General features: G+C 39.3%; 3 protein-coding genes and 1 long non-coding RNA gene across 6 annotated transcripts; 1 reads left to right on the top strand and 3 right to left on the bottom strand.

The window, feature by feature from the left end:
• Positions 1-33,220: 33,220 nt before the first annotated feature.
• On the bottom strand, positions 33,221-38,698 carry LOC136290580 (uncharacterized). The gene is made up of 3 exons (XR_010721226.1): positions 38,444-38,698; positions 36,687-36,767; positions 33,221-36,088 (listed from the first exon to the last, which is right to left on the bottom strand). It is a non-coding gene; the product is annotated as an uncharacterized lncRNA (long non-coding RNA).
• Positions 38,699-50,027: 11,329 nt separating this feature from the next.
• On the top strand, positions 50,028-77,937 carry BEND4 (BEN domain containing 4). Its single transcript, XM_066184952.1, has 5 exons — positions 50,028-50,379; positions 58,510-59,076; positions 70,397-70,488; positions 73,766-74,006; positions 77,240-77,937. Exons 1-5 carry the CDS (start codon positions 50,028-50,030, stop codon positions 77,455-77,457), a joined length of 1,470 nt encoding a protein of 489 aa, XP_066041049.1. The 3' UTR covers positions 77,458-77,937.
• Positions 77,938-88,900: 10,963 nt separating this feature from the next.
• On the bottom strand, positions 88,901-119,964 carry SLC30A9 (solute carrier family 30 member 9). 2 transcript variants are annotated; one of them, XM_066185672.1, is made up of 18 exons: positions 119,763-119,964; positions 117,801-117,977; positions 115,160-115,222; positions 112,466-112,565; positions 111,579-111,671; positions 111,265-111,347; positions 110,116-110,174; positions 109,341-109,408; positions 106,786-106,888; positions 104,914-104,969; positions 103,491-103,626; positions 103,018-103,057; positions 102,510-102,581; positions 101,943-102,050; positions 100,850-101,015; positions 96,294-96,423; positions 93,495-93,608; positions 88,901-91,988 (listed from the first exon to the last, which is right to left on the bottom strand). In XM_066185672.1, exons 1-18 carry the CDS (start codon positions 119,857-119,859, stop codon positions 91,944-91,946), a joined length of 1,710 nt encoding a protein of 569 aa, XP_066041769.1. In that variant the 5' UTR covers positions 119,860-119,964; the 3' UTR covers positions 88,901-91,943. The 2 variants fall into 2 exon arrangements, with proteins under 2 accessions (XP_066041769.1, XP_066041768.1); XM_066185671.1 differs by having other exon boundaries at positions 117,810-117,977; positions 119,763-119,950.
• A 9,627-nt stretch (positions 119,965-129,591) lies between these two features.
• TMEM33 (transmembrane protein 33) lies at positions 129,592-139,043 on the bottom strand. 2 transcript variants are annotated; one of them, XM_066185669.1, is made up of 8 exons: positions 138,970-139,043; positions 138,811-138,878; positions 137,401-137,495; positions 136,782-136,969; positions 135,733-135,800; positions 134,829-134,962; positions 132,819-132,902; positions 129,592-131,420 (listed from the first exon to the last, which is right to left on the bottom strand). In XM_066185669.1, exons 2-8 carry the CDS (start codon positions 138,868-138,870, stop codon positions 131,291-131,293), a joined length of 759 nt encoding a protein of 252 aa, XP_066041766.1. In that variant the 5' UTR covers positions 138,871-138,878; positions 138,970-139,043; the 3' UTR covers positions 129,592-131,290. The 2 variants fall into 2 exon arrangements, with proteins under 2 accessions (XP_066041766.1, XP_066041767.1); XM_066185670.1 differs by lacking the exons at positions 138,811-138,878; positions 138,970-139,043 and adding an exon at positions 137,632-137,882.
• Between the last annotated feature and the right edge of the window lie 5,136 nt (positions 139,044-144,179).

Here is a 144,179-nt window from a genome sequence, read left to right as displayed (position 1 = left end):
TGAATTTATGATACTCTAAAGTTTACAGCAAACACTTAACAAATACTCCTATTTCAGATATTAAATTTACAGTGTTTAAATATAGTCTTCGATGTTATCATTTTCGGTGTTTACTGAGTGAAGTAGTTTTCCAGCAAATGTCAAGAAAGCAGCCGATATGTAAACATACCACAGAAAGTAACTGCACACTGCCATCTACAGAGCAGTCCGGGGACATGGCAGGAGCGGTTCATCGCCAGGAGACGAGAGAGGGTATTCATAACCAAAAAATGTCTTGGCTTTTCCTCTTCTGGCAGCAGTTTCTGTTAGTGCAGAGCACGTATTGCCAAAGAGGCATTGTGATACAGACCGTGCACGACTATTGTGTGAGGAATGAGAAAGGACACAGAATGTGGAGAGCAATTATTTCTCTGAATGATGTTGTTTATAATATCATGGCTGCATTCGGAACGGTCAGGTGGAACCATGCAAGAGGGCAGGAGGAGGGCATGTCCCATTCCCGGTGGGAGAGCTCCAGTGGGGATCCCAGGTTGCAGACACCACTGCAGCCCAGTTTGTGCAGTGGATTGCAAGAGCACCATGTCAGACCTCGGCTCTGGCGGAACTGGATATTTCATCCAGCGGTCTCTCCCCCCCACTCCTGACCTGTATCCGTCTCTCTCCAGTTGCCTCTCACCTCTCCTCCCTGCCAGCTGCTGTTACTGCCCAGTGCTTGCCTTTCCCACGAGCTGGAAGGATCGGTAATGAGTGCAGGAGTCTTGTTCCCACCCTGCAGTTCTGTTCATCCACCGAGCAAGGCTGCCAGCACCGGCTCAGGCTCTGCCAGGGGTTCTCTCCGCAGTCCTGGAGGAGAGAAGCGGGAGGGTGTACCGGTGTACCACACGCATAGCTTATATTAGTAACACATCGGCAACATTCTACTCTCTCTCACCGGTTACTTTTGGCAGGTGAAAAAAAAAAATCAAGGGAAAATACTTTAGTGAAGAGTCCTCCTTCAGCTCCCCTCCTATATCTTCTATCCTACGCACAACAAAAGAAGACTTTGAGGGCCACTAGGTGGATGAAAGAAACTGGGAACCCTTGTGTAAGGCAAAAGCAGCCATAGAGGAAAAACCAGGAGTATGGCTTTTGCTTTTATCGCCCATTTCTGTGAGCCTTGCAGACCTCCAGCAGCCACAGGTTGTCCCTTGAAAATCCCCAGTGCTCAACAGAGCATGCTTTGCTCATAGGCTGGTTTTGAACTCTTTGCTGCTGGGTGTCTATGAACTAGAGCAACCTACTTGTGTTTATCACTTTATAAGTGAGGTTGTTTGGACATCTCCTGAAGAAATATACCCCTGGGGTTTAGACTGAGGTCAGTGGAGCAAGTGTTGGCACCAATATGTGCAAGTACACTGCCTATCACAACTGGTCCAACAGCTGGGTTTGATAGCTGGCGTGTCTATATAAGTCTTTGACAACAATAATAGTCAGTAGCCTCAGCCCTAAATTGCTGTTAATCCTATTATAAAAAAACAGCCCTAAATTAACTGAACCACCAACCTCCCTCTCAGAAGAAAAGTTAACATTTATTGTACAGACTGCCTGTAGTCCCCTGTATTACCCATGTTTGGCTTCCTTCAAGGAGCTTATCTCATCCTGAATTGATGATGAATTATTACAAACTTGCTTTGGACATCTTACTTCAGACTTTTGGCTCAGGGGCCTAGAAATTTCTTTAATGCCAGATTGTTGACTTCAGCCTCAATTAATGATCACTTTTTTATCAGCTTAGTTCACATGTTTGGTTTCTAACTTTTGGTTGCATAGTCTAAACATTTCCAAAGTCCAGATAGACAGTTTTAAATGAAAATATTGTGATTTTGATACTGACTTGATGCCTTCCTGGCTAAGTGGGAATATTTTGTTCTTCCATTACTTTGATTAATAGACCTGTTATAAATCCTATGCTTCAGAGCACCAAGGAGTGAAACAAGCGCCATGCAGCTTAACCTAGTTAAGACCTAGCCTTACACTCCTGTGAAAAGTTTTTTTTAATTGTTCAGAAGCTAATGCATTCATGCACTCTCTCTTGGGTTTGGTTCTTCACCCAAGATTTAGGTGGGTAAGAGGTTTTTGCCTCTGGAAACCCTGAGCCAGGTCACAAGAAAGAAGCGGAGTCCTCAAGGTCTTGTTTTCTTGATTTCTCATGTTGTTTATTATTTCATATCTCACAATGTTCTCCGTGCCCAGCCGAGATCTGAACAGCAGCTAGGACACGTGGTGACTCCTGTCGCAGTGAGACGTCGCAGCCCCTTTATATAGAAAATTACTTGTCACCTGTTTACAGTTATCTTCCAATGCCTATCACCTATACTAAAGGGGTCAACTCTACTCTGACCCAATCTCCTTAAACTACTTCGTGCCAACGTCACCAGAAGATGGAGGCCAGGGGAGAAGAAGGAAGAACTAAGGGCAACACCCTAAATCCTCCATCTTGTCCCCCATGTACCTATATTCTAAAAACTCAAAACTACATAATTTTTCATCCTGTGCTAAGCTAAACTACTGTTTTCACACCTTTGTGGTTTGTAATTCTTCTCACAATGTTGGAAGCTGTTCCCATGGGCTGAAGTCAAAGGCAGTGTCCTCCTGGGCTCTGTGCCAGGGCCTACAACAACCCCCCTGCACAGCCCCAAGACTCCCCTGCACAGATCCGAAACCCTCTTGCTCGGGTTCCAAACCTCTCTGCTGAGGTCTGTGGTCTCCCAGGGAACCCAGAGGAATGCCCTGGACTCCAGCACTCTCTAATAAAATTTTTATAATTTTGCAATTATGAATAATTGCAGTTCTCTGCAGTCACCTGTCTTTTTCTTAGCCTAAACTTTTGTTCTGCAGATCACATGCTCTATGGTCAAACATCACTCTATTACTCAAGCACTTCAGAGTTGAACTTAAGTACCAGAAAATTATTCTGCAAGAGTCTCTGCTAGCAAATTGCAGATCTTTACCACCAATAGGTAATACAGGATAAAAATTGATGGCTTCACATGAAACACTGGAAGTTCTGCCATCAATACCCTGTCCTCAGGAATTCACAGCTGTGGATGCTAGACCAGACACAGATTTCAGAATGGCTTGTTCCCACACCTCCAAATACCCCTAAGGAATTAAAAACACACTACAGGAAATCATAGTCTTTAGCACAGTAAGAATAAAAATGCTCAGGTTCGCTGTTACTAATAACACAATTCATTTTGTCATATTGGCTTGTAACTAAATATGGATGTATCTATATTTTGTAGACTTACTTTAGTACCCTCTTATTAACTAACCAAGCAGATTTTAACAATTTTTTCCTAAAAGATAATTTAGTTAACTTCTGGTAGACAGGAGATAAGTTTGAAACTGAATACACTTTTTATATTCTGAAGTTTATTGTACCAGCTAGGGCTTTTTATTTAGATAGAGAAGTTGAACTGAGACAGGGACACTAAAACAATTTTCAGTCTTGAAAAGCATAAAAAAGCACTTTATATTTTGTTGTTGTTGTTGTTGTTTGAGTCATTTGATATTCTTAAAATGCTAATTAAGTTATTTAATGTATATTCTGGTATGAATATATATGTATTCCGGTCTTGCATTTGCCAGCAATCAAAAAAATGGAATTGACATATTGTCATAGTGCTTACTTCAGATTTATGCAAAGAATGCTGCCAGGTATTCCCATTGCTTAGGGGTGAAAGGTTAGATACATGGTTGAAAGCACGAGGAGTGAATGTCTGCTTAGTTCCTTGCATAGTCATGTGGACACTCAGCACAAAAAAGGATTTGTAAATATGCTGAGAATTATTTGAACCCTAAATGAGTTAAATAAAAATGAAGCATCCATAAGATCAAAGCTTTGCATCCCACTGGTGAATTAATGGCACATGAGCAGCAGGAACTGGTAACACAAGAAACTCTATGGAAAACATGTAAGTGCCCAGAGTAGCAGCTTCCTTACTGCGATAGAGCCAAGACTTCCTTAAATCAATGGCCTCTTGTGACCACTCTCCTTTACAAGACAACATAATCACACAGATAATATATTTGTTTTATTCCATTCTCATGTCTAATAAGTTTATAAAAACCTTTGACTTCTGTCCCACTGTACAGGTCAGGGACATCAGATATTATCTTTTTATGTGTGCAAAAATCATGACTTATTTGCCTATAAAATGCCTGCCTTACCATCACTTGTCCTGATTAATTCCATGATGAGAAGTGAGATGACTGTTAAATCCTGCCTTTATTGGAGTGCTTAGACCTCTGTGCATAGGCAAGTCATAAATGGAGGATTATTTTGTACCCAGGCTGTAACATGATTGCTCTGGCAATCACAATTTTTGTCTATGCACAGTTTTGAAAAGCAGATGTGTAAATGAAGCTCTGAGCAAGAAGCTAAAAATTTTGTCACTCAGCAAAAAGAGCAAAGTTACAGAAAGGTAAATTTAGAGATCATTTTCCTTCTGTATTTTTTATTGGATAGCTGAAGGGGTAAGAGACATAGATAATAGACTTATAATGAAATATAAGTTATGATACCTGCATTCTTTTTCACTCATTCATATGTTGGTTTGAATATTACAGAACTCAGGAGGTCTCCTCTGAGATAACTTCAGAGTCATACTGTTCTTGGTCATAATCTGTCCTGAAAAAGCTGATAAATTTTCATGGCTATCAGATTATTTTTCTCCTGGCTAGCTGCACCTGATACTGTAATAATACCACCAGGGGTAGTTAGCAAATAGGCTTTGGTATTGATAGGTGAATATTTCTAAATCTCATTGACTAGCTCAGCAGTATAATGGAATATCTGATGCCTATGAAGTTGTATTTTTTCCTACAGACAGCTTTTTCTGTACTACTAGGATGTCTTTAGAATAGAACAAGTTCTCTGAGATTTTCAAAATTTCCTTTCTTTTCTGTAATTCTCCCTTTGGGGGATTCCATGTCCATTTTTTAAATTTCAGTACTCTTTGTCTGATATTTACCACTGTGAATTCAGTTTAATACCAATGACATAATGAAAATAATCATCATTTGCAGAAGATGGGTAGCTCTGACCACATGTACGCCTCTGGTGCTGCGCTGCTGACAGTCCTGCCCCTCCCTCTGTGTCACGGGGAGCTTGGTCAACTGCCCACAGTGTGCTCAGGACATCAAACAACTGATGTTTGCTAATGTGCAACAGAACATTGACCATTCCCAGGGGATGTGAGTCTCCTGTCCCCAGTCATACACCTTAGGTAAAGTCCATTCACGCTCTAGGAATGAGAGAGTCAAGGCTCTCAAAATATCTCTTTGTATTCAACCACCCGCTCTCTTTCTCACTCCAACAAGACCCGTCCTTAGAACAGACCTTTCTTTGCAAAGCAGCCAGAGTCCTTCTTACATGGAAGACCACGAGGCATTTCAGTGGGGACAGGCTGGTTAATCAAGACTGGCTGCTCTTGGGGTGAGCTTCTTGGTGCTGCATGTTCTTCTAAGGTGATTCTGGGTTTTGGGGGGAATCATACAGTACACACTCCATCATTAACAATGTTCTTTGGACCAACTCTGTCATATCTATCTGGAACACTCAGAGAAGTTGAGGGAGACTTCTGAGTAATTTGCCTCAGTTTCAGTGTGACAGAACCAATGTGATTATAGGGAAGCATTCCTCCACCCTCCAGAGTGTATGTTCCCTGAAAACTTTAGTTAAATTTGTAGCTTCTCTTAGACAAATAGCTGTGAACAAGATAACTGCTTTCTGACTAGATACAGACAGAAAAAAAAATTTGTTCTCAAAAAAAAAAAATTGCTGTGATCCATCATCCAAATCTTGTCTTGAGAGTGGTCTGCTGCAATTGTTCTCCTTGGGGTAGCTGTGGGAAATACTATTTGAATCTTCCACAACCTGATAACACAAAAAAGTATCATGACACAACTTGGTGCTGGATACCATCATTTTTGGCCAAGGGGTCGACTTGAATTTCTGGGCAGAAGAAGGAAGGATTTTTTTTCTTACTTACATTTGTCTCTCTTCTCATTCAGCACCAGCTCCTGAGACAGTCTCGTCCCACTCAGGCTGGATCTTTCCAAGAGGAACGCCCTGATTTCTGGGGGAGAAGAAGAAAGATCCTGGCCAAGGCATGGGGAAGAAGGGTGCACTAGTCATCATGCCTCCACTGCTGGAGCATCATCCCTGCACAAGCAGGGCAGAAATACAGCTCAGCCAGGCACAGGGGTGCAAGGCCTAGGACAAGGAATGCTGCCACTTCATGGGATTTTGGTATTAGTAAGTTTCATGTTTGCTTGAAATCACAATGCTCCCAGAGCATCTGTGCACCCAGAGCAATTTAAACTGCTTTGTAAAGGTGCTCAGGGGGCAGTTACTTTTGGCACATGGTCTGGCCAGGGGTGTGACAGCACCACAGCTGTAATGCAGCCTGGCTCCCTCCCCCAGACCCTCTCCCAAGGTCCCTGACAGCACCATGGCTGAGTGAAGTCAGTGGGAAGCTTCCCACAGGCTTGAGTAGGCTTCACATCAATTACCCAGAGTAGATGTGGCTTGGGAAGAGAATATCCCCTGACTGACTACAGAGTGACTCTCCTCTGGTGGCAACTAGAAAAATGTGAGGAGTGTGAAAGAATAACATCTTTTGCTATATTTTTGGCATATGTTTGGGCACCATAGTAACTGATACCTGTTTCTATTTTCTAGTATGTTTTTACTAATTTGGATTTTTTAATGCAATGGTAAGTACACTAATCTTTGGTTTAAAATGTTGCTTCCTTTTGAAATGAAAATCTTATATAAATTACCAGATTAAATCCAAAATATTCTTCAGGCAGTTCAGTATTTACTTATTTTATTTTCTAAATTACTCTAGCTAGAGGCATGCTTTTGGATTTGTAGGTGTTTGGATAACTTAATTTAAAAGGGCAAAACAGACTAGACTAGATAAGAGAAACTTAGGACAAATTATTCTGGTTGTGACACATGTGATACATAATGCTGCATAATTAGATATTAAAATGGTTTCTGTACAGCAGGATGTTTTATGAAAATGGGACAAATGTTTTTTAAATGTACCACTGGAAACCGGACAGATGGTAACCTATATCCCCAAGGAGGATAGCTGAATTCCACCAAGTTTTTTATATGAATTTGAACTGTAGTGAACAGGAAAGGAGGGAATTTGTGATTATAGCCTAGCTCACCATTAGTCAATGTTTGGCTGAATGTGCAAAGGATGCTTATATGGTGCTTAGTCTGGACAGTAATACTTTCTGGGGATTTGTTCTTTCTTGAGCAATAGCAGAGCAGATGGTGACAAAGCAGATGTACCAATAAATCATGGAGACAGGATACTTGAAGGAAGCATCTAAAGGAGCAAAATAGAAACTGAGGGATAATTGTAACACAAATGCAGAGTGTATTTCCAGTAATTTTATTAATGCTGGGGACAGCACTTAAAGGCTGTGTATTTTCATGTAGCTTGGCTGTTAAAACCCCTATTAAATTTCTTAATCAACATCCTTTGGGAGCAAAACTTTTCAGGGCACATGCAAAAAAAAATCTCAGCTATGTACTGAAACTCCTGGTGACCACAAAATTTAGAAATGCCAGACAATCATAAACTGGAGGATGCCTTTTGAGACTCACTGGGTTTGTGGCTACATGGATTTAGCTCTGAAACCCTGACAGCCTTCAGGACAACCTGATGCACATATTAATAATGGGAAAGATGCCTACAAATACAAAAGAAGAAACAACAATTCCAGGCAGCAAAATCTCAGTGGAAAAATTTAGCCCACTAGCAGCTGGAGGGTAGTTCTCTCTCTGCTCCCTACCTGGGAGGCAGCACAAAGCCACATCTCTGCCAGAAACTTACACTTCTTTGTCAGCCAGACTGCAGTGCGGCCCTGGGAATGGTGCTTCCTCATAATTCCCCGCTGTTTGCTCTCTTGCTGTCACACCAGCACCTGCATCAGTGGTGACAGTGCCTGTCTCTGTCAGATCTGCACTCACACTTAATATTTCCCTGGAGTGTTTATAGTTCCATTCCCCAGGTTGGAGGTTGCTGATACTGAGGAAGGCAATGGTGAGCGGTTCAAGGCCCTGGACACCAAAGGGTCCCTTAGCCCCCCTTTCTTGCACTAAGGCAAGGCAGAACCTTGGCTTCCAAGACATGAAATATGATGAGGAGCTGTCAACTCCCAGCTTGTCAGGCTCAGGCAAAGAATTACTGTTGCATTTGGTACTTGGATAATCCAAAAGACAAGCTACTCATTGATTCAGCCCACAGATCTCCATAACAGATCGTTCTTGGTGCCTTTCAGGGCGCATCAGGCACAGGAAGCATCATAGAGCCCTGACATGCAGTCAAGCCCACCTTCTCCTGCAGTGATTATCAAGTGGTTGGTGCTCATGCATCCCCTTGAATCATTTGTCGTTCAGTATAAGTTAACATTTCTTCTAATCTGCCTCATCCCAGTGACCCTCTGAGACAGTCCTACTACAAATAATGACTGAACAAGGTGTTTTTGTGTGCTGCACAAAGGAGCATCACACAAAGGAGGCTCCTTTTAGAAGATGAAGGACTAGGCAGACTAAAGGCAGAACTATTGAGCAGGAAGATTGGCATTTTTGATGCAAAATGTATCACGAAAGCACATTTCAACAGCTTGCAGAGAAAGTAATTTTCAATCAATAATTATAAAAATAGAACTATTAAACTCAGATGAGCAGCTTTTTGGTATTGCAATGCCTCCCCTTTCTTTTTCTGGTCACATACTAGAATGACTTGTTGAAATGTGAAAACAGGTAGAGAAGAGAAACAAGCCATTAATGGGAACAGCTAAAATCATAATATTTTGTTTTGGTTTTTCGGTGGCTTGTACCCAAGTTTGAACAAAGGGAGTAACAAAACTTATGTCTCCTGTCTGCACATATTCTTGTGTAATGCCTGGAATTCAGTGTTACATTGCAGACTTTCAAGAAGAAACAGCCTCATTTCCCATGTACCCACATATATCAAATTCTATATAATCAAGGCCTGCATGCTGAGATCCATTTGGGATGTGGTTGCTGATTTGTTAGTTTCTGACTATCAGCACGACATTTATGTATTAGCTAGATACTGCAGAAGTATCATTCTTTGAATACTAGATTATGTGTAAGGAGGCAGAACTTCTGCCAAGTGATACAAACAAAATTACTTTGATTGTAAACTATGTGATAGCTAGAAAATTAACTGATTTCAGCAAGGTTGCTGTGTTGGCTTTCCTTGTCCATTATCAGTGATACATTCTTCTGCCCCAGCTTTGTTTACCACCCCCTTGGTGCGAGGTAACACCTGGACAAGAGTACCACCTTTATTTTACCTCAAGTTCCCACTGTGGTGTCTTAACTCACAGTCCAAGCTCCAGGTACCCACGGAGGCTTATTCAGGGAAGGAGCTTTGGTAGTTGCAGATTCCATCTGTCCCATAATAACTTGGGGTGATATTTGTTTCACCAGTGTTATGCCTATGAGCAGTTGCTTCTTTACACAGTTTACCAAAGCAGGAATTTTAGTTGGTATGCATGATCCAGGATGATCTCCCTTCTTTTCTCCTCCTTTCTATCCAAGAAGAGATGAGAAGATAATGTGAAACAGAATTTACTTATGTTTCTCCCATTGTAAAAAAACATTTATTAGAAATGGTGTTGGAACAAAAAGTTTTATGAGTTACATTTCAGATGCCTTTCATAATGTTTCCTTCTTGACAATATTAAAAGATTATCAGAGCAAGGAGGCTGAAGTTCTTGCAACTGAAACCTTGTACATTGCTTATCATTTAATGCTGTAAAAACCTTTGATCCTCTAGAATAATTAATTCTGTCAAAATCAATGCATCCAGACCTATTAAATCTTGACAATAGCAAAAAAATTACCAAACCAGGAGGTAAATGCATTGCAACATGCTGGTGCAACTTTTTCTGTGGTGGAGAGAACTTAACTTCAAGGGTGGAGATGTCTTTACTCTTCCTAAATTTTAATTCTTCATCAAAGTCAATATAAGGACAGAAACACCGTATCTGGATCTATATTCAGTATTACCAATTAGAGACAGCACTTAGTGACAGGACTTCTTCCATCCTAAAGCAAAGGAGGAAACTCCCAGGGACTCCAGAGCTAGGAGCCCACCTGCACGGTTCACCAGAGGGGTTTGGGCCATGCCTGCTCCAGCAGCAGAGAGAACATCCTCATGTTATTCATGAACATGACTACTGTCTTGCTCCTGATAATAATTTCACACTGCTGTGAAGTGGAGCATAAAAATTTTAAGAAGAGAGGCCATATAACTCATGAGTTTAAAAATACTCTTCTAGTTTAAGAAAATTGTTCTGTTAGTCTGAAACATAATGGTGACAGAGAAGCCACTTGTGCACAAACAATTTTACTAAATAATTAAACTTATTTCATCTTAACAGATGAAAGTGTGATAGCTTCTTTTTCTTGGAGTTAGTATTGAGGTTTGATTTGAAAGGTGTTGCTTCAGTGAATGAGTAGTACAATTACAAAATGCACTCAAATATCCAATGAGAACAGTTCTGAAGGTATGATTCAGTAAGATAATAGTTACTGGTATAAAATTTTCAGTTCTATTTTGTGCACTACTGCTATTTTTAAGGAGAAAAACCCTTCTGCTGCTAAAGGTGTGGAAATTAGGCCGTTTTCATGTCAAGAATGATGTATGAACTGATAGCTCCTAAAAGGTGAAAGACTTACTTATCAGACATCTTCCTTTAGAGTTATGGCTGGCTGAAGTAATTTGACCAATTAGTTTTACTGATGTCCTGAGCAGTCTGTGAGTTTGTTTTTGTTACCAGTGAGAGTATGGTCCAATTTGATGCCCTCAGACCAACATAACTAAACAGATTAGCTTTTCATTCCAAAGAAAATATGACCTAAAGCAAGCTGTGACTTATGTGAAACAAAAGCTGGCTACAGCCCTTGGGGTCTGTAGTCTTACCTCCGGCCAAATTACCTTTAAAACCACACAGGAAGACTCTGAAAATCAATTAATGAATAGGACTCACTACCAAAAAATAAATTGCTAGGGCCTGCATGGATACTGGAAAATATATCAAATTTCCAGAAGTGCAGCTTTTTTTTATTAAATGTTCCAATGGCTTGAGAGGTTGGGGCACTGAGGGAGCAGCTCTGCGCTGTAAGAGGAGTGGAGGGAGCAGCAGCACAGAACATGCTGCTCTGGGTTGACTGTCCTGTGACCTGTGCAATTAAAACCACAAAATCTGTGTATCTAACTGAAAATGTGTCTGTTTTGTTTGCATCTTATACAGAAGGAGAAATTACTTTGCACTCTACACAGTCCAGATCTCTTTCCTTGTCCTGTTTTCCCATTTATGGGAGCTGGGGTTCTTCTGGCCCTCAGAAAGTGGAAGGTTGGAGGGTGTTGTAGGATAAAGGTTAAGAAGTGATAAACCATTACAGTTAAAATTGAGTTTATTTCCTTTATTCCACATTACCAACTCTCTGTGGTTCTGAGGTCCGGTCTCAGTAACAACAGAAAAAACAAGGACATCAATCCCTGTTGTCATTTTTCACATTTGACAAAATGTGAAACAAAATAAAGAGAACAAAAATAAGTGGTTTGAATGTCTATATAACATAGGAAATGTGAGAAATAAAAGGCATTTCCTGACAGTATGAAACACTGGAGTTTTTTTCCCACCTGCTAGGAGAAGGACAAGGAGAAAGAGTACGGACAATGACTTTTTGAGAGCAACAGCCCCTGTAATCATAGCATTTTGAAAATAATATATTTTATTCTGTTTTATTTTATTTTCAAGATAGTTGTCTATCCTTGTGGAACTAGGAAACTCTTACAATAGTTTGCTTAGGAGAGAAAACAACAGTCTGAGTAATCATTTTATAAGAGCTGACACAGTTAAGATACTCCAGTGCCTATTTTCCCCACCTTTCTTTGACTCCTGAGCACCTCCCTAAAATTTATACATTTCTTCAGTACTAGCAACAAGAACTGTTTTAAGTTACATGTCCAAGATAAGAGGGATGTGCAGTCATCTCTCTTAAGGTTGTTTAGCTTTACACAAAAGTAAATAATGCTTACTTTTGTTACTATAGTTGCTAGAAAAAAACTCATAATGCTAATTGTTTATCTTGTTTATTCTCATTATCCTGGGCTTGACAGCATGACATCAGGATTATATGAGTATATTTGAGATTCAGAGGACTCTTACCAATACCTGTATAGAATTAGATGTCAGGCTGCACTTTCTTATCATGAAAATATCCAGTTGTATTTTCTGGGACTCTTGTGACTGTCATCCTTACTTCAGGCCAACTGTTTAGCAACTGCAGGCACATGGATCTACTCAAACATGGGACGCAGACTGGAGTGTGCAGCAGGGGTAATTCAGAAACTACTCTGATGAAAAGTGTTTGAACTGTGACTTTCGGTGTCTTCCAGAAATTTTTCTTTTACAGGGACACTGTCAACTTAGCTGCAACAGTCTTACAGAATAAAGAATAGATTTCTCATATATGCTCATGTTCTCCAGAAATATGGTGTGGCATTTGACAAACACACACCTCTAAGCACAAATTGTAAGTTTATAGTTCCCATTTCTAGGTGTAAACATGCCTGAGATTTCACTTTTCATAAGTACCATTGATGGATTTGCACTTGTGGAAATTGGAACTGGATTTAGGGTTTATGACTTTATTGCATATAGGAATATAAATGTATTTCCAAAAATGACATGAGCAAAGCTCTAACTCTTGAAGAATTGCAGACTATATTTTCACCCTTTAAGCTGAAGTTATACTTCTGAAAAATCCCTTGTTTTATTTCATCGCTCTTCTAAATACAGAGACCCAGGTTCAGACTCAAAATGGAATCCGGGATCCCAGCTGATTTCTTTCTTTTCACATATTCATCCTAGCTATAAAGGTCTGTTGGTTAAATCAGGCCTTTAAAATTACGCCTCTATAATTCTGTGTCTTACAATTCGGACTTTCCCAATCATCTTTGTAACTCCACTGCCCTCTAAGGATTCACAGAGGAGTGACTGACTCGCATTGAGACTAGATAAATTATTCTGTTGATGGTGCCTAGGAGGTAATAATATTCACTTGAGTCCCTCAGATCTGCAAAGCCAATGAAGTCAGAAGAAGGAAACAGCAGTAAAAGCTGTGTTTTGTCAAAAAGTCAGTGAGTATGTGACTGTGAATACCTACAAGGGGAAGTCTCTAGAAAAAGAGGTTACCGTTTCTGCAGACACCTTTGACACAGACAAAACCTAGGAATAATGGATGATATCTCCATTACCTAGGACTATACCTCATTCATTTTCTTTGTGACCAGAAGAATATTTATATAGCAGTTTCCAGCCAGGGAAGAAGCTTTAAGAAGCTTTAAAAACTACAATTAGTCTCACCTCTGAGTTTGGGCAGTGCTATCTCTATTGCACAGATGGAGCAACATTAACACGGAGAAGTTGTTTATCAAATGAGCAAAACCAGCCTGTAGAGAAGGTAAAGCATAAGCCTCCAAATGCCTGCCCCCTGTTCCTGCACTTTGTCCATTTTTCTGTCAAAGAGCCGTAATGAGCTTTATATATGTATAGAAATATCAATGCATAATAATCTGCCTTAACATTCCGAGGGATGGCTAAAAAATGTAAGAATAAGACATAAATCATTGATTAAAATGTCAGAAGTGATGAGAATAAAAGATTGCTTCTGCCTTTGCTGAATTACATATGCAAATTTGCATACACTACAAAATGAACATCTCTAAATGAATGAATTAGAATCTCATGTTGAAATGACTGAACCACATTTGCATACAACATTTATTAGGAGGAGATGTGCTTATTTTTGGAATAAACAGTGAGAACAAATCCCTGGAATCTGCTGAAGTGGCGTGTGCCTGCAGCTTGTCAGAGCACACTGTCTGCCCTGCCAGTGTCTGCAAACAAATATGAATTGTGCCCTAAAAAATCTTAACTAGAAGAATCAAGAAAATATTAATATATCCCAAACATTTACAGGAGTTTACCACATTGTTTGTAGTCTGAAAAAATTAAAACCACTGTTTTTCTTGATATTGTTTTTTTTTCAGACATCTAGATTAGTACTTTGGCAGGTTTGACTTCACCATTAATACAGGAGCATCCATATTTATTTGAAGCTAACTCTATATTCTATTAGCTAAATGACAGGCAACATTTCAGTAAGACCCATCCCAAAGGAATTGATGCAATTAAAAAGTGTTGGAATTGGAAAGTGCCCTACCTATATATCCAAGATCCCAAATTATCTGACGTAGACAATCATGAAATAAAAATCCTACCTGAAGTCTATGCTCATATCCAATGTATTAATTCAAAACATTGTACTTTTCACAAGATTTCATGAAGTGCTGAATCGTCTTTGAGGCTTTATTTCACCCACAACTTCTTTTATTTGAAGTAAAGGTGAGCATACTCAGCACTGCATTTTCAGCCACTGTAAAAAACTATTCCAAGTATAGGAAAGTCTTTTCAACTAGTTATAGCTAAAGCGCCAGGGGAGAGAGGAGAGCAGGAGGAGGCATGTCCAATCCATCCCGCGTCCCACCCACAGGCATCCCACAAGAGACACCACTCAGACCATCTCTTCTTCCTTTGTTGCTAGTTGCTTCTTTAAATGACGAGCTTATGGAAAAACACATAAGTCACTTTTCCGTATTCGCAGTAGCGACCCTATCACTATTTGAAAGGTTTGTGTATTCACATGGCGGTTTATCCCCGGCCAGCGGCTCAGCCCCACGCAGCCTCTCACTCATTCTCTTTGGTTGCATAAGGGGGAAGAATCGGAAGGGTAAAATCCCCGTACTAACCACTGTGAAGAAAACTAACACTACCCCAGCCAAAACCAGCACAATTTATCAAAACAATGGAATGTAATGAAGGAAAATGGGAAAAAAAAAAAAAAAAAAAAAAAAAAAAAAAAAAAAAGGCAAACCACCTTTTCTGTACACTCTGCTGCTCTTTTCTGGCAGGTCTGTTGCCTGTGTTAGTGTCTCCCACGGGCAGCCCCGCCGGGAGTTCGGATCCCCGGCGCTCGGAGGCTCGCCCGGGATCCGGCAGCCGGCGCCGGGCGGGAGCCGCGGCGCTGCCGGAGCGCTGCCAAAAGGGGGCCGGGAGCGCCCTCTGGAGGCGCTGTCGGAGAGTGCAGGTCCCGCCGCCTCGGGCCTGGGGTCACCGCGGCCAGCCCCGTCCTAAACCTAATCCTAAACCTAATTCTGCTCGTCGTCACACTTGGGTTTGTCCCGCCGTGTCCCCCGGGGGGAGCATGCCCGGGCAGATGCTCCCCTGTTCGCTCACTGCCTGCGCAGTCGGGCGCGCTGTCTCGGGGCACCCTCAGCAATTCACAGGGTACGCCTGAGGTTGACGTGCCTGAGACACGGGATGCCGTCCAGGGGGACCTGGACAAGCTCAACAAGTGGGCACACGGGAACCTCAGGAGATTCAACGAAGCCAAATGCAAAGCCCCTCACCTGGGCCGGGACCACTCCCAGTAACAACACAGGCTGGGGGATGAATGGCTGGAGAGCAGCCCTGCTCAGAGCGACTGGGGAATGCCGGTGGATGAGAGGCTGGACGTGACCTGGCAATGTGCCGTTAAGCATGGAGAAAAGAAGGCCTCGAGGAGACCTTATTGCAGCCTTTCAGTATCCAAAGAGGGCTTACAAGAAAGACGGCGACAAACTTTTTAGCAGGGTCTATTGCAATAGGACAAGGGGTAATGGTTATAGAAGTTATAGAAGTAGGATTTAGAAGAAACCTGGATTCTGCTTGCCAAAGACGTTTACCTGTGACATTCCCAGTTCTCAGAGACATGAAACAATACAGCACCTTGGTACAAATTAATTTTGGACAGTTGGCTACATTATCAGTAACACTATGTACCAGATACTTCTTGAGGAAAATTGCGTGAAAAGGGAGGTGGTGGTATTGTGTCTATTTGTAACATTTCCATTCCTCTGTCACTCTGAAGTGTAGGACACCGGACACCATTCTGTGTAAAACAGAGTCTCAAAACATGCTCAAAAATCGGAAGAACTGTCTGGCTACACATCCCATCTTCAGATGCCTCAGAGTTTCCTTCCAAAGGTGTGAAGACATATCCACTCACATGTAGCAACCTTTCCCTTCTTGGCAATTCTATCTCACATTTGACAAGCTTCAGTATGTCAGTCCCTCTAAGCCTATAGTTGTAATTTGGAAGGACTATTTTTTTTTTTTTAAATGTGGCCAAAATACAAGTTTGAGCAAGGAACATGGCATTTCTTTTCATTGCTGTAGCACTTCAGTGCTTTCAGTGGCTTGGTCATAACGTGGACCCCTCTGAAAAAGCCACAGAGCAAGCACAGAACAATAGGATGGTCCCTACGCTGGCTCATTGACCTTCCAGGGAGACAATTTAAAAAGAATTAAAGTTCACAAACCTTTGGGGGCTCATTGTAAACAAGCAGATTTGATTTGATTTGATTAGAGTAAGAGTTATCTTCCAGGTTTGATCTTAGTAGTGTCACAAACACATCTACTGGCATTTCTAAATTGTTTCTCTAGGCAAGGTGAAGCCTGAGGAGATTGTCCTGATTCTTTGTAGTGGCCAGATTTTACATTTTACTTTATGCTAATTGAACACCTAAAGACTCTATCCTTCTCATTATAAACAAGAAAGGCTCCCTAGAACAGACTGAAACAAAATAAATATTCCTCCACTGAGGGGAATGTCCCCCAACTTACAAATCCAAAAACAAGAATAAAAAAGAAATCCAAGCAACTTGTCTTTTAAAGATAATCATAATCTTGAAAACACAACATGCATTGCTCTGCATATATTTTGGGGGAAAACCAATATGCGCTAAATGTATTTTCTCCATCTTTAGATACAATCTTTTATTGTTGGAGACATGCCAATCATCTGGCATTCCCTGCTCACCATAATAGACTGAACATGTCCCCAGAGTCATTCCTCTCAAGTTATACCCTGAATGGATTTATCTCTTTGTGTCCTTTCATCAGGTTTCACCAGACAGCTGCTAACAGGAGACCAGAAGGAAATATTGGCAAATGTGTCAAAAAGTGGTCATAGCTATTTGACCATTCTGAGTCCGAATATAATAAGTATTGATTACTTTTCCCCTTTCTTTTGTATTTGGTACCATTAGTTTAGCATTTTGTTACCATATAATTAGTAGCAAAAACCAGAATCAGTATAAATACAGCCTTTCAGTTCTTAATTTTCTGAGTTATCTACACTCAAATGCACTTGGATTTGGATGCATTTTTGTTTTAAAAGCTCTATTATAATTTTAAAAAAGGGGGGGGGGGGGGAGAAGTCCAGTTCTATGATTCCAGAAATTTCTGTTAAGTTCAGTAGGGGAGGTATTAAGCATTTACAGTGAAAATCAGACTTATGCTCAGGAGCTTCCTTCCCAGTCTGAAAAAAACAAACTGCTGCCTATTCTATGCATTTGTAAAAGATATATCCAAACTGATGGGATTCTGACCCAGCAGTCATCCACGAGGTACTTTAAAAGCAATTATTTCACAACAGAAGGATCTTTCTTAAGAAGTCTATGTAGAAATAAGTGAAAATTTTATGCAGTTTCTGTTGTCATGGTTGTCTCTGTCCAAATCACAAAACTTTTAAATAAGTCCCAGCAGCAGGTACTGTGTTATCACTTTCAGGTAGAAGCACAGAAAAGTCCTCAGGACACAAAAAAGATGGACCACTCTCTCTCAGAAAGAGATTATGGAAGATACTATGAACTCGAGTCACAAACTTCTTCACATTACTTTATTCAATAGTGTACTTGCCTTGAAACACTGATGAACAAAAAGAGGCTTTGAGGTCTTGGTTTTCCCAAACCGGTCCAAATTTGTCATTTTTACAATATATGGTCTCAAATACCATAAGTCTCCTAAAATCCAAAGACACCCACACAGTATCCAGCTAGCCCAGCACATCGTAATTCTAGGGGAAGCTCTGATGAACCTCCAGTTCAGAACACATTGGCCCTCTCTGTAAGAAAAATGAACCACCAAAACCTGCTCACTTTTCTTCCTACAACCCAAAGATGTCCTGCCCACTAGTCTCTGAACCTGTCTAAACCATACCATCAGAATCAGCACTTGGGTTCAGCCAACAGTATGTGTTCTGTACCATGGTCAGAAACAGTCCTTCATACCCGGTGGCCTCGCAGGACAGTCTTGCTGCACGGGAGCTGCGAGCTTAAGCTGAAGGGGGCTCTTGCCCCAGACTTCCCACTGCTCATGTTGCCCTCTCCAACCACAGAGTATTGCTCAATAGCAAGCCCTCTGACTGCATTTCATGCTCTGGGGGACAAGAAACTCACAATGGGAAACAGTGGTCTCTGCTCTACCTTTTCAAGGAACTGGCGCAAATTCTTAGCAGAAGGAAAGACTCTGATAGGAAAGTAATACAGCCCGGAATGGATGAGCTGGTGGTCAGGCAGGAGGGGGCATCATTTTTTGAGTGACCATTAAATGGCATTTGGAATCATCCTGTTGGTCAATACATCCCCCCTGAATATTCAGGGTTTTTAAAAAAATATTCATTTTATTTAGTTACTGAACAGTTAGTGTCTGAATTTCCAACATCTGCAACATATCTACCAAGCCTAACAAGTAATTATAAGAGTTTCCCAAAGCCCTGAAAACCTTGCCCCTCTGTCAGCAACAGCTGTTCCATTAGTTTAATAGTCTGCATAATGCCCTCAAGATCCTCAAATTGCTGCTTTAAATTTCTGCATTGGCAACATTGATGTATTCTGAGAGCTTTTTTGCCACCAACCCACTCTACTCCTTCTAAAGAGAAATATATGAAAACAGGAAACTCTCTTCTATGGATGCAAGCAAATGGTACCGATGGTCCATGAGATGTGAAACATTCCCAGGAAATTTCCCCCTCTTGTGTACTTCTGGAGGGCTGTTTTACAATGTTGTCAGCATAAAATAACGAAAACACTGTAACATCTGAGCATTATATAAAAGAAGGGTGGTAGCTTTCAAAAGCAATTACTTTTCAAAGTGAAAAGTAGGAGCATACGGGCCATTTTAAAAATACTTTCTGGTTTTGTTTTGCCCACTATTGCTAAGAGTCCCAATCCCAGAAAGAGTTTGGTTTATCTTTATTATTCTTTTTTCATTATCTTTGAAATCATAAAAGTGCAATAAAACCACTTAAAGAGTCCAATCAAAGCAAATACAGAGTGTGCTAAAAGCATTCTGTCAGAATATGTTTCAACTAGAAAAATTCCCCAACTCAATACTGAAATGTCTTGCAGGAAGATTTTCTATAACATTTTGCTTCAGTTAGTAAAACATTTTCAAAAAGTCATAACACCTGTTGCAACATATTTGATCTAGATTACCTTTATTTCATCCCCATGTTATTTAGTTCAGAAATTTTAAATCAAAAATAAAATTGTGAATCTAATTCTTGCCAATCAGAAAATTTAACTATCCTTCTCCATAGGATTATTTTTTTCTGTGTCTTCCACAGAATGGAAATTCCACTAAAATTTCCCACAGAAGCAGGACTCTGTGCAGAGCTCTCACTAAAAACAGCAGTCCTACTGTCAGCTCTGTGGGAACTTGCTGTCCCTAGCTCCATAGCATCACCACTCTGCTCCCTTCAGTAGCAGTATTAATGAAGATGTGGTGTCTTGAAGATTGATAGGTTTGAATTTAGGGCAGAAGTTTACCAAAAGGTTCCAGGTTTCAGAGCTTCAGGACAGGTTTGGCTCCAAGGTTGCCTCCAGCCCTCCACACAGAGATACCTGAAAGAAGATATCTTTGGATGACAGCTCAGCTGAGTCCATCAGCTCAGCCAGGCAGAGCCCATGGGCAAATGCAGGAGGGCTCCAGAGTCCATTCCAGCTCAGTCAGTATGGATGGAGATGAGGAAGCATTTAGACCAACCCTCAGGAAGCCTGTCAGAAGGGTGCCCTGCCTCTCCTTTGGATTGAGATCCACAAGCTCTTTCCCAAAAGATAATATTGAAAATAAGGCTTTCCAATGTAATTAGATTTGCTGTGGGTCCATTCACCTCTCTCCAGTTCCTCTCCGCATGAGCGCTGTGAAGTAGAATCTGCCTTTCTAAAGTGCTCAAAGTACACGTGCTAGGAGAGGTGGGAACCATGGCATGGTCAGAGGCAGAGCGAGGGCAGCCAGTCCCTGGGTCCTCCCCAGCCTCTGTCACCAAGTGGAGACCCTCCCTCTGTGAGACTGATGTCACCCCTGTGAGACATTAAGCCAGGAGAAAGGGAGTCAAGGAAATGAACAGTCTTTAGACACTAACAGGTTGTTTTAACAAAACAATGTTGAGAATCAAGCAAGCTGACAAGAGAAGTGCCAAGCCTAAGCAGGACCCCCCCTGGCACTTGCCCAAGGGAGGTTAGCAGCACTGCTGCTCTCCTGCTAAGATGTGTCAACATGTTTTGCTCACCAGGTTACAATAAAGATCACCGGGTCTGTCCACTGGTGATCCCCTTCAGGGATGAGCTGCCTTGATGTACCTACAGATCTGCAGCTCACCTATGCATAAAAACCACTCTGGTTTAAGTCATTGTGGTTAAATCTGTGTATTTCTCTATTAATTAAAAACAGGCCTAGGTTTAGATTCTCACTCTTCAAAAATAAGGCTCTGTAGTTGTCTTAAGAATGTAGTATATAGAAAAAAACTATGACAAAGGGCTGAGAATAAACAGAAACATATTCTACCACAGTACAGTGGTACAAACCCATGATATACACAAATTCTGAAAACTGTTCAGATCAAGTCTTAGTAAGGAGATGAATGGAAAGGTAATATGATAAAACCATCTTCATTTACAGGAAATCATCATACACAGTTACCAGCATGATGACCCAAAACTTCATTGATAATGTACATCATGCAATAAATCATTGTTCTGACGTTCTCATATTGTCACATAATTAATCCCTCTATTTCTTGTAAGTACAAATCCTGCAAGAACTAGGGAAGTGCTGCCACTCCATTTGGCAGTCATAACCTTCAGTCACTCAGGCTTTTGGCATTGCACAACATTTCAGTGTCCACCCTCACACATCCGATCTGTGTGAGCAGCTTCATGACTTCCCTTCTCCATTTTAAAAGCCTTCTTAATTGCCACCTATGCTCATTTACAATCAAGAGGCCCAGTTCTACAAAAGAAAGTCTAGTTAAACTGTGGTATTCAATGCCAGAGGATGTTACTAAAGTCAAGTAAAAATTAGCTCGGAAGAGATTAGACACATTCATGGACAGTGGTGCTACTGGCACCTACTAAACATGAGTTCAGAGGCAACCACTAGCTTAGAATGTCCTTCAATATCTAAAAGGAAGGCTCATGTTACATGTGCGCTGTTATTTGTGTCCCTTGGGCATCCACTTCTGGTACTTTCAGAGCGCAAATACTGGACCAAATGCAGGTGCTCTCTTCCCAGGCTGGTGTCTCTGATATCATTAACTTCCAGAGCGGGATGGACACACTTGTTCATGAGCCACCAGACAAGAAAGATGCAGCTCCTCCTCCTTGAGCTGAAGGGAGACAGGGTTCAAATTTGGAATAGAGTTGCCTTAAACAGCACTTAGGGTGTCTGCAGTGCCCACTCTCAAAGCCCACAAGGCTGCACAGAGCTAGGACTCAACGGGTTTCTCTGCTTTGTTTCTCTACTCAGGGAAGGTAGAACGCGTGGCAGGAGCAAGAATTGCAAAACACAGATCAATGGAAGGAAATCCAACCAAGCTACACATACAGACATCCACAGTCTTCAGTTTAATGCTGCTAATCACTGTATGACCTATGCAGACTAGATCCCTAATTTACAGACTCCTGTGTAGATAACTGAAGATAACTGGTATCAGGAAAGGATCACAGACCCAGAAACATGTAGGATCGGGTCCGAGAGGGTATTCTGCCTTCGGAACAACATCCTCATCCTAGAGACACCTTGCCCCACTTCACCTGCTTGGAAAAAGGCCTACAGCATAACTGTGACCCCCAGCACAGAGGAGAGCCAGCCCAGCCTTTTTTTTTTCTAGCCACCTATTTACATTTTGACATAATTAATCATTGCTCTACTAAAATATCCTATCTTCTCAGGAATATGTCACTGTGTGACAATTTCACCTTCAACTTTTTCTACATTGGAAAAAGCTAGGCATTTTTGGCTTAAAATCTTGGTATGTCATAAGCTCAGCCTTCCTATGCAGAAAGTATGTCACCCTATTTTGATCTCAAGTATCTCTTATCTGCAACCCTAAACCCTGCTTACAGTAATGGGTAATAATAATCGATATATACTGTATGCTTTCTTTCATATTTTCATGTATAAATTGGCCATATCCCTTAAGAATTGGTGTGGGAAAATACATTCTGTAGCATTCTTCGTAACAAAATAGTTACAGCCTGTGCTACATACTAGAAATTCAGCAAGACACAGCAAGAAATCAATAAAAACACAAATTGCTCCATCAATACGTACATTCATTTATACTCTTCAAGGTTATCTTTGCTATGCCAGCACAGAGACACATTTTCTCCATATATAGCCTTGCATATTAAACCAGGCAAGAGAGAAGGGAACGGAAACAAAAGCTATCAGTACAAATCTAATCTAGCTAGCATGCACATTCACAGACTTTAGAGCTGGTTTTCCTCTCTGTTCAGGAAGCAGTCTGTAATCTGGGCACACCAGCTGACACTGACTCTCCATTCCCTGTAAAATTATCTTCTCCCAAGGCAGATATATTTAGTCATAGAAAATAACCCCAAATTCATCTTGTGTACATATCACTCTATCCACTCCCATAACATCTATGAACAGGATTTTTTTTGCATCAGTGAAAGATGCATGTGTTATGACCAATGAATTGATGGGTTAAATTCTGGTTAGTGGCCATCCATGTCAAAGGAGCACAAAGAGAACCCACAAAACTGTCTTTTGTGCACTTCATGTACACGGACTTGAACTGCAGACCACTGCTCCAGAAGACCACACAATGCTTACATTTTTACTCACGTTCCCATCCATGGATTATGATGGTGGTATTTTCAAGGCAGAACTAGGTCTGTTGTGCAGAAAAACACATTTTGCAACATTGGAGCTTAGGGACAGAAGAGGCTGTGTTCCCAGTAAGAAAATGGGAAAACACTAGGTAAGATGTAAGGTAGGGTCTGTCTGAGGTCTCTGTTTAACAGAGTCTAAACAAGCATAGCAGTGACAGGGAAAGGTTTCTTCACAGGAGATGCCTGATGCAGACTAGCTGCACTGGGAGATGCCTTTCTTCCTGTAGCAGTCAGTCATTGCAGAAAACAGCATTTCAAGAGACCACCCTGGTGAATACATGCACTGTTATTTTAGCATGTTATTAATATTGCACACTGTAATGTGCATTGCTTAGTTGCAGGATTCTAATTGCACCATTTATTATTTGTACTAATCAATCAAAGCCTGACTTGCCATGCCTGTGTCATTGGTATTTTACCATTCTGTCCAGTTCTGATGCAGTCTCTTGCCTCTTATTTCTGTTGTATTTACTATTAAACACAAAAATTCTGCAAGGTTAAGTTGAACATGCACTTCCTATTAGGAACTTCCCATTACATTACTTGTGGTGGATATCCATTATTTTTGCAGGCAGATCATCATGGTATTCCCAAGAAGAGAAAGTGAGCCTTGAAGAACAGAAAGAGCTGCTTCCTTCATGCCAACTTCCTGATGCTGAGTGTATGGACAACAGTTACTCTTTTTACTCTTATCCACCACTACTGAGAACATCAAGGTATAGATGTGAATTAATTTGATATGTTCTGGGCATCTCAAATCTTAATGTAGGATGAGCCATGTGTTACTGCAGAGTGTGTCATGAATTAATTCTTTTGTTTCTGATCAGATTTCCATGCCTAGAACTTATATGTCTGAGCCAACTAGTTTTCTGAAAATCTGTTTGATTTTTTACTAATTTGGATTTTTCTTTTTTCATCAGATAGTCTTCTCAGATGAAACCTTAAAAGGCCATTACAACACCATGTAATAAATTAAGATGAAAGTCTGTATTCTTAGAGAGCATCTTGCTGCTCTGGAGGCAACTGAATGCATCTCTTTGCCAATGTCACACTTAACATGACCACATTCCTCTGCATGTCAGGTGCATTTTTATTATCCCTTGCTTCAAACACAGGTACAGGAAAACCTTTCTCTGAGCTTTCCCTGATAAAACTCAGTGAATCTTACAGGCAGTAGTATAAGTCTGTACCAAAGAACCCAAACATCCATCCAAACATGGGAGGTGCATAGCAGCACAAGTTTAAAACTGCAGAAACATTGTGTATTGGAAAAGTTAAACAGAACAGTTAGTAAACTTGTTTGTTTCCTTCTCTGGAGGCAGCTGCAAGCAGGCTTCCCAAGTGTTTTCCCCTTTGTGTGGTGTCTCAGCAATACATGTGTTACGATTTTTGCCCAGTCCATGTTCAATATGGAAATGACAGTCTTGCAATTTTTGTAATCATCTCACAATCTATCTCTGGATCTCAGCATTTAGGCAGACAGGGGTACTGCAATGCCCTATGATTAGCTGTGATTGTGAAACTCCTTCCATAACCAAAATGATAAAAGTGATCAATCACCTTAACAATAGTTAATAGCTCTTATCCAACGCCATAATAATCCTGTGCTGCAGTCTGACTATAGCAAGCTATTACCCTATGAGCCCAGCCTTGTGTCTGAAACAGCAGTGTTCTCTCTCATCTAACAGTCTGAAAGGACACCATATATCATGGTTCTACAGGCTTCTTTCCACCTTCCTCCATCCCTGCACAGTAACTCCTGCTTGTCTCTGACTCGGTCAACATCATAAAATCTCAGTTAGCTCCCTGGGAGGCTTTCACAGGAAGTCTCTGGTCCCTGAAGCCACTTCTTGCTGTCTGGCTGTCTTTTACCTCACCGTAAGTCATGCCAGTACAAGACCATTTCTCTTCACTCCCATCCCTCTTCCTAGAAAAATGTTGTGAATTTTTAGGCACATTAGCGCTTAGCATTTTAATGCTAACAAAGATCAGGAAAATGAGCTTGTATCATAACAAATGTGATCCTTCTGGCCTCCATGCCAGACCTGAAGGCCTGCAGTGGGGCTTACACAATCTGTAGCATCTCTCTGAAGGGTGGTGCAGGGATGCAGTGACTCTACCTTTTCCAGTTCAGCTACTGCCTCTCTCCAGAAGTAATCAATTACCAAACACGTCATAACTTTAAGGTCATTCCACTGAACTGTCTCTGCCTCTCTAGTTTGCCTCAAACCCATTTTTTTCTAATTTCTAATTAAACTAAGTATATTGAATGTGAAAGGACTTTTCACTTTTATAGGTTATGAGATAAAATCTGAGAAAGTCAAGACGAAATTTGTGAGACTGGTGGAATATGAGCACAACAGGTTTTCATGCCAAAGCAAAGTCAGCTGGGCATCAAACAGGAGGGATCATAGAAAAGTTTGGGTTGGAAACAATCTTTGAAGGTCATCCAGTCCTATGCCCTCTCCAAAGGGTGGTCATCACCATTTGTGTTTCAGGAAAAAATCGCCTCCCTTATGTTGGACTCAGAAAGCAGCAAGATCTTCAGCATCCTGTAACTGAGAGTTCATTATTGCCATCTGCATTTGTACTGCCTGATACTCACTGCTGTTTTTCACACCAGTCTGTCATTTCATTCATAAAGCCAGGCAGGGCACTTGTGATGATGATTTAGGGGCAGGGTGAGTTTTCAGTTAATATTACTCAATCATTTTCTGCAGATTTATCACTAAGAACCAATGCAGCCCATCACCAATCTTGCAGGGGTGAACCTACATATGGAGAAAGGAATTCTGGCTGAGATAAGATTTCTCTATAATCTTTGGAGAGCCACACAGATCTCTGTCCTGAGACAAGCAAAGAGCACCATGAAGTTGAGAGAGGTCTGTAACCCAGACCATAGGATGAACTAGGAGCGCCCACAGCCATTCAAAGCTTTAAGAGTAGCACAGCTTCGAAGTATTCTTTCATGGATTATCTTTTCATTAGGTAATTATTAAATAGTGGACAGAAAGAGAAAAACAATCAACTCATCAGTACTGTAAGATATGTAGTGTCATAAACAAGGTAGAGATAGGATGAAATGCTTAAGTGGAAACAAATTTCTCAACTAAGACAAGGGAAAACCTGGGTGCAGAATGGTGAGGGTTTTGCTGAACTCTCCCCAGGAACACAACTTGAACCTGTGGGCACTTGTAATGATCTAGTACAGTAAGCAGCTCCTCAGGAAGGCACAGTGTGGGGAGAGCAAACACTTTTCCACAAAGGCCGGACAGCACTGGCACGTCACGGTATTTTTGGCAAGGTTTGCGTTTCCAGAGACCTCTCTCTCTGAGTAGCAGACTTCAGCTCCCACAACCTTATTTAATACATCAATAAATAACCACAGGTTCTCTTCTCCCCTGCGATGACCAGAAATTGCATTCACTCTAGAGGGACACTTCACTTACTCCGTGATTCAGTAGCAGCAATTTCACGAGTTGAGCTTTTGCCTTCCAGTTTAGGATGAGAGAAAAACTTGATTTGGAAGTGTTAGATGGAGGATAAAAGGTTTATTCAAATTTAGTCTGGAGTTTTTTTTCCTCCTTGCCCATCCTCTGAAAGATCCCCTCATGTTCTTATCAAATATATTTAGTACTTTTTTCACTGTAATAACCATAGTTTCTTTATTACGTTGGAGTTTCAAGTCAAAAATAGATCTCCTTGTCTTTGCCACATCTGCAGGCTCTTTTTTATTAATTTATTATTTGCTTATACAGTTAGTTCACACACTCTCTTAGTAGAGATATGTTTCTCACTGTAAGCCCCAACATTTCCAATTCCCCACTGTCTGTGGCTGTTATGTCCTTGAGAATATCTGTATTTCTGGCTTCACACCAGCTTGTCTACCTGCGTCCAACTTAAAATTCATTAAAGTTCCATTTGATTTCAAAATAATATTCCATTTATCTTCTGCAGCAGTGTCCATTGGTCAGTGGGAATTTTTCTGAGCTGGAGATGTTGTTGTCATCTTCTTTGTCCATGCTTTGTCTGTGCACACTCTGCTGGCATATGCACTCTTGGAAAGTAACATAACCCATTTCAACTTTGCATTTCTTCCCAAATATCAGGCATATCATTGCTGACACAGGTTTTCACTCTATATCTATACATTATTTTTTGTTGACCAGGACTTTCTGTCACTCTCTTTTCCTCCAACATTCTGTACTTCCCTCAGCAGCCATACTGTCACCTCAGGTAGTCTCCATAAGAAAGAAATGCAGCGTCAGTTGCCACTTCCAGAAACATGGTTTTTTGTCACAGATTAATTCTAACTTCTCAAACACTTCTGTGAGTATTTTGCCCCAGATTCTCGTCATTAACTTGTCCATTATTAGAGACTTTGGACCTCAGGATTGTTGGCCTTAAATCAGTCACTGACTATGTTTTTCTTTTTGAGTCTTGGATTTATAGATATAGATATAGATGATATAGATATAGATATAGATATAGATATAGATATAGATAAGTATACATAAACATACTCTTGCATTTATATACACATGTGAATATACATATACCACATATGTTCATATATAATATATCATGCAATGTTAGCAACATGTTTTTCTTCTGTGATATTTTTCATCTCTTCCCAGTAATGTCTCCAAAAGCAAGTTTCATGAAAACCATTAATGAAATGAAAACGTGACCTGGCTCTGATCAAAGTGTTGCCAAAACTGAAATTGCATTCTGATTATCTTCTCATTTGCCCGCACCCGTATCCTGTCAATGGTGAAGTGAGTTTTAAACAGTCTTCAATCATCTACAAATTTTCACACTTGTAATGTTTAATTCCCAGCCTTTTCTCAGGATACTTTCTTAGCTGGTGTGTGTCATTACTACTACTGCCTTGCACAGTAGTGCAAGTAGCCCTGCCCAGCCAAAAATTCTAAGACAGCTGCTTTGTTCTGTACCCAAGATTACCTGATGAGCAGCAGACACCACTGCCACCTAACAGCCGGTCTGACACTGTAAGGCTCACACGCAGTTCCCTGGAGCTCGAACCCCATGGAGCTTCTTGCTTAAGCTAAACAACTGTGTTGCTGACATGGGGCCTCATGAGGCAGAATTGATTTTCTAAACCCCAGAGCCCAGAAGAACTGGACACAGCTGCCCTTATCCAAGATCAGAGCATGGTTCCAGGGGTAACAAATGCCTAGTGACTAGTGAGTTCAGACCACCTCCTTCAGCGCTCAGGATTTTGGAAGATCACTGTATCATGCACTGTGAGACATAGATTTGAGAAATCCCAGCTGATCATTTATAGTAGATTAAAGAACATATACTGTATGTTAGAATGTATTCCAAGTAGTATTTTAGAATGGCATTTAGTGAACACCAAACACTGTGTCTGTTAACCCTTTTGCATATATTTAAGCACCACAAGTATGGGAAACCTTCGGCATACTCAGAAGAAGAACTAGCCTAAACAGCAGAATAACAGGGCTAAGGGCACAGATAAAGAAAAGAACACACACCCTAAGATGATATGTTCCCTTGAAAATGTGCCAAGAGGGCCAAAGCACACATGGGAGAGATAAAGGTGAAGAGGTGAATGCCAGAAGATCACCACCACGACCAGCGACCACTACCACCAAGGACTGAGCATGCCCAGAAGGGCGTGGAGTAATTACCAAACCAAGCAGGGATGGGCGGGGTCAGGAAATTAATATGTATGAAGAGGGACCATGGAATGTCATGCATATGTAAGACCTCAGAGAACAATAAGGGGAGCAAGTTCCCTGGTGGGTATATGTGTCTTTGGTGAAATTATTCCCCATGCATCTCAATGTTGTTAAACACATACCGCTCTAACAACTATTACCAGTTGTGGAGTTCTTTCCACGGCTTTTCACACTGTATAACTTTTTTGTTTCCTGTGATCATGTGAACTTATAGTCATATCTGCCACGGATGTGAAATGGCAGAGCAAATTTGGGCTGGACTAGAAAAAGCAGGAACTTGTAGCTATAGCCAATCCTGACCAAACCCAGTCCAGGTGCCAGGGGCTGTGTGGGGAACACAACACCATTGCAAAGTGCTGATTGATGAAGGGATTTCCACAAGGTTTCAGGGGCAGGGGACCTGGTAGGTGCCAAGAGCAGAGCGGCTGCAGGCAGCAGGGCACAGCCAAGCCCCGCACCCTCACTGAGGGCAGCAAGTCGCAGTGCACCAGCTTTGGTTCACAGCATATCCCTTCCTCACTTCAGTGTCAGCTTGTTTTTCTCTGGGCTAACTTCCTCTCTTGCCTGGCTAGCAAGGCTAAACGATTGTGAAGGCCAGTGAAGCCCTGCTTATGTTTGTCCTGCTTTTATCACAAATGCTGATTTAATGAATAGATCATAAAAGAGATTGCTCAGGCTTAGCCAAATGCTTTCAGAACCAAAAGATTCATAGAAATACTAGTCTTTCAATGCACAGCCAAAACCATCACTGTTTCCGTGCTCATTAGGGAAGACAATGGAAACATCTGGCCCCTGCATGAAGACTGCAGCCAAAGGAATTCCTCCAGTGAAAGTTTAAGAGATGTAACAACACTGCATAAAGCATAAAGACAGTGGACAAGTTAATGCTGGTACAGGGAGTTATACACTGAGCAGTTTGTGAAAGACTCAGAAATACTCAAATACCAGTCCTCAGACTAAAAATCACAGAGATCTTGTCTTAAACAACCCTGACTATAAACCTGCTCTGGGCAAGAGCTGCTCTGATGTCTGCCTAGAACTTCCTAAAGATGTGCCACAAGAGCTACATTAAGATTTCACTGTCTCCAGAGGACTTACTCTAATTGCAGTGAGCATAAAATCTTTGAATTGGAATGGGATTGGAACGGACCTTAAAGATCATCTAGTCCCAGCTGTCCCCCTTCCCTCCCTGCAATGGGCAGGGACACCTCCCATTAGACCAGGTTGCTCGAGGCCTTATCCAACCTGGCCTTGAGCACTGCCAGGGTTGGGGTATCCACAATCCCCCTGAGCAGTGTGCTTCAGTGTTTCACCACCCCCCACAGTAAAAAATTCCTTCCTAATAGCCAACCTGAATTTCCCCTCTTTCAATTTTGACTCATTACTCCTCATCCTATCACTACAGTTCCTGATGAAAAGTTCCTCTCCAGTTTCCCTGCAGGTCCCCTTCAGATACTGGAAGGTCGTTATGAGGTCCCCACACAACCTTGGGATGTACAGCCCCAACTTTCTCACCCTGTCTTCATAGGGGAGGTGCTCCAGTCCTCTTATCAACTCTGTGACCCCCAAATCCTTCCCCACAGGGCTGCTCTCATCCTTCCACTTCTTTAAAAAAACACTATTTTATCCCTCAATTAGAAAGGTCACATGAGACAATGGGCCTTGAATGATTGTGCTTGGACTAATTCTTTTTTTTTTTTTCTCCATGATTATTTAAAACATATCTGAGGTAATATGGGTTTTAGCCTGAGCAGATCTTATTTAATCAGACTTTTCAACAATGTCATTCATAATGATGACAGTCCAGTGGGAACTTGCAGCATCCTGAATTAAATCAAGTAGAATATAAATATAACCAAGGTATTCTCAAAGTAAATACAACTAACCAGTTTAAAAATGGCAACTGGCTTTTGTTTTTTAATTGGGGTGACATTTTGCAAGGCCATTTCTGAGTGAGTTTCAAATCCTTTCATTCTCTTCCACTTTTCTTATTTGTATAATGTTACCAAGGCATATATGAAATACATTTCAAAGTACAGATTTCAGCTCATTTACAGCTAATTATAATAGGCAAGTGGTGCAGTAAATGGAACACCCAATTTTCTCCCCTCTTTTTTTTCCTTTTGGTTGAAGCTTTTGTGATGTTCTCCAGGTGACTCCCATGCATAATGTAACACTAGCAATGCTGTTTGCATAATAAGCTATTTTCTACCACAGAAGCAGAAACATTTTATCACTATAGAGAAGGCTCGGATTATGAATACATTTTCATATAAGTTGATTTATGTGAAAATTACCAATAAATGCATTCTAGCCATAAGTAAAATGTTTGTTCCTACTTTAAGGAGTAGTATTATTTGAAACTTATGGGGAGGGGGAACGCACATCCCACCAAGGGAACCTACTTTATTAGTGTGATTCAAATGTCAGAGCTTGCAGTCACCTTCTGAGGTATGGAGCTCCCTGAGTTTCCTCCAGCGAAGTCAAATGAGAGTGGAAAATGCTCAGCACTAGATAGAAGTATTCTGCATCTCACTACACTGAATTCCCAGCTCTATGGCAATAATGCAGTATAAACACTAAACCAGACCTGGCTCTAACCCATTGGCATCTTCTGCAGTCTTCACAACAGTTGTTTGCTGCCCTCTTGTTTCAAAGGCAGCTACATTTTAACATTTTGAGGTTTCTTTATTAGTCTTTATTTAAACATTTTTATTTAAATTAGAGCAACACTGCAAGTAAGACCGACTCTGGAGCTTCACACCCCTGCCAGAGCTCTAGGAACAGAACTGTGAAGGCTCAGTCCAGCCCAGCAAAGGCAGACAGGCACCAGCACCTCCATGTGCTCATGTAGACCCTCACCACTCTCATACCCGCACTGCAGCAAGTGGAGCAGTGGAATTACAAAAGCTCCCACATGACCCTACACCCATTTCAAGATCAGCACAGGATCACTGTTCACGTGTTTGGTCACAGATGAAGTCTGACCTAGATGCATATAAAGCACCAGTCTCAAAACTGACACCCTTGAGACTAAGCTGGTGCCCTTTAAAGGCAGCAAAATAGAGGGCTTTGGATGTGGCCATTTGCATTGGAGGGTATCCCAGAACCAATTAATTGCCATTGCAAGTGCGTTTTTGATGGGCTAGGGTAGAGGCATTCCTCAGGAAGTGCTGGACTTGCTCCTACTCAGTGAGGAGCTGTTCCTGCAAAGTACAGTCTGGGAGCAAACCCTGGTCCTCCTGAGCCTGTGGAGACCTCAGCACAGCTGTCTGGCACAGGAAGGTTATGTCTCAGCAGAGCAGATCAAGCCTCTACCTTTGAAATAATGAATAAATGTACACCTCAAATTTTCAAAGCTATACACTGCTCAGATCTCCTGCTACTGTAAATCAAGGTGGTTTTATTGACACCAGAGGAGTTTTGCTGGGTTACATAAACTGAATGCCTGACCCAATGCTGGTGACCAAGATTGTTTCTGCTTAGTAGAAACTCACAGAAGAAAACTTTTCATACAATGTCAATTGTTTTCAACTCTACAAAATTAAAAGGCTAACTCTAGTTGTAGGGGGGTTCACTACTGCAAATGAACAACACATAACATTTTTTGCCTGAAACATTACTCTGTAGTTGTAAACATTGCTTAATGTCATAATTTCCCTGTAGATTTTGTAAACTTCTGCAAAGCCACTCTTTGTAGAAATCCATAGGTTTCACCTGCATTATATCAAATAGGTTGGTGTGAATTTTCTTCCAAATACATATTTATTTTTCTAAATGCCTTCCAGTTTTACTAATTAACTTCTCTCTCTTTCCCCTGCAGATTTGCCTGTGAGGAAAAGCACTGTTCAGCAAACAGCCTTGAGCACTACACGCCACTTTTCAGTTCAGCAGCTGAGAAAATGCTGTGACTCTTTAGCAGGTATCACTGAACCTCGGTGGGAAACTGGGCCCTCCACAGCAGGCTCACTGCTTGTGGTCCAGCCCTTGTTGATGGCAGGATACACAGTGCACTGTCTTTGTTCCAGATCTGACAAGGCTTCTGCCCTGAGTTGCCTCCAGGCAAAATCCTGCATCATTCATTGCCACACTTTGCTGCCGAGAAGTGTCTGTATCTACCTCTACTTCTCATTTACATTTGCTATTAGGGTCACCTTATAGAGCTCAGCTCACTGTATTTCTCACCAGAGAGAAGAATGTTTTGTATAAAAAGGTAAATTAAACCCTTCTCCTAAAAGGGATATTTCTTGGACACACCCAGATTTCCTACATGACCCAGGAGGCAGCACTCCTGTGCCCTGAAGTCTGCTGCTTAGGTGTCCAGCTCCACACCATTAGCCCAGAGGCACGAGTCAGCCAGCTCCTGAAACTTGTGACCTGTGTTATGTTTTCAACCCCTCTCAGGTGAGCATTGCAAGCTACGTGTTTTGGCTCAGGATCCCTTTTTATGGGTACCACAAATCTTTGCAACCCTCTCCTGCATGATGTCCTCTTTGTGCTGTCCCTGCCTTGTAGCCTTTTTTGTACGTAACCCTCCCCTCACACCAAGGAGACTGGCTGATAGCTGTAAAGATGCCTTCACAAAGTTTCTTTCTCTATGAGATTCCTGCCTGTTCTCTGTGCTCTGACACTTGCTGCTGGCACTGGTGCTGTGGCAGCTCCACTGGCCCCAGCTGTGGGTCACTGAGCCAAAATCTCTGACATGATGAAGGAGAGGCGCAGGTTACCCTACTGTGGACATGCCAGGCTCTGCTAAGCAGAAGGTACCGCAAAGTGAATATATTCCCTCACTTATCACTGAATCTTGAGATCCCAGCATGAGGAGTCTGGTCCAGGTCCCCTTGTCCTGCTCCTGTGCATAACAAAACTGATGCTAATTCACAAAGTAACACTGACCCTTACATTTTCATATTTTCAATTTAAAAACATTTTAAACTGTATCTATTTTACTACCATTAAATACATTGGTTTCTCTTAAGATAGTAACTAGTGTAACTGCTAGAGCATGGATTCAAGAAATTAAACTAATTCATGTTCAGATGAGATGGTGTGGAGACTAAAGGTGGAAAGCAAGCTACAGAATAGGGGTATTAGATCATGCATTCTTAGTTACACATTTACTATATCTATAACAGCTCACTTTTCCATTTTAAACCCTACTAAGTGGAGACTATTTAAATGTACTGCCGTAGTAATAAAGAAAAGGTCAACTCAATGTCTGTCTTGGCCATTAATCAATCTTCCCCATACTTTCTAATTATCTTGATTGCCTGATTGAATGAAGCATGGGACACTGATCTTCTATATGTTCCTTGGTTATATCTGCTCTTGCCTTTTTTTTTTTCTTTTTTGAGACAGGAGAGGATTTTTTTCATGTAGTGACTATTTTTCAAAAAATATCGCCAACTTCTTGCTCTGATAACCATCTCCTTTGCTGCCTTATCTCCCGCCATTTTCTGTAGCAGTTTTGCAGGCTGCTCCCTATAAAATGTTGAAGTGTCTTTAATCATCTCAGGCAGCAATTTTGTGTTGTTTTTTTCTCTCTTTTTCAGGATTCCCATCATTACTCTTTCTCTCCATCTCTCTTTCTCTCTGTCTCTCCCCCCTCCCTGATTATGAATTACTTTTTTTTTTTTTTAGAGGGAGCTTAATGCAATGCAAGAACACACAAATACAGGAACAAATTATAGACATGAAAAGATCAGATTTTTTTTATAGTGATAATTCTCTTTTACTCCTGGGTGTCATATATCCATGAGGGATCCCAGAACTTCACCAAGAGCAGCCAGATAGCTTGTTACCAAGACACTCGGGACTGCACAGCACATCTCCATCCCCAGGTGACAGCGAGGGCCTTGTGGAAACAGTGTGGCAGGGGACAGGCAGCAGGTCACATGCAGCCTGCAGAGATCTAGCCCAGGGACTGAAAATACATGTGACTAATGGCATACAGAAAGGGACAATTGTGCTGCTCCCATATGAGCTCTGGGAAATAGTTTGGTCTCAGTTCAGCTGCACAGGGTGACAGGAGACCTGCGAGGATATAAGCCTCATCTTAATATTTCTGTACCGAATTCACTGGGAGTTTGAGAGAATGTTTGAAGAATGCAAACGGGGATCCTTTGGAAGCATTTCTCACCCCTTTGATTATCTCTGCAGCTTGACTGAATGAGCCATACAACCCAGATCCTTCAGATATCCATTAATGCCAGGCAAACAAAGCATATTCAGCACATCACTGTCTTACTGTGAGATTGGGTTTTTTCCTGTTCATAAATAGTTTGAGAACAAACGTGTTCATTGTCTGAAATCTTTGGTCAGTAATTTGTGCAACTGACAGAGCCTACGATTTTCTCAAGTAGCTTATGGTGAGCCCTGTCTTTCTTCAAAGCTGCATCAGCAGGCAGGCAGCCTCCACAAGCTTTCAGTGACAGGCAGCAGCAACCTCTCCAAACCTCTGCACAACTTGGCCCTTGCTAGAACCAGTTTGCACTGGTGGTGTGATGCTTTGGTGCTCCAGCCACATCCCAAAAGCCTGGATCAGTCTGAACTTCTCCGTCACGATATAAAAATGGAACTGGAACACTAAAGAGTTTTCCTATTTTTCCTGGTGTGAATGCTGTTACCGAGAGACAACTGGAACTCTTAACATCCCCACTCTTTACACCCTGACACCCCCCAAATCAGGGTAATTACCCCAGCAACTCTGGGGCAGTGGGCTGAAGCTGGGGAAACCTAAGCCACTGCATTCCCCAGTGCAACACCAGGATCCCCAAAGCTGAGTTGAGCCAGCTGGCACTTTTCCAGAGCAGATACCCCCCTGGTTCCTGAAAGAGGTCAGCTGAGATTGTTGGAGTGTCACACTCATTTCTCCTCCACTTGCCCCTACTTTAATGGCAGAAACAACTCACAACAATGCCTGAGCAGTTCCTGCTGCCTAGCATATCCTAAGTCTTGGTGCTTCCCTGCTCTGCACATTAATCACTGAGCAGACGTACATATCTCAGCCCTGAAGATCTAGAGAGCCTGGAAATACGATTTTCTTTCTTTTCTTCCTTTTTTTGGGAGCATTTTGTCGGAGCCAGCTGCTGATTTTATACATTGCAGAGGCACGCTGGGAGCACTTGCAGTACCTTGGTAGATGCCACCCCTGGGAAATGGTGCACTCTACAAGAAATAAACAGTAAAGCCAGGTTAGCATGGGTTAAGGGAGATTACTGTTGTATGATTGTCTTATTTCCTAGTCTTCCAAAGACAACCCAGCAGTGATAAATGAAACAGTACCCCTAACGGAGAACTACTAGCTGCAAAATTACAAACTTTAGATTCAGTGATAGTACATTCAGGCAATATTTACATGACAAATAAGTAAAACCTCTGACAGAAGAATCTTTCATGTACTTGTCTGGTTTTATCACTCAGCTCACAGTTTTATCTTGCATTTAATCATATTGCCCTTCATGTGCCATCCAGTAGCCAAAGTACTAAAATATTCTTAATCTCTCTGTATCTCATTACAATGTGAGACAATGGTTTTGGAAAAATTTCTGTTAAGCATGATATATCTCAGCTGCATAAAGTATATGCTCAGAATTCATACAGTACATGGAATAGTATTAAAAATTCTAGGACCAGCTTAAAAGCAGAAGAACTGGATAAAATTATGCAGAAAATACAGAGTGATGGGTAGGTAAAGTGTTATTAATAGATCATAAAGACAGATGAAAAATATCAAATGTAATTTAATTTAATATAGAGCACAGACCTACATATCAGTAGGTCTGATGGCATAAGACTTGCTTTGAAGGTTGTAACCTTCCATCCTCAGAGGACAGCTCCATGACATCTGTTTAGGGCAAGTACAATTGAAGAGAAATCACTTTGTTTTGTTTTTAATATCTAAATTTGTAGTCAGTACAACATAACATATTTTCAAGACAGAAGAACATGATTCAATAAGTCAACAATATTTATAAAGATTGTTATTTACTCAATTAAATCCTTATCAGCTATAGATCACAGATATTCAGCCCTACATAGCACTGGGTCCTTAATTGCACATGATTGTTGTCACACTTTGATGTTAAAATTACTCATCATCTACCTGCATTTACAAATGGAAATCCCTTTAGAGAAAAGTAAGTGTGAATAACGTTGTTGTTGTTGTTATTACTACCGTGATGATTATTATTATTATTGCTCTTATTTTAGCCTCATCTTGATAGAGTTTTACATTCTGAAGAGTATCAAGTGGCATTGTGGAAGTCGAAGTCTCTAGAATGACTGAATTTGGGATGCTGTATTATATTGCAAATAGCTGGCAATTTATTAGTTATACATTCCATTTAATACACTAGTTTCTGTGTATTTTAAGATCTCTGCTTTTAAGTCTCTCTAAGACCCCTGTTGTTTCAATTACTTATCACTGTGGCCTGAGGTATCATTACTGTGCTGAGCATAATAAACAACTCCTATTTCTGCTTCTGGAGCTGTGACTAACTTAGCATGATCAAGAAGCAGCATAGGATGGAGAACTAAGTGCCATATGGCAGGTGGTTGATCCTAAATCATATTCTGCTCTGCCAGCTTTATTATGCAGTCTAGGGCAAACCCCTAAACCTCACTTTTTGGAAGAGTTGAGCACCATATGAACCCACAATATTTATTGACTACACAAGATCACACAGTGGGTTTGAAATAATATATCCTCTGCTGTTTCTTTGCTGTAATAGGGTTGAGGTCTTTTGTTGGAATAGCAGGGTTCTATTTAACACAGAGAATTTAGAAATGCAACATTGAAAGACTAAGTATCAGAGCCATTCAATGCATTACAGCGTGGAGCTGGATGTCAGTGCACGTTCTGATGGGGACTGAGATGGTCTGAGATGTTTGTCTTCTCACATGAAGTCACAATGCTTTACTGAGTATCAGTTTTGACAACTACCCCCACGACCCTAATGTTCCCTTTAAAGTTTGGATACAGTTTCACCTGGTTCTTCCTGTGAATGTCTTATTAACATTCTCTCCATAGCACATTTTTATATTCTCTTACCAGGTGCCAACATTTGACCAATTGAAATCAGAATTTAGGTCATGTAACCTCTGCTAACTTGTTATAACCAGGTTCATTCTGTTGATTTAGAAAGTCTTTGTTTATGAGAATTTTATCAGCCCTGAATAACGTTGTAGTTCAGTGTTATCTCATTTGTGTCTCTGCATCATCTAACTTAAGTCAATTTTAAGGGCAAAGAATTATGTCATCTTTTATTTCCTTACAATGCCTCAGAAGTTAATATATAAGAGCTTTATTCTTTATGGAAGAATAGAAAAAACACTCTCTAAACTCAAAGTTCATGCAGAATCCTGCTGTTACCATTCTTTCAATCATGTCTTTCAGCTAATTTATTTCCATTAAGTCTAATGTTACAGAGAAAAACTGCTTTGCAAATATTTAATGGCTTCTATGAGTCTAAAAAAATGAATCTGCAAGTTTGTGCTTCTTTAAATACCTTTTTTTCTTACCCCAGATATTCAAAAGAAGCAGTCTCTGGTTGCTTTTTCTTGCAGGTGGGAGACCATGAGGTCTCAGGCACTTGAACATCTTCTTTTTCAGGGTTTTTTGGACAGACTAACTTGCAGACTTGCTGACCTAAAAGTGGATAAACTATCAAAAAATCTTTTACACTTCAATAAGAAGGTTCAAAGCACATCTCCAGTGCTCTTCCATCTGTGCCCAAGCATGGCCAAGGTTTGATCATATTGCCTGTACCCCATCTTCCACCAACAACTCTGAAAAGAAATTGCCTTGCCCCATCATACTGCTGGCTCAGGTGTAGACTCTTCAGAGCACTGAGAAATCACACAGCTGTGAAAGATTCCCTCTGCAGACACCTTTAAATTTGCTCCACCTGTGGATTTACCATCACAGCAACTCTTCTAGCCCAAATGTCCTTGTGCTGTGTTCCTGTGATGTTGTCATCTGCAAGGCAGGTGCAAAATCCTGCATAGAGCAAGGCACAAGTGCAATGGAATAGGGTAGGGGACAGCTATTGGAGACACGTCTTGGAAAATAGAGTTCCTTTCAACCATACCAGCCCTTCAGGTCAGCTGTACTCCACAAATCTGGCCCTGGACGGAATACCAGCCAGCAGAGACAAGTTTTTAATACCTCCAGGATTATTTTGGAAAGAAATTCTCTTTACAAGATGGGAAGAGTCCCCATGGATGGACTGTGAGCAGAGCAAGGCCACCATGCTCTCCAGAGACAGTAGCTGCTGGTAGCTGGGTCTCTCACAGAGATAAAAAGATTGGTGGCTTATTTATCCATTAGTGGAGTGGTCAGTCCCCAGTTTGGAGGATAAAAAGAGAAATTTTGTAGTCAATTAAACAGAGAGACAAAGGTTGTTTACAATCTCTTCAATAAAGATGTGCAATGGGATGAAGAGATACCTTCCCCAGTGCTGAGGGTGTTGTGCAGTGATTTGTTCCGGTGCAGAGTGTTTATACAATCCCTTTATTTTATACCCCCACACATAAATGGCAAAACAACTTCCTCCCCAAATTAGTAATGACCTTTGTTTCAGAATACAGGTAGGTAATTGGACAGCTATATATGGTCAGCACTTCAGTTTATGTCCTTACAACGAGATTATAATTCCTCTCACTTTTCCCCTCTCTGCCTGAAAATCCTATGATATGAGTTACTGTCACATGGCAGATGTAAACATCAAGCTTGGTTTTCTCCAAATACAGAAAGTTTCTCCCCCAGTAAAAACTGAACAGCTTTTTTTATTTTGCCTCACCCACATATAATCTTGAGGTGTTTCATATAGATCTGCATTACAGAAAATTACAGAGACTTTTCAAATTACAAAATGAAGAATTCGTGTCTTTTAAAGTGAAAATTGGCACTGTCTTTGTGTTGCTTTATCTGCAAAGGCATGGAAAACCTTAGACCTCAGAGGGTGTAAAAAATCATCACTCACATGTTTTGTAAAGTATCATTCGTTTCCTAAAAATAACATTTGTATATGCTAAATCTTCTAATTCTAGATTATTTGGTGTTAATTATACATAATACCTTGCTATCTGTCAAGATTTCCTCAAAATCTAATTCCCAGAACTAATATTTCATGATCTTCAATTATGTAAAATACTGACTACTAGACCCAACGAAGAGTGAAATAACAGACCTTAAACCTTCAGTGGAGCAGCACTGTCATTTTAGACCTGTCAGGGAGTAAAGGAAGGACTGTTCTGCACTTTGGGAAAAGAAAGGACCATTTCTTTTGCAACCCAGCGAGGTTTTAGCAACAATTGTTTAAAGAACCCCATTAGCATAAGAAAAAGGCTCTTGGTAAAAATGAATTAGCAGTCACAGTGCAGGTGAAGGAGGCAGATAATATATGCAAGGTAAATGGAATAGACTGTGAATATGGGCGATCACATGGCTGTCATCTCCACCTGATTTCTGTCTGGCATGCACTCCCATGTCATAGGAAAACGACCCCATTTCTGTTTTGTGCTTCGTGTGGGAACACAGCCTGTACCTGGAGAGTGTGTCCCTTTGGGCATTTCTGTTCCAGAGCTCTCAGGGCTGCTCACTATCACTGGCTGGCCTAAGGGCACTCCATCCCAGACAGCAGTGAATTGTAACAATCTCACAATCAGTACCTGTCACTAGAGTCAGGGAGAGAAGACTCTGAGGTGCAGATATTTATGCCTCAAAAGGCTGAGAAACATGGTGGAGGATTCAGCTGTCCTCCACTCAGTGCTTAAAACACACAGTTCTACTGTACCAAGGCAAGATCCTGCTCGAGTGTGCAGCAGCGAACAGGAACAGAGTCTCACAGGGATAGTCCTACAAAAATCTTAGGCTGGGTTATTGCTGTGCACAGAGGCATCTCCAGTTAAGAGCAGTTCTGAGGCTGGGGTTCACAGCTAGTAAACAGACCAAGGAGTCACATTCACCTCTCCTTTCCTTGTGGCAGGGATCCCAAATGTTGGGTATTACTGTCATCGTCATCATTAGTTTGCATGGAAACACTGGTAACTGCTTTGAAAGTGTGGTTAGCAGTGGTTGTTTGGAGAAAGAACAGAAGAAAAATTAGATGAGCCCTTCCCAGGTAAATCCTCCCAGCCACTCATCACCAACAATTAATGACTTCTTGTCTTGGGCAGTGTACCTCTAGCTCACATGTAGCAGTCAGCAACAGCTCTATGGTCTATGCACTTCTCTGATGTCTTTTGGATGCATATATATGTTTGGATCTTCTCAGAGTCTGCACTGCTGAGTCCATGTGTGTGGCATGTAAAATGAGTGTGTTTTAATCTTGCTAGCTGAATGAATGCTCCCCAGCTTTTACAGTTGAAGAAGTACTGAATCATCATTCTTCATTCATCTTTCCTACACCACTCATTCTTCTATAACCCCTTGTTATAACCCTTTCCAGGTATCCCTTCTCCAGACTTACAAAACCATATTTATTTGAAGTCTTTTTAGATGAAGGTGAAGCTGAAGCCTCCCTAATGCACCTCACACTTTGCAAAATGAAAAAAAAAGTAGATATTATACTGTATAATCTGAGAAATAATATTTGATCATGTAATTAGACTGTATCATAGGCAAATGCTCTGGGGAACAGAGTTAATGTTGCATGTACAACCTTAATTTTATTTCCTGACTTTTAAATGCCGAACTAGGCAACTTTAACATTTTCTTAATGCAATTTTTGTATGGAATATTATATAGGCTATTACATATGCATGCATCTTGAAATCTGGAATACATTAGGCTGTAGCACACAGATTGTGGCACACACATCTGAGCACTAGTCTTGACTGTCACCAGCTCAAAATTACACAGGTCATTTAGAGTGGTGGTCTCAATGTTTGGGAGTGTCACTGCCCTGTTGTTTATTTGGTATTTCTGTAATCTTACACAGGAGTGTCACAGAGAATTAGCTTGAGAAGGCTTTTTTAAAAATGGATTGATGACACTTTTTTACAACCTCATTTTTACAAAGCTAGCCTTATTTGAATATTAAGGCTTCAGCAACTTAAGAGAAAAAGTATGTCCTCAGAAGCTTAAAAATTATGAAAATGTCAGAGAATACTATAAAAACATAAAATAATTTTCCAAATTATGACACCATGGCTTTACTTCCTGATCTCTGCAGACCTCCCTGGATATGAAGACCGTACAATCGAAAGCTAAGAATTTCCCCTTTCAAGTGCTAAGTGTAAGAAGTCCTTTTCTAGCTACAAAGGGCTATAAGATGACTGACTTCAAGGCTGGCTTGTAAAGGATTAGACACAGTCCTTTCTCCATCTTGTTCCACACTGTAATGTCAGGGTATCTCTGAAGCTATATGGCAATTTTAGAGGTTAGAAGAAATCCTTTGCAAAGACAGAGTGCTGAAAAAACTGCAGGGTAGACACTTGGATAAACCAGAATATAGGGATGATTGATGTAGCTCATCTAAATAATTCAATATTCAATCATCAAATGAAAAATAAAACATACCATACATGTATTGTCATGAATTTGTGACACAGAAGTGTACCATTGGACACAGGGCTTTATTTCCCTGGTCAAAGACACCTAATACGTGTCAGGATTACAAAAGTTTATTATCATTTGACAAGAGCAAGGTATCTACTGTCTTTGGAGGTTACTCTTGAAGAATGTCACCATGGACTGGAAGGAATGCACCACTAATAAATCACAGCAACGTTCTTCCAATAGACTAAGTGATTTTTGAAAAGGGCAAAAAAAAAATCAAATAACATATTCAGCTAACAGGATTTGATCAGCCGATCATCTAGTGAATATTAAAACAGCTGATCTGATGAATAAATTATTCAGTGGAAGCAGGCAAAATTAACAAATTATGTATTTGCTGAACAACAGCTAAACCATTCAGCACATATATAATTAAATATTTATTCATACATATTTATAAATAGTTCTTTCACTTCTTTTTTTTCAGCCAGGTAAATAAAAACTCTCAACTCTTTTTTTCTTTCTTTCTTCTGAAGTATGTGGAAAGAGCCTGTCTTCAGAAAGCTTGATCTCAGGTCAGCATCTCATTGAAGCCAGCTTCATTTGCATTTTTAATCTATGTAAGTGAACATGTGAAATCTTAAATGTATGTCAGGTTTTAATATTTAGTTTTCCAGTTTTCTGGAGGCAAGGATGTCTGTCTGCAAGTCTGCACTTGAAAAGAAAGTAAGGCTGTGTCTGTGCCCATGCTTTGGTTAGAGGTACTGGGGAAACACATTTTCTTTCAAACCTGGATAGCTCTCTTCTTTGATACTTGGGTTTCCCAGGAGCCACAGTATCTTGCTTTCATAGATATATATGGTTAGAAAACTAACATTTCTTTGGAAATCCTGGTCTACTCCATCATTAATATAGCTGACCAGAGAGGATTTTTTTCCCAGCAAAAGAAAAGTACAGTAACCATAGTATTAAAAAAGAAAAGTGGTTGAAGAAGTACAGAGACAAAATAAAACCAAAAAGCCACCAGTTTGTTTTGTTGTTTTGTTGTTTTTTTGTGTTTTTTTTTTCTTAACAAACTAAATTCTACTTAAGTTAAATGGTTGTTTGTAGAGGGACAGCAAGAAATGCTTCCTTGAAGAGACACTCTTCTACCATCTGGGAAGACTTTCATAAATTCTTAAATGGTACTGCAGATTAAAAGAATGTAAATTATCTAAATTCTGATCTCATCTAGTCTACCTAACGATGGCAGAACCAGCATCAAACCCAGTAAATACTTTCAAGGAGAGTGGCCGATACAAGAGTTCCTCAGTTTTAAATTAGGATTCAGAGATAGAGCATTAACTAAAGTTAACTCTCACCTCTCTGTTGGTATCAATGAACAAGTTCTTCTGTAGTAGGTCACAAACTCACTGTCACATAGCCAAGAAACAAGAATATAATAATGAGGATGCTCAGGCTGTAAGGAGATTCTCATGACAGAGTAATCACAAAAGTAAAGCTGATGGATGCTCAGGGTATTCTCATAATATTATCTGAGACAACTACACACATCATTTTTTCCCCAGATCCTTTACTTTTAAACAACTAAAAGCATACATTTCTATAGAATGTTATTTATTTGAAGTGCTGTTCTGAGATCACCTCTGGATGTCTTTTGGTAGCAACTCATCTGCATCTGGAGAGCCAGAGGTGGGTGATGCATCAGGTGAACTCCAGCTTCTGCAAATACAGCATCTGTGCATTTACCCTTGAGTAAACATGGTTTCACCTGGGTTTTTTTTTTTTTCCCAAGCAAATGTAGCTTGTAGTGGACACATTCCCAATCATAAAGACTTATAGGGTGATGGAATTCCTTCTCAGATGAAACTGCAGCCATCTCCTGGCCCTACTTCCACAAAATTTTACCTGTATGTGCTGTTGCCTTTTCCCCCCCATTTCTATTAATGTGGAATTCAATTCAGTTTATGTTTCAAAGTTTTTGGAACCTCCCACAACTGAGCCATTTTGTGGTGTACCAGACAGTGTGCAATGGATGTCTCAGGAAACTCCAGGTTTTGACCATCACTTTCTTCTTTTCTGAACCTTAAAAAATTATTTTGCCCCCAGCTTTTTAGGATCTCCCACAGGATTACTAGTGCTGCTTTTACATGATTACTAATGTAGAGGAAGTCCTTCATTTCAGTTCCATGAAGTGGTTGAACTCTACATTTAAGGATGCAGAGAAGCTGTTGTCATTATTTCATGTAAGTTTTAGGGGCTGGCTGAGAATGGGCTAGTGATGAAGGGAAATGCAGGGAAGAATTTGCACCCTTCTGTTCCTAGGCTCTCATTAAAGCTGGGAAAGACATCTAATATGGGCTGAAGCCTTACTTCAGCAAAGAATCTTGTCATTCCCATGCCTCCATCACTGTTGGTATCTTCAGGCATCTTTCAGACCCATGTTTTTTCTCAGATTAAGCTGAATTGACTCTCTGCTCAGTAGACACCACAAGGCTGATCATGTGTATCCTGCTGTGCTTAAAACAGTCAGGTTCCCCATCTAGATCAGTTTAAGGAAGATTCTGCTTCCAGCTGCTTTCCTCTGTCCATCCCATCTGTGTTTTCATTGTAACTGATGTGCACATCTTGCTTGACAAAGTTTGACCGTATTTTTGAACAGCCACCAAGCTATGTGAATACTGGGCCCAAGTGTAACACTTCAGTGCAAAATACCAGTGAAGTCTCTGCTTGGGAAAATCAGCATTTTCTACTCTGAGTTCCAGCTCAGTGTGACTTCTGACATGCAACGACCACCTTTTTGCAAGCTTGGACAACAGAGATTGGAACATACATGAAGAGCAGGAACCAGCAGAACCAGCAAGAGGCGCTCAGGTTGGTGGAGAAGCTGGGTCCCAGCCTGTGGAACACCAGCTCTGCCTTTAGGTGCACAGCCAGCAGGCCTCTCAAGGTGCTGGTCTCAAAATGCCAAATTTGCAAAATGAGGAGTAAGCGTTGCAAAGAGCAGGTATGCAATATAGAGCAACTCTACATTGTTTGGTGATGGCCAAGACCAAGAGAAAGCACCAAGCTTGGGCAAGAGCTCAGGCAGAAGCTAATGCTCCAGAGAGATGAATCTATTCTAAAACACTCCAACACAGACAGCAAAGATTTTTTTTAGGGCAGATGGAAGTTTGGACTATGTTATGTCATTCGTTTTATCCATGGTGTATTTCTAAAAAATACTCAGCAACAAGTATTCTGTACTGTTTCTCCCTGCTTGAAACTACTTTATGTAAGCTATCTTTAATTAAAACAAGCTTTTTCATGTGTCCACAATTGATTCCTTAAAATATTAATAATTTTCCCTACATTGGGTATCAGAGCCATTACTTTCTCCTGTGTATCCTTTAACTATATTTAAATAATTCATTTATCCATTTTCCTGCCCTTGGGAAGACTTGGGGTTTCTTTTACACCATGTGATCCCGTTTAAAACAGAGGATATTTCCTCCTCCTAAAGTTATAGGATATTTTCTGTCTTTCCAGTGTTTACTAGGCATAAGAAACCAGTTAGCAACCATTTTATTAAGACACAAATGTAGCATGGAAATATGTGTCTGCCTTTGTATAAATGCCCTTTCCACTGCTCATCAATCTTTCACTAATTAGAAAGACAAAAATATTTTAAAACCAATTAATGTCACTGAGAAACATTCCAGTAATTCTCAAAATACAATGTAACCATGATAGATACATTTCAATTATTTCAAAGCATGCAGAGCACTGAGTAAGCATAAGGGAAAATAAGGGGCTAAATGCTGAACTGCTTGGGTGAGGAATCTCTGACATAGGTTGTGGATTAAGGTTTAAGTGAGACCAGCAGTTCACATTCTCCCTCAAAAAGCTCCTGAGTCACCTGATTATGGTGCAACCTTGACAAATATGCACAGCGTTGTCTCTCACAGTTGGAATCACCAAAGAGGCTAAAAACAGCACCGTGCACTGCATAATCTCTAACCTCAGGGGACAACAAAAACAGAGAATTGCTGTGTCAATCTCATTTCCTTGTTAGGCTCATTATCATAAATGCAGGCCTTTGGTTTTGAATGCCACACTTCAATAAGATTTACCTATCAACAGCTGCTGAAATATTGAATTCCACACTCATCTTTTCCTTTTGATGCTTTCCCTTTTGTTTCTTTATCCATAAACATGAGCAACTGAGCTAAGCTTAAATTAACTAGCCGGGGTTAAATGTTTAGGGCAGCAAATTATGGCTAGCCTGCTTGCAGAGTGGTTTAGATTACAGAGGAGAGTTGCCAATCTCAGCTCTCATCATGCACTCCAAATGTGCAGAGCAATATTGGCAGTTCATGGCCAAATCCTGCATGCTTTAGTTATCACAGGAGCACTGCTTCCCTGAATAAGTGGAGCAAGATTTAGCCCCTGCTTGGAAGATAGAGATGAATCACACTTTTATTCTTTGAGTACCTCACAGTACCTTCAACACAGACGTGTTCAGTGATTGATAGCCTGTGTCTAGATTGGGTATTTTTCTATATACTGACAAATATTCTCTTCGCAATGATTTCTAGGAGCACAGGAGTATATATTGCAGGAATGTTGGGTTTCTTATTTTTCATTGTGCCCGTTGTCTTTGTTTTGATTAGGTTTTTTTTCTGAGGGTCAGTTACTTCCCATCATTTTTCTGCTTAGAGTGCTCTGCAATAATCCTGTTACAGATCTCCAGCCCTTACTGTCAGTGAAACAGTGAAAACTTGAATCAGTAAACAAGTAGGGAAAGACACAACCTTCTCTTCAGGGTCAAATCCCAAGTCATGGTACAGTTTCAGGGAAATAAAGGTGATTGGCTTTCTGAAAATGAGCGGCTCGTATCAGCTAAGGTTTTTTTGTTGGGTTTTTTTGGGTTTTTTTTTTTTTTTAGTTGATCAAGGTAAATGCTACGTGTTAACTGTTTTCATCCAGTGTGAAACTAAACTGGGTCTGCTGGATCTCTAATTCAGAGTTAAATGTCTGGTTAATAATAATTTCATGACTACATGCTGAGACCACAGGGGAGTAGTAGGCTGTGCTACAGGGAGCAACCATATAAAAGGGCAGCCCAAAACCACTCACAGCAGATACAGCAGCATCTTCCCATACTTGGAGACCATCACTTCACCCAGCCTGCCTCTTTGTCAGTCTAGGGCCACACTCCTCCACTTCAAAGGCACACACTCCTCCTGCAAGAGTGGCTGCACACCTGTACAGAGGTCAGGAGCAAAAAGGGCATTCCACAAAAGAAAAGGTGGGACCACCAGGGTTAAACACCTTTATACCACAGGACTGACCTGCAGGAGCCCATCGGATTAGGCACAAAACACAGTCTTTTGGCCACAACACCAGAGTCCCTTATCTGAAGCTCAGGGGAAAACGTAAAAGGAAAGGTGGGAAGACATCACCAGATTTTTTAGGTAAACATACCCCAAAAAATCACTGACAGCAAACTAGGGGAAAAGCCAAGCTTTCCTAAAAGCAGCTGAACTGGTATTTTGGTGGTGATGGGCGCTGTCAAATATCTCAGCATAGAGAAATCCAGTGCATATTCCATTTTCCTCACAGATGAGTTCCCCAACGTCATTTCAGTGGCTTTGAGCTCTACTTACTCCAAACCTGCTTCTTTCTTCCTGTCCCTGGAGAGCCACCATCTGCCCAATGGTCTGCCTGGACCCTGGTATAGAGGGCAGTTTGGAGGACAACCTGTCACCGCTGGTTTTCTCTGTCTGTACGAGGCTTATTTTAGGCAAGGATTGTTTCTTCCACGAGGAGCTCAGGGACAGGCATCTACACCAAAGGGTAGTGAGCTCTATGAACCTAGCTGACATCTGAGAAAGTAATTTTGGGTCGTTTATTTGAATGCAACTTTTAAGAGCCTAACACAAACTTTATACAATTTTAGTACTGACTTCCAGTAGCTGCTGTGGCAGAGGCCAGTCAGATGAGACAAGGTAGAGGACATATTTAATTTCTGAGTGGGAACAGTTTCTCTCACACGTAGTTCCAGTCTTTATTTAGCATTACAGTACAATTTTAAATTTTTTTTAAAGACTCAGGCAGGAAACAAAGAGACTTATGATTGATTTTGCTTAGGTAAAACAGCAATTTCTATTACACTAGCCTTTACTAAGATGCTTTTGGCTGCTGCAAAGAATCGATTTATTCTACTTGTCAAAAAAATCAAAACCAAAACCAGCCCAGCTCCTGGTGTTCTCTGCATGAAAAGAATGCCTGGCTTGTAGAACTTAACTCCACTTTCTGCAGTAGATGGGCTGAAGATAGCAGGAGTTAATTAACATCAGGAGAGAGGGGTTGCATTTCATTACCAGTGAACCTGACTCTGACTAAATAAAAAAAAAGCTGAAATGGGAGAGCCATGACCACAATAAGTGGCCAAAACTCAGTGTGATGACAGAGGAATGATTTCCCACTGCTGCCACTTAAATACAACTAAGGTGTTCTGCAATTTTACTTCCACAAGCCAGAGGGTTTATTGTAATCCTGATAAATTATAGCAACGGAAGCAGGCAAGAAGTGGGACAGAAGAAGTGAAATGGTAATGCAAAATACAAAATTGCATTCAGAAAAGAATGGAGAGAGCAAGCGAGCAGTTTGTTATCGTTTATTTTTCTTCAACATATCATTCGGCTTCAGCTGTCTCCCATCTCACCCAGATCTCCACCATTTCTCAGAAACGTCTCTCGATGGCATCTCATTCTCCTCCTGTCTTTCACCATCGCTTCATTATTTCTTAACTGTCCTGAAAGGGCCCGGGCAGGCAACAGGGGGAACATGAGCAGGGGACGTGGGACCAGCCTGCGCCCTACGCGCCCGCCGCATTTAAGCAGTTTGCAAACAGCGGGCGGGGTACAAATAATGTTAAATGTGATTAATCTCCCGGATTCCTGGAAATCTGACATGCATGAGTTACAGCGAAACCTCTTTTATTTCGCCATGAAATGCTTTTGCATAATGAGAAAGAAAATGTTCTCTGTGCCCTAATCAACTCTGACAGGTCCTGGACTCCCAAATACTTTTATTTACGGCATTATTTATTTCACCCCTAATAACCGGGGAGGCGGGCCCGCCGCTCGCTCCATGCGGGGAGAGGAAGGGAGGGAGAGAGGGAGGGAGGGATGGCCGGCGGGCGGCGGGGCTCCGCGCCGGCCGAGGGGACACAAAGTTTTCGCGGCGGCCGCGGCTCGGCGGGGCGGGGCGGTTTCGCGGCCCGCGGACCCCTCGGGCCGAGCGGGGCCGGGCGGAGGCGGGGGCGCCCCGCGGCCGCTCGTCCCCCGCCCGGAGCTCACCTGCCCCCGCGGGGGGGTGCCGGGGGCGGCGGCGGCCCCGCCAGCACCCGCCTCCCCGCCCCGCTGCCATTAGCAGAGATTACCCTAAACACTTGGCGGTCGCCGCCCGTCTCCCTCCAGGCATTGGCGCGGCCGCCTGTCAATCAGGCCGGCGCCCCGCCGCGCCGGGGCTCCGCCGTGCCACAGAGACGAGCCGCGGCGGCGGCAGACACAGCCCCGGAGCGGGGCCGCGCCGCGCCGCGGGAGGCGGCGGAGGATGGAGGAGGAGATGCAGCCGGCGGAGGAGGGGCCCAGCACCCCCAAAATCTACAAGCAGCGGGGTCCCTACAGCGTCCTGAAGACCTTCCCCGGGAAGCGGGCGGCGCTGGCCAAGCGCTATGAGAGACCCACCATGGTGGAGGTGCCCCGCGGGCGCGGAGCGGGGCAGCCCTTCCCGCACGCCGCCGAGCCGCTGCCCTACGCGCCCCACGGCCCCTTCCCCAACGGGCCCGCCCGCCCCGGCGCTGCCCAGGGCCACCCCCGCCCGCCGCCGCCGGCCCCGAGCTCCTCGGGCCGCTACGGCCCCTGCCCGGCGGTGGCGGGGGGCGGCGGCGCGGAGCTGAGCGCAGGTACCCGCAACTCCTCTCTCTCCTCCGCGCAACTTCGCGGGGCACTTTGCGGCAGGCGGGAGCGGGATGGGGGCTGCGGGCTCCCCCCCCGCCGACACGCGCTCCCCTCTCCCGGGCGGCCGGCGAAGGGCGCGACGCCCGCGGGGTTCCCCCCGCTCGGGGCTGGCGGCGCCCCGCGCCCCGGGGCTGGATGCGGGCGGGGACGGGGCGGGCGGCCGGCTCCGTCCGGTGGTCGGGCATCGCCGAAGTTCCCGCGGCGGGCGGGGCCGCTGCCCGGCCGGCGTCGCCCCGGGGCGGTGGGCAGGGGGTCGCGGCGGCGGGGGCTGCGCCGGCAGCCGCGCAGGACTTGGCGGGGCAGGCGGCCGCCGGCCCGTGCGCACCTGCGGGAGGGAGGGAGGGAGCTGCTGCTGCCGGCGGCGGCGGGGCGGGGGCGGACGGGGGGAGCCCCGGGCCGGCCGCTCCGCTCAGCCCCGCTCCGCTCCGCCGGGGAGGGCGGCAGGCTGGGGCCGGGTACCGAAGGAGCTGCTGGTAATGGAGAGGCTGCTGATAGAGAGGTGGTGATTTTAACGGAAAGAAAATAGATCGGCTGCTTGCCTGCACCGTTTTCATAAGATGCAGTGACAAACAGGAGATCAAATTATTTTTTATTTTTTTTCTTTAAAGGTGTAAGATACCGAGATGCTGAACGCATATCTTTCCTCTAGTGATGGCTTGGAGTTAAAAACCACGTAGATCTTGATATGCAACCTAAATTTGGCACCAGGAAATGGGAAATTGCATCTTTAAGCAGAGTACAATCAAAAATGAATTACAATAAATCCTATATAATTGCATAGGTCATTCTCTTTAATGAGATTTTATTAACCTGACTGTCAAGCTTTTGAGTCAGGCAGATATTTTATCTTCTTCAACTGATAAAAGTGTCAGCTATAAACCACCATATAAATATTCATAAATCTACACATCTGTGGCAGCCTATCAGCATCATTCTTTTGGACATTAAAAGCATTCTAATTACTTTCTGTCTAGCAGAGCTGAAATGCTGCCTGTTATAGTATGTGCTTGGCAGGCATGATTGCTTTTGTTTGCCATCACAAATAGCAGCATCCTATTTTATATACTGATGGTCCAGAATATATTCAGGGTTTGACTGAACAGGATGAATATTATGAAGCACCATCTGGTTTTGATAACATCGGGTATATTAACTCATCTGTTAATTTTTGACACATCATTGATTTATTTATTTAGAAAAATTGGATCCTGTTTTGGTATGTTGCTGTTTGCCTTTGTAACAAATGTGATGACATTTCCTTACTAAACAGGGAGATACGCTAGTTAATAGGATATATGGCTATGTTTTAGTGCCTATTTTTGCTTAGAAGTAGCCTTGTGCTTGATGAATTTAGCATGTCTTGTTACAAATAATTCAAGTACTTTACCAAAAAAGTTTAACACTTGAATAGATTAGCCAAAGAATTCACATCTCTGGGGCATAGTTCTGTGATCCAAGGCAGAAGGTCATATTTCTTCATGAAATTTCTTCTTATATGTAATGCCCAAATGGTGGTCTTTAAGTATTCTTTGTGGCCCGCAATCAAAACACTGATGATAAATGTGACACCTACATTTCTTTACAGAAGCAGATGACACCATGAAAAACATTCAGCTGTCTGGTAGATGATATATGAGGCCATATTCACAGCAAAGCCCTCTGGCCTTTGACGAGCAGAAGTTTGGACTTTCTTTTTCCTGAGTACATTGTGTTAACCAGGCACTAGAGCAGGCTTCAGAGCTTGTCTTTGATTTAGTTCTATACTAAAGAGATAGTGAAGGAGCTGCCACTTCTGCACCAAAGTTCTTTGAAGTTCCTGTCCCTTCAACTGCACATTCAGGCTTTACTTTAGGTTCCTGCAGGGGTCCCAGCTTAACCTTTGCTCAGGTTTAAGTTCCAACAGAACAGGAGAAAACAAACCAGAAACTTGCTACCGTGTGTACAAGTGGTATTTTGCGCAAGTTGTTACCAGAGGTGGCCCACGAAGCTGGTAAGGGGTCTGGAGCACCTCTCTATGAAGAAGACAGGCTGAGAAAGTGGGGCATGTTCAACCTGGATAAGAGAAGGCTGCATGGAGACCTCACAGCAGCCTTCCAATATCTTAGGAGGCACACAAGGAAGCTGTAGAGGGACTCTTCAAGAGGAACTGAAGTGATAGGACAACGAGTAATGAGTTCAAACCGAAAGACGGGAAACTTAGGTTAGATATGCAGAAGAAAAAATTACTGTGAATCTGATGGGACACTGGAACAGGTTGCCCAGAGAAGCTGTGGAGATGCCCCATGTGGCAGTATTTTTAAGGTCAGGCTGGATGGATTTTTTGACTAACCTGGTCTAGTGGAAGAAACTTCTGCCCACAGCAAGGGGTTTGAAACTAGATGAACTTTAGGGTGCCTTCCAACCCAAAACGTTCTGTGTTTCTATAAAGCAATAGGCAAGGTTTAGATCTCCTGGGTATCTTAATCCCAGAGGCAAGGATGCTTTGCTGAGCTATGTGCCCATCCTTCCTGCTTGGTGATGGAGTAACACCATGCACGTTGTTCTTGGGAGCTCTAGCACCACTAAGATGAGCAGGAAGCTAGTTGGGACCCCTGTGCTGTATGTATGTGAAGAAATCCCATTGTCCAGAGCCTGAAATTCTCTTAACTAATGTGTGAGCCAATTTAATAGCACAGGCTGCCTCTGGGGAAGCGGAGTTGGGGTTTTGCCCCTGGGCAGTGAGAGCATTTGCATGTTTGCCATGCACAGTAGCCCTGTACTTTGGCCAGCACCTGTGGGGTCTCTGGGCTCCCCACAGCAGCAAGGGGAACAGACCCAGAACCCCTCTTAGCCAGAGGTTCATCTCAAGTGGTGGGTGTTGTAGGGAGGGACAGATCAACCCCTTGGCAGGTGTCCAGCTGCATGTGCATTCTCCATGAGGCAGTTACCATCCATGATGGGTACAGTTTTCCCACTTAGTTAATCCTCAGCACTTGACAGGTGCTTATGTGAATAAAGGGGTTGAGGGCAGTTTTGTAGGGACACCCACTTCCTAAATTCTTTTTCAGAGATACCCCTCTTTTTGCTGATACCTTTTCAGTTATGCAGGCAACAGTGAGCAAATAGCTGGTAAAACACCACTCCTGGGATGACTAACTCTGTGCCAGCAACTTAAACACTTAATGCAGTTGATTCTTAAAATTCGGGTATGACATTTCTGGCCTGTTGGGATTCACAGCTCCAAGTTTGCTTTGGAAGGTGGGTACCTCAAACACAAGTCACTAAAGATGCTTCCATATTTTTGCAGCTTTTTCTAATGGTTAGAACTCTTTCCAAGATTAACCAGATTTTCCCTCAGTTGCTCTCTAAGAAACCACTCTGTCCTCCAGACTCCAGCAGAACTGCAGGAAGAGAGGCTAGGGAAAGGATGAAAAGCAGAACTTCTCTACCCAGTGCCTTGGTGAAGAAAAATCTAGTTTGAGATCCCATCGTGTGGGGAAAGATCCTGTATAAGAAATGTCAACTTACAATGAGAAATGTGAAGCTGCACTGCAATACAATCCTTCTGTCTCCTCTAGAGGTTACTCTGGCTGCTGTTGCTGCTGTGAGCCACACAGATGGATTCATTCAAAGCACCAGCAGATGCCCATTTTCTTCTGTAAAACATCAATTCTTTATTAATCTTTGCAGATTATTTTCCTGGGATGAGAACAATGTGTATCTCTGTCTTTGGTAGTTTGTGCATTGAACGGTACCATAATCCACCAAAGAAAGTCCTTTTCCTTAGGAAAGCATGATGTAGACCTTACAGTGCAGCTTAAAATTTAGAGTGGACTTTCATGGAAAGCACAGGAAGAAGACCAGAGCTGGTAACACCTGTTAGCAGTGCCAAAAACATGGCATATTTAAAATGACCAGTTAATAAAGCTCTGTTATGCCCAGACAGAAAAACAGTTTGTTTCGTGAACAGCGAAGGTGAAAATTGGTGTTTTGAGCTTCCCTTACCTTACCTTAGAAATTGCAAGTCCTCATCTGAAAGTAGATCTCTCAGATGAGTACTGAAATGGCCAGACAATTGTAGTCTTAATCCACTGGACTGTCTCGATGATCTTCAGGCAAAATGCCCAAGAAAACATTGCTCAGTCATAGGAGGTGTCAAATGCTCTCAATTCTGTCACCTAAGCACAGATATTTACAGCACTGGTCATATCTAAAAATGTAATGATGAAGTCTCTATGCTTGGATAAAGGCCAGTTTGAGGAGTACAAGGCTGCTGCCCCAGGATCTCAGTTAATAAACATAATAAACAAATCAAGAAATATAAATAATCAGGTGAGAGGGCTGAGTCACTGCAAGGTGAAGAGTGAGATGATTGAAATTGCTAAGGAACCTGAACATCACAATCTTGCTGAAAATTAAATACCAATGAATACATTGCCTGCAGAGGAGTATGGTGTTCAGAACCACTCAATACTTACAAAGATGACTTCTTAAACCAGCTGGCCAAGAATACAAGGAAACTATGGAAAAGCCACAACCTGAATCCGGAGCCACTGAGACCCAACACAATGCTTATTAATAAAGCTGTCTGATCTAGTCCAGCGTCAATGAGAAAAGATGTAAAGATGAATGCTGTGTCTGGGAGTTGGTACCTGCTTTGCCATATGATAGTATCTTCTGGTTGCTTGTAGTCTCAAACAATGTAGTTAGGAATACTTATGTTTTTAGCAATTTAATCCTGTTCTCTTAGCACTTTTATGGGTCTTATCCAGCAAGTCCACCTCCAGGCAAACGTCTAGTTAAAGTCGATAGAAATTCTGTAAGACTGAAGACTCTGGGGTCTGAGACATTAGAATTACATGGTTGGTGAGCAAGGTAATAAGGAAAAGGAATATCACAATAAGACTTTAATAAACTGCTTATACTGTTTTAGTCCAGTGCAGTGATTTCAATAGAGTCCTACTTTCATAGAAAATACATACATTATATTAAATCAATTAAGAATCATAGATTGGTGTTTATTCAGTAGTAATCACATAAAAACAACTTTTTGTCATTTCTTAAGTGATTAGACATTGCACAGCGCTTACATTTCTAATTATAGTCAGTCTGTAAAAGCTGAAATCCCAATTCCTACAGTATATGCTAAATGGGCAACATTTGTTTTTATTTTTTTCGCCATCATAATAGCTGTAGTTATTAGTCTTATTTAGGCTTGTTCAGACTGTGGGTGTGTGCACCATTACTGGTGTAGAAGTCTCTTCAAAGCAAACCTACTTCAGTACAGAGACAGAGATTTCCAGAATATATGCTGAGAGCATCCCTCACTATTGCTGTCTAGCAGTACCCAGAGAAGAAGCATTTGTGCATCTCTGGGTTAGCCTTTCAAGCAAGCCCTGCTTTGTCATGGCTCACTTTTATGTCTTTGAGTATGGGTTGAAGTTAAGAAAAAAAGCAATAATTGCTGTTACTGTGTCTTTGTAGTAGATCTGATACTGAAGATTAAATCAATAATGTAATTTCTGTATAAAATTTCAGTTAAATTTTAAACCATTATCCCAGTTAATGTGCCTAATGCATTAAATTTTAAAATGAAACTAATAATTAATTTAATCTTTACTGATGTTAATGTGTATTTTGATATTCTTCAAAACTAGTAATTTGAATGTCAGGTTACTTTTCACTGTTTTTAGAATAAACCATAATATTAGAGTAACATCTCTTATAATAGTCTAATCCCTTTTCAGTTTTTTCATTCATATCTTGTCCCCATGCAACAAGGATATGCAAAGAATACGTAACTGTTTTGTGAACAGGGACAATAATGATTAAAATACAAATAAAGTATAGATGACTTCAGGTCTGGAATCAGATTATAGGATTAAAATGAATGAAAAAAAACATTCTGTAGTAGGATTGGAAAGTTACAGTCAATATCATCCTGTAATAATTTTAAAGGGGAAATGTGGAAAGAAATAAGGCAAAGCACATCTTGGGGTTCTTAGTGATGCTTGAATATCCTGATTTCCTTTTGGGTTATCAGGTTTCAGCTGGAAAGCTGCCATGTCACCAGGATTCTCTTCTTTTAATTCATATTACATCCGCTGTGTTGTTTTGCAGTTGCAGTGATTGTAAGGGTTAAAGACAGGTGGCCTCAGGTTGATGTAGAAAAAGAGAAGGAGAATCAGTGGGTAATGGGCGCTAGAGCACCTGGCACCTCATCGGCAGCCACCTGCAAAGGGGGCACAGTGCATTTCTGCCCTTTGGAGTTTGTGGTGTGGACAGAGAGCGTTGCATAATGCTTTGGATCAAAGATGTGTTGGAGAAATCTGCCCTTGTTAGTCTGAACTCGTCTGCAGGAGTGTGATATGCTCATAAACACGGGAGGCTGATGGCAAGGGTGCTTGAAGCGGTCTTAGGGCCACTCCAGTCCTTCCGATGGAGTCCGTGGGCAATCCCTGCATGGCCCCAGGCAGCCTCATAACCCAGCACTGGGCTTGGGCTTCCTCTTCCCACCTCAGGTTCCTGGTTTTTCAGTTAAGTCCTCAGGAGATAACATCCTTGCATTTTGTGCCAGGGAGGTTTCTTTGGCTGCATTCGAGACTGAAAGTATTTGTATGCTGCTTCAGCCCTGCCCTCTTTGCAGAGATCTGGAGGATGGTACAAATGCAAATTAGTGTTGTTTCAAATATTCTTCAAGCCAGCTGTACTGACCTCAGTGTAAAGTAGATTTTCCACCTGACAGTGTATCTTCTGGATCTTGAAGAAGTGCTGTGAAAAGTGCCACCTCCTGAAGGCCTGAATTCTGAACTTCTCTGTTCTTTATGTATTATGTGTGATGACTGATGAGGCTACTGGTGAAGTTACATTAAATGAAGCTATGGGGTGCTTAGTCTCATGGATCTGCAGCAGGTTGCCTTTTCAAAAGTAAATGCATTTTGTCACTTCCTAAAAGTCAAGCCTGCCTGAGAAATGCTCTGCAAAATTGGCAGCTCTTTAACCCACCAGCCTTTTTTTCTTATGCAAAATGTTCGTTATATCTGTTTAGATACCTAGAGGAACTTAGCTTTGAATAAAGTAAAAAAAAAAAAAATAAAAATAAAAAAAATTAAAGCCACTGTTTTTACTGGGAAGCCTAACAGATTGTATCATAAACATCTTGGTCATTTTTTGTCTGGGTCCAGGAAGTATATAGCAGCTTGAGCTATACATGTAGACATTGCAGAAATGAGCCATCCTACTCTGCAGGTTTGTAGCTGCTCGTGCTGCCTGAGACATGACACCTCCTGTCATGAGAGGCAAAGCTGACTAGGTGCAGCACGGCATCCCTACCCTACTTCAGAGCTGAGCTGCTGTCTCCAGAAACTGCTGCACAACCCTATGTAGAGTTTCCTGATAGATGCAGAGCATCTTGAAGAACTCCGCTCTCCTCTGTGCCACACTGGCCTGCCCGCAAACCTGTAGGATGCCTTTGCTTGATTTAAGAGTGGGGGTTTGTGCTTATCACTCTGAGTAGTTCCTGGACATATCTGGAACCAAGAGCAAAAGGAACAGAAGCAAAGTCCATGGAATTGAGGGTCAGTTGTGTGAAGTGTCCTGTGCCCAATCTCAAAGAAGTGCATCAAAGACAGAAAGGAGAAAAAACAAAGCTTGGAAGCCTTGTTGGAGAGGAACTGGGCATAGGACAAAGGTATGGTGCAAAGTCCTACAAATATGTACAGATAATGCCCTCCAGCAGCTTGAAATAGGCTTTTAGGGCAGAACTTACTTGAGCTTGTAGTAAATTGAATGCAATTTGTATTTTCTTCCCATTTTCCTGACTTAATCCCTCTGAAAGATGTCAGTAAGCAGTGTCTATCATCACAATGCATTTCTGATTAACAGCAAGGGCACAAGGGCACTCTCAAAATAGAAACAGAGTCAGGATTGTTTTAAATCACAGTGTTGCAGAAGTATTAAAGCAGAAGCCATCACTTTAATATGTTCAGAAATAAAATGCATGCTACTGTAAACAGTTGTGTACATTCATCTAGCTCTACTGCCTGGCATAACCTTTTGCATTAGTTTTCTGTGATTCATCTTTTCTTTTGTTGCAGAGAGTCGGATGATTCTGGATGCCTTTGCTCAACAATGCAGCCGGGTTCTAAGTCTCTTAAATTGTGGTGGAAAACTACTGGACAACAATCACTCTCAGTCCATGATTTCTTGTATAAAGCAGGAAAACCCAAATTATAGTGAAAGACAAGAGCAATGTCAGCTCGGGAAAATGGTCCATAGTCAGACATCAGACATTTTAGACATAGAGATGCAGTATATGCAAAAGAAACAACAAACCTCAGCCTTTCTGAGAGTTTTTACTGATTCCCTTCAGAACTATTTGCTTTCTGGGAGCTTCCCTTCTCAGAACACCTCATCAATAAATGATTTTAGCCATTTGGCAGATGTGGATCCACTTTCAGCCTCTCCAGTACACACTTTAGGTGGATGGACTTCTCCAGCAACATCAGAATCTCATGGTCATCCATCATCTTCTACACTTCCAGAGGAGGAAGAGGAGGAAGAGGAGGAAGGTTACTGCCCTCGGTGTCAAGAGCTAGAGCAGGAGGTAATTTCATTGCAACAAGAAAATGAAGAGCTTCGTAGAAAGTTGGAGAGCATTCCAGGTAAATAATCTCCTGCTGTATAATGTTGTCATTTGGTGATAAAAATGGTGTGGGTAATAGTTTATTTCAAGTTCTAGTCATTTTTAAAGGTTTCAGTCATAGTACTCAAACACTGGAATTTATCTCCAGCCAAAATTCCTATAGCTGTGCCCAGTGGAAAATTACCTGCAGACACTCATCTCTATGACTATTGAGTCCTACTCTAGTAAGGTGTGTTCAGGTGGGGATGTACGTGTAATCCCAAATTCCAACTGTCAGGTGGTTTGTCATAGTCATTTCAAACATATGCTTTCATAACTCTTTATCTGTCTTGTTCTTTAAGTGACATTGCATCTTATAAACCTAATTCCCTTTTGGGGCTCCTTTTTTTCATTACTTTAGGAAACTATTTTAAGTTACATCCATGGTTTTACCTGAAATAATTTTGGTTTTTACCTTGAGCAGTTTTTCTTAAATTGCTGCTAGCTTAGTGAGAAGCATTAATATATCTCCTCCCGTTCATCTTCAAATAATTCTGAAAAAAAAAAAAATAAAAGTAATAACAACTTTTCCAGCTAAGCAATACCTAGAAGCCACTGGGCGAGAGAAAGAAATGGAATAGAAACCCCTTCTGTGAGAGGCTTCTCTTGCTCTTTAAACCTAGGACTTCTCACTGCTCAGGTGAGCCAAGATACTTGAAGCGTGCTATGGGATATGAACAAAATATCTTGGACCTATATTTTCTGAACTTTCAGCACAGGCAAAAATACACCTCAAATAGTAATACAAAAGGCAAATTGGAATTTAGCAAAGAAAGAAGCATGCAACATGCTTTTTGACATGTATAAACAATAGAGAACTGCACCTTTTTTACCTGAATTTGAAGTGCTTAGGGTAGATCCATGAAAAGTTAATCGAACTAATCTCTGAATGGCAGAAAAGCATGAGCTGCAAGAGATAAAATACTTCAAAGAGGCCAACTATGCAGAAAGGAAGAAGGCAGTAACCAGCTACTGCCCTAACATGTAGAGGCAGTTGCAAAATCTGAGCAAAATGCAAGCAGTAGTCTTCATAATTCTTCTCAGCTATCAGTGATGTACTATGCATTATTTATATCATATCATGTTTTTCTTTTGTGCATTGGTCTGTAGGGATACTTGCAAATCCCATAAGCAGCATTGTTCAGTGCAAAGAAAACCCGAAATTTAGAGTAACTCCCTCACCCCTCCGAAAAATATAGAGGTACCATAACTCATGCACTCTCACTGGTTTCAGCAGTGGTTAGTACATCATCTGGTACTGTGTGACAAAGGGAATTGTGTGTACTTCAACTCCTGTTGAGTCCTACCTTCAGGTGTGTAAGACCAGAAATATAGGGTCTGTATTCTGACTGACAGCTTTCATTCAGTCACCTGTACTGAACACAGTAATTTTTTTGACTTTGACTAATGCATAACTTGTATATGACTCAAGCAATATCTCAGAAGGCCTTCTGTCTCTGGTGAGCAGTGGCTGCATCTCTTACCTGACACTTGGTTCCAGTGCATAATTACGGTGGCGAAAATGCGTGCCTTGTTCCCTGCCTGACTACCTGAAATCAGCTTTTAGCCACCGACTTTTATGCTTTGCTCCACTAAATGAAGTGCTCTAGAGGTCTTGGTACTTCTTCTGATTGAAGGTACTTACAGACTGAAATCTGACTTAATTTCCATTTTAAATAAACAAAGCAAACAGTGCTGTTCAAAACTTCTCAGATTATTTGAATCCTTCTTTGCAGTTTTCTTTCTCCCCGTCTGCTAACTTCTTTAAAATCTGGTCACTGGAAATGCATGCAATATGTTCCTATGAGCCTGATCGAAGGTGGATAGATTATTCGGTTGCACCCATGGTTTCCCTGGTGGCTTGTGCAGCTGAATTTCTCATTCTGTGCACATTTCTTCCTAGAAGCAGCCACTTTTTATTTGTCTGTGTTCGTGTACTAAGTGTTCCAGATTGCTCTGACTGTCCCGCTTGCCCACTGTTTGCTGATTTGTCAACTTCCATGTCATCCAGAATTTTTCTAATTGTTTTTGAATTAACTTTGTGATACTGATTAGAAATGTTGAATAGTATTGAAGGTGCTGTTAATCCTTGTTGGGCCTTTCTAGAAACATGTGTTATAATGATGATTCCTGCAATGACAAATAATTGAGATGTCAGTAGCAGGTTCCTAATATGTATATGGTCTAGTCTACTGGTGTTGAGTGTTGCTGCTTTTGCAATCAACTAACTCATGGTAGTGAGTTACATGCCCTTCAGGAGTCTAGGTATCTTATATTGTTCAGCCCAGCTTTTTCAAGGGAATCTATATGCTTATCAAAGAATGGCAATCAGGTTAGTCTGGCAAGATCTACTTTCCATAAGACCATTTTGACTGGAATTAATTGTATTATTTAGTTCTTTGTCATTTGAATCCTGTTGTATTTTGCCTGTATTTTGCTAGGATTAATGCTGGGTTAAGCAGCAAGTATTTACCTGGGTCATCATACTTACCCTTCATCTCCCTTTAAAAGTGATAAACATGCATAATCATAATCCTTTTACACCCCCCAGGAGTCATGAAACTCCTTGTTAACAGTGTATCAAAGGAAGCAGACAAACATAAAAAATGTGCCAGGAGGTAGGACTTCACCTGACAACATAAAATCATCATCAGATACATCTGCTGCTTTCTGGTGACATATCCAAATAGGTCTGAAGTGACCTGTGTTTGCAGAAGTGTTAAGAGCCACAGAAGCTCCCTCAGGTTTTGCTACGTGGTAGGACAGTGATCCTTAGGCAGTTACACAGCCACCACTGTGCAAAGTTAATCAAAAATCAACTAAAGGCAATGTCTAATTATTTTTGTCTCTAGCGTTCATTTTGCTTCTGTGAACTTCTACTACCTAAAAAGCTTTCATCACAGATTTTTCTGTGACTTGAAATGCCCAGCTCTCTGAAGAGCTTTTTCTCTGAGCCTTTTTGGTTTTTTGCCCGTCAAAGTGTTGCATGTCTCAGGAGGGAGAGAGAAAGCCTTCTGCAGTGTCAGTGTTGTCTGCCACCATCCATCACATCAAAGTAATCTCAGAGCACAGACTTTCTTCCCTGCACGTTCATCCACCTCACGCAGGCCGTCCGATGGGCCAGGGAAGGCGATGAGAGGCAACCAAGGCGGCAACTAGGTGAGCATGAAGGTTGCCACACTGTTTCTACTGAAAGAGCAGAACTTTTAAAAAAGCTGGTTTCTCTTCTCATCCTTGGGGAGCTGGTCCAAAGCTGCTGGGCGAGGCTGGCAGGGGATCCTGTGGGGCGGTGGCAGTGTGCACCATGCCATCCCCATAGTCGCTGTGCTTCCCACTAGCACTCTACCAGCAGAGTATAAAAGCACCAACCCCTCCCTTCTGCTGTACAATATGAATCATTTTATCCTTCTCCTGAAATACTTTGCATTTCTTTTTTTTTTACTTTCCATATGCAAAAGCCCTTTTAAAATCCATGAGAGTTTGCGATCTAAAAATAGTTGCCGCTATACATCTCTGCCTCTAGCTTTGCAAAGCAAGGCTCACAAAGAGACTACCGCGAAAAAGAGTGTTTTCTCAGCAGATGTAAAGGCTATGACACTTTTTTCTTTCTTAACAAATATTACAGAAGACATATCCTCCTGTAGCTTTTGGACACAGAAAATAAGATTTTTCAGTTTTCAGGACTCTGCCCTGTTGCTGTAGAAGCCCTTCGGTTCTGTAGGATCTTTTTGGCTGTAGCCTAGCATCTCTCTATGGCTGATCACCACTGGAGAGAAACAATTACATGGATAAAATATCCTGTATATTTTGGTTGCTGGATGGGTAGATTTTTTTTCTCAAAAAAAAAAAAACCCATTTGATTTTACTGAAACAATACTTAAATTTGTGTGAAATCTTAATGGTTCCAGCTGTAGAATAAATGAAGGAAAAAATCATGTATCGGTGCTTGGGCTGGTTTTTTTAAGAGCAAAATATTAAAATTATATTAAAATACTAAATATTAAAAATATTAAAATAACTAAACATTTTCAGTTTTCAATTCAACTGAACAGAAGAGAAACATTTTCATTCAGTGTGTTATCTTGTCTTCTTTTGAAAAATAATTAAAGTTTAGGTAATTCCTGGAAGGAGTTTGGCAAACTTATCATTGGCTCTTTAAGGTTTTGAGATCATTAAGAATAAAACAAAGTAATCCATCCACACGAGGAGAAAAGTATCTCCTAGCTTCTTTCTTCTGTATAGAAATTACTGTGGCTGGGATACTTTCCCAGTAGTGAATTTAATGACATATTTGTGGAGCTGCATAAAGGATGTGGATTTTAACCATGAGGATATTAACCAGTTCTTCATTATTATCAGCGTGATCTTCTGACACCTTTTTACCTGAAAAGGAGAAAATATTTCCAGATGATTAAAGCAAAGGTCTAAATTCATGAGTTAGGGTTTGCCTCCTGGTGCTCCGAGCTTTGCTGTGTGGTTTTGGATAAACCAGTCTGAAAGTAGTGGAAAGATATAAATTAATAAGTAAATGAAGCAGTGTGTGATAAATACAATGATTATTCTTACTTCGTTAGCCCAGCAGCAAAAAATACACCAGCAAATAGCAGAGGGATGGGGCAGGAAAACCACCTCAAATGCTGAGTCCTAGTCACCTATGGAGACTACATTCATGGTGGCTGGAAGTAGCCAAAGCAAAGTTGGATTTGCAGGTTGAGTTCATGTCATCGTCATGGAAAAAGTCAGACAAGTTTTCCAGGAGGTTTTGTATGCCCAAAGCTTGACTCTTCTTCCTGACTATTGGATGATCTAATAAAGGATATTACTTTTCCCTACAAATCCTGTCTCCTTTATACTTTCAGAGCCTCATGTTTCCAAAGAGCCTACCACAGCCACAGTATAGATAAAGCAGCCATCAAGGGTTATGATGAACACTTTTTCATGTCCCCTTTTTTTGTCCTTTTTCTTGATGTTCACATTTAACCACTTCTTTGGTTTCCCTTGATGTTTTGGATGTTTTGGTCTGATCTGTGGCCTCGCTCTGCTGTTCAGCTTCAAAGTGTGAAGTTACTGTGAGAAGAAAGAGCCTCGAGCATGGTCACCCAGTGTTTGGCACAAGAACTCCTTTGAATTTGTAGCACGGCTTTGCTTTCTGCTGGGGGTGACAGCTTACTTTGCTAAACCAACCTGAGCACAAAAACTTATTGAAACATGTAATTGCAGCAGACCAGGGCTTACTTTATCTGTTTTCTCTGCATTTCTGGATACAAATCCAAAAGAGTTTGGGAGACTTCTCAGCCTACTTGGGAAAACGGAGCTGGTGGGAGTTTTGTGGGGAGCTGCAGTTCAGCCTGTCAAGGATGAACTCCCAGGTCTCAACTTTAGTTTGGCCTTTGCAAGCGAACATTTGGGTTTTTGTGACACAAACTGCTTTCCGTTCTCACTGGGGGGTTCTTGGTTTCCCTGTTAGTTAACAGCCGTAGAAATGTGTAGTAGAGGGGTTTACAGAAGATGTCCCTTCCAAAAGGAAGACATCAATGCTGAACGGGATCACAAGAAGAGGCTCCTTCTAATGAGTAGAAGGAAAGTGAGAGAGCACAGAAAAAGAAAAAAAAGCCACAGGAGCATGTGGCAGCATCACTTAAATGAGATGCACAGCTGCCTTGTTTTATCTCTTTTAATCTGTTGTTTATGCAGAGGTGTACATCCCAGGGGCGTATGGGAGGGGAACATTCGTTTTTCTGGAAGAAATCTGTTGCAAAAGAAAATTAAAAGTGCAGTGGCTTTTCAGATGCAGATTTATAGAAATTAAATTATTTGCCTGGGAAACACAGCTGAGAGAGATTTTTAAAGTAAATGGGATATTTGCTTGAATTTTTCTCCCTTCTCTGTTTTTGTCTGGCATGTAGGTCAGTTTAAGAAATCTTTACCACCCTCCTACATATAATGTTGATTCTTTTGATTTCTGCTGTATCCTTTCACTACAAATGGGTGCTGATTTTATTTTACCATCCAGTCACAAATAGCCATATTTGCAGGCTCTTGAGCTCTGAGATCACTTCCTCCACAGATCCTAACCCCCGCCTCTCCTCGCCCCTTGCTGTTTTTCCAGCTCATCACACCCCAAGCAACTTGCCTTCGAGGACTATCCATGCAGCTTTTGCTGGCTTTCAGCTGACTATTGAAATAAATGACCATATGAGCTAAAATAATCCAAGCCGTGCACACTTGTCCAAATCTTAGGCAGCAAAGGCATCTCCATTAATGTTATAAGAAATTCACACAGCCCTGTGGTTCATCAGCACGTTCCCTATCATTTGTTACATCTTTTTGACAGTCAAGCATCAATTTAGAAATGCCCTGCAATGAACTCTGAGAGAAGCCTCGCTCAAGGTCAGGTGAAGGAGGACGCAGAGCAGTGCTGAACCAGTCTGAGCTAACAGCTGCTGGCCTGAGCAGGGGGATGTAGATGTACACCCTGCCCAATTCTCCTCCTCACTAGTGAGTCAGAGGTAAATGGTCCTGAGTGCTAAGGGATTCATCTTCTGAGGAGCACAAGGAGGAATACTAGCCAGTGGCAACCACAGAGCACAAAATCTTATTAATGAACAGAATAACCAGATTTCTTATTGTCTGTTTATGGGGCTGAGGCCACTGCAGAGAGACATGCAGCCGAACTGGGGGTGAGCCATCCCTTCTCACTGGGACTGTCTGACGCTGCAGGAGACATTGGAAATACACTTTATTTACCTTGGAGATGTGCCTTATGTACAGCAAGCCCAAGCATCTCTTCACAGTGCTGTGCTTTGGCAGTATAAACAGCACTGGAACGTTTTACCCTGGAGGCTGCATTTTTGGGAGGATAAATGAGAGTTCTCATTTTGACAGATACCAATGTAAGTGATTGTGTCCCAGTAACATTTATAATGAGCAAAAACCCAGCTCAAACCAATAATAGAGATGCTCTTGGCTCTTCATAAAAATTTGGAAACAATTATTAGAGGCCAAGGTTTAAAAAGAAAAAAAAATAGAGGGGGTGATAATTGGGAAAGATTAAAAACATGTTACTGAAGGCCCCAAAAGACTATCTAGGAGGAAACGTTTAATATTGGTTACAAAACCAACCAGTTTAGAGGGAAAGTAAAAGAACAGTTAGAAGCATAACAAATAAGTTAGAGGTGAAGTTAATGGTGATGCATAAAAAGCAGAAGTTTGGATCAGTGGCAAATTAATAATTGAAATTAAATCTGGAGCATTTTCTAGAGAAGGCTTCCTCTCCCTGGCACAGTAAAGGAAAACTATGATATCCTAGTAACAGTATTGGACCATTATCAGATGGAAATATATTTTATCAGTAATATGGAACTGCTCATTGAGTATTTCTGTTCTGGTACTTACAAAGAGTAACATGATGCAGTCACACCAATTTAATGATGATAGTAAGCCGGTAGAAATATTTTCCATTTCTGTTGTAACTCTGGGTGCTATCACACATTCATCCGCAGCTTCATGCGGGACTGCAGCCTCAGCTGCTTGTCCCAACTGCCTCCCAATGCTGGGACAGCTGAAGAGCAGTAGCTGCTTGGGCACTCCAGCTTTTCATCCCTAAGTGCACATCAACTTTTTACCACAGGCACTAGGCAGCTGTTACCAAACCATCATGTTTTCAAAACCATGAGGTTTGGACATTACACTTCAGGAGCTAAACCAAACATGAAAAAGACAGCTCAGACCATAATTTTCTTTATGTTTTGTAATATTTTGTAATACAATTTATTCAGAAGACTGAAAGATGGAAATAGTACCAGATTTTTTTTTTTAAAGGACATGAGATGTCCTGGATGATGGTGGTTTCATTGGCCTGATACTGAGCCCAGACAAACTAATTGCACAGCTGATGCCAGTTTCAATTAATAGAGTGCTAAACCGGAATAATGGCATTAGTACCAGGCAACATCTTGCCAAATTATAGTTTTGATGAGATGAAAAGTTTGGTTGATGAGTATTCTAGATATTCAGGGTGTCACATAACGTTATATTACAAAACATGATTTAAAAATACAAATATATTTGTATTCAGGAAATTCTGAAAACCTGCCATGATGCTGTTGAATTTCTGGAGGGATTTTTCTGTTCACAGCCCATGTTTTTAATACTTTAATCCATGAGGGAAAGCATACAGCCATTGCTTTCAGCTTGCGAATAGTGCAGAGGTAGCTGTGAGAGAGGAAGATGAGAGGCAGCAGACCTGGCCAATCTCTGTGTATTGGGGCACAGAGAACATTGCACTTCTTGGTTTCAGCTCCTGGGAAATGTGCCCTGAGAAAGGCTTTTGGAAGACATGGTAACTTTCTGCCTGGGTGCTGATGCACGGCATAGCCAAAAGACCCACAGCCTTCAGCTGTACCGACCTGTAAGTAGGTGTAGGGATTCTGCTTTTAGCAGGAGCCCAGCACCTATGAAACATCAGTGTTGGGCTTAGCTAAGAGAAGAGGAACAAATTACTTTACCACTAAGTATGTAACAAGTAACAAACATCTTCCATTTCTTTTCTAAAAATTTTGTAAACCCCAGTTTGAAGGAAAACAAAATACAGACTTGAAATAAGGTTTATGTTCCTGTGGGTAGAAACTGCATCACTGGGAGATGACTACTTGAGTTCTACTGTGTTTTACCCACTGATGCTGTCTGTTGCCAGGAGGATTTAGTCCAGGGAGTTGCTGTGCTGTGCTGCAGCTCAGGCTGAGAGATCATAGCCTGGATTTTGTCATTGACACAGTGCGTGACCACCACAATCACTGTTCAACTATTTATTAGAAATTTGGATTCTCTGCAGAGAAAGCTGTGGCAAGCTGTGCTGAATAAGCACTTGTTGCAACATACAGATACCTAGAATAACAAAATTTTAAACTTGCATCAATAACAGCGAACACCTGCCACCTCCAACATGTGTCCTGGTTAACATCTTAGCCAGACTAACCTTCCCTGGCACACCAGGTTCCCTGTAGGCCCTCCTTCTCCTTGCCCTTTAGCCCCTCCAAAGACCTTGCCCTTTCATTCTCTGCAGGCCAGGCTACTTTGTCATCTCCAGTGTCTGTTCTGAGATGCTGGCACTTTCAGAAAGTAAAAGCTGTGGAAACTTCTTCCCTAATGGGCAGGAAAATTACTGCCTCCCCACAGGCATTCTACTAAATCATAAAAAGTGTTATCTCGATGATGTTGGTATCTCTCCCACTACTTGCTGTAAGAGCAAATCCCTGTTGGTGATGTCCTGATAGTGGATACCTGCACAAGCATGCAGAGTATCAGCCCTCGGACCTATGATCTTGTTAACCCTGTAGAGACCACATCAAAGATAAAATAAATAAACCAGTAGACTTTAATGATTGTTCATCTTCCCAGCTGGGACCCCCAGGCTCTTACAAAGTTACATTTCCTGAAGGGTTTGGAGGAAACAGTTCTCAGCAAAGAGAGTATCTGCAGAGCCATAAGAGCAGCAGCAGCAAAACCAATGCTTTGACTCTTCACCTCATGCTGCTCTCTTTGTGGTTTCTTCTTGGCTTCAGTTAATATGGCAGCCCAAGAAGTCTGGATTTGCAAGTAGCACCTGGTGTTTGAAAGGCTGAGGTTATTTGTACCAACAGCAAACAGTAGAACTTCTCTTTAAAGTCAGAAGTGGTCAGCATCCTCCAGTCACTACAATGATAAAAAAAATCATACAGTGTTGTGCTCAAAACATAACTGCTTTTTATGAGGACAGAAGTTTTTATAAGCTTCAGCCAGCTTTTAGGACTTCCGTGTTTCTCACTGGTAATAAGAAGGCATTTTATCAGCAGCATAGAGTTAAAGCAAAGCTGTACTTCATCTGCTGGGGACACAGCAGGTTAAGTAATTTCCTGTTGTCTGCTGCTTGAGCCCCATCCCCTTGGAAGAACATAGGTAAACACATCCTTGGATAGCCTGCAGTGAGATTAGTTACTGTGTGAAAAAACAGAAGCAGGAGTAAATACAATGATGGGTTGTCTTTATAGAGAAGTCAATGTGGGGTGCAATAACGCAGGATTTTATTCATCATATCAGGCACTTTGCTTGGCTTCTGTATGCAGACTGCTGGATGGAAGTCCTCTTATGCCACAGTAAAGGGTCTGTTTTGCACAGAGTAATTTTGTTCTGCACCCTGGCTGCCTAGACAAGGGCACAGTTGCTGTGTGGTGTGAATGCCAAGGGAAGAGGGCAAAATACCCATAAATCCTACCTTCAGACATTCTCAGGTATTTCAGTGCTTGCTTTCAGATTGCCAGCTTAAGATAAAGCCCAAAACACCACATTTTTTCAGGTGTAAAAAAATAATAAGATGCCAAGAAATAGTCATTTAAAAAATGAATGCAAATATTTCTTCTGGGTTTTGAGCTGAAGCTATGATTAAATCTGAATACTTTACAAAAACAACCCACACAAGATGTGAGAGTCATAAGTCATACCTTAAAAACTATGCTTATTTCATCTTGCACAAGTCAGTTGTAATGTTGGGCTAATATCTGCTTAATTCTCCTGTGGTGTTTCAGGCTCAGGAGAAAAGAGCTGTATTTCAAAAATACTCCAGAGTTAATCAGGGATGTGGCAGCATCTGCTTAAGAGAGACCCATAATTGAATCATCCCTAATTAACCTATCACCTCAACAGAAGGGAATAGGATGTTGGTACCACTACTGAAAAGGATGAGAGTGATGGGAATGGAAAGGGGGGAGGGCAAGGGCAAAGAGAAATAAAGCAATTTGCCTAACACCTAGTTTTATAACAAATTTGGGAGGAGGGAGGGAGTAGAAATTAAAGTATACGAGTCATTGAATCTCTTTAGTATATTTAATCAGACTGTAGTTTGAAAAACATTTGAGCATATTTACATGTTAATAAATGCATTATTTAGGTTCAATAAATGTTTTCTCCTTTGTATGGTCTGGGATTTTTACAGTATTTACAGATTTTTTTTTTTTTCTTATTATCATTACTGCTGACCTAATTTGTATTTGAAGTAATTATAATTTCAAACTCAGGAAAGAACCCTTTGAAAACCAGTGGGCAGAAAATAAAAGTAATTTCAGAGATCTCAGTATAGGGAATACAATACTTGTACATTTATTAAATGAAATATCTGCACAGATCAAAATGAGAAGTATTTCCTATTTGAAATAAATCTCACAGACATAGAAAACAGGTACTAAGGAACACTGCTTGATTTAATACTGCTGTTCTATTTTGTGCTTTATAGCTAATATACAGTAATTGCAATTTGTTTCATGCAGTGCCCTGCCAGACGGTTTTAGATTATTTGAAGACCGTACTTCAGCATCACAACCAGCTCATGGTACCACAGCCAACAGACCATCCAACCGAGGTAGTGTACAGTGTAAACAAGCTGCATCTCCTTATGCTTGATAATTCATTACAGACATGTAGGCAAATAAATCAGTAGGCATTTAGTAGTAAAAAACAGGTTAAAAAATGTCATCCTTAACTACAGTAATCCCCTAAAGGGAGGAAACACATCATTAGTATAATCTAGAATGACTTTGCTGAGTGTGCTTGCCTTGCTTTGGGTAGTTTTCCTCCCGTCTTTCTTCAGAAACACCATATTTGTGGGTAGAATTAGGCTAGGGCTAGCCTGGTGACAGCTGTAGCTGGGTGACTGAGAGTGGCTGCACATGGCATGCAGTATTTCAGGGTGTGTATCACTTTGCTCCTCCATTCAGTTTTATCGTGTGCAAATTGATATGTACATATTTATATTTATCACTAGCTGTTACCGTTCAAGTATATTCCAAGGATTCATTTTCCTTTTTTTAATGCTCTTTTGCTAAAATTTTCAAGTACTGTAAAAACTGAGGCTGTTCTGTAATGTCTCGCAAGGAGTAGCTTGTCATAGTGTGACAGAATTTTTTATTCAATTAAACACATAGATATTAATCTTTTATCAATACATTTAATCATGTGCAAATATAGGCAGAGATTGTTTGTATTTTGATTCTTCCTTCAGAGTCTGCTTATTTCATTTCTGGGAGGTTTTATGTTTGTTTTAGTTTAATGACTGCTGGACACACCAAACCACATCATATATTTACTGAGAATGTTTTGCCCAGAAGTGCTTTACTTTCAGAGGAAGCAATGAAAGTGTATCTGTAGCAGGAATCCAGTAATTGTTTAACAGAGTAGCATAACACTAAATCATGCCTTGAAGAAGAATGAGGGAAAAAATCCACCGTTTCAGGGGGAACAAGAGAGAAATGTGATAAAATTGAGGCTGAGGAGTTACACAAAATTTATTACACTCTGCTCAGTTAACAGCAATGTGAGCTCTCATGAAATCTAGATGTTGGGCCTTTCTGCACCCTGTTTTCATCAGTGTTATATATATAAACACAGAATAGCTTCTAGGATAGCTTGCTGCTTAGCAAAGCCACACATGAGCATCTGTCCTTAAGGCACATGGGCAAGCCTGGAGCCTTACCCTGTGCCATTATGGGCTTGTATTGCATAAGCCAGGCCTGACAGGGCTTGAAAGCAAGGCAGCACCTACAGTTACCTGCAGCTTATACTTTGCAGTGGTATCAGTAAAAATGGTCATTGCTTCACTACAGGGGTTTCTTAATAGGAAAAAAAGTAGGTTTCAGAAATCTAAAGTAGGAAAACAACTTATTTTATATAAAAGGGATGTGAAGCTAGCTGGTGAAAAAAAATGAAGTACCAGCATGAGGATCATGTGGTCCTTTGTACTGATGTAGTGGAACAAGCCAAGAGAGTACTCATGTCAGCTCCCCCTGGGACAGAGTGATCACAATTACTTCAGCACTGAGAGTTTATAACCTCCAAAGAGCTTTCCATGCTGCCCCTCTGCTATTCTTCCCTCCCCAGCTCCTTCACAGTGTTGAAAGAGGACAAGGTGCTGGTCTGGATGGATTGTAATGTTCTTCCTTGGCAGAGCTCTTTAGACTTTTTACTGGCTTCCCAGGGGTTCATGTACTGGGCAAAAACTAAAGCAGCTGCATGTGTCATGAAGGGAGGGGCAGGAATTGACTCTGACCTGTTTGCAGTGATGTGAGGAGATAATGAAGTGCAAAGAGAAAGCCCCAAATTATAACAGGGCTGGACTATAAGTGAAGGGTTTTTCTCTTAGGGGTTAGAAGCTTGAATTTATAGCCACAGGAAGGTGAGTGAAGTGTTGAGGTGTTTGGAGGGGAGTGGCCCCTCACACTGACAAAGCCCATCTCTTCCCTTACATTTTGGCTTCCTTTGCAGCATTTTTGGTTTGTCCATAGCTGTCTTTGCCAGCAGCTTGCAGAAGGCAAACAAGTAGCAGACAGTCACACAGGCTGAGCTCCCAGTGATGCTAACCCCACTGGGAGGTGGTGTGACTCTAGATCATACAAATTATCTAATGATAATCTCAGCACAGTCTTCACTGAATTCAATCTCCCGTATATTTATCAAACTTGCAAAAAAATTAAAAGCAAATACCTGAGGAAAAGCTTCAAAGATGCTCTCAAGCTGTCTCTCAAGATGCTATAATAAGTATATGAAAGAAGGCAAGTGTAGTCCTTAAAATAGTTTTCAGATATCAAAGGCCTGGAAGTGAGAAGTTTGCAGCAGTTGCCCACAAGTGTGGCATGTGGTTGTGCACCTCACTGAGCATCAGACCTCTGTTTCTCTAGCTCCCTGCAAGCTCCTGTTGAACCAGAGAGCTACACAGAGTTCACTAACTGGGCTTCTAGACTTATGTGTTTTGATAAAGAGGTGCAGCTGTAATAGTGAATGAGTCTCTAGGAGGGTGAGGTTTGGGTTTTTATTGTGTACTTCAATTATTTCAAGTATATTAACAATATCATCTTACATTAATTGGGTAATCCTGACCTATAGCATTTTATGGGTAACAAGAATTAAACACAATTTAGGTACAATTGGCTTAGGAGGGTTTATAATGCGTGTGGATTACAGGAATCCCCATAATTAGTCCCACAGCATTCATTTAATGTTGGAATATTGAAGCACACAAATTATGAAGGTTAAAAGCAAAATTTCTTTCCAGCTGACATGGTGGCATTTCTTTAAAGCTATAATTTGAGTTAATACAGCATTCATTAATAATAATGAAGCTTTTAGTTTTCATAGTTCCTTTATTTATTTTCTTTACATTTCTCACAGTAACATAATTGCTGTCAAGTTTCAGGTGTGTTCTACAGAAGTAATAAATTTATTACAAAAATAGACCAAAAGAATCACCTCTGAAGGAAAACTATCAGCTGTGATGAAGTGATCCATTTGATCACACTCTTCAAAGACCCTTTTTATGCATTTTACCATATTAAGAAGAAACATTACACTTAAATATTATGCCCAGTTGCTGATTCTTAACTCTTTTTGACCTGCTTGTGAAAGGGGAAAATATCAATAGCTTCACCTCTCAAAACATATTTGTCGTACCTCACCCAATCGGAGTTCTAGAAAATGGAAATGTAATTTTAGAAGTACTCATTCTCTGTAGGAGCAATTACGCGTTCACTTCGGGTTGTGTTTCACTGTCAGTATTGTGGATAGTTAAAAACATATCTTTTATTGCAACTGACATCTTCACTTATTTGCCTTGTAAGATAAGCAACAGAAATATTTCACTTTTTCAGGGGAGTAAGCAGTTGCTGAACAACTACCCTGTCTACATCACTAGTAAACAGTGGGATGAGGCTGTAAATTCTTCCAAGAAAGACGGACGACGGCTCCTTCGCTATCTCATCAGATTTGTTTTCACAACCGATGAGCTTAAGTACTCATGCGGCCTTGGGAAAAGGAAAAGGTCAGTGCAGTCAGGAGAGACAGGTCCTGAAAGACGTCCTCTGGATCCAGTTAAAGTAACATGTCTCAGAGGTACTGCATCTTTTCGCTCAGTGTCCACCATATGTGATCTCATTTCACCACATTGGCTCTGGCTCAGTAGAAGCATTTGGCTGACAGTTGCAGAACTAGGAGGGGTTTCACAGGCAGGTGACAAGCACCCAGAAACCCTCCACTTCCTTTTCATACATACATACAAGTGTGTATGTATGTATAATATATGTGTTTTGGGTGTTTTTGATGGGAAAAAACAAGGCCTCTTATTTAAGAGAGGTGACAAATGCAAGGGCACATGACACTAATACACTTTAAAAAGCAGTGAAGCAAAACCAGACAATGCTGAATACACTCCTTTATAATAAACTCAGGTCATTTGTTAACACTGATACACAACAAAACTAATCAAAGGAATAGTTGCAGTCTGATGCCTGGTAAGGATATGATGCACAAGATCACAGTGCATCACTAGGATTAGAAGCTGGGTTTCAGAGTAGGTTTTGAAACATCTTCTAGGGTCAAGAACACCTGCAGGTTAATTACCTACAAAGTGTACACAAGCGCGTTGTCAAGAATTTAACTTATTTTTGGCATACTCACGCAACGTTGCCTGAAAATATTAGGGAATAACTTTCTCCCGTGTTTAGCCTGGAGAGGGAGTGGAATTTTGCCAGCATTTCACCATGTCAGAGCATGAGGATATTGCACAGAAAGGGTACAGATTGAAAAGAATGTTGTGTGCTTTGGTTTCCGAAAATTGTTTGAAAAGGCTGGTACCAAGCTTTGTAATAAAACATACGAAACAGGACTTTTTAAAGCTGAAGTAAAAATATGCTTTTAGTATCAACATCTGCATTGTATAAATGCATATGCTTATTTTTTCTTTAATTAACTCAGACTTAACTATGTAATATTTTTTGAGCAGATACATAAAATTTTGGTTTAATTAACTCAAGAATGTTTTACTAATCAATGCAGTGTAAAAAGCTATATTGTGGCCAGGCAGTGATAAAAATGTTGTCACTCATTCAACTGTAGTCCAAAGTGGCTATGCACATCAGATACATGGGCCTCTTCCCATTAAGGGGTAGAAGAATCCAACAAGGCTAGGTAGGTAAGAGTTGTGGTTAGGGTGCATTGATGTAACCAGGTAATGAACTCAGATTTTACATACAGACAAATTAGGCAAACGAGCTCTTTTTGTACTACAAAATAATCTTTTGACCTGCTGTATGAGACTCTACCAGAACTCTATCAGAGCTAAATTTAAGGGCAAGTCCATTGTACACCATGCTGCAGAGGTCTAGAGAGAGATTCAGAGGCCCAGAAGTTCTCCTGGAAAATGAAGGCTGGATACAAGTACTTCAGCATTTACTAAGTTACTTTAAGTATCACCTAATAATGTACACACAAGCTCTGTGTTGATACCCTTTTCTTCCCCTTTCTCCCACCTGCCTCCCAAGACTAATAGTAAATTTACCTGTACATGGAATTTTGCATGTGGCCACTCTTTTTTCTGAGGCCATTTCTCTTTTCTGGACACACATAACGTGGGGAGCACTCATCAGGAGAAAGAGAAAGGGTAGTTTCTTTAATTTTCAGAAGCTTGAAGAGGAAGCCAAAACATGCAGTATGTAATGACCAGCTAAGAAAGCAGAGTAGACAGCTCTCCCTTTGGGCTTTCATGTGTAGGTGGGAACATGACAATTTTCTCCAGTGCTGAGAGTTGGCCACTAGCTCCTACTCATTTACAAGCCAAGGTAACAAGTGTCTGGCTAATTCTCAACCCAGCTAATTATGCCTTTCCACCATAGCAGGGAGTGCAAATTGATTCTCTCTCTGCACTCAGAGTTTAAATATATATAAACATTTTTAATATATTCCTACAACTGACTGGTGTCTGGAACCAGTTTTAAAACATTCTGGCATGCTTAAATTATACCATTACTTCTTTACATGGTAACCATTTCTCTGAGAAAAAGATGAGTCTGTGGGGGCACATGTGAACGTAACTAGGTAGGAATTACTGTTGCCTGTGTGGATTTCCAGGGAAATGAATTTAAAACAGAGATTGCTATCACTTTTGCAGACACACTGCTGGAGGAGCTATGCAAAAATCACATCCTAATTGTCCAACAGATGAGATACCTTGCAGGCTCGGGAACTCATGTAAAAGCACAGCATTCCCTGTCTGGAGATGTGGTGACAGTAATGAAGTTACCTTACACCACTTATTGTGCTGTTGGCTTGTCAACAGTAGAAAATAGAATTTAAAAATATCCTGGGACACACAATGCTGCATGAGGGAATAACTAATGTTACAGAATAAATAAGCAGCTCAGTTTCTATATGAGGCACAGCATGTCCAATATCTCTAATAAGATGCCCTCATATTTAAAATCATATTTGGATGTTTCAAAGTTCAAATACATCTATTTGAGCTATGTCTAGCAGTTACAACTCCAGAATTGACAGGGCACCTTCTGCAAATCTAGCATATAGCACGTCAAAGAATCTGAAAAACGAATTATAAAAAAATGTAATCATCGCATACAAATAGCTGTATGTGGCAACAGCAGCTATTTAAATAGCTAAAATACATGCAGTACAATTCGTTTTCACCTGCATTGAAAACTATTGCAAGGCTCCCCAAATCAGCCCTCTGATCTCATTCAGCTATTTCTAAGGCCAAATTAGTCTCTGAAAAAATAGGTGTAAAATACAGGGAGATGAAAATAGCAGAACTTAGAAGTAAGATATCCCAAACACACGGGAGCACCAAACTAAAATCATGGCAATGACATTTTCCTGAAGGCTGGAGGCTCCTGCAGGTTGCAGATGCTGAAGGAGCCAGCAGAGGGAGGTCAGAAAGATCCAACAGCGATCACCTTGAGGTGTAGCTACCAACAGGTTTCTAGTGAAATATGTCCTGGCTCATGTTAGCTTCCACACGTATTGCACATGATGAATGACAGCCTTCACTCCCAATTAGTTCTTTGAATTTCCACAAGAAGGGATTTTATATCCAGGTCCCATGAGTCACCTAGGTAGCTCAGGTATAACAACATACACTGCATGTGGAAAAACATTCTTGTGCAGAAATAAAATAGGTCCAAGTGGCATTATCATGGCATCCCCCATAAGGCTTTACTTCTGCTTAAGTAGAGCAGCAATACCTCCTTTCTTATTTCCCATGAGCTTTTGACGCCTGGGCAGTACCAGATGCTGCGAAGACAAGTTGCTTTTTATCCTTGCATGTTTTCCTGCAGAGTTCATTAGGATGCATTGCACCTCCAACCCTGACTGGTGGATGCCCTCTGAGGAGCAGATAAACAAGGTGTTCAGTGACGCGGTGGGACACGCACGCCAGGGCCGCGCCGTCGGGACTTTCCTGCACAACGGAAACTCCTACTACGAGGGGACTGACCACCCAGGGTCACAGGATGAAGTCTTCAACAGAGGTATGCAAGATGGATCTGGAGATTGATGGCAGTGAGAACCACGTCATACAACAGTAGCAACCACTTAATTTAGGAGAGACTGTTTGTTAAACATACTTGACCCTGCTGTCATTTAGGAGTCCAAAGCATGTTTGAACACATAATGCATACATTTCAGCTTCTCCATCCTACCATATCCCAGTTAACAGAAAGAAATCCATTTCAAGACCTGCTTTATGGGACTTCTCAGTGCCTATTATTTCCAAACCTTTCATAGCACACTCAAAGAGAACATGCAGTTCATTTCATCCAGTTGTAGAGGAAAGGTCATTTAAAAACTATAAAAATGTCAGAAGAAACAGCAGCTACTATCTCTTTAGCCTATTGATAACAATCCCAGGCCTGGACTCAGAACAACTAGGTGCTATTTGTTTTCCCTGATGAGAAGATTTAAGTACAAGTCTGCACATTTACAACAAAAAAAAAAAGTGGTTTCCAATTTGCTAACAGAAAAGAACATAATTATAAATGCTACCTTAAAATACCACACAAGATAGAAAATCCAGGGACTTTCTTAGCCAGCTCTGTCAGGAAATTAAGCTTCCCGAGTAAAACAGCAGCACTCATCAACAACAGAATCCTTCAAAGACCCAGAACAATAACAGACACTTCTAACAGATAAAAATTGCATTGTATATCAGATAGACAGTATATTTATCTAGATTTCTAGAGGATTAGAGTTGATCATGACAGTTTTCATTAAAACAAGATTGCTAAAAACAAATTGCCATTTCAGAAGACAGATTTTCCTTTGTCTGTTCCTATTCTGCAGCCATATTACGTAGCTTTAGAGGCTTTAAATTGCCTTTTCTTGTTTTCACTTTAATTTGTGTTTTGTATCCATTCCTTGAAAGAGGCGAGGCAATGTGCTGGTCCTGCTCAGTGTTGCATTCAGGGAGGGGTTGGGCAAGAAGAGCCTGGTTTAGTGTTCTGTAGTAAGTTGACATAGGTTCCAGAGTGAGAGCTGTAAGAAAAGAGCTGTTGGAGCAGAATTCACAGTGGTGCACAACACTGGAAGCAGATGCTAGCTTTAAAAACAGAAGTCAATCCACAAAAAAAGTTCAGATTTAAATGTTTAGGAGTCCATTGTCACTCTAAATTGATCCATGCCAGAAACATGCAATGCCAAAGAAATGATGCCCTTTCCTTTCCTCATCAGGGTGTTTCCATCTCCTTACCTTTGTGTGCTCGCTCAGGCCAGTGTTGGCATCTTCCACAGCCTGAACCAGCACTTCCTGAGGCAACATTTCCCCACTGGCAGGTACAGGGAACTGTATTTTGGAAAGAAAGCTCACTTCACTTTTGACCATCCTTAGTGCTACCTCATCAGCGTTGACTCTCCTGAACGCGTCTCTCCTACTCCCCAGCTTTCCTCACCGCCTTGTGCAAGCCACAAGCGTAGCTACTAACGGCTCCTTTTCCCCTTTTCCTCCCCTTCCCGACCTTCTCCCCATGCACAGGGCAAGGCAGGAGGCACCAGGACCCTTCCTCAGAGACCAGGAAGGGCTCTCTGGGGTGCAGAGAGCCCAGCCTCAAGGCCCAGCCTGGCTGCAGGGCTGAGGCATCCTCTCCAAGTTCAGCTCAGCCCCACAGGAGCTCCCTCCTGCCCTCTGCCTCCCCTTTGCCTGTGGCTGTGACTGGTCTCTCCTGGCCCATGGGGCACCTCGGGACACGGGATCACCGTGCGCTGCCATAGAGAGGACCTTGCTCAGTCCCTTTAGGCCCTCAAATGTCCAATACCTCTCGGTTCACTTCAGTTTTGGTGATTTTTTTGAAAGGGGGTTGGAAAGGTACTCGCTGGCCCCAAAATAATTAATTTATTTTCTGAAAGTCAACTAGCAGTTTAGTCACACGGGACCTCACTAGACCAAGGGGTTTAGAACAGCATTCCTTCATTACGGGCAGGAGGTGATTATTTTGGAGCGGTCACACCACGTGGTGGCCTCTGGAGGAGAAATTCAGTGTATAGAAATGTCACAGTACAGATATCCTATAGTAGCTTTTCGGTGTTGAACTTACACTTTTTTAAAAAGAACTATAATAGAAGATGTTACATTGCTCAGATGGTGTAAGTATTGCTGGTCTATGTTTAATGTGGTGACACATGCCAGAACTATTTGGTAAAACATGTCAGAACGTGTGAGTCAACATTATACTGTAAATTTGTCCACAGCGATATGTATCATGCTGTATTTTTGTAAACATTGTGATGGTTTCCTTTCAGATGCTTAATTGTATGATGTTTAAAATATAAACACTTTTTAACAGTCACGGAACAGAATTCCTGATCTGGACAGACCTCTCGCTTAATAAGTGAAAGATTTGCTGAAATAACTAGTAAACCTAGCTTTATTTTTAGTGTGAAAAGCATAGTCAGCATCCTGGAACCACTCACAATCCTCTACTCTCATTGTGCAAAATAACCAAAAGTATAATTTCATCCTGAAAGCCACTTCAGCAGTAGAAATGGCTTTGCAGGTTTGGACCTTTTTTTATGAACAAAATTTTGTCCTCAATTGCTTATGTGCACTGGCCAGTGACATGAATCATGGTCACAGACAGGCATTAGCAGACACCAGCTCATATTTTTGTTCATGTTTGGTTTTAAAGTAACAGAGTATAAAAACTTTTGTCAGTTGTCTGTTTTTAATTGCCATAATGGCCACTTGACCCAGACATTTCATTTTAAAAATCCCAAACCTTGCACAACAACTTACTCCAGTTAATTTGTTCGTTAGGTGTTATAAATTCATACACACTGAAGCATCTAAATAGCTGCAATATGTTAGATACGGGACCTGAAATAATAGATAGCACATAAGCCCTTGCAGATACTTAGGCAGTGTGCTTTATAAGCCAGCACATCCCTTCCAAGTGACAGAAGGAAACTGCTATCTATCATGTCACTCCAGAAAGTCCCAGGAGGATAGAGATCCTTGTCTTATCCTTCCATACGCTTCAATCTTACTGTCATTTATGTATCTGCCTTCTCTCAAACTTTGTGTAGCAGCACCGCACGCCCATCTGTGCCAACATGCCTTCGCTATATTTTCTATGACAAATATTTGTGGAGAAACTGTGATTAAAAAAAAAAATACATTAATCCTGATATTTTTATTGTTATGGTGTAGTTAATTCTATGAATACTTTCTTATGATGATTGTACTGTGTAGAGTAAGTACAGGTTAGGGATAGACCTTTATCAGATATTGTACAAAAGAGAAGTGCATAGTGTAATATAGACTAGTAAGGTTTTTGTGACAATTTCTATAGGATGTGTGAATTGTTTTCTATGTGGCAACACACATTTCTTTTAAAGAATATAAAATCTTAGAGGATTTTTTAAACAGTCAATATTTTTTAATTATAAAGACATTTGTTACCTACAGTTTACTATTTCAGGTGTTAATTCTAATTTGAATATTGGTTTTATTACTACATACCTCCAGTTCCATTTGTTCTGTTGCATAAAAATGCACAATAAAAGTTAGTCTCTGGTTAACCTGTCTCTTTCTTTCTCCAGAGGCAATCTTGTGTCAGTGTGACAGCGTGATACCTGGGTCTCACTATAAATGTATATTAAAAGTTTTAGATTTATATAAAGAGCTAGAGCATTTTCTTTTACATTACATGCTTGTTTGGTATGAAGCACCAAAAACACAGTGAAAGATTATGAAGAATTCAAGTATGAATATAATATAAATAATTTTCGTCTCAATGTACAACCACATGGATTTATATGCTGGTTAAATACAAAGACTGTTCAAAGGAAGTACCCATCTGCAATCTCAAAACCTGGCTTTTCAGGCAGTGACATTTAAATCCCATTTTAATTCAGAATCCAGTGATGGCTGAATGTATCCTGTCCTCTTAAACGCTTTAGAAAATCCTGGCTCCAGATAATTTGTAGAGGAATTATAGTGACAAACATTCACCACAGCAAACCACTGTTGCTGGGCTGTGAAGCCAGGGCCTGCCCACAGGCTGGTGTCAGCCACTTGAAATGGTTACCAAACAGTGCCATTGTAAAACAGTGCTTTTGGGTGCCTGTAATGCTGCAAAATTATCAGGGGTTGGGCAAGTATTTTCTAGGTCAGGGGCTTCAGCCTACTGCTTTTTTTTTTGGTGAAAATCACAGTTAGTGAGAATAGTTTACCAATCCCCCACCAAAATAATTTCAGGTAAATATGAGAAATGGAGGTAGAAAACCTGTATTAATCCATCTGCAAAATATTATAATTAGCTTCTCTTTGAAAAACTTTGACTTCCCAGACTTTTGGGCAATGGCTGGAAATGTCTGAGGGTAGATCTGGAGGCAGGGCAGAACAGGGATGGGCTGTGTGTGAACCAAGCAGGACGAAGGAGCAACACACGCAGGAACCCAGCAAGGAAAGCTGGCAGGGAAGAAGGACCAGAGGCAGCAATTGGGTTTATGAAGCTTGAAAAGAGAGATTAGGTCTAACAGCAGGGCATATGGAAGTAGCTAAGCGTGAGAGGTAGTACCTGGGGCTTGGCAGGCAGTGAGAAGGGGTATAGAAGAGGTACCTGGGATGAGGAAGAAGCAGGCCTGGGAAGTAACTGCAGTGGAACAAGCAGCACAGATGTGGAGTGTAATTCAATAATGTTGCATTTTATCACTCTTCCACTAAACACCTGTTAAACATACTGGTAAGGCAATGTCCTGGAAGAGAACTTTAAGGTCCAAATCAGATATTGAACCTCATGTGTATGAAGGTAGTTTTTACTTCATTTGCTTTGAACAAGCTCATGTGCAAGCTCATATTATTAAAGTGTTTGTAATCTTACTTCAGTAAGATTACTCACATTGCAAAATCTTGTCCTCAAGAGTTCAGCTAGGCAGGGTTTTCTCTGTCTCCTTTCCTCTGCTGAGGCACTGACTGAAGCCAGTGGACTGTCACTAGCTCAGGCAGCAAGGACAACAATACATGTACTGACTTAAAAATTTTTAATTTCTGTTTGGAAACATGCACATAATCGCAAAAAGATCTCCATTTCTGAAAAATAACTCATCTTTCCCTACCTGACTCTTACTTAGGCTCATCAATACCCCAGTGCTTTAGCACAAGGTAAGTGTGAATACAGCTCCAGGCAACCATCACATAAATCTTAGTTATCGATAGAGCAAACCAACACCACTGATGTGACCTGACCACTCCTTAAGGCCTATTTAAATCAGAGGCTCTGTCTTGGTTATTTTCTAGCAAGTTCATACATAAACAGCTCTCCAGGGATAAAGCTTCCTTGCTGCACCAGAGAGCCCCCTTGGAATACTTGGTAGATCTCAGTATATGACCTTGCCCTAGGAATGCAAAAAACCCTCCTCCACAGACCCTTCAACATCTGAAGTATAAAAGCAGCTTCTACTGCAAATGTATTACATTAAGGGAAAAAAAAAAGCCACACCAGCAGATTAATTAGCTAAGTCGAGAGAAAAAAATCTGACATGAACTTATACAAAAATGTTGGGAAAAAGCTAAAAAACCCTTTTGTCCTCAAAAAGGCTTTAAACTTTCTAACTCATCTGACAGATATAATTGCCTCAACCTAGGCTGTCTTGGTAAGAAAATGGAAAGAAACAGGTTTGCTAATGACTCAAAGTAGTTTCCCATTAGAAAAGTTAATATTAAATTTAGTTCCTATTTAGGAACAGGGTCAATAGTACAGCAGAAAAAGTCTAATTAAATCTTTCAAAAATGCCTGGTAGCAATGTGATTGAAAAGCTGAAATTCTTCCAAAATTATGTGAGAACCTCAAAGAGCCAAAACCTGAACTACTCATTGAACTGATGGAAAGAGGGATTTTTTTTATTTGGTAAAGGATGATCCAAAGAAGCAGAGCAGCAAGTTCCAACAAAGTTTCTTGACAAACGGAATGTCAAGGAAACACCTGGGGTATCTTTCCCATCCACAGCATCAGGAAGACTGTTCCAGGCTGACATTTCCATGAAAAAGTTGACCATGGCACATTCGTAAACCCAGCAAATGATAGCCAGAGTAGCACTGCATATCTCCTTCAATGATCCAGAAGTGTCCAATTACCTACTCAGCAGATGGAGCACCTGGAACATAGATTTTGGAATTAGTCTTCTCCAAAACTCTTCTCTAAAACCTTTGTCTTGAACCACCTAGAAACTGAGGTTCTACAGTGAAGGTCAGAACCAATGAAATCAGTGCAAAGCATAAAGGAGCAGAATGGGTTCAAGCCTTACTGGAAAGTCTTTCTTGCATCAAGATTTCCAAGTTGTCCAAATTCATTAGGATCTTCTTACACAGTATTTTTTATTTTTGCTGAGATGGTGAGAAAGTTGTCTTTCATGAGACATGTCAGTGAGGTACAAATCTGCAGCCAAATACACTTACATACAATTACAACATGCAGAGACAGAGGTTGAAATTCAAGATGGATTTTCTTTATGACTAACTTAGAGAAAATAAAGCCCTCACATTTAAACCCTAAACTGAAATATTTTGTGTATTCAGAGTAGCCCAATTTAATGTAAATTGAACAGTAGGTAAACTGCTATTCAATCAGTCTTTGGGGTAAAAAAAATACTTCTCTAAAACACTGAAAATCAGTTTTACACTAGAGCAGTGAATAACATTTAAGTCACCTCAAGTGTCAGAAAGAGAATTTAGAAAAGATCTTACTAAGCCCCAATTCAGCATCAGAACTGAAGTCTAAATTTAAAAAAAAAAAAAATAATTAAAATCACGAAGAGCCTGTGAAAATCAAGACATGTAATTTATTGGGAGCTGAACTGGCACAACTTCTGTTAAAGCAAAAAATATGTCCCTTTTCCTAGGGTTTTCAAAAAAAAAAAAAAGTTTAATTCAAATGCTAAAGGAAGGTTTACTTTTCTTGATCTTTTAATAAGTCCCTCATAAAATATTTGCAGAGATAGACAAAACTCATTCTTGAACAGTACTTTTAAGATCACCTTCAACCAGCTGACTGCAAGGTCTCACTTCAACACATTACTTCCCATTCAACACAATTATTTTGGACTGGCCTTTCAGTAAATGCCACAGACAGCAAATAAAGAATGGATTTTGAAGATTCCAGATTACATTACATGAAAAGACAGAGCTCTCTCCCTCTTTCAAAGTGGCTTAGACTACTTGCTTGGTTATTCCAACAGCCCAAAGACAGCCCAGTATTTGAACTTGACGTCAAATAGACAAGAGATGAGGCCCTCACTTCTCTGCTCAGATGGATCTTGTGCCATTTGGTTCATTAGAGAAAAAAAAAAAACAAACACAACAAAACTATAGGAAGTCAACAAACTTCTCTTGAGAAATAGAGTCTCTCAACTATGAAACATCTTTAGCAATAAGGACACAGAGCGCAGAGCCAAAATCTTTCCTGCAGTATGTTGCTTGACCACTTCATTTCTGGTATCTGATACCATAGACAAAAATTCCAGTTTTTCAAAGTTTCTCCACTTCATCAGCCAAATTTCTGACATTTTTGACTCTTTTTTTTCCAACCACTAACATTTTTTAGCCCAATTAGAAGCAGCTCTTTCCGAAACTTGATAAATAAGCAGGTTCATTGGTATTACTGATAAAAAGTAGCACTTAAGTGTACCAGACAGTATATTAAATCCTTTATAAAGTTTACTAATTTCAAGCTTTTTCGGAAGAGGCTTGGACAGCTTTGCTGGGATTGTGAAACTATGGTTACTAGGCAAGCCTAACACATAAATCCAGCCTCTTCAAGGAATTCTTCATACCCTTGACTATACACAGACATGCAACCCATCTGTAGTACTATCTTTCTTCATGTCATCCTTACACCTGGATCCTTACATCTAGTCCCAACTGCAGACAGTGCCAGTGGGGCCTCGGAGCCAGGCAGAAAGAGCTTTCTCAGTACTGGGGAAGGAACCACCCTCTTTGAGGGCAGGGGGTGAACAGGATGAAAAGCAGAGTTGCCAGTGAGATTCAGAGAACAAATACAGAGCTTGGCCAGCCTGGGCAGGCTGCTCCCTCACCGAGCTCATGCTATTGAACAGGGTGTGCCAGTGTCACAAAGGCAGATTGAATAACTAGTACAAATAGATGGACAGAACCATTGTTTTGCATCCATAAAATTGCTATATGCAATTTGAATTCAGAAACGTAGCAAATCATCAGCTGCCTAAAGCCAGTATTACTGGTTACTTTTCCAATACATATAAAATTGCTTAAATTAACAGAACACAACCCTTACTGGCTATGTAACATTTTACTGAGTAATTACAACTTCCAGACATGATACAGAATGTACTGAATTCAAGTATAATTACAAAACAAACATATGCAGGTAAGTATTCCAATATCTACACCTCATAAATCAAAATGACTTCCCCATACTAATATGGAGTAACCAAGACACAGAATGAAAAAGCCAATACACCAAAATGCAAGGCGCAGGGTGGGGAGGGAACTGGTGAATCTGATTAAAAGGCTGCATGGAAAATAGATCTTGACTTTGAGATTGCCCTTTGAAAGTTCTACCAGGAGTGAAAAATCGTCACTGTCATTCAATCCACTGTCATTCAATCCAATGTTCACTGTTCAAATTTAATACCATCTTGCCAATAGCCAAAATGCTTTCCAAATGCTTTAAGCATTTTCCGAACACTTCTCACACAGTTCTTCAGTATATTTAATTAGAAGAGAAACTTACAAAATCTCTGTTATATTACATCATTTATACATCATTGCTTTTTTCTTCTGACTTCATATTTGACGCAGCTGATCACAACGTTTAAAGTTTTAAACGCAGTCCAAATTTAATTACAAAAACCAAACTTATGCTAGATTATGGCCCTGTATTCCACTATTTTAACAGGCACCTCACTCCCAGAACAGAACTATGAATGCTGGCTATACAAAAATTTGACTGGGCTTGCTGTTAGTGTAACACTTACAAAAAGTAACCACGACCTTTTATTTTAATTCGTGGCTTTGATTTACCCAGAAAAAAAAAATGTCCACAAGCACCCTATGTAATACAGAATATTTTCTGCCTATCTATTAAAATATACTATAGTGTCTGTGGTATTAAAAAACATACATCCTTTTCACATCACATTTTGAATGTTTTATCTCCTTTTCAGAATGTGGTTTAATTCGAAATCTTGCTTATCCACAGACATCTCAGCAAACTGAAAAATACACACTAATGTATTCATCAATGACTACAGTCCACTGCAAGAATTCTGCAGACCTTAGAACAGAGCACTTCTTTTTCCACAGTAAGTGGAAAGTATGGTGCTTCAGTCATCCTCTGTCTAAAATAATCAATTAATTTTCTCTTTAATGCACTCCAGCTCTCATTTCCACAAATAACATTACTCACCCTCCACTTACCAAACACATACGTCACCACCAACAACTGAGATTATATCACCCTTAGCAGTTTTCAGTGGACAAACAGGTTTGTACCTGCAAGGCTGAACACCATATCAGGACATAGTTAGACAGAGGCTCTCATTTTCATTACAGGAAAAAATATGAGTTTTTGCTGGGGGAATTACTCAACTATCAGAATATTGGTAAAAGAAAGAAAACCTCATCCTAACCTAGTTTTGTGGATTCTAATAAAATATAATTTCTTACTGTTCTTTACTCTTCCAATCATTATTTCTTATTTCTGGACAAGTTTTTTAGATGATTTTCATCCCTTCCTATCTCCAAGTGCTCAACATCTCGGGTCTTTTCCTTCCCTGTATTCTTTTCTTTCTACCATATACTTTTAGTTTCTTTTGCTTCAGCAAAGCCTGACTGACTGCAGTTTCTATAGACCCTACATCCACTTAGAGCTTCTGTTTTATTTTCCTCAAAGGACATACATTTCAAAAATTGAACTACTGTACTTTAGAGCCTGGATTCCTATTTCTTTTTTTTTATGTAATACAGTCTACTTTTGATCATAATGATTTGTGCCTCACTAACACAAGAAAGGAAAAATTACTTAAGGTACGCAAAACCTCTAGAAAAAAAAATCTTTTTGGTACATCTCAACTTCTCATTTACATTATGCAGGTAAACTGCAAGAGAGGTGTTAGTGGTACTCTCTATTCAGAGCCAACAATAAGAATAGAAGCAGCACAATACTTAAGCTAGAAGGAAAAAAGCAAGCTGTCATTTTGTATTCACTTCTGTAAGCCTTTAGGTATGCGCAGAAGGGCAGGTTTTGTACAAGAGTCAATATTTATCAGTTGTTCTACCATGCCAAAATGCCTCAAGAACATATGAACATAAAAGGAAACACTTTGTTTTCAAATCTTAAACAATATGGTGCTCTGGTTTCCTCCATAAGGAAAACATCTAAGTCAAGTTTAGAAAAAGGCTGTTTTTAAAAATTGCCACGCTTTGAATAGACTGGCCATAAAAATTCTTTGCATGAAGACTGTATTTGATGTACTCATCACTATTAGAGGTATTTCTACAATGTATATTTTTTTCTTTGTTACAGAAAAAAAAACAGGTAAAATGATTACAAATAAAGAGAACACAAGACTGCAATCAATGTATAACCTAGATAAAACATACCTAAAAACATTCCTGTACACTCCTTTATCAAAGAGGGGGCAGCTGAAATCTGTCAAAAACTGAGTCTCCAGATACAGCTGAAAAAGCTGCACCCGACAGAACCAGAAAACTTGGCTTTGGCTAACATGGTTTGTAGCTTTCAAAACAGTAATCAGTATTCTCAACTATTAATGAACAAGAAGTACAGTACAAAATTCACAGATCAAGAGTAGAATTTAGCCCTGCTTTTAAAAACATAAGATGTTCATAATAGCTTCTTCCTCCAAAAGTAAGAGTCACTTTAAAGCAATAAAATCCATGTGGGAATTCAAGGAAAGAAAAAAATACAGTTTAAAAAGCCTTCGGTTCAAGGATGATTCACAAGGAATAAAGGATGCAAACTTCTCCTTAAAAAATGTGTTCCCCACAATACTTCTGGACCACCAAACAGTCCCTGTAATACAGTAATCCACTGGGGTATTTACTACTACTATTGTATCCTTAATAAATGCTTTAAAAGTGGAGGGGGCAAGGGACACCACATCGAATGTTGAATTCCAGTGTATCATGGAGACAATTTAGACTTGAAGTTCATTGCTGGGGGAAAGATAATCACTTCAAAATTTTATCTTTTACAGAAAAAAATATTCTACATAAAAAGGTATTATTAATATCCAGCCATTATGTCATTAAGATGATTCAGTATATTAGAACACTAAGACAAGTTTTTCAAACATTGCAAGTTTTACAGAATTATGAGTCACTGCACAGCATGTAAGAAATCTTCCACAAAGCAGAGAGGGCAGCCGTATTTTGAACACAATGAAAAAAAAAGAACCTGCAAGGCCAATCTACAGAAATAAATTATTTTAAAACACCACACCTTAACTGAAAAAATCCTAGAATATAACTTTATTGTTACGTAAATCCTCGCTTCTTTTCCTTGAAATCAGTAAAAAAACCAATTCTGTAATTGCATTTGTGATAAAGAAAATTCACTGCTCCACACATGTACAGTTCTTTAATCTGAGGACTCTATCACGTAAATGTAAATGTATTAGCTAATTGTTTTCCCAAAAAACATTAAAACAAAAGTAAACTAAGTTGTGGACCCACATTACCTCAAGGTTTTGACTATAAAGACAGTTAAAGAAAAAAAGCAGTAAAAATGTCATATCTGTTAAAAACAATTTGCAAATTACAACATAAAAATTAAAATGTAACAGCTTGGAATTAGTATTCCTTTCCAACCTGGCAGGCTCAATGAATCAGCTATTCATCCAACTGCATGACATGCAAACTTACACGGTGCTGCCAAAACCAGTCTGCCTGCCTTTTTGTAGTACATCACCATCCAGGTCACTTTAAAAAATGGAACTGGGTCCTCAGACTGGTCAACAGTAATGTACCCCAAAACACTCAAGTCCTGGCATCTTGAATTTAACATATTGTGATGCTATAATCAGTAAAGTAACTGGGAGACAAGGACTCAATTCTATCCTGGAATATAAACAAAAGGTGTGGATGGGTATTTTTCTGACTCAAATAGGGAAACTAAGATGAGAATTCAAACGAATTACATCTCCAATGAATTAAAAAAAAAAAAAATTATAGGCTTTTGGAGCAGATGTCCTGTAAGAATATAAGCTCATACCTCCTCTTGAAAATGATACAGGAACACTTTGCTATTGAGATAACGTTTACTAACCCTACAGGGAAAGTTCTGCCCTGCAAAGTGCACATTGACACTGTTCATTCATCAGTAACTCCAGCAAGCAAACCACTCGGATAGCACTGGCTGTCTTCTCTAACTTCTTCAGGAAAATTATTCTCCCAGTTTTACTTCTCTTCATGTTTTTGATTTCTGAAATTACTGGTTTATTAATGTGTTTATTCAAATTCAAAATCCATATAAATATTCTAGGGAGAAGAAAACATGTTATGCGTTACCAGATTCCAGTGCTCTTCATGAATAAGACTAATACCAGGAGAGTGCATACTGAGATGAGATGAATTTTACATAGAAGGGCAAGGAGAAAGGTGAATTATTTGTAATCTGCTAAAATATGCCTTATTTATTTGATATGGGAGACTTCCAAATTACCTTTAAACTGCATTTTAAATCATCAGGCTTAAATATACTAACTAGTTTTACAATAGGAGAAAACCAGATAAAGCAAGCCTTCTTTTGAATTAGCCATAAGGTAATATGCTACAAAGAAGCCACCAGTGAATAGGGATTATGGAAAAGGGTACCGAGGAGATCCTTTCACCCACAATTACTGTATGTGAAGCCCCACCTGTCACTTAACTCTGGAATGTTTTCATACTTAAAATGACCAGCATGCAAAGTGCTTTGCAGTTGTCAAAAAGGCATGTTATTTTAAATTCTCATTGTTCACTGGTGACACCTAGTATGAAAAAAAAATATTCTAAAATGCTTTTAGTCAGATATGGACATATTGGTCTCCACTATTATTTGCTGCAATTCTTGTAATATAATCTTACATTGATTTTTGAAGACTTGTGTTTCATATAAACATTTCTTCTTTCAGCAATTCAGCCATTACTCAGCAAAGCAACTGAGTTACTAGGATGGTCTTATTACCACCTGTCACCCACGAGCAAATCTTATTTTACATTAAAGTGCATAAAGAATTTTCCTCAGTGCTATTTAAATATGGTTATTTCATTTATATTTCAACTTGCATGTTCAGTACTCATGGCTTTATTAATAAAGGCTCGTTCTCAAAGAATCTGGTACAAATTGAGTACCTACTGCAGAAAGCCTTGAGACAACTGTACACAGTTCTAGAATTTCACATTTCAAAGTTATAAATTAATCACTTATCTCTGGATTGTTGAGGACCACTGATAGAATTACTGTGCTTTCCCAAACAAGCAAGGTCAAGTTATCAAAAATTTCAGAGTAAGTGGTTTGGAATTCAGGTAATATCTAAAGGCAAATAAATTAAAAATACAATGTATTAATTTGTTTAATTATAAATAGATCATTTTTACTATTATATATTCCAGCTACATCTCTTGCATCTTCTAGCAAAGACCATATCTGGCAATAGAGTCTATCAAAATATAAAAAGCCAAAAACACCAGGTAACTTTTAATAAGCACTATCATAAATATCTCCCAGATTACATCTGAAGATATTTACAAATAAGAAAACAAGTGTCAAAGTAGGGAAAAAAAAAAACCAAACAAAATTTAAAGAGCGGAAGTGCACCCAAATTTGTATGCAGTAATTTTTCACAGTAATTTAATGTACTCTGGCTAAACTCACACAGCTGGCTCCTCTAAGGTGAAAAGCCTTATTTTCCTGAAGTGCAGTTGTAATCATAATGGTGGCAAAAAGCAGGTTTCCAGGTCATGGTACTTGAGATAAGGCGAGTGCCCATTTGAAACAATTTATCTCATAGAAAAGAAAAACTGTGAAACAATCACACAGTTGAAATATTACAATTTAAGGTTGGCAGGTTCCACTGGAACAATCTCTTCCTATCTAATCTTAATATCTCCCAAGAACCTTTAATGATATCTTGAAAGAAACCAAAGAAGTGCAAACAAACTGCAAAGGGACACAAATGGAAAAACTACGTGTGTTGTATAGTTTCAGGCAGCTGTATTTGCCTAATTAAACCTCAAGTTTTAAGTTCTTGATCGCAGTAAATATACTTGGACAGACTCTCCTGTGGATTTTAACTCAAGTAGCTTTTTGAAACTGATTTTGCCATGGAAATTTTTGTCTGCAAGTCTAGCGCTCTTCCAGAAACAGAAGCAGTGCTAACAGTCCAGGAAGCCTACGGCAAAGGAAGCGAGGTATGGTGCTGAGGTCACTGCAATCTCAGAAGCTTTTCAGCCCTTTACAGGACTTCTTTTCACAAGGGCAGCAACCTGAAGATTTCTCCCGTTCAAGTCTACAGTATCTCCAAATCCACATGACGAACATCAGGATTTCGTTGCTGAAATAGAATTTAAAAACAACGTATTGAAAATATTCAAACACATTTTTGTACATGGTTACAAATAATGCATTTCCAGTATGATGTTGGCAACTGGGTAACAGATCCCCTTTTTGGGTAACATAGGGACTATTTTAAAATGAGGAAGGGTTTCAATAAACATTGTCCATATTATAAGGCAATTTTGGAAGGCTAAGTCATATCTTTTTATTTGAAAAATACTTTTCAACATCATGGATAAATTAGTTCTTATGCTTTATCAAGTATGGAGGAGCTCTCAATTTTAACAAGGCAGTAGAGTTTTATATAAAACTGTTCAGATACATATATATATATATGTATCTCACTTTCTTAAATTTTCAACAGATACTTACCTGAATAACGGGTAAGATTGCTGAAATAATTTGTTCTATGCCACTGAAGCTATTTATAAAGATTCAGAACACCGTTTCTATTAAGAAATATGTATTTTCTGATATTACAGAAATATGTTATCACCATTACATGAATTGTACAATCCATGAGGAAGTCATGACTTCAAAGACATCCAGCATGTGAATGTGCCTTGTATATTTAGTAAACCCTACTCAATACCAGCACAATTGCTATATATATATGCCTATACCAAAAAGCAGTATCCATGTTTATGAAGAAATTTAGGCATGATCCTGCTCCTCAAAAACCATGCATGAAGAACTGATTCAGATGATACCATTAAAATCAAAAATAATATTTTGATTCTTAAACAGGACAACCCTAGGGATAGAAACTTAAACTAGAATATTTATGAAATATAACAAGCAAGGACAGACATGCTCTTGAGTCACCACTCTCATGGTCAGAAGAGACAGTCATGGCAGGACTGCATTTATCTGGGGGTCAGTATACTTGGAATTATGAATTCATGCCAGGAAGGTAAGACTGACAGCCCCAATACACTTACAAAATTAAAAATGGGAACAACCCTTTCTTCCATCCTCAGCCAGAGGATATTTAAATTGCAGGATGAAAAAAAAAAAAAAAGATAAGACAGCTTATCTTTACTTTGTAAAGTAAAATAAACACTGTATGACTTCAATAAGAGTGAAATATGTTGAGTAGCAGTCCCATCACCCAGAAATATTTGATACAATTCTAAGAACCAGTTAAAAAAAAATAAAGAGAATTTACTTTTTTACACCCAAAACAGAATACAACAGCCTATAAATAGTCTGACATTCTGAGAATACAGTAAAAAAAGACACATTCAGGGGTCTATTGAATGAAAATTTGTTCTGGGTTGGTATAAAATGGAACAAAAGATAAAACAAATGGATCAGTGGTAAAGTAAGGATTTGCTGGTGACCAGAACTAAGATAATACTACTATAGCAAGAAAATCTGCATTTGTAATATCAACTTCTTTTCCTCTCTCATATTTACAAATGAAATCCCAGAAATTAGATGCAGTGATACTGTTTAAAATATACCACAGAATAAGCACTTGCTAATAAGCAGTTAAATTTACCTTCAGGTCCTTCTCAAGTCTGTCTACTTCAGCACCCAGCATGTCAATGATATTCTCACCATGCTTAAGCATAAAGGCTTCTAACTCTTCAAGGGTTTTCACTTGCTGAATTTCCTAGGAAGAAATTAAATGTAAGAGATTGAGATGAGGAAAAGAAAATAAAGGAATAACACTCCAGAGGGTCTTGACATATTTCAAGAGGGAGGAAAAAAAACCTAAACAAAACACTCCAGCTTTTGCTATTTACTCTCAAAACATCATCTGTTCTTGTATCTCAAAGACACAGAAGAGTAGCATCCAGTCGATGAAAACAGCTGGCTCTGTCATTATCACCTGCATTTGATACAAAACCTATCTTTAATTGCTTTCCTCCTTAACTTTCCAAATAAGTTTAGAGAATTTCATTCATTTTCTAGAAGTTTCTGAGGTATTCCTCACAGCAAGGTAGAGCAGGGTACCCCCGTGTATTCTTTCTCCATTTTCTACATTCTTGTTATTTCATTACCCTGCCTACTCTGGGCATCAAATAACCAACTCATCTGAAAGTCCACAAGGATTACAACAAATGTTGCTTCCATAATATCAGAAACTTGAAGACAGTTGACAGGAACTCAGACTAAACAGAACAACAGCACGTGAAACTGAAGGAATGAGACTAAGGAAGACAGGATGTTAAACTCCACCATCCAAAAAACCACAGACAGCAGCAGCACCAAAGCAGGTACTACAGTATCAAGGTCTTAAAGATCATCTAGTTGTTCCCCCACTGCCGTGGGCAGGGACACTTTCTGCCACACCAGGTCACTCAGGGCCCCATCCAACCTGTCCCTAAACACCTCAAGGGATGGGGCATCCACAACTTCTCTAGGCAACCTGTTCCACTGTCTCACCACCCTTTACCACAGTAAAGAACTTTTTTCTTATATTTACTTTATGTCTATCACCTTTCAGAGAGCTTTCCTTAGCGGTCTCACACCAAGCTATCTGGAAGCCATTTGTCCTGTAGTTTATCTCAGCTGCAGCACGTTTAGGACAAAGAGGTTATTGTAAACAGAAACAAACTATGAAACAGCTAATTCTTCTTGTGCATACAAGTACATGACAGCAACTTCTTTCCCCTTCTCGCTACCCTAAAACTGAAGAGGAATAACGTAATTGAGCAAGCTTAAAACACATCTCGACCACATAACCCAGGGACTACAATCACAGCAATTCTAACAAGAAAAAATCCAAGGTAATCTAAATGACAGCATTTCAACAAATATTTCACAACTGTAGAAAGAATAACATTGACAGCGGTGCTAGTTGAATGAGCTGCTTATTTAAAGAAGTATAGGTCAAAAGGCAAGCATGCTGTCTGCATTTGACTTCGGATGGCTGAAGCCTACTGAAAGAAGCTTCAATGACAGTTTTATAGCTGACATGAGGTTACTACATGAAACAACAATGACCTGTGTAAGACACAGTTGCCAACCTAGAATCAATTGGGAAGATCTTTCCCAACAATACTCAAAGTATTGGAAGAACTAGCAAAGGTTGTAAGCAATTCCCAAAGGGAGTAACAGGTAAAAAATAAAAGCTAACAAAGCCTTTTTAAGAAGACTAGTATGCTAAAAACTGCAACAGCAAAGCAACTGGCAATATAAAATCAGGCAAACTTGCAGTGTCTCAGTAGTACAATGCTGACAGCACTCTTCCTCTCAAAAATGTAATAAATTGAAATCCAGTAGATGAATAGATGAGATATTGCACTATACATACACATACAAATACTTATTTTGACAATAGCATGTTTTTAAAACTGGGATACTGACTAAATGATTTAAAATTGCAATGTAAAATTTAAAAGTAAACGTAACTTGTAAGTCATGTTTAATGGACAGACAAAAATCTGTATTTCATTTTGAAAGGGTAGAAAAGAAAGAAATTTCATACACAAACAAATGTACATAAGCAAGGTACCAGTGAAAAAAAACAAGGTCCTGTCAAAACTCTCCTTTTATTCAGATAAATATTTTCTTCATACTTCATAGCTCTGCCATATAGAATACAGCAGAGAACAGCTCTGCATTTCTATATTGAAAAGACGGCTTAAGTAAAGCTGCTCTGAAACCATACTGATGAAATCAGAGACTGACACTTACTGAAGGATGATTGATTTTTAAACATCATCAAAATGCTACATCATGTGACACAAGCAATCCATATTCCCACTGAGCCTGAAAGGCTCGACCTGTAAACCTCAACACTGCACCACCCATGCCAAGGGCAAATGGCTCTGCCAAAACAGATGCCTGTTTGCAGGTGACAAGCTTCTAGTTTTAACTGCAGATCTTGTAATTCAATAAATGTATTGGAAGAATTACGTTCTCATTAATTTTTTTTTACAAATCTGTATTTTCTAACAAAACAATCACAGAATCATAGAATACTCCAAGTTGGAAGGGACACACAAGGGTTATTGACTCCAACACTTGTATGAATGGCCAGTGCAGGGAGCAAACACACAACCTTGGCATTATTAGGACCTGGCTGTGATCACCTGAGCCAATCTCAAGGGTAATGAGTTAAAAAAATCCCTTGCCTTCCTCCTTCTCAGGCCAAAAGTAGCTCTTTTTTAGCAGCACATAATACAGTTATCTCTAAGTACATTTAAAACACTAACATAAAGTAACCCTGCAACCCTTCAAATGAAGAAGTTAAATGTATCTCATCTATTTGCAAGTCTTGGGTTTAGAGGTACTTGAAATTGTTAAGTATCAAATATTCGGGGTTACAAAAGCAATTTTTGATGCATACTTGTAGCAGCTGTTCGATGTCTTGTTTTTCCAGGTAAGACCGAGTAACAACACGTCCATCAAAATCGACTTCTGCCTTGAATCTCACTTTGCTCATTCCCATGTCTGTGGCCTTAACATCATGAATTGCTCTGCAAAATATATTTTTAAAGGAAATGTAAAACAATATAGAACAAACCACTAGCTAGTTTGACTTCTCATGTTAACAATACTGTCACGACAAAATGATCCTGTAATTTTAAAAGGTCAATCTTTGACAAAATATCCTCATTTTGCCCACCCACACTTCCATTAAATACTGATTTATGTTTAACTGGTTATATCACTTCCACAGGTTTCTGCAACACCAACATATCTATAAATCACTGCAATAAAAGACAGATAACTAGAAATATCCCAGACCTAGAACTAGAGTAACAGTATATTAAAAAAAATTTTCCACAATTAAAAAATGTGAGAACTTCCCCATTCTGTGTTAAAAGTTTATGTCCAACTTATTTTCCACTGCAGAGAAGTTTTTGTGCATATACATGACACTATTTAACAGTTATTAGGTACCCCAAATTCTGAGGAAAGGAACAATAACCAGTTATTAATTAATGAAAGGACACACTGCAATTATAGAACTATCCTATTCTAAAGTTGGCAAAAGCATGATCATTTGGAGAATTTTCAAAAATATATTTGACATAAGAAAAAGTTGTGTTTGGAATTAATTTTTGATCCTTCAGAACTATTAATCACAGCTTATCATGTTCATAAATGCTGAAAATGTATATTTACTTAAAGGCTCCTAATCAATACTAGAACATGAAAGTTCTAATGTTTGTATTTTGGTCCTTTGAAAAATTCTGGGTTTTTGCAGCAGACTTTTGTTCCAGCTTGTTGGACAAATTCTAATGTGTGAATATAGGTAGTAAACAGCAAGCTCTTAATTTTTATGGGATAAGAAGCAAACTCAGGATCAAGATGTGATGAATTTCAAAAGTGAAATAAACACAAAATTTAAAAAAAATTGATCTTTTTCCTAATTATATTAACAAAAACTCAGTTTATCTTCAAAGCCAAGAAAATTTAAAATTGCCACTGTAGGGTAAGTTTCCACATTTTTCCATCAAGGTCAGAAAAAATATGTTGAGACTAAAACATGGGACACAAATCACAAAAGGTTCATATTTTTTAAATTCCTGCTTCTGACATTTTCAAAATAAAACAAGTATAAAAGACTTCAAAGACTTCTAGTTTTATTAACAGAAAAATGCATTCTTGACTATTTGGTAAATTCTAACACAAAATTTAGATGCAGCAATGCAGCTCACTTGATAGAAAGTACCAAACTTTACCTCTATTTATTTGGTTAAATTGTGCAATTTCACAGAATCTGTAAATTTAGTATGCCCTTTGTCTCAAGCAAATTTACTCTTCCCAACTAGAAATGCTTCTTTGCATCTGAATGTTTATAAATCAGAAATAACATCACAGGCAGTGCAAGCAGAAAGCAGAAAGCATGTATGTTGGAAGGAGCCTGTTAGAATGAACAGCCAAAAAGAACAGGAGACAGAAACTTTAAGATGAACAATCACAGGAAATTTTTACAGAATATTTCTTGTATTATTTAGGGTGGAGGAGAGGTAAGCATATTAAAAAAAAGAAATAGAACATGAACTAAATATAAAGACACCAAAAATACATCTTACTTCTAACCTGCCTAAATATTTACTATCAGCTTACTGGCAGTAATAAAGATTTTCCAGGTCCATTCCAATTCACACAACTATTCTGCAGGAAGTTATCAAATCAAGAAAGGATTAATTGGAGTAAACTAGATGACATCAAACTACTTCATCCCAAAGAGGGTATTGAAGATAACAGATGTGCTCAATAAAGAGAATTTGGAGCCATGTGATTCAAAAATGCTGAAGACATATCAAGTGCCTATCAGAACTAAGCAAGAAGATAAGTGATATTTGAGCTTCTTATTAATCCTGAAAAAGTTCAGTGAAATTATGCATATTCTATAAATGTGAAGGAAAACAGTCTACCTTAGTGCATATAATCTGCCCAGGCAAGATAAGACTTATATTCAAGAGTTAAAAGAACTAAGAATAACTGTGAAGGAAAATTAATTTTTCATCCTGCAATACTGATGAGAATTAAAACAAAAACAAACCAGATTAACAACACTGTGCCAAAATTTAAGAGCAGTAAACAAGGCTATCCATTTAAGTGAGGAAAACTTCACATAACAACTGAAGGAAAAACAGTTAAAAAGGCGAGGGGAAGAATTCTATATTAAGAACACTAATTCCAGTCATTAAGATTTTAGGGAATGTAGGTCTTGTAAAACAATCCTGTTATTAAAAAATATTAAAGTATCAAGATTTAGTTGAAAAAATATCACCACCACAGAGACTTATTTTAGTAGGACAGCAGTTAGTATTATCTGATAATCAAGTATTTCATAATTAACAGTGGATCGTGATGTTCAGAGGCAAGCTACAGCTGGAATAGTAACTTAAGTGATGGTGCTAACAGGGGCTGAGGAGTAGATATCAGAGCCCCTGGATCCTTTGGTCAATTTGGATCTAAAATACTTTCTGATGAATACTAAATGATTCCCTAATATATCTCCTTCTGATATGGTAAAACACATCTGAAAATAAACACTGCAAACCATGCCTGAAAGAACAAGAGAGGAATATTCTGGGAGGGGCAACTACAAAAAGCAATGTACTGAGAACTGAAAACCCTGAAAGGTTGAAATAAAAAAGCATATATTAGTCACAGCTTTAGAAGCAGGCCAGTAATCACAAGCTTTATCTTTTACATTTTGTGTCAGAAGGATATGTAAGAGTACAACACACTACTATACACCTTCATTTTAGAAAATGTGAGTCTGAATATTCAAGAAAATGCTGACACTCCTGGAAGTCCAAAGCTTATATTGATGAAAATACAAAGGTAGCCCTTTGAAGAAATACTTAATTTTAAAAGGCTTTGTCACTTCAGCTGCTGTAATTTTTTCCTTATTTCAGCCTTTGGTTTGTTTTCAGCTTTTCCCCCAAATTATACCTAGTAAAAAGCAAGAGTAATGTAAGTTTGTGGAGAACTGAGATTAAGACCAGGTGTCTTATTAGATCAACCATGCTAGAGATAGCAGGCTTGCTGTAAGAACTCGGTCTAGGACAAACTGGGCACTGAAAGAAATCAAAGCTGCTAACGAAATGGATCTAAGAAAGAGATAACTGAAGACAATGTGAACACAGAGGGTATGATAAGCACCCAAACATGTTTCAGCTTCTAACCTCAAAAAAATAAAAACATGCAGTTTCTCACAAGTTTTTCTTTTATTATTCATGCTTTTTTTTTTTTAAATTAAGGTACTTCTTGTTTAAAAAAAAAAAGTCTATAGCAAGAGGAACATGAACTAAGTCTGCTCTGTTGAGAAATTTGAGCCACTCAAAAAATGGAATACAATTTAAAATGGTACTTGGGTTAGGAGAAATTTTATTCTTTCAGCCTAAGACAAGCCAAAGCCACCTGTGTGCTTCGGAAAAAAAGAACTACAGAAGTCATGTACAGAAGTCATGTGAACTCACCTACTCTAACACAGCACTGCTGACTCATCCTTCACCATCCAGACTAATCCAGGGCCACCACAAACACTTAATTTACTGACATGTGAAAATTCTAACAGATTTCTATGCCAAATAGGATTCTTGTTTAGTTTCTGGAATGAAGGGCATGTCATCCAGACCTTTTGCTTGGAACTGTGATGATGAAGCACTTCGTTTCTTTCAAGCACTCTCGTTTTAACTAATGGGCTTTTCCCTCCACAGCTCAAAAATAACTACAGATAAAAAAAGCACCACAATATGTCAGCTGATTTACACAGAAATATATTACTAAACAAGGATTTAAAAGAAAACAAAAAGAAGTTTGCTTCTAAATCAAGGTTAATAGTGTAAAGCTAAAATAGCTCATTGAAAAGCATTTGAGAAAGATTTTAGAATTCCAATGAGCTGTAAGTTTACTACAAATTGCAGACTTGCTAAGAAGGAGAAATTAGCAATGAGTTAATTTTATAAGCATGTAACATGAAAAATCCATTGCATCATAATGCTACTGCACCACATCCTGCCAACTACTACAGAATTCCACACACAGAATATTAACAGCAATAGAATTTAAATATTTAAGTGCTAATAAACTATTCAAGCAACATAACAGTGTAATTTAAGTGCCTGCATTTCATGAATTTGAAAAAAGTTTTAAGTTTGTGATGGCTTTCTCATTAGGTCATTGTCAATTCCTGTAACTAATGTGACTGTTAGAATGTATCTGCAATGCTGTTTTAGATGACGAACACCTGAGAGGTACAAGTAGTCTTTTAATGAAAGTTTTAGCACCGAAATAAAAGTTAGCAATATTAAAGAATCTAGAATCCCAACACAGAAGATTCCACACTAAAAATAATCTTACCAGATTTCTCTCATTAAATGTTATTTTCTTGCTTTTTGTTGTTTATAGTAGAGACTGAGCTGCAAAGACTCTTACCTTACTACAGGATCACTTTCTAGTAACTCGGTGAGCCGCTGCAGCTGTTCAGGTTCAATGGATCGTCCCAGCAGGGCTTCAGTGTTAGTGTAGATTAGAAATGCTGACACAGTTCCTAACAAAGTTCCAACACCTAGAGACCCCACACTGTCATAATACGGGTTTCCTAAAGAAGATACATCAAATTAGTGTCCCAGAATATTTCTAAAGCACAGGAGAGAACTCCAATTTCACACTGAAAAGAGTACATAGTTACAAGGGGTTTTCTGAGTTTTGCTATTTGGTGAGATTTTTTTGGTTGGTGGGGTTTTTTTTCAGTTGGTCACTTATTTGACTTTTTTTTTCTTAATTCAGTGGATTTTTTTTCCTACTGAGGAACATGATGAAGCTGTAACAAAACAACTTATCATAAAACAAAGCCTTAAGTCCCTCCTGTCCCTTGATCACTCCTGTCTCCTGCAGGACTAATAAATGAGCAAACTCTTGTCTGTATGTGTTTCTATGTTAGTAAACATAAATTTATACACAAAGTTACATACACTGAAACATAGGTAGCAGCACAAAATCCAGTGTTCTTTTATCAGTAAGTCAAAAATTTTCAAGTATTAACCATTTCTGGAAAACAATACTTATTAATAAGTTTCAAACACTTATTCATGTTCAGACCTATAGAAATAGTACTGTTTTTAAGGTGATGAAGGAAATTAGAAATGAAATTAAAAAATTACTTCTATATAAATAATGAAACTTGCAATTAAATCATTAGAAGCCACAAGAAATAAAATTCCAATATTTATTATCTTTTAAAAAATCAATACTTAAAAAGGGATGAATAAGTAATCATCCCTCTTAAGAAAACTTAACTATGCAGCAAAGACATACACTGAACCACTTGGCATACAGATCATCCTACCTTTAGTAAAAAATAACTTAGTTTGTATAACAAAATAGCTCAAAAATCTGCTTACAGAGTACAAGTATCAGAAATGAAGAGCAGAGACACATTTAAGTCAACCAATATAAACTAAATGCTCTGTTCATATTATGCATGGGAAGAAATCCACATTCTGCCTGCCTCTGTGCAGAATTTTACCTGTTAAAGAAGTCAGACCCATACAGGTAGCAGCGACAGCCACGCTCAGAACTGCTGCAGCATCCTCCAGTAACACCACATTGGTACTAGGATCACGACTCTGCACAACTGCACATACAACAACAACAACAAAAAGTTACGTTGCTTTGAAAGCTTAGCTTTACTACATTATGCATGGTACTTAAACTATACTAACAACAACAATTTAAAAGAGCAATTTATGCAATTATATAGGTGTAAACTGAATTTTCGCATATTCTCACACATCTGAAAGCATTTATACATGGAACAAGCCCAATTATGTAAGCTTCTCAAAAATGTTAGAAAAATTAAAAGGGGGCATTTATCCTGAAAAATACATGCAATTAGCCAAGTATTTATGTAGCAATCTTAAATCAACAGCTTTCACCTAATTTGTAAAATGTTATTTGTTAGTAGAATAAAAAACAGATCAATAAAGTGGAAAGGAAAAGGGAAAACAGAAAATTGTTTCTATCATTATGCAAATACTAGTGAACAGATTGTGTTTTAAATAACCACATACCTTACTGCTATAATGATACATACCATATTGATAAAATGAAAGACCCTTGGCTCGAGCACTCCTCCGAATTTCATTTATAGCAACAAGCAGGGTGGCTGAAACAACAAAGTTGTTGCTGAAAATTGCTAGAGGCAAAAGGACGTATTTCCATTTTGAAAAGAGGGAACTTTCCCTTATAATATCATAGCAACAGATCATCTAGAAAGCTCTGATTGTTGGCACTTTGAATGAAGTAGAGTTGTTTTCTTCTCTACAAGTATGTCTCCCATACAGATCAGAACAGTTATATTCATTGATAGTTTAATACCAAAAAGTAAATCCATGTCTACTTTCCAAATTATGTTCTTCAACTACTTATTATATAGTCATATATTAAAAAGAAAAGTTTTCACATTTTTTCGTTTGTTTACAAGTATTTGCAATAGAATTTAAAACTTCACTCTGTAAGCAAGGATCATTTATTACTGTAATTACTGACATTGTAATCTTAAGAGATTACAAATACTCCAATAGAAACTTGAAACTGCATACCTCCTTCAGACACCAACGACCCTGCTAAAATGCAGTATGCCTGTATAGAGAAAAAAAAAAAAGTAATCAGATATGATACTATATCATATTATATGCATGTTTCTACAGATCTCTTCACCACAGGCTATCCAAACATAGCATTCCAGAACCACATTGCCCACTGTGCCATGTAATTGCCCCTAAACAGAAGAAACCAACAATAATTGAATCATGAAATATATTCCAACGCAGGAAAGGAGGGCTGCTTGGAGGGGGGGATATGAAAGGAAGATGAAGGTTTTGGACAACAGCTCATTTTGCTGCAAGATCAACTATAGTTTAAAGATTTTTTTTTTCCTTAAAACACACTTTCATTAAGAACGGTTTAAATTAATTGTGTTGGGATTCAAACACAGCAAGTGAATTTCAGACTATACCACTATTTTTTAACAAGTTACTGGTGTTAAATACAATACCAAACAAGATCAGCTTACCCAGAGAAGAGATTCTACAGGATGAGGGTAGAGTAAACCCATGATCCCATGATACCAAGAAAGTCCTGCACCCATCATGAAAATGCCCACTCCACTAATCAGGGAGGCAATATAGCGCATATTTGTGAAACCATACCTAGAAGAAAGGAAAGGAAATTATTTTAGGAATATAAGATTCTATATCTCTACAAATACATCTCAGTGTTTGCCATTGATTTTAACATGTCTTAAATTATCATTGTATGACTTGGCATCTGCTTAAGACAAAGCCGCTAAATCCAATCTAATCCAAGGGGGAATAAAACTCTACTTGAAAGAGGATATCTAATACATGCAAAGACATCAAGCATAAATATTTTCCTAACTTGTTTTTAAACAGCTGTACTAGCTGCTGTACAATGACCGAAGATTTCATGTTACGACTGAAAAAAACCCCAAAATAAATAACATTCATGTCACTTTAAATTTTAGTGAAGTCCTACATCTAAACGAGGACTCCAGTTTTGGGAGTAGCCAGTCTACATAATTATTAAAGGTAATTTAAAGGGAATAAAATTTATACATCTCTCAGTAGTTGAGCTTATTACAGACATTTGACACTTGCACTTTTTTAATTGTGGTGGAGGAACTAAAGCAATATTACAAGTTTGTGTTTATTCCTTTTTCGGTTTTAACTCCATCTACAAACAGTGTGTTTCTTTTGTATATACTGAGGAAGAAGAGAAAGAAGTGAGAGGGAAAAATGAGATATGAGAAATATTTGCACAAATTTAAGATTTAAATTTTTCGAATTTTAATGACGCTGTTAATGAAGAAAAGCATAACAAATTCCATAAATTAGTCGTATTTTTGAACTAGGGCTTAAAGAATGACTTGCCCAAACATATGAGGAGTAAAACAGGTCAACTCTGAGAAAATATCATGAAGAGTACAGCTTATAACTTTCATGAACTTGTAAGAACTTATTAAGTAATATCCAAATTACTAGATACAGAGAAAGAGCAGTTTATGTAAAAGACACAAGTAACTAGCTTGCATAAAAGCACTTTGTTGAAAAAAGGAAGAGGACAGTGACTTTTATTTTTAAAAAAATCCTGTGATTCATATGAACAGTGTTTAAAAAGTAGATCTATTAGTTGGAAGAGGCAGAAAAGCCCAGGAAAACTTGGAGAAATAACGTCAATTAAAATAAAACATAGCAAAAGTGTGCCACCAAGAAAACCAACACATGCACCAAGCCACTAAAACTGCAACTCCTGGAACTTGAAAAAACCCCTTATTTTATCTGCTGTAAAACCAGAAACAGTATGTTTCAGCAATGACACAAAAGAGCAAATGAGAAAGAACAAGGTGATGCACAAACAAGAACCGATCTTACTCCTATATTTAGTTACCAAAATTTTTATTTACTCAAAAAGCTTACGGATGACTAGGGTCAGGTGTCCTTGCAGACTGACTGATGCCCAAAGCTAGCAAGGCCTATTTAAGACAAGAGGTTAAAAAAAAAAATTAGAAACATTAGGTATCAACTGAACTTGAAAGGCAAAGGCAGATGTAATTTGTTGAACAGCATATATGCTTTGCTACTGATATCTTATTAGAGCTGGAATATAATCCTCAAAATTTGTCATCTACCACTCCCAAAAAATTGCCAGTTATACCTACATATATAATATATATGCAATTATATGGTGTGTATATATAATTACTGTTAATTATAATTTTAGAATTGCAACTGAAAATGAACATTACATGCAATCAGAAGTGTTGTTGCTGTGCTTCAGCGTAAAGGAATGAAGTTGCTCAGGGAACAAAGCTATTTAAATAAATCCCTCTTGAAGAGAAATTATACTGAGACTGTGGTGTAGTATGGTGATGACAACATTTACAGCAGTAACTTTACACTGCGACTTTTCATCATATTTTGAAGGAAGAAATAACCTCTTGCTATCTAAATTGCCTATCTGGGATATATTTAATTAGGGATGTATTAAGTTGTTGATGCAGTAAGTCATAAATCTAGACCTGAATTTTGCAAAGCATGCATTTTGTTTAAGAACATGGATAACGAAATACAGTAACAAGTATTAAAATGCAGATAGTTTAGTCTTAGCAGCAGCAAGCTGCTTTGAGGCAGCACGGTTTCTCCTGTGTTTTTCCCAAAACCTCACATTCGATTATCTGAAAAAACAAAACAAACCTTCCACATTTCAGTGGAATGTTCAACTTTGATATTTAAAAAACAGAATAGCTCTCCAATTAATGTAATACCACTATCAAACTAGGTTCACTGGTACATTGACACATTTGGCAAAGTGAAAAATCACACACTTTAAGGCTGGTCTCCCCATAAATTTAAGTATTATTGGTTGAATTAGGAGCACCCCTGTCTTCACTTTACATAGGGAACAGCTGAAAGGTTGTGCGAAACCATCATACAAAATGTGAGTTGTCAACTCAGCCTGTCTAGACAGACACATACTGGGTCCAACTCAAGCAAAAAGTTTGCCAAAACTACTTTTTTAAGTTAACAGACTTTTCAAGACATTCAGTCTGCTCTAAGGTTCCATAGATTCCTCAAATTTTGAGGAGCAGAAGACTATTGCATTTTATGAGTTACAAGCTACCCAAGGACTCCACTTGCTTGAGCTGCAGGAGCCTTTCCTTCAACCCTTTCTTTAAGGGTTGATACTTTTTTCCTCCCAAAGCCTTGCAATATCACTTCAAGGCCTCATAACATATGCTTCAAGCACACTATAGAAAATAGTGGAAAAAACAACTTTAATTTGATCCCTGCACATTAATATTACATGTCCAATTCTGAGCCTGCCACTCCACTTCTCAAAGTAAACATGCCACATATGTGGCTACTTGTGCTGTGTGAGGCTGATAGGTAATCTAGGAATAGAAAAACAAACCAAGATGCTCAAATTCTCATCATTATTCTACCTAGAGATGAATAAGTAACAAAGTCTGTCGTATTACAATAACTGACAGAAGCATTTCATGTTAACATTTAACCAAAATATTAATCAAAATGATTTTCATTTCAAGTATCACTCTTGACCCATGAAATAGCTGTACAGTTCCGACTGCAACTCCCCTCTTTCAACTTATTTCTAACAAACTTCAAAATCTACATTCTGACTTCTCATTTTTACAATAATACAAATTAAGAAGAGTCCTATTTTTTTCTTAATTCAAGTGCAGATACACTTACACTACTGTGAGTATCTGTCTTTATTCCCGGTTTTATTACAAGCACTAATTTGGCAGAACGGAAAAAAATACTTACCTGGTTACATGTGTCTGCTAAAGAATGTATGGCTTCTGAAAACATACTTGCAGAACCCGTGTAAACCCAGGCAAGTAGCTTAAAGAAAAAATTCAACCCATTTCTGAAAACAAAGAGAAGAAATAACAGAATATTTGATGTTTAATATTTACAGCAAAACCAGATGTGCTGTACAATCATGAGTTATCTGTCAGAAAGGCATAAACTCAAATATCAGTTTAATAATTAGAGAGCTGTGCAGACACATAATTCATAGTGATTTTCTGCATGCTTACTGTGCAAGAAGTCCTTTCAGCTAAACTTGATAAAGATACAATGTTTATTTTCCAGAAATCATTAACTTCTAAGCAGTCCTAAATAAGTTATACTTCATGAAAATTACCATCACACTCACTACTCAGAACAACTAATTTTCTACTAGTGGGAGAATACAAGTCTTAATAACTTCCTTTTCTATTTTCTCAGTCCTTTGCCTCATACACATCCTCGCCCAATACTGTAGTGCAAAGATTCCCTACTTCAACCTCAGTCTGAGCCATTCTCAGTAGGATACAAATGTGAGACAACAGACAGGAAGACAAGGCTGTCACTGGATTACGCTGTAAAAATTATCTGTGGAACTTCTCCATTAAGATTTTCAGTGTGAATAGTGAAGACATTTCTACAGCTACAGGTTTACTGGAATAAACATTGTCTTACGTTGCACAACGGTAACTATTAACACTGAAGTCCAAATCTACATTCTGGCTTCAAACATTACCAGAATCAGCGGGTTAACTACTACAAACACATTGCACAGAAAATCAGACCAGAGTTATAATAGCCTCCTCTATATTTTTTAACATGACTTTCATTTATTGCCAGTTTTTAAAGTATCTAAATAAATTGTTATAAGAAACTATTAACAACATCTTTTAGCAGCATATTTTAACATGTGCCAGAAATCACATTCAAATTAGAGGAAGCATAACCAGCAGATTCTGAGGAGGCAGCTAATATGCTCTGATTTGGTTGGAAACAAAATTACATTTTTACATCAGTGACCACCATTTCAGAAAGTATTTCCTCTATTATACTGAACTGAACTAATTTAGCTACCTTATCTCCTTCTGCATGGACCTAAAAGTAGGAAATCTTAACAGAACACAAACCAAAGCTATTAACAGAGTGTTCCAGTGCAGCCAGTCTATACCCTAAACAGATTCATAGAACAACTCTGCTTTTGACTGAACCACATTTCACCCTCACAAGGGAAGCCTGAAGTTTGTTAAAAGTCTACCAAGTAATTCTAACTGAAAAAGTTAAGACCGACTGATCCTTCTTGATACAAAGCCAAAAGCCATTAAAAAACAAAGGAGCACTGATGGTGGCCTTGACTTAAATCTCTGAAAAGCCATCAGATATTTGAGTTCCAAGAGTAGCTTGAACTTCTGAAACAGCTCCACAAAAAGATAACTGATCACCATAATTATCTCTACAAACTTCTCCTGGCAGGCATTCATATATAAAAATACCCAAAAATCAAAAGGTATTTATGAAAAGAATGCAATGTTTACAGTAATGCTCTATCTACAAAGCAGGAGGAAAGGTCTTCTTTCTCTGTAGGAGTGTAAGAAACAGAAGGAGGTAGAACATCCCCAGTTTGGTTTCTTTTTCCATTAGAAATATCCATGCTAAAAATTCTTACATGTTTTAAACTTAGAAGGCTCTGAACAGTTAGCAGTGGAATACTCAGTAAAGAGGGAGGTTTTCATCAAATGACCTTTGTATTTTTCTTCCCCAAATAAAAGAAAATAGTTTTGCAGAAGCTCAAAGAGTCACTTCCTGCTCCAAATGTTTTTGTTTCCTGGGCCAAAAAAAGTATTTTCTTCTATTATGCTCAGTTATATCAATAATGTCTTAAAAAATAATTAGCTTTTATAACACAAAACATATTTAGAAACTGCAAGGTTTCATACAAGTAAGTTTTAGCCTTCATTTCCTGAGAGAAACTTAACACACTTCCTCCTATTTCATATCAGATAGTCTCAGTGATCATTTGCTTTACATCAGGATCATTAACTTGTTTCATTCAAACTTGTAAAACATGTAAGAGGTAAAAACTCCAAAAACACCCCCTTTTCAATTAGAAAAGAAATAATAGTATAAAGAGAAAAGTGAATTCTTTTCTGGTTGTTAAATGGAAGATTCTTTAAAATGTATGAAAAGCTTCCTCTCAAGAAGAAGCAAGAAAAAAGGACAACTTTAAATACCTGCCTCTTTAAGTCCTTCAAAATTTTAGTTTTCACTTTAAGAAATTGTACAGTCTGATCAACTCCAAAAGAGTTGCTCTTCTCTCATCAGAGATATATTCAATACCTGACCTCTATGTATTGACCAATGTATTCACATAAACTCCCTTGCATCAACAATAAGTAGATAAATCTATTAACTTCAGTTACAGACACAGGTATCTTTATCTTAAATACACACACTGTTCCTATTTCCAGGATAATATAAATGAATTGCTTTTTACTTGCATAAACAAATTTTTTTTTTTTTTTTTTTTTACTTACATGCAAATAGCTACCATTACCACCTTCCCTGGTCCCTTGAAAAACATAGCTGCTGTGCTGGAGCGTGGCTACATAAAGAAATAAGAGATTATTTAATGCCTAAATCTTGATCTCATGAGACATCTACCATATAAATTATTAAATAGAAAACTTTGCACTACCCTGTATCGTAAAAGTTCTTGAAGGCAACTTATTTATTACTGAATGTTCAGCCCAGCTGCAGTTGGGGCTTACATATTTCTACAAATGGTTGGCTACTAAAAAGATAAACATCCAATGAAGTCTCCAGCAGAGGCCACTGCAGCCATAAGGTCCAGAGCCTGCTAAGGAACCATTCTATGCACCCAAGCACCTGGATCTAGGGTGTGTCTCTGCTTAAGCAGAGAGGAAGGGCCAGCAGTGCAGAGACAAAAGCATTCATCTTCTGGGGTTTTTTTCTTAAAGAAACTTACTTAGGTTTTTTTTAAATTAACAACATATTCCCTACACATAGTATTAGGTTATACTCGAAATCATGAGTACAGATGCAATTTTGATAAGAAGGCAACTGAAAAAAACCCCACTTACTGGCAGATTACACTGTCACAGTAGGAACCCATTCATGCTGACATCATAACATTTACTACTGCATATAACAATCAGAAATAGATCTGGTATATTACAGTGCAAAAAAAAAAATCTTCTAGCAATATTCAGTTACAAAAATTTTCCTTCAAAAGGTGTCATAACACATTTCACAACACTTTTTTAGCCAAACTCTTGGAAATGTCCTTACCTTAGTATTTCCAAAGAACTCCTTGTATTCCCACAACAGCCTTTGGTTTCGAAACAGATCTGCAGTACAAAATTCACATCATGAATACATACTAGTAACCAGTAGTTTCAGGAATTGAAGTCTACTTTTTTATGCAGCAGCCAACTTCTAACAAGAGTTAGATGAGCTATCTGTGAAAAAATTCCTCTCTTGAGGTTGTTAATCAGAAACATAAGTTGTTACATACGCTCATGCAAAATGCCAAATACAATCTGTTATGATACTAAACATTGTAACCATTTCTACCAAAAAATGATAATGCACAGAGGTAAAAACTCAAAATATACTTCTGCAAATTCAGGCATTTTATTTATATCCAAAAACTATTCTTCAGGTCAATAAAAATTTTGAGGACCTTGACTGTAGTTTCAGTACACTTACAGATACCTTAACATGTGTCTGCAGTTCTATTTTTTTTGTTTTTTGACAGAAGGGTGTTCAAGTGGCACAACTGTTTCAAAAAAATTACCTCTCATTTTAAGGTAGACAACTGGACTAAGTATCCTGAAGCAGTATTGCATCCTGCGTGATTTTAACTGACTAGACAGACCCAAATAAATGTATTTATTGTTTAGTAGCCTAACTACTGATTTGGCTGCATGTGTTATTGATAATACCAGCAAGGATAACAAAAATAATAATACACAAAAAAATATAGGGTACTTTTTGGGTACTTCTCCTTACTGAAACACGAAAGAAAGCTGAATTCCTTTCAGAGGAAAAAATTATTGTGTAGCAGCATGGTAAAAAGATTTGAATCCATTTTAACTCTTTCAAAATTCTCTATTAGAAAAAAATATAAAAGCACTGAACATGTAAATTGTCATCTAAAAATTGAAAGCCCTGCCCCCCCCCCCCCAAAGACTATGACTATAGATCTCCACTGAATGTATGTTCTTGCTGTATCACAAAGCTGATAAATTGCGAGATAGGAACAGACTGTATCTGCATGGACAGTAACATTTTACTCTAAGATTATACCATAAAACCTCATCAGCAATTGCTAGTTCCAAATTCACACGTTTTCAATAGAGTAACACTATCTTAAGGATTTCTAACAATCATACTTTTCTTGCTACATTTCAAGGTATTTGAAAACTCTATACTCACTTTCTCTGTATTTGATCTCTGCCTCTTTACGTCGCTTCCTTTCTCTGGCAAGAGCCTCTGGACTACCCCAAACTTCAAGAGACCTGCATGAAGTAAAAGTAACTTAACAATGTTTCTATTCATGCAACTTTTTTTTCAAGCATAAAACCACACCTTCCAATTTTATATATACAGTGTAAATAAAATAATCACGATATAAAATGTGTTCAGATAGAAAATGAAAAACATTACTGCCCTTTCACATTGCAAACCTGACTCTTAAAACTCTTTTCTCTCTTTCTCTCTCTCATAGCATCCTTTTTAAATGTTCTTACTTTGCCTCTACATCCGATCTCAGGTACACCGTGAAGGTCTCAGTGTCATCATGGGGACTTCGTCGTTTAATTTTTCTCAGCTGGTCTAAATCACTAAGGAAAGTGGACAAAGAGTTTAGTGTAAGAAAAGGAACATATTGTTCTAATTTGATTTTTATGTCTGAGTGATGATCCACAATTTTGATATCACTTTTTTTTGTACAACAAATTAGTAAAGTTGTCTACTTCAAACAGAACAAACAACATGAAGCAAGTGATCTCTAGCAGGCTATTGAAAACTCCCGATTTTCACATCCAGAAGTCTAAATCACATCTTTGTACTATGAAATACTACACACTGAAGACAAAGTATTAAAACACTAAAAAATGAAACATCCAATGAATGATCTGTATGTCACTGATAATGTGCACATACACTAAACAAGAGGCTTTATGAATTAGCCTCCCTAAAGGGAAATCAGAAGTCATGTGACAAGAAAATTTAAGAAATTTAATCCCAAAATTTACACTCCCAGCACAAGCTGCAAAAGGCTGAAGATGACAAAGCTACTTCAGGAAACAGATAAAATTTTGTGTGCTGAGGGCATCTACACCATTATGTAAAAACGGGAGGAACAGAGGTGTCACCCCCCAACTAGATTTATGGTCTCATAAGTACAAATAAACTACTTTAAGAGGCAAGTACTGAAACATGAAAATTAAGTGCAAGCTCCTAGTTTATTGTAAAAAAAAGCAAGAACAATTAAGTACACCACAAGAACAATTAAGTACACCACAAAAGCATTTAGAAGAAGTTGTTCTGCAAAATCATTCTACAATCACAATTACTTCTCATGTACATATGAACAAATACTCAGAATTTAAATCTCAATTTAAACCCATCATACCTGGATTTAAGACAAAACTCATTTATTGCTCTGACTCCAGTGATGAAGTTATTCTGTGTGTATTTTGGTCCATATTCTCTTTTTTTAAGGACTGCTTTCACTTAAAAAAAATTAGATACACAAGTTAAGTCACTCATAGAAGACTAAAGCAGAAACTTCAAAAAGTAATTCAATCTAGTGTCATATTATGATATCTCTTAGTGGAAATCTGAAAAACAATGCTTGCCAGAGATACAGAAAACTGACAGTGAAGTGAAAGGTATCTTCCTCATTGTGGAAATGAGCATTTACCTCCATAGAAATAGAATGATTTACCTCCAAAAATGTTATTTACTAAGCTGTAGTTCAGGGTTCTCAAACCTAACTGCCACAGTCAGCTATTTCTCCAACTTCAGTGTCAGAGATGGTGCTTGGCTACATAAATAGCATTCAAATATGGCTATTTGGAAACTCTTGGTCTAACAACTGAAACAGCAATGGACTGCTCCATTTCTATTTTTTCCAATAATCAAGGCCACTTTCTGCAGATAAGACTTCTGACCTTTGCAGAGCATACAGAGAAATGAGACACATTATATACATCATTTTTCTCAACTATTACGTTCAAAATTAGTACAATTAACACTGGGCATTTATAACAATAAAAACATACATTCTTTATATATAATGCTTTCTATCTCTGGAAGATGTACTCTTATCAGATTTTTAAGCACAAGAAAAAGAATTCCACACCTATTCAGAAAAATTATAAATGGAATTTTAAATTTATACTATTATTTCCTGTTTGTCTGTATGTACATAACTTCATCTTATTCTCAAATGTAAATCACTGTACACTAACATTCATTAAAAACAATAATGCTTATTGGAAGACTAGTTGCATTCAGAAGGATATAACACAACGAACTAATACTTACAGAAAGATACTGCTTTTAAAGACTTTGAGAAAAATTTTCCCAGAGTTCTACACTGTCTTATTTCTGCTCTGAAGTTTAATAGCAAAATAAATTGCTTGAGTCTTCATGATGCACTAACAGTACAGATATCAATATTTATTTAATTATCTGACTTCTTTCATCCACTTTGAACTTGAACAATTTTTTAGTTTTTTGATGTTTTTATTCTCTGAATAATCACATTCATGCCACAAAGCTCCTGAGTGAAGGCAATGAAAAACCTTTAGATATTTCCTAAAAACAGTACACCGTTTACTACAGTTACAAAAGGCTGATAATTTTTAATCAAGAACACTTCCTATCTTTTATTTAAAACAAATAAACACTCAAATCACATTAACCTAACTTAAAAAGCAATTTATGGATTTATCAAACATTTACTAATTTATCTTTCAGAAATACAGGTAAATTTTACTAAAATCATATATTGTACACTGTATATTTGTACTCTAATTGTATATTGCACAGTATCTCAATAATCCTAGTCCTACTTCAAGTAAAATATAAATGAATAAAATGGTAGTAAACGTGGAGGAAAAAAAAAACCCATTTCATGTTCCAAGAGGAAAAACAAACTCCACAAAAGATTATGTAAATAAAACACTTTAAAAGCATATTTTTTTAAGATTAGTGAGCCTTTAAAAATGTTACTGTATTTTAATACTTAATAATACTTGGATGGGTAAGTTTCTAAGTCAGACCAGCATTTTAAGATTAGAATAAATCCTTAACATACACATTTCTCCTAGCACATCTTTAATTAAGAGAGGGAAAACTCTTGCTGCAATATATATCTATGATTTTTTCACAATTATTTCACAGAAATTTCTCCTATTTACCTTGCATTTTCTCCATGCACATATATACTACGAGACAATAAATCTAAAGAAATTGATATCCCCCTGAACCACTGGGGATGAGAAGGTAGAGAAAAGCAGATTAAGCCTGAGAAGAAGTGAAGGCTTAGAGGAAGGTGTTTTAAGACTTAGTTTTTATTTCTCAGTACTGTAGTCTGATTTGACTGGCAATAAAATAACTGATTTTCCCCAACCCCAATCTGTTTTGCCCATGACAGTAATTGGTGAGTGATCTCTCCATGTCCTTACCTTAACACAGAAGCCTTTCATTACATTTTCTCTACCCTATCCAAGTACAGAGGGGGGTGATAGACCAGCTTGGGTGGGCATCTGGTGTCCAGCCAGTGTCAAGCCCACCACATTACTATACATATATGGGAACTTTACAGAACTCAAATTAGGCAGTTCATGTGGTCAAAATATATTTAGAAGCAACACTGATTAGATTAAGTCAGTAATAAGAAAGAGCAGAGGAAGACTTAGAACATGGAACGGGAAAGATCAAGTATTCAGCTTAGCCACATTAAGTCTGAGAGAGGACATGCCTAAAAACACACAAGGGGGACAGACTGCAACAACACATGAAAAAACAAATCAGTCTTTTCCTGATGAACTCTGCAGCTTAAACAAAAATTACAAACAAACACAGAAGAGTAAGTAATTAAAAGGAATACCACTATGTTTGATTCTTTAGGAGTCATTTTCAAACAAACAGTACCAAACAAAGTAGGCACACAAATGTGTTTTAAAATGCTACTCACATAACCTGCTCACACAATTGAAGAGGAGCCACAGTTTCCTTACACCTTTTTCTGGTTTTGTTTTTTTTTTGACTACTAGCCAACAGCAGTAAAGTTCCAATACACTAAGTATTTCTTTACCTTTTACTTGGATTGGCTGTTTAGGAGAAGACTGCTTTTGGCCTGCACTGGCTGTATCTTGTCCTGTAAAATAAAATTCAAGTTCACTGTAAATATGGAAGCACCTTCTTTTCTTTTAAGGAAAGAATTTGACTGACATAACATTAGAATATATTTTAATATTGCATTGCTCCGTGACAATGAGAAAATGTATTTGCCAGATTTCCAACATTTCAAACTCTCAAATGACAGAAACAAACAAACAAACAAAAGAAAGTAAACATTTAATATAGCATTGATCAATAAACTCCTGGCAGCTTGCAGAAGAACACCAATTTGCAACATATTTCAGAAAGCACTCTGACTTTAAAAAATATATTTTAACAGCGCACTTGTGGTTTGGGACAAGTTTTACGCAAAACTTTAGACTAGTTAATATAATTAATTCTATATGACTTATGGCTGCTATGTATCAGAGTGTTTCAGAGCTTTCAAGCTGAAATTCAGTTTTAAGGGATGGAAGCTTCTTCATTTATGAAAAATTAGCTCCTTAAAACACAGAATATTTAAACTAAAATCCACAACTCATATGTAACAAGCTGGAGCTGGAATGAAAACAGTCTTTTAGCTGGTTTTGAAACTTGAGGATATGATTCTATTAGAAAAACCAACAAAATATAATTTACAATAGTGAAATGAATCTTAATATTTGGAAAATCATAAATCCCAGTAATTTTAGTGAGATTTCTACTTAGAAACCAGAAATACTACTTGAAGATTCAAACAAATATTGCATCCTTGTCTCATACATCTCAACATAGCTTTCAGAACAAAAACCTTACGGTTCTAACATGTCAAACCAACATATTCACTCTTTTGTGCCCTACCACTCTAACATTGGAGGTTTACCACACATTCATAATCACACACAAAATTAAAAATGACCCTATTAAAAGTGATATATTTTTTTAAAAATTAAGACATTCTTTAGCAGGTTAGTGTTAAGTAAAGTAATGAGGTACTCCTAGCCTAACATGGTACTTAAAATTATTTAAAGATCAGATTCTCATGAAGCTTGGACTAGATAACTATGTTTCAATCAGGCAATTAGTTAATGCCCTAAAAGCAACTGAGAACTACAGCTTATAACAACTCAAGGATATTTTCTTGGAAAAAAAACTCCTAAAAATTTATGAAGTTCCTTTTACTACACAGCAAATAAGGTCGTACCATAACTAGCTAGCATTCCTTTAACAGTCATCCCTTTCACTTGAAGATAAAAGAAACAAAATCCCTCTGTTGTTCCTTTCTTTTCTTTTCTTACCTGGTTTAAAATATCAAGCAGTTGATCTATTAATATTAATGATAAAAAACTACTGCTAAAAGTGCTTTGCAAAAACTAAGTAGCAGCTTCTTTTCAAAAAGCACCCACAACCACTTCTATCATCAAAAGAAATACCACAAACACTATTTAACAAAAAGGTTGGGTCACAAGACTTTGCGGGCAGTGAAAAGACATAAAAATCCTAAGATTACATCCATGCACAGAGATCTATGTACATCAAGTAACCTTTCAAAGTTTACTACCTCGGCTTAGAGCCAGGACAAAATCACAGCACATCATTGAGGAAAAAGGACACAGAATACTTCCATTCACAATCACTGTTTTTCAGACAAGTAGAGGTTGATGTGGTAGAACTTTCAAGACTGAACAATGTTTAAGAGTCACTTTTGTACTTCCAAACATCAGAATGTAATCCTCTTAGCTGGCTACAGTTACTGGCTTTTAAAGACTGTTGCAAGCCCCAGGAATTTACAAGTTACTAAAGAAGGAACAAATATGGGCTATCCGGAGGAGGAAAACAAAATTTTCTTTAGAAGATCACTCCATTGTAGACAAAAGCACAAAGAAAGCGAGCTTTCATTTTGAAAAGCATCTGTTATCTCTTAAGCACAGTCTTCCAAGCCTGCATCTGTGCAGTCCCACAGTTAATAAGCATCAAAAATAGAGGCTGTTACAATGGAGCAAGGACAAGATAGTTCTGAATTTCACAAGAACCTAACAAGCACAAGATCGACAACTGAACAGCAGGGAGGGTCAGGTTATGCACTCTGTATCAAATGTTTAATGTGAATGCTGCTGTCAGATAAACTGTCATAAACTGTCAGATTAGAAAGCTCTGGCAGATGAAACAGCTCAACCTTCTTTACCAGTCATTTATAGCCTGGCCTTGAGATGCCACAATGCTCAATAGTGGCACTCATTCAATCTTTACCATTAATTCCTTTAACACAACACACCAGAAATACTACCAAAAAATTTCAAATAAACAAGCAAAGTGGTGAAAGATGAATAATACATTCCACTTCTCATCCCTTAAATAACTTAATCCCTTTCAACATCCACTTTTTTTTCCATCACCACTTTAAATTTGATTACTCTAAACTTAAACCCTTAGATTATCAGAATGACAAAGAAATAAATTTCAGCATTCCTCCCTGCTTATGCATTTGAATTTCCTATACAGACACCCACAACCAAAAATACGAAGAATACTGCAATGGTAACATAATCCAATTGAAAAAAAACCAAAAACATTATCAGTAAACATATTAAGCTTTTACATGTTTATAAATACTCTTTATTGTAGCTCAGTACTACCTGTTTCACCTTTATGCAGGGTTTCTCCACGGGCTGATCCATTTGTAACTTCTGATCCGAGATCTTTCTTCTGACCATTGGAGGTGTAAACTCTCACTTGACTCATCAGCTGCACAGGCAGGCGATTACATGGCAGAATGTAAGACAGGCTCCCACTTTTCATTGAAACGTGCCATCCTAACAAGGGAAAGAAAAAAAAAAAGCTGTTTCAGGCAGCCATTTTGGAAGGAAAAAGAAGGGAAAGTGGTCCTACTCTGGCAGCAGAAGTTATGGAAAGTTAGCTTGTAAGTATCGACCCATGCTTATTTTATCTGTTTTTATGAACTACAAAATGAGAGTACATAGCATGCTTTGACTACCTCCCTTCAAACATCCACTTTTAAATTTCATTCTAACATGAGCAAGATTTTCCCACACTCTAGTATGCGTTTTTCCCAGAGACCTCTGGATGATCTTAGGGGTTTAAAACAGAAAACAAAACCAAAACCAAAGCTATTTGACAGTATCAGTTTTCTGATACATTAAGTCTCATTCTAGTCATACTGCCTCAAAGTCTTTAAAAACCATATATCGATAAAAAAACAAATACAGACCACTACAAAACTATTAGCCAGTGTTGCCATTTCATTTCACCCTGTGCACACCCTGTACAAATCACAGCTTACCCGTGAAGAAAAACTGGACTTTGTGCAAATTATACAGCCGCTATAGAAATCATTTAGAAAAATACACAACATTGTACAAAACATTTTATAGGGAAGCGTCTTAAATTTAGCAGCATTCACAACAGACAAATTACAAGATAAATATGCAAAAAGTCCATTGAGAAACCACCCTGGGTAGGCAATCTTCCATTTCAAAACATTAGCCAAAAGCAGAGCTGCAGTACAGACTAACCTGTATTAGCAATCTATTTCGCTGAGGGACCACAACACTTTTGTAGAGAGGGTAAATAACACCTCCAACCATAAAATGCAGCAGGGAAACTGGCTGTTTTGGAACGCACTCACTAAAAAAAATATACTTTTTTTAAAATAAGTAGTAGGCGCCAGTAAATAAAGTCATACAAAGCATGACCACTTAACTATGAATAATGCAGCTCTCACGGAAAAAAAGACAGTATTTCACAGAACTGTCCATTCTGTAGAAGTCTCAACAGCTTTCCTTTTCTTTAGTGGACGTGCACACCTGCACGTCTCCACGCACTGACCTGAACCTTACTGAAGGAAAAACTTCCCCCAAAAAGGACAGCACTTACTGACAGTTGTCGCAATGTGACAAAAGCCCATAATACTGAACTCAACACAGTTCACTGAACTTACTGATTACAAATTTATAAAACACTAAAATACGTGGCACAAGACGAGCAGTGTTGTTTTCTAAGCTTTGGTGATACCGGAGCAGTTGAAAAAGGGAAATTTAATCAGCACATTTAAAGGGCATTTTTTTCTACTAATTCGTGCACACGTTAAAGAAAAAGAGCATTTGCTGCAATTTAACCGTGACTACACGAAAAGGGACAAAACTGCTCAGAATTCAAATTCCACTGTATCTGTGGCCTAAAGGAAAAGCCAGGGTTCGCTCCTCGGACCAACGCAACCCCTGAAAGACCGCGCTGTATTTTTTGTAATTGCTGCAAACTTCGGCCCCGGCACGGGCATGCCGCGCCCGCTTTACGTCAGACGGGGCTGGCACAGCGCGGCCGAGGACACCCGGCCCCTCACTGCGTTCCCAAAACACTTGCACGTTTTCCTTCTTTTTACAGCTGACCCTGAGAAAACAGCCGGCGCTCCCGGACCCGCGGCCCGGAGCGGCGCTACCGCCTCGGGAGAGACCCCGGCTGCCACCGCCGCCTGTGAGCGCCGGCAACTCGCTGCGCCCCAGGCAAACGCGGAGCTCCGTCACAGCTCCCTCCGAGCCCCGGCCGGCGCGGTGCAGCGGCCCGGGCCCCGCAGGACTCACCGTGGCAGGCGCGGGGCCGCGGCGCCGCCTGGCAGCGCAGGTACAGGCGGTAGAGGCCGCGGCAGCCCCGCCGCTGGGCGGCCAGGGCCGGCATCATGGCGGCGGCCGCTCGGCAGCGGCCGGCGGGCGGGCGGCGATTCGCATCGGCGGAGGCCGGCGCGGCTGCGGCGGAGCCCCGCTGGCCCCGGGCGGCGGCGGTGGCCGGAGGCCGGCGGTGGGCGGCGCCGCGCACCCGGATGTGCGGGGGCACCGCGGGGCCGCCGCTGACTCACCCGCCCCGCCCGCCGCGCCTGCGCCTGGCCCGGGGAGCGGGGCCGGGCTGGCCCCGGGAGGCGGCTCGGCTGAGGCTGCCGCCGCCGCGCCTCGGGAACGGCCCCTGCTCTGTCGCTGTGCCTGGTGAGGGGGAACACGTACCGGTACGTGTAACAAACGTACGCGCGTTAAATTTCTTAGCACAGGTGAAAACACATTAGGGAATTTTTGAATAGGGTCACAGAAATAATTAGGTTGAGAAGACCTTCGAGATCATCGAGTTCAGCGGTGGCTCCACCGCCTCTCTGGACGGCCTATTCGAATGTCTTTAACCAGTGACCCTCTCTATGAAGAAATTCTTCCTGATGTCCAATCTAAGCTTCAGACTGTCTTCTCGTCCTGTCACTTGTTACCTGGGAGAAGAGGCCCACCCCCACCTGGCTTCTGTCTCCTTTCAGGCAGTTGTAGAGCATGATATGGTCTCCTCTGAACCCTCTTTTCTCCAGGATAAAAACCCCCAGCTCCCTCAAGAACTTCCCGCAAGACTTGTGGTCCAGCCCCTTCACCAGCTTCATTGCCTTTCCCTGGACATAGGTAACATCCCCTAAAATGCACTTCCCAGATCAGTGCTGATAAAGCACTATTTCAAATGATGTCGTCCTCCAGGGAAAGTTCCATGTGGTTGATCCTGTGCTCCAGGGTTGTAAGGGCTGCCTGTGCCCAGCTGTGACACCTCCTGCCCTGCTCACCTACAGCCTGGCTCAGGACCACGCCTGTAATCAGTCCCACTGGCACTGTATTACACTCTTTTTTATAAAAGTTTGGGGTTTTTTTCCAGTATAGCTACTGGTTTATGTGACTGAGAAAATGTCTCAGTCTTCCTGGTCTTCATTTGCACATTGGGAGGAACATGGGAGCTCACCAGAAGTTAGCTTGACAGGGAATTTGGATAATTACTGTACCTGATAATCCACAAAGCATTAGATCACTGAGGAGAGTTATTATGGTGCCTGTCTTTAACATACACAATTACATTTTAGAACAAAGTTTGCTGGCACATCTTTACCAGCCGCCTAATGAGCAGCATTGCCAAAACAAGTTTGCCCAGAAGCCCAGGGGAGGCAGATTGAAATAAAATACTTCCACAGAATAATTAACACTCATCTTCCCAGTAGTGCAAGTGCAGCCATACCAAATACATCAGGAGTATTGCAACAGATGCTGTATCATTAAGTACCAGATGTACAGCACTATAGTTAAATACTAAATTGACTGCAAGTTAGCACAGGTGAGGTCAATTCACCAGTTTCAGCTGGAGTCTAACATGCAGCTGATACATATTTTGCTGGCTGCTTGTTATTTTGGCAAGACCCTAACAGTAAAAAACAAAAAGAAAGAGGAAGTTAAGAGTTCCCTATTTTTTTCCCCTACATAAAGATGTTTGAAAGCATATAGAAATTCTTGAAACATTTGTACCTGAAGAGTCACTGCTATACTCTAGAAGAGATGCTAAGTTTAGGTTTATTCTTTCCTCTCTAAAACCAAATGGAACTACTAACTTTTTCATATTCTTTTATCCGAGTAAGTGTTTTTCTTTTGTCTGGTTTTGGCATTGTAAATATGAAACAGGAAGGAAAATAACAAAACTGGAATATCATAGTCAGATTAATAGATACTAACAGTGTGGTGGTCAACCAGGATTTACACAGTCAGCTGCTGTGCATGACTCTTTATATTGGCAACCACTGAAAACTGATTGAGACAGAGCAAGTAAAAGAGCATCAATAACAGCCTATTCTTCATGGGACAACCAAGTACATAAAGCAATTGATAATGAATTACCAAGAGTCCTGGCATGCAGCTGCAGCATTTCTATGAAAAAAAAATCAACCTTATTTATGAGCATCTCAACCATTAGTTATCAATCACTAGCAATGAACAGAGAAACATCCTAACTGATATGGTATCTCAGGACATTCAAACCAGCTACTTTAAGCCTGTATTTCATAAAATAAAAAAAGTAGTCACATTCACATTCAAGTTGCTAAATGCTAAACTGATAATATTATTTCTATATACCATGCTTGTACGTGGGCTTTTGTGCCATCTGAACCTCTTTCTAGAGGACCAATTGTGTGAAGACCTTGGTACGTTGTTCGTAAGAGAGGGAAGACTTGCTACCATATCAGTCAGTTTTTCAGGCCTCCTTTTGCAAAAGCCCTAGAATCCTTTTATAAAGCATATTACCTTGCCTACAAAAATATAAGGTTAAGTTGCCTTACCAGGTCTTCAGGAATAAAAGGTTACAACCTTCTTAAGATTTAGAACCTGTTTTATGGAGACACTTGAAGAGTTTACATAGAACTGCCTGCAGACCAAGAAAGACAGGTGACTGGATTGAAATGTAGGCCTTTGAAAACTTTTTTCCTCATTCCTGTTTATTTAAAATAACTCAGTAACTGACTGTATTACTCAAGCTACAACAGCCCATCATTATGAAATTTTCTGGTATTACTGTCTAGCAAGAAATATGTGATATGTAAAGGCTAATAAGAAGTGAAGAATTTTAGTATTCCTTGTATGAAAAATGAAGTAATATAAAGCCAATGTGAATATTTTTCAATCTGAAATTCATTAAATATTTCAAGTTCATACAGCAGAGAGAGACTTGCAATGTCCACAGATCCACTGGAAGAGCTGATGGTATTGACTTAATATAGTTTAAATTACTCTTCAGGGTTCCCAACATATCCTGCTTTGTGGGTCTCTCATACAGCATAGCAAGGGGCAAAAAGGGAAAGACTTTAGATTTTTATACCTTTTATGATCCTACACATATACAGTTAACACAAAGCAGCTACAAACCAATAATACAAAAGAAGTGTGAATACATAAAGTGTCCAGTGATCCCAAACTGCCTTTAAGTTATTCAGGCAAACCATTTAAATTCACAGAAAAAGAGACAATATTTTGTGGTGAGCAGGAGCACAAGGGGAACAAGTCCTCTGAAGCATGGAATGGTGAATCTTCAGAAGCTTGCATAACACTACTCCGAGTCATGCAGGTCTGTAAAGCTATTTCATGGTCATTGGGTCAAAGATCTACATAAACTAAAGTAAATATTTTCATTTCCAGCACATGGATAAGTGTTTTCAGTTATTCACATGCAGTTCATTCACCTGCAGTTTCTTAAACTGGGGGGCAGCAGTCCTCAACAAGACAGTTCAACCCCAGCAGCAGCTAGTGACTGCCAAAGGACAAATAAATTGTGAAGAGACATTATTCTCCTGAGAAATTTAAATGGAGAATTACTTTCCTGTAGCCAATAGACTCAGGAGGAGCACATTACATTACTAAAATTTTTAGCTTCATAGTCGCAAACCAGCCACTAGAGGTCAGTACTTTGGAATAAAATTAGCACATGGAAGAATAATTCAATTTCATTTCAAATGGAAATATCATATAATCAAATAAAATTTCCAGCCTCTGAGCAAGGCAAAAGAACTCTTAAGGTTAGCAGCAGTACTTACCTTCATCCAAGAGCAAAAAAGCTAGCTTAAAATTCTTAAAAACAATAATAGGTACATAATACATAAAATACTGAAACAACTACTCATTCTCCACAGTAATATACAGACATGCATAAGAACACAGGACTGGGGGAAGCTTCTTGCATCATCAGCTCCCATCTCTTCTACCCTACTTGTCCTATAATTTCTTACATGAACCAAGCAAGGACCAGCATAAAAGCAGCTTGATTCTTTTGCTCCTAAGTTAAAAAAAAAAAAAAAAATTACAAGAATGTGAAATAAGCTCAATTAGTACTTTTGAAGTGCATAAAGGCAGGATATTAGAAACACCTGTGCAGTGCAAGAATCTTCTTTAACAACTATTTCCCTTACAAGTGTATAACACACTGCAGAGAGAGAAGGCTGCCAGAGGACAGGAAGATGCTGTTTCATCCTGAAGTGCAAAGTGTTTTACCATTTACCAAAAAGGGGAAAAAACCCTCAAAGTAGTGAATTTTATTTAGTCATTTATCTATTGCTTTAAGTATATATATGTATCACATATTGTATATATGTGATACATATATATACTATATGTATCACATATAGTATATAATATGTATTCACATATTGTATGTATACATACATATTAATGCAACTGAATGTCTTACCTCTGCCCCACAGTGATGTTAAAAAATTCGAGATCATTAGAAATGTGAATAGAGCCATTGGATGCTCAAACACATCCATGCTGAACTTGATGCTTGTTGCTGCACCTGCAGTTTTCTAAGGCTTCAATATTTCTCTGTATTATACAGCTACACAACTGAAAATGTCACTAGACATATGAAAATTCAGAAAGTCTACCTCAGATTTCCATCTCCCATTACAAAAAACCTTTTCATTCATGCCTTTGATTTAAACTTTACCACTGAAAGGATTCACAATTATTTTTATTGTTCTTTAGTCAGAACCTAACTAAAGTTGTTACAGCAGGAAGTATGTTGAAAGGGATCATAGTATGGAGACATCTGTTTGGTCAGATTTTCTAGATTTTTTAAAAAAAAAATCCAAAAATATTAAAACACTATGCTACAAATATCATGTTCTATGCAAACATACATCAGGACATAACATCATGAGTTGCACATACAAGGTCTTCCACCAGACTGCCAAGAAAAAAAACATAGGAAAGAAACACAGAAAGAAAAAGAAAACAAAAAAATTAAAAAAGGCCAAGCAGCCCAGATTATTTCTTTCTTTACCTTTTCACTGCAGAACTTTCAAACATAATAGAGAACACTCTAATTCCACTGCAGCTGTTTTCCATTTTAAGTAAACCAAGATTAGACTGTTAGCTCCTGTACAGTGTGGCTGTTTCAATAGTATTTTAATGGAGAATAAATTATACTTAATTTACAGCTTGAAAATTTAAGTACTATCCAGAGGATACTGATGGCATGAAATCATGAATACTGAAATGGGGTTTGTGAAACTAGCAGCGCACCCAGCAGGATTTCCAGACATCTTTGTATCACAGAACTGGCACTGACTCTTGGAGTGTCCTGCATAGGGCCAGGGGTTGGACTTGCTGATCCCGATTGGTCCCTTCCAATTCAGTATATGCTGTGATTCTATGACTTTCTGTGTTCTCATTATTTTTCTCCCCATTCTTCTACCTTCTTTTTTCTATTGCATTTCTACCTTCGTGAAAACTCTAGCTGATATTGCTTTAACTCCTTCAGATAATCTAGTCCTGCACCTGTTACAATTTCTGATTTTCAGCTTCATTTTCCTGTGGAACAAACTGATGCATCATCTTCATCTAACAAACTTCTAGCACTGCTTTTAACACTGGTGAAGGAACACGACTGAATATTCATAGGGACACATCCAGCAAATGAAAACACCATGATCTGCACTTGTTCCAGGAAAGCAGTTTCCTCATGCCAGGCAGGAGTCTGGATTGTTACAACACTCACCTCACAAACAAGTTTTCGTGGTCAGATGCATAGAAGCTGTGATAGAGATGAACTCAAATTTAAGTAAGAACAAAGTTTTTTGTGGCTCCTCAAATACAATCCACACTACTGCTTTTACAAAACCCCAGCTATATGGTGGTAGGCTGGAGTGGCAGAATAAAGCCTATCTGGTTGGCACCTGGGTTGAAAAGAAGGCAGCTACTATCTGTGCCATCACCAATGAGCTAAGCCTAGCCCACAAAAAGAGGGTAACATAGGTTCACATTATTAGAAACACTGGTTCACAATTTTGCTTAGTAGTTGCAAAACAAATTATTATCCTGACAAAATTTCCAAGTAATTCAACAGTTACCACAACTCATTCTCAGTACAGCCGTGGCACCTACTTAGGTAGAAGGATGTAATCATAGTCACAAAGTAACCTATCATAAAATTAAAAGGACAGGACTTTAGCCAAAACACAGGTGTACAACTCTCTACTAACACCTGGACTGAAAATATGGCAGTAAACTGGGCACATAGATAGATTTTTTTCCACAGGACTTGATATTACCTATGCCAGATAAAAAGCAGAATTGTTCCAATGAATTAAAGGCAGGGATCAGCTCCTTTTTTTTGTTTTGATATATACCTTTATCTTCTTGTTTCTCTAGAGAAAGTAAATGAGGTGCTGCAGTAGCTCACTGCATTCTGCACTATTCTAAACACAAACAAAAACCAACACCCAACATGCACCTGGAACACTTAAGACAAAGCCGTTGGTCAGTAACTCAAACTTATTCAGATTTGAATGTAAATAAGTGCTGTTTTGCAACACACACTGGTAATATTTAAAATAAAATAAAAAAAATACACAATTTGATTTCAAGAACATCAACAAAACAATAGGTATCAATACAGAAAACTATTTAATTTGTTTCAAAATAAATATTTGACATACAAAGCACATACAGTGAAAAGGGGTCACAATAAATTACAAATGGAGATACTTGCTCATTCACTGAGAGAAGCCCTTGGTATTTCCAATTTCATACCATCAAATTTGTCATTCTTGCTGATTTAAGCACAGCACTGAACAAATATGGATCCCAATGCTTTCTTTCACAGGTACTGGTATGGATAATTTACTGCAGTGATCCAATTTGAAAATCAGTAGGGACCAGTAAATCGCTGCATAAAAGAAAGAGCGAATGAGGTGCTTTTTCCTTAGTGTCAGCAGCCTGCGATTATTATGTTTATTAGATTTTCTTGAAAGGGCTTCACATTTTCTCAAATATGCAGGAGAACTATATTTCCCCTCTGAGCCCTTACATTAGCATTTTGTGCCTCAGTCCTTGAATACAAGTAAAAGATGAATTTTTCAATTAATTTTAAAAGTTTATACCATCTGGATGGCACAGAACTAAGCAATGAAACTCCTTTACCTGCAAAACATCTGCCATTGTCACAGAGCTAGCTTCTGCAGAGAAGTTTAAAAGTAATGCTGAGATTTTATGAAGAAGATTTTTGAATCCACACTCAAGATTAAATTCTATTACATTATCCATATTGATATCTTTCCATCCTTGAAATAAAGAATTCTTAAGGTTCTGTCCTTAAAAGGTGATTTAAAACAGCAAGGCCTGACTGTTCCTGCGACTTTATTCTAGCACTATAGAAGTTACAATACAAAGATACACTAACCAATTTCAGTGTATGTATAGTTTAACCACAAATAGGTGTACGACAGCAATTAAAAATTATAGACAATTAAAACAGATTAGCATACCATACTACCATCTAGCACGTTAAGCGCTTGGAATCTTACTCTGTTGCATTATTTTTTGTCAGAGATGATGATACAAGGACCACACCCAGCACTGCATGTGAAATTCAACTCTTGACACCACTTTAAAAGAACATGTTGTTCTAGCACAATATCTTCTTTACCCTAATCTGAGCACTGTAAGGTACAGTGCTTTCTATTTGAGCAATACAAGGTATAGTACTTTTTAAAGTATTTAAGACCACAGTTTCAGTAATTTTAGGCGCAGGACTAACAAGTCATATGTAGAGTAGAAACAAATCAGTTTCATCTGAGCACTTGTCCAACTCTTTTCTATTTCCTGCTCTGCCAGAACTCTTACATCCACTAAGGCAAGTGCTCTTTCCTTCCATGTCTCCATTCCTGTCTTTAAAATAAGTAAGAACTTCCTTAATAAACATGGCATCTATACAGCAAATGTTGCAGTACAGGTGCCTAATGATAAAAGGGTCTAACACGGACTGTACAAAATAATTTGCTATGTTATTTGTTTGGACAGCACTATCACATACCTAGGTAGCAGCTCCAAAACTGCTAGAAGAAATAGTGGCTCATAATTATAATGATTTTTATTTAAATCCTTTAAACATTAACAGATATTGTTCCACTTAAACACCCATCAAAGAAGGGAGCAAAACATAAAACTGACAGCACAGAAATGACAATATATGTATAAAATTAAATAAAAGGCAATAAAGGAGAGGATGGATGTATTGGTGAGTTACTTTGTGTGCAAGAAATCCTAACTGCCATTAGCTACTCCAAAAGACCCAATGGCTCCTGATACTTTATCTACAGATGAAAACAGACAAGTGTTAAACTGAAGCATCACTTCTACAGAAAGCTTGTACAGAGCAAGGGGCTGGTCTACCCACAGAATCTATGCAACAGCACTTTACTTACAAAAGGCAAGACGACAAAAAGCAATGAACAGTATGATTTATACCAGTGGAAACAGTTACCACATTAGGTAGGAAACCTTTCAGTAATACAAAAACTCTTCTGCTTCATTTTGGGATTGGCAGGCACTTTATGGTCAGTTGCAAAATTTTTCTACAATCACAGACTTCTGTCACAGTCTCTGCACCACAGCTAGCTGTTGACAGCATAGCAGCATGAACATACATCTCTTTTCAACAAAAAAAAACCCCTTCAAGCTATCAGGATACAACCAACATTTTACATTTAATTTAATCATTAGAATACAAACAGTCACAAACTGTGGTGAGGAAGCAGGCTCAAGGATAGAACGTTTTTGCCAGCATTGAGGAAACTCGATGTTATCACTTAGGCAGCTGAAAGGCTACAGTAAAAATCAGAGTTGATGCAGAGCACAGGTCAGTTGCCCTATTTATTTGGCTTGAACATTATTCTTACAACATTGTTCCATGTTTTCTCGGCATGTTAGAGAAGTAAGCTTTACCAGGCCACAAGCTGCTCATTTGTCAAGCAAAACCAAGAATATGCTACTGCCCAACCAGATCAAATCCCTTTTATGAAATTTCCTCATCTTGGTCCATTTTCAAGCCTTAATAGAAAGAGATCAATTCAGCATCCACATCTAAGTTCCACTTCATAGCACAGTCTTCAAACTCCTTACTCACAGCATTGTCATTCACTTACTCCTTTTAATCCTTCTCCTGCATTCATTGAGTTGGATCTCTGCTTAGCATCCTTCAGTTACAGCTGCATTACATTGGATCCAGTTTAGACTCATCTCTAATTTAGTAACATCATACAATTAAGGAACAGTAGAATGCACCCATAACAGCAGTCAGACCACAAAAGTTCACTAAGAACATGTTATTTGGCTTACAGTAATTACAGATTTATTTGCCTTCTACTCCCAGTGTGCGGGATCAACTTAGATGACCAAATTCATTTTTAAATCACAGGGGTGCAAACAGCTGAAGTGAATCTGATGTCATCATTCAAAAAACACATCATGCAACATGACAGAGGGGTGAGAACCATGCTGAGGAACTGAAACAGTAATAAGTAGGTCTGGTTTTTTTCTCTGATTAAATACCATTATCCCAGTATCCAAGTGCTTATTCTTGTGTTAGATTTTGAAGGAAAGGGTCGTAAATTTTTGCACTTTAGAAGGCAAAAATTCCCTATAAAATGATTTAGAAATGCACAAGACATTATATCCCAATTCAAAAGCAGCAGTGGGAATATAAGAACATGTACACATACACACAGGACAGCATTCTGCTCAACTTCCAGGTTCAAGCATCAGTAAGTTGTGTTAAAGAGAGAAAATGAGCCTGAAGAGCCTAGCAAGTTACATTTAACACTCCTTTATTGCAGTAGAAATTTTAGTTTTTATAAAATCCTCTAATTACAGGATATACACATAATCAATCTCATTCCAAGTCTTTAGCAGCTGTAGAGCATTAACTGCATGCAGTTGCTTCTGCAGTGTGCGAGTATTCTATAAATAGCTAATCACATTCAGAGAGCAAGACAAGTAGTCAAAGAATATCATATTCAATTACCAACTGGTTCATCAGTACCAAGAGGTTGAGCAAAAAAATGAAATAAGGTTGTAAGTACATGGCTCTGATCTAAAAACTAATATAACTGGGAAGTCAGAATGATATCTATATCACAAACAAGATAACTCAATAGTTACAGGAAAATACTTTGCTTCAAGACTATTTTTGAAAGATTTTCTCAAAACATTTCTCTGACCATGGAAGAATAGTTAAGTTCAGTGCTGCAGAAGTTTACAAAAGGCCAATGAAAGCCATTTAACTTTATGCAATTAGAATACAAACCTAACTACAGAAAATTCAGCAAATATTTTGCCTTGAATTTCTGGAAAGAAATTGTGTTCAAAGAGATAGTATTATTTTACCGTGACCTACCCTTCAGCTGCTGGGTGAATGCATAATCGGTGTAATTAATTTATGCACTTAATTTAATATTCACTTCTGTAGTCATGACACTGGCTTCAGATCGGTCATTACATGGATTTATGCCAAGAAATCCTACACCCATTTGTTTCAGAAGCTGCCTAAACAGGTGCAAATCTTTATGCAAATTTCCCATCACAATGAGAGTCTCAGAAATAACAATTTATACAGAGCTACCTACAGATTAATTTTCTAAAAAGCTAACATGCCTGAATTACTGCAGTCTCACACCTGTGTGGACACAAGAACAAATCTGCAATGACTCTGCAAAAGTAACTTCAATAACATTGATTAGTTCATTTGAGACATGGTTAAAAGTTTAAGCATTGCATCTTAGTCTGAAAATCCTACAGGTCAGCAGTTTGGCTTGGTAAAACAACTTGTTATGTCAAGAAGACTGCACAGAGTTTTCTGTGATCAGTCTTGGTATTTCTTTCAATAGCGTTTGTCACAAGGTAGAAACATGGAAGAGTTCTTTTTAAGTATGATTAATAAAAATAGTCTCTCCTTCAGAAAGGAGTGTTATCTCTGTCACCTTGATAGATTTTAATCCTTTGTCTTAACTTCAAAGTGGGCTGTATTTCTACACTGAGTACAGTAAATTGGAAAAAACAGTTCTACAGATACATTTAGTAAGCAGAAGAATACTGTCCAAAGTGTACTGCATAGGTATGTGTATCAACTGCTATCCACTGGAGACATTCTAAAGTAGCTATAGTTCCAACTAATATAAACCTAGTGAGCATAGAGCTCTTTATAGTAATTTCAATCAATCTCAAACAATCTTTGATATAAAAAAAAAAAACCAACAAACTTGTATAATAGGGCATGGTTTAGGTAGGATGCAGCTAATTATTTCATCAATTAACAATACAGCACAGTTAATTTAAGTTTCTATTATTTGTTTTTGATATGCTAAATTTCATATTATCTCCAAGAAAAGCATATATGTATTTTTATACAGCCTGGAGTGAGATCAGTGTAAAACCAGGAATTTCCAATCATCAGCAGAAGTGCCAGCTGCTCAGAATGTTCACAAAACACGGGTGCCTGAATTTGGCTATGCAACAGTTGGTGCCAATCTGCTTATAAAGGAAATGCCGCTGAGGCATAGTCTTCTAACAAAAACAGGGCACGAGGGCTTCGTTATTAAGTGTTCAACAACAATCCTCAGCTCGGTGAAGAGAGTCCTGAAAAATCAGATTTAAAGAGTTTTAAAATCCTACAGCACTTATCAGAAGTATTATCTACATATATCTTTTTCATTCACTTCTTTTCTCAATATCACACTCACATACACATTTTAAGTTAAATTCTTTAGACCAACTCAGTGCTGCTTCCAAGTGCTTCAGAATTCTTGACTTTTAAACATTAACATTTTAACTAACTCTATATTCATCCTTAGCTGAAGTTACTGAACTAGAGACAACAGAAAAACTCCACCTTCAAGAAAAAAAAAAACAAAAACAAACAAACAAACAAAAAACCCCAAACCTATAAAGGCTACAGAAGCACTATAAAAAAGAGAAAAAATAATAATGCTTTATCACAAATAGTGTAAGGAGCTGGGAGGCTATTGTGTTTGTGCTACTTCTTGGCAGGATGCAAGAACCCAGCACTGCAGAAGCAATTATTAGAACACAGGTATGAGAAATAAAACCCTCATCACCAATTTCCCTTAAAACTACAAAAATGCAAGCAGAACACTTTGGATAAACTAGTTCTACTGAACGTCAGTTTTAGTATTGCACAGCATAAATTATTTTTAGATACCAAAGTAGTAAAGCAACTTCATAGATATTGCTGGTGTTGTTAAAAATAAATATATGTAGTAGGATGGAACAAGTGATTTCTTATAAAAATCGGGAGTAGAAGACAATTAAGCTTATGATTCTCACACCTGTCTTTGCATATCATGGCAGCCAAAGCCACTTTGTTGGCACTCTAGCAAGCCATTTTCTGATCGAGTAGACTGGAAAGTCTGTTCACAAAATCTTATGCTATGCAATGCTCGTAAGAAAACTTCTGAGAAAGCACTCACCTGAGAAAACACTCATAGGAATATTTATGATTTCAAAGTCTAAAGCAATAATATTGGCTTGACCAACTTTCAAAATCAATAAGGTTCTATTTCAAATACAATTAGCCTTATTCATGAATTTAACTAAAGAAGGTAATGAACACATTTAAGATCATCCACAGGATTTTTTTTTCTCTCAATATTACACAAGTTTTTAAGTGCCTATTCATATTTGGGCTTAGCCTCAGATGTACCTGGAATCTAAAAATAAGGATGTCCCTCTGATAAGAAAGGCTTTCTTCTCCCAAAGTGTAGTTTTAACTACACAAGCACATTCTGAAAGCTCCCATTCAAGAACGGTGGTACATTTCTGATCACTTACATGAAATAAATCGAACCTTTAACCAGCCAGGGCTTTATTTAGCAAGCAGGTGGTATTTCACATTCTACAGTTGCCATTTGCAGATGTAGTATTATGAGTTCTGCATTCATTTTAGAACGAAAAGTTTCTGAATACCTAAGCACTATGCAGTTAAATACTAACTTCCAAAATCCATTTAGTACTTACCGACAGTACGGATTTCGCCGAGAAGAGTAGCGTAACGTAAGAAACCTATAGTAAATAAATGGCTGGAGCAGACTCCCCTGTCCACTGAAAGAGAACAGTACAGCAGAACTTACTAGGGACAACAAAAAGACAAAACAAAACACCAAAACCAGGAATTTTTCTAAGAAAAGCAAGCAAATTACTTGGGCTCACAAAAAAAGCTAGATTTGGGTCACATTGCTTCAAAAAATCTAGATCTGACAAGAAAAAGTACATAATTATACCCTTACAAATGCAGAAACATTATAGAATAAACCTGCTCAATGAAGCAGTTAAAGAAGTGCTGTTCTTGTATTGATTTTGTATTTATGAAGTGTTTTTATATGCCTCATTTCTGGTGGTGTGCAGAGTCACAGGAATGATGGTGGGCACGTGTTCCATAGCAAGAAAACACTTGTTGGTCAAGCCCAGAAACTGGCTGACATAGTCCAGTTACAGTGACTCTGTTCAATCTAATTACAGTACTTTGAATATCTGGACCATATTGTAGCATCTTTTGCAAAACTTCTCCGAACACACTGCAGACAATTGCAGATGTGTAATGAGACTTTGATGCCAAGCTAATACCCAGTTATTTCAGTTACAGTGAAATGTGGCTTTGGTATTTCACAAAACTGCTGTTTGACATGGCTGTGCTGTGACATCGTGTAAACACAGCACCCAAACCACACACAGCAAAGCAAAGAAATGCCCCAGGTTTTAGTGCCTGAGCCACTTTAAATAACACATTATTTAAAAATTCTCTTTGAATTTAAACATGATGATAAGGATGGTAAGAACTCCTTCAAGTACAGCATCTTTACCCAGAAGAAAAAAATAAAATGAAATTGAGCTACAACAGGGAAGAAAGAGGAAGTCTTGGAACCTGTACAGTATTGACAAACAATTAAACATGCTACAATATTTAACAAACAAAACCTCACAATAGCTGCAGTTAGCAATTAAACTGTTTCAAAGTTTGGCATATGACCTTTTACAAGCTTCAGTATCTACCAGATGACATACCAACTAGCAATATTTCACATACTACATTCTCCAGAGAGAGGCAAAAGGAAAAAAAAAAAGCTATACTAAGTTCAAAGCACTTGAAAGTTTAAGATACTGGATAGAGTGTTATCTGTCAGCTGGTAAGTGGTCTCAGATGGAATGCAATCCTTGAGGGCTGAAGCATTGAAATGTTCAGCTGATATATCAAAAGATAGAGACAAATTATGTATCCTATCCAAGAAGGTAAAGCCTCCCTTTTACTGCTTATGAGACCACTCAAGAGAAACGTCCCCACTATGCTATAACTTGTATGGAACAAATGCTGCATTCCCCCTCCAAATATTAAAAGGCAATGACCCAAACTTCTGTGACTGGCAGGTCATTATGCCTATACAACTTCAGCAGGATTCCAACATGTTCAGGATCCCTAAAATGACTTAAACAGGCTGCACAGCAGCCACAATCAAATGGAAAAAAAAAAAAAAAAAACAAAAACTGAAGGGTCACTGCTCAGAAGCAGCAGAGGAGAGAATGCAACCTACTCCTGCTTGCACACTTTTTGCATAATGAAACTTTGCCATTTAAATTTCAGGCATCCAATTGTCAAAACTAAGAGTTCACTTCCTGTGAAGCTGGAGATTTTAATATTCAACTAAACAAACCAAAATTAAACTTACTGAACAATGTACTGATAGAAATGTAGGCGAATTCAAGTTTCAAGCCTGAAAAACTCCCACGTGACTCACCACCCACACTATGAAAGGGAAGGTTTTTGGTGCTCAGTTACATCATAGTGAATGCCTTTTGATGTCAGGATACACCAACTTAAAAAGCCTAAGAATCACTTAAATTTTATTTGATGTTCAGGCCTTGGTCAGCCAGAGCCATAAAAATGGAGTACTATGATCCACAGAGAACTCATTTGCAAAAGGCAGTCTTGTGTAGCAAGTTTCTAATTATTTAAATATTTATCATAATTCTTACCTGAAGAGCATAAAAACTGTAGCTGGCATCAGGAAAATTTCATTGCAAGCAATGAATTTTAGAATATTCTGTTGATTAGCATTCAGTTTCTCTAAGAGATTTCTCAAAAAGGGCAAACTATTTGAACTTCGTGCCTTTAAAGAAGAAAAAATTATTTACAGAAAACATTAAAGTTACACCTATCTTCATTAGTACAGAGAAAACAAAATGCAAACCATTGCTATTTACCACCCACTTCAACATTTCAAGACTTCATCAGTTTTGAGATTAATATCCTAAGGAAAACTACTGCAGGCTTGGAACTCCATAATTTACAGAGTTCAATTAAAAGCATCAGATACTGCAATACTCTCATCCACCTATTTTAGGCTGAACTGCACAGAGACAGCCACAAGCCTTGTTCAGTCCACTAGGAGAAAGTGCCCATGGTAGCAAGACAGCCCAGTTAGGAACACCAAAGCCTGGAGTTACGTTAAGATGTACAAGGCATCTAAACAGCAAGTCCAACTGGCAAGTATTTTGCTTGCTCGTCTCACCCTGCAGTTCGTTACTTTACTACTGAAATAGAACAGTAAAATTCATAGGCTATGAAAAAGACACATGTTAAGTTTCAACTTAACTGTTCCACAGATTTTGTTTCCTTCAAAGAAAAGTATTCGAAGAAAAATAATTAGTGTCAACTTCAACAGATCATTCCACAGAAGGGGAAAACATAAAAAAAAAACCCCACAAAACCCAAGCAACCCCAAAAAAAATCTTCTCAAATTCTCTGTGCTGAAATTCCATACTACAGTTTCACTCTAGGGCAGCCAAAGAAAACCAAACCAGAGCTGCAACTTAAACCTGTTTACAAACCCCAAGAACACCAAATGTACTAATTGTAACATACACATATCATACTTACATCAAGAACCTTCTTTGTGTATGTGGCAGCATGAAGCAAAGAGAACAGCAGAACAGGAAAAATACTCACTGAAGCAAGACATAAGGAAAATTACAGGCTGTGCAAGTACTTCATTTCTCCATGATGTTATACTACACCAGTCATAGCTTGATGGCTCTTTGCAAAAGTTTGGCTGGAATGACCTATACTGGATGAAGGTAAGTATAAGTCTAAGACCTGTATTTATAGCTCTTCCTTTTGCTTCTTACACCTCTTTGCTATGCCTTTTTATTAACTTCAAAATATGGGTGTCTGCAAGTATGCAGGAATAGAACACACACCATTAGACACCAGTGCGCTTCTACTGAAATGTGTTCTCTCCACACAGAAGGCACATGTGAGCTTACTACTCAAAACCTTTTAAATACATGGAGTCATATTTTTTGTTAAAAGATGCTACAAAATTCATTTCTTTACCAAAGAACATGCAGTAGCCAGCCATTCAGATTTTACAGAGCAAGAGTGTAGATACTTCTCTGCCAGAAGGATTTTAAGAGTAGGACATTAAGTGTATACAGTGTGGCATAAAGAAATGTTAGCTCTGGCGTGTCACCTTTGACAATCCACAGGAGCAAATTTGGCAGACTTTATCGGTTTAATAACTTATCTGAGAAAGCTACTACTGAATAATTATCTCTCTACATGATGAATGTCTGCTACAGTGAGAAGACATGGATAAACCCAGTATTGGCAATAAATGAAGACTACCAACTTCTCCAAATATCACTAGAGGCTGGCCACAAAATCCACCAAACTTAAGCCTCAAAAAAAAAGAAAATCTAAGTAGCCAGAAAATGCAGTGCACTAATTATAGAGCTGATTAAAATTATAGAGCTGAATATGGATCAATCAACATAAGACTCTCACATTTTACATAGAGCATGTTCTATAAATAGCAAGCATATCAAACTAGTTCAAGCTAGTTTCTCAAATTATGGCAAAGGTGATGAAAAGAATCATGTTTTTAATATATTTAAAAACATTAGCAAGACGACGCAAGAAAAGGATACTTGTAACAGGGTAGGAATTCACAAAGATAAGGGAGTACAACAGGTAATGGCAGCTGTCCTCCAGCAAAGCCTGGGCCAGAAATGCCCTGCTAAGCTGGAAGTGCGGTAGCCTTTGGTGTAGTCGGAGGGCACTGGTAAGAGCATTTGCCAGCAAGGCACGCTGATAAAAGCTTGCTGCTTCATGCAACCTGCAAATCATCAGAGGAGATGTTACCATGTGAACCGAGCTCAGCAGTCTTCTACCCTCGAGAATTGCATCACAACCAAACACTACCCAAAGTATTTATTTCTATTATTGTACATAAGCACTATTCCCAAAAAATAACCCAGAAACTGTTTAACACTGATTTTACTGCAAGTGCCTAAGATAATTCAATATAATACTCCATTTACACACAAAAACATGCATTTACCACTAATTTACATTTGTTCAATATATTTTCCAAACACATCTACAAGTATTTTAAACCAATCTAAAATCTGTAAGCTATTCTGACAAAAAGCATCCAAGTAAACTGAGTAACAGCAATTTACCTTACATGAAGAAACAATTCTATGCAAAAGGAATCTAGTTCATTCGTAAATTTTTAATGCTATTTTACAATATTACAGTACATACCCTAGAAGAGGCAGGACAAATAAAGCTGAGCAGTAAACTGTGAACAAGCGGGAAATCCACATTGCTGTATCCAACTTGTTAGCCATCAGAAATTGCTACATAGGAAAAGAAAAAAGAAAAAGACCAGCCCCAACAGAAGTTGGTATCTTAATTCTTGCATACAACGAACATTCTTCCCAACCCTATTAAATTGCAAGTCTTTCTCCAACCTCAAATAGAGGCAAATTATACCTTGAAGTGGAAAGCTGGTTTTTCTTCTGTGATACTTGGCTCATATGATGTTACTAGCCAGATTTAAAATTGCTCAGCTTCCTCAGAACCAAGAGGCTCCTTTGTGCATTACAATCAAATACAGTGGTAAGAACTTCCGTAAAATAGTTTTTCTATCCAAACATGCCTCACTAAACAGTCAGCCTCACAAATGCCATCATGTAGGGTCTCTACACCTGACTGACTTTTACTTCAAGTTTTCTTTTAGAATACAATGCACACACCTGGGGCTAAATCTCCACAATTCTTGGGGGGGGGGGGGGGGGGGGGGAATATAGGGTGAGGTAAAGATAGCATAACTACATTACATGGAAAGTGGTATTGTTTTGGCTTATAAATTCCTGACCTTGAAAAAAGCAGAAAACTCTTCACAGTAACCCTGCACCTCTCCTGTTGTTGAGCTCTCCCTAACTACAGCCCTCCTCAGTCCTGATATAGCCAAAGCGCCAGAAAGGCTCCAGTGAAACACAGAATGCTTTTGGCTATATGTGCATCAGAGTCAAAACGGCAGCTTCCTCCCACCTGAAAGAGTTCATATTTTTTTTCCAAATTGGGACCAGCTTTTGAAGATTCCTCTTTTCCTCCATATTCCTAGTGCATCTCTATGGAAATGACCAGATACATATAACCACCTTCATAATATGATTTTGTATCTTACTTGCACAATGTAACTACAGAAATGGCATGAAGCTGTGTCAAGGCTAGGTTAGATTACCGGGAAAAGGTTTTTCACCCAGAGGGCGGTTGGGCACTCCCCAGGGAAGTGGTCACAGCACCAAGCCTGTGACTCGAGAGTCAGAGTTCAAGCGTTCAGACAACACTCTCAGGCACATAGTGTGACTTCTGGGGTGTCCTGTGCAGGGCCACGAGTTGGGCTCGATGACTCTTGTGGGTCCCTTTCAACAAAGCATATTCTATGATTCTCTGAAATACAGGTGCTACCGTACTGAATTACTTTCTATTCGGCCATTTTCAAGAGCGGCGGCACACTAACAGCACGCTTTCAATCGGAAAGCGCAAGCTGCTCACCCCTGCCCGCACCCGGGCGAGCAGTGCCTCGCTGCCATTCCAGCAGGACGCCCCCGCTGCCGGAGCAGCACCGCGGCCGGCCCGAGCCCCCCAGGCCCAGGAGCTCCTTACCACGGCCCCGCCGCCGCCGGCCCCGCCTGGCATGGGCCCGTTCTGCGTGGAGTCCGCCATGGCCGCACCTGCGGGGAGAGAGGCGCCTCAGTTTGTGGGACACGGGCCACCGCGGCCGCCGCCTCCCGAGCTCCCGCTCCTGGCCCGGCCGCGACCCACCGCAATCGCCACACCGGGCACGGAGCACACTCCAGCGGATCCGCACTCCCGGATGCGTCCGGACGCCACTTCCCGCGGGCCGCGGGGCTGCCGGGCAATGTAGGCGGTGACTGGGATGCTCCCGACGGCGCCGGGCGGCCTCGCGGGATGGCGCTGGGAGGCCGCGCGGGGATGTCCCTGCGGGATCGCGGCGGGCGCGGGGCTGCGGCTGCGGGGCGAGCCCGCTGGGCAGGACGCTGGGCCCTTCCCCGCTGTCCACAGTAGCCCGGACATCAGGTGCTCGGCACCGTCTGTAGGGTCTGTTCAGGAGCACTTGTGTGTGCTGGCAGCAATAGCAACGGTATTAGTGCTGGCTCCGGCCGCCGTTTGGGGAGTGTTTGCTCACTGAGGGCCGACTGTATTTCCAGGGCTCCGGGTTTCCGCAGCAACCTGGTGAGGCTCAGTGCGGTGCATCAGCAGTATGAATGGGACTCGTAGGGTCACAGGACCCGTGCAGGGCGCCCCGCAATTCCCGGTGTTGGGGTGGCTCGGTGGTGTCACACAAAAACGGTGCAAGGTTGTGTCCCTATGTTTTAGTGTCATTGGTTCCCTATAATATAAAAGAAAGGGTGGGGGAACCCAAAACCGCACCTCTTCAAAACCACGTGGCCCTAAAGACTGTTAGCGGTATTACGTCAAAAAGCAGGATTTTTGAAACAAGTTTCTGAAATCTTTGGTCAATAATCATCAAACCATAAAGTCAGGGGGCTTTACTCAAGTATAGGTATATCAGCAACCCCTGACAGGAGGATGGCACAAAGCAGAAGCAGCCTTCTGCTCACTCTCCGCCGACATGTAGCATATGTAATTTGCAAGGTCTTGGAAAGGTTTAATCCTCCCTTCATTAATCTCCCCCTTGCCTTTAATATTGATTTTTTAAAATTATTTGTAATAGCCGGATAGCTATGCGAACATGTTTCTGTTTTCAGTTGGAAGTCTGTAACTCTGCTGCGTCAAGGGAAATACAGGTTGGATATTAGGAAGAAGTTTTTCACGGAAAGAGTGATTAAATACTGGAATAGTCTGCCCGGGGAGGTGGTGGAATCACCGTCCCTGGATGTGTTTATAAAGAAACTGGATGAGGCACTTGATGCCATGATCTAGTTGAGGTGTTAGGGCTGGGTTGGATTCGATGATCTTGAAGGTCTCTTCCAACTTACACATTCTGTGATTCCGTGAACTCGTCTGAAGTGGCGTCAAAGCAAAAGAAAATAAAATGCGGACCTCATGACCGACAGCTTTGACTTTTGGCTGCTGTGGCTTCATGTAGTTGCGCTTCTGGCTTTGTCTCAAGGATGTGCAGCAGGTTCCCCCTCCTGGCAGCACAGGTTTCAGGAGAGCAAGCCCTCTGCTCCAGGTTCTAATCGTTCCCAGTGGCTTTCGATTCAATTAGTCTTTAACAGCAAGAAAGACGTATTCCTGTGACCAAGGATGTTATAATCAACATCCGCAATCAGCCTCTTTTCTGGCTTCTGGTGATTAAAATTGAAGATTGGTTGGAAGACACTCAGGAAGAATGTGTAAGGAAGCATGTTGGCAAGAAAGGAGCAAGAGTCAGCTGATAAGAATTCTAATACCGTAATAATTATAAATAATCTAGGCAATCTTAGGCTAGTTAACACTTTTAAATTGAAGATGCACAACCTGATTTTCCACTTCTCTCCCAACGATTCATCTCTCATTTAGGTGACTGAGAAGTAGGCTCAAGAACTACGTCCTACTTTGGGATTATTTTTCTGCAGGTGGAGGAGACTCTACTAAACATCAGTAGAGAATTAGGACTCTCAGGATGTCTGATGGGCGTTCTCAGGTGTGTAATAAAAAGACTGACAAACATTTATGCTAAATCAAAATAAAGACTTCAAATACAGCCCGTAAATTTAAGCTGAACCATTACCAGATTACTGTATTTCAAAATGAAATATTGGTATATCCAGGAGATTTGTTTAAATGCAACTGAAACATGAAAACCTCTGGATAGTTAACTGAAATGTCACAAGGGAAAAAGACCTGGCCAGTGTTCAAGATTACTTGTATTTTTTAAATGAACCTAGAATGACAACTCCATGTTTTCAGGAAGAGTGCTTTTTTATTTCTTAGCACTTGTAATTTAGGAAGTACTCAATGCACTTTTATGCAAAACATTCATGTCTAGATTCTGGTTTGGTCTCTTGATAATAACAGCAAAAGTTGTCTTTCACAATTTTGCTGTAATTTTGTTTAAATAGAATGTTAATCCATTATTTATTTCCAAAAGGTAATGCATTAAAAATATCACACTTTGGAAGATTTAATAAGAAATGCCCCTCTTCATCCTTTTTCTTCCCCAAACTAGTCCCCTTTTTCTTCATACCAATCTTTGTTTTCCTGACTTTCCCCTTTTGTTGTGCACCTGTTGTTGCTTCTTGTTCAATGTAGTCTCTTCTGCTGAGCACTTCAGACCATACTACTGTTTAGTTTAACTTGAAAGAAGACATTAAATTAGATTTTTAGGAATCAAGTGTCAGCTACTGGCTTCTCCTTTTTCTAATTCTCCTCTGCTATGGCATTACTGATTGAGCCAAGAGAAGCAGAAATTGATCTGTGTGTTATTAATGATTTTGTTTCCAACAGTTGTAAGAAGATTTTTCCGTACCATCAAGGCACCCTTTTGCTTTCATTGGTGATTGATAGTTCAGATATTTAGAAGATTATCACTGTAATTGCTGAGGACTTCTCTACCTCATTAGCAGTACAGTCCCTACCGTGCCAGTCCAACATAATCAGCACAGACACAGCTGAAACTGTAATTTACACTGCCATGTTTTCCCCCCAAAAATTTAAGCACCTATCAGAGAATTACTGACAGTAATGCTACCTGGGATCAGCTTGCACTTAATTTAAAAAGTTATGGATGCAAAGGGGTATATTTTGGCCTTTTATGCCGAGATGTATACACCTACTTCCACTAATCCATTTGATATCTCCTGGTTAAAAAAAAAAAAAAAAAAAACAAAAAAACAAAAAAACAAAAAAAAACAAAAAAAAAAAAAAAAAAAAAAAAAAACAAAAAAAAAACACCACAAAAGGAAGTACTTTAGTATGTCTGCAAAATAAGCCAGACATTTTAGAATTATATGGAAAAATATATGAATGTAGTGCTTTACATTTGTTTAGCAAGGCTGAGACTGAAAGACTGAGACTCTCCAGAGGCAGTGCAGGTTTACTAATGCTCACAACATCAGCATTAATTAGATGAAGTTCAATGAAGACTTTAGGTCAAAAAGGTTAGTAATTTACTTGTAGGTATACAAGCAGTAGCATATGGCTAGAAATGGAATATATAACTCCAGAGCCAGCATTTCCAGTTTTTTTCTTAGTCACTATGTGTTTTCAGATAAAATCATATGCAAAGCTCCACAGGCAATTTGAAGTCAGTTTGAATATCCAAAGAAGGCTCTGATGGTGTTTGAAATTAATTACTGAGAATCTCATTACAGACACTATGGAAATACTTTATAAACAATAATTCCTTGTCAATGCATTTTGACAGCCATAATAAATACCTTATAGAACCTGTATTTTGCATTAAGGTTTGTTTTAAATTTGAATTTTTTATTGTCTTTTTTATTAGCATCACCATCACAAGCATGCAATCTTTTGTGGTTTCCAGTGGCGTCAGTTCTCAATCATTTTAACAGACAATGGTGTAGCATTGTTTAGGTGGTGTTCATCACCTTGCAGCAAGGGGTACTTGAGGTTCAGATAATGATTTATCTCTTCAGTACTTCTTGATTTGAAAGAAGGTACTGTTGCTAACATCTATATGCAGTTTTCATTTATTTCAAATAAAAAAGAGAACATTCCTCCAAGATTGATAGGACTGCAGTTCCTCATAGCCAAACTAGCTCCATTATTTGTATCAGTAGTGTATAATGCAAAGATAAAATAAGTTTTTATGCGAAGTTCTAATGAACAATTTGGTTCTTGTTTGTGATTATCTCAAGCTGGCTGTCCAAAATTCAAGAAACAATAAAGGACATTGGGTAAATGCCTGTTACATTTTTCAGAAAACAAAACAGAAGTCTTCTGTCTCTCCCAGATTGCGTTGTGATTTTTGCTGGATGGTCTGTAGCGATATCAAATATGTTCCTCTTTCTTTTCCTTCCCAGCTGGAGTTTCCATTTACTCACCCTTCCTGGAAGCATTACCCTTTTAATTACCGAGTTTGTGCCAAAGCAGTGTAAAAGAGAAACCACAAAGTTTTAGAAGATGTATGAAACAGATGTGCAAAATTTTTTCCAGTTGCTTTCTGTGTCAGCATTCTATAACTCTCAGCATTTTGTTATATCCCTACGTTGTTAAAATAAATGACACAGAAGCTGCAAGTGTAAGCTTATGATTGTACAAAGAAATATGATAACCTTATATATGTCTTTTGTAGGACTCAAGGTAGGGCCCAAGGATTGTCATGTTATTGAATCAGACAGCAGTCTTTCCAGTATATTTTATTTACAATGTCCTACCCATTAGGACATGAAAAATATTGAAAATCTAAGAATGGAAGGATGGGCAAGTGTTCTTTTAAAAATTAATTAAAAGCAGATTAGGAAGATTTTAGAAATCTGCAGCAAGAGACCATATCAACAAATGGAGGAACATAGTGAATTATACATGTAAACTTTCGACTACCTGTAGTGCTTGATTATAAATACAACAGCAGGAGAGATTGATAAGCATCATCTCGCCACCTCAGAGAAGTATCTGAAAGTGTATTGATCAATGCTGACCTCAGTACTGGGTTGCCGGTAAATGGCTTTCTTATCTCATACTGATCACAGGCTACAAATGAGGGAATCAAAAGAGAACAAAGGACAAAACCCCAAACCTGTGAGCTTTCTCATGAAGTTCCATTACAATGCAAAGAATGTTAGCTCTATCTATGCAGAGAAATGTGAAAGGAAATATTCCCTTCTTAAAATCCTGTCTGATATATGATCTGAGCAAAACCCCATGAAGATTGATGACAGTAACACTTAACATGGTTCTGCACTAATAATTAAAAACTAGTAACACTAAAATCTGTGGTCCTTAGTCCTGTTTTCTTCAGCAGAGATATTATAGCTACATTCTGCCACTCATTCAGTGCAAGCAGAAGTTTTCAGATAAATACTTAGGGTTGCAAGCTGTGT

Source organism: Chamaea fasciata, unplaced genomic scaffold, assembly GCF_029207755.1.
Source record: "Chamaea fasciata isolate MVZ Bird 193981 ecotype frontalis unplaced genomic scaffold, bChaFas1.0.hap1 SCAF_6, whole genome shotgun sequence".
NCBI lineage: Eukaryota > Metazoa > Chordata > Aves > Passeriformes > Sylviidae > Chamaea > Chamaea fasciata.
This window is presented reverse-complemented; position numbering and strand designations above follow the sequence as displayed.

What these genes read in the sequence shown, in the direction of transcription:
- BEND4 (XM_066184952.1), top strand. Translation starts at nt 50,028, where the DNA reads ATGGAGGAGGAGATGCAGCCGGCGGAGGAGGGGCCCAGCACCCCCAAA. An exon ending in AAAGTTGGAGAGCATTCCAG is followed by an intron (nt 59,077 to 70,396) that starts GTAAATAATCTC and finishes TGTTTCATGCAG; the next exon opens with TGCCCTGCCAGACGGTTTTA. An exon ending in CAACAGACCATCCAACCGAG is followed by an intron (nt 70,489 to 73,765) that starts GTAGTGTACAGT and finishes TCACTTTTTCAG; the next exon opens with GGGAGTAAGCAGTTGCTGAA.
- SLC30A9 (XM_066185672.1), bottom strand. Translation starts at nt 119,859, where the DNA reads ATGATGCCGGCCCTGGCCGCCCAGCGGCGGGGCTGCCGCGGCCTCTAC. An exon ending in ACAGCCAATCCAAGTAAAAG is followed by an intron (nt 112,566 to 115,159) that starts GTAAAGAAATAC and finishes ATTTTTTTTAAG; the next exon opens with TGAAAGCAGTCCTTAAAAAA. An exon ending in GACTTGAGAAGGACCTGAAG is followed by an intron (nt 91,989 to 93,494) that starts GTAAATTTAACT and finishes ATTCTATTTCAG; the next exon opens with CAACGAAATCCTGATGTTCG.
- TMEM33 (XM_066185669.1), bottom strand. Translation starts at nt 138,870, where the DNA reads ATGGCGGACTCCACGCAGAACGGGCCCATGCCAGGCGGGGCCGGCGGC. An exon ending in TTTGTCCTGCCTCTTCTAGG is followed by an intron (nt 136,970 to 137,400) that starts GTATGTACTGTA and finishes GATGATTTGCAG; the next exon opens with GTTGCATGAAGCAGCAAGCT. An exon ending in ACACAAAGAAGGTTCTTGAT is followed by an intron (nt 134,963 to 135,732) that starts GTAAGTATGATA and finishes TCTTCTTTAAAG; the next exon opens with GCACGAAGTTCAAATAGTTT.